This window comes from Apium graveolens, chromosome 7 (assembly GCF_009905375.1).
Source record: "Apium graveolens cultivar Ventura chromosome 7, ASM990537v1, whole genome shotgun sequence".
NCBI lineage: Eukaryota > Viridiplantae > Streptophyta > Magnoliopsida > Apiales > Apiaceae > Apium > Apium graveolens.
The window spans coordinates 253,875,283-254,014,019 of NC_133653.1; the positions used below are offsets into that span (position 1 = coordinate 253,875,283).

At 36.0% G+C, this 138,737-nt stretch overlaps 7 protein-coding genes and 1 non-coding gene across 10 annotated transcripts; 2 read left to right on the plus strand and 6 right to left on the minus strand.

Annotated features, from left to right (window-relative positions):
• The first annotated feature begins 10,593 nt into the window (after positions 1–10,593).
• Positions 10,594–19,054, plus strand: LOC141671079 (uncharacterized). Of its 3 annotated transcripts, none has more exons than XM_074477170.1 (10): positions 10,594–14,563; positions 14,690–14,843; positions 14,964–15,114; positions 15,227–15,356; positions 15,484–15,558; positions 16,432–16,522; positions 16,689–16,959; positions 17,072–17,114; positions 17,190–17,293; positions 18,383–19,054. In XM_074477170.1, exons 1-10 carry the CDS (start codon positions 10,723–10,725, stop codon positions 18,824–18,826), a joined length of 5,304 nt encoding a protein of 1,767 aa, XP_074333271.1. In that variant the 5' UTR covers positions 10,594–10,722; the 3' UTR covers positions 18,827–19,054. The 3 variants fall into 3 exon arrangements, with proteins under 3 accessions (XP_074333271.1, XP_074333273.1, XP_074333272.1); XM_074477172.1 differs by having other exon boundaries at positions 15,009–15,114; XM_074477171.1 differs by having other exon boundaries at positions 10,595–14,563; positions 15,227–15,323.
• Positions 19,055–20,776: 1,722 nt separating this feature from the next.
• On the minus strand, positions 20,777–21,871 carry LOC141674675 (F-box/kelch-repeat protein At3g06240-like). Its single transcript, XM_074481380.1, has one exon. It carries the CDS (start codon positions 21,869–21,871, stop codon positions 20,777–20,779), a length of 1,095 nt encoding a protein of 364 aa, XP_074337481.1.
• A 7,680-nt stretch (positions 21,872–29,551) lies between these two features.
• On the minus strand, positions 29,552–45,504 carry LOC141671812 (UDP-sugar pyrophosphorylase). The gene is made up of 17 exons (XM_074478176.1): positions 45,218–45,504; positions 44,874–44,978; positions 44,450–44,566; positions 43,860–44,000; positions 39,119–39,218; positions 38,164–38,291; positions 38,010–38,081; positions 37,820–37,884; positions 36,444–36,504; positions 36,205–36,322; positions 35,293–35,417; positions 33,102–33,178; positions 32,747–32,852; positions 32,546–32,605; positions 31,859–31,939; positions 30,382–30,621; positions 29,552–30,092 (listed from the first exon to the last, which is right to left on the minus strand). Exons 1-17 carry the CDS (start codon positions 45,323–45,325, stop codon positions 29,925–29,927), a joined length of 1,872 nt encoding a protein of 623 aa, XP_074334277.1. The 5' UTR covers positions 45,326–45,504; the 3' UTR covers positions 29,552–29,924.
• Positions 45,505–47,487: 1,983 nt separating this feature from the next.
• Positions 47,488–52,112, minus strand: LOC141672622 (BTB/POZ domain-containing protein At4g08455). The gene is made up of 2 exons (XM_074479272.1): positions 51,671–52,112; positions 47,488–48,242 (listed from the first exon to the last, which is right to left on the minus strand). The coding sequence occupies exons 1-2, from the start codon at positions 52,025–52,027 to the stop codon at positions 47,769–47,771; spliced, it is 831 nt and encodes a 276-aa protein (XP_074335373.1). The 5' UTR covers positions 52,028–52,112; the 3' UTR covers positions 47,488–47,768.
• A 4,373-nt stretch (positions 52,113–56,485) lies between these two features.
• LOC141676347 (small nucleolar RNA R71) lies at positions 56,486–56,592 on the minus strand. The gene has a single exon (XR_012556943.1). It is a non-coding gene; the product is annotated as a small nucleolar RNA R71 (small nucleolar RNA).
• A 47,964-nt stretch (positions 56,593–104,556) lies between these two features.
• LOC141670928 (G-type lectin S-receptor-like serine/threonine-protein kinase LECRK3) lies at positions 104,557–107,250 on the minus strand. Its single transcript, XM_074476984.1, has one exon. It carries the CDS (start codon positions 107,155–107,157, stop codon positions 104,758–104,760), a length of 2,400 nt encoding a protein of 799 aa, XP_074333085.1. The 5' UTR covers positions 107,158–107,250; the 3' UTR covers positions 104,557–104,757.
• Positions 107,251–109,012: 1,762 nt separating this feature from the next.
• LOC141674676 (uncharacterized) lies at positions 109,013–110,497 on the plus strand. The gene has a single exon (XM_074481382.1). It carries the CDS (start codon positions 109,013–109,015, stop codon positions 110,495–110,497), a length of 1,485 nt encoding a protein of 494 aa, XP_074337483.1.
• An 18,342-nt stretch (positions 110,498–128,839) lies between these two features.
• LOC141674677 (G-type lectin S-receptor-like serine/threonine-protein kinase LECRK3) lies at positions 128,840–131,223 on the minus strand. Its single transcript, XM_074481383.1, has 2 exons — positions 130,115–131,223; positions 128,840–130,082 (listed from the first exon to the last, which is right to left on the minus strand). Exons 1-2 carry the CDS (start codon positions 131,221–131,223, stop codon positions 128,840–128,842), a joined length of 2,352 nt encoding a protein of 783 aa, XP_074337484.1.
• Between the last annotated feature and the right edge of the window lie 7,514 nt (positions 131,224–138,737).

Below are 138,737 nucleotides of genomic sequence, written 5' to 3' on the forward strand. Positions count from 1 at the left end.
TGTTATACGGTTCGCTTAACTTTCGTTCTCGTTTCTCGTTTGAGGGATCATACCCGGGATTTTATTACTTGGGTTCCCTTAACCTTTCTCAATACATTATATTTCTTTTATGATCCTCTCTTATAATCCTTGAATTTAAATCCTTTCAATCATGTTACCTTATACTCAATTCTTTCGGTATCTGGTGGATTCTCGAGAAAAATAAAAAGGTTCAAATTTGGATTTTGACGATCTTTACATACACTTATATACCACATAGAGTACTAATAATATCCCAGAAGATCAATAAAAGAACCCCTACATAGTGTGGCATGAAAAGTTTTCTTATTCAGCATAACACTATTCATAAGGGTTTCAAAAATTCCAAAAATTGGGGTTATTACAATTCTTAAGCTGACAGAGGCACATGGGTTGACAGAGACAAACTGGAATGTGGAAGCCTCTAGGAGGAATCAAGAAAATGCAGCATTTCCATTCTGGTGCAAACAAGGAAGTATTTAAAGATTAACAGCTAAGCCTAAATTGCATTGGATAGAGAAATGAAGAAGAAACATGTGAAGAGCCTTTTTAATTGTATTTTATAGTTTTGTCTTCACTTGTAAACTTGGTGATATATAAACCAAGTAGAAGCTAGTAATTAGATGTGAATTTTCCAGAGCTGTTTAGAAAAATCCAGAGAGAAAATCATCTAGTTTGTACTAGGAAGCAGCTGTGATTTAATTCTTTGAATCACAGATTTTCTGAAATAACACATCTCTGGTGGAACAACAAATCCACCAGAAAAGTTTTTAAGTTCTTTGTGTTCTCTACATTTGTGTTTGAATATATATCTGTCTGTATTAGCTTCAATCCATTCACACACATTTGCTCACTAAAACACTTAGCCTTAGAAACTACTCAAGACTTGAAAAAGTTTTGAGAATTACATTCAACTTCCTTCTGTAAATCTCATTGTTAGTCCACTGGGAATAACACTTCCTCGCCCGCTTCATCCTAGTGGTTTCCAAGTCTTTGGGCTTGGTCACCTCTACTATTTTTTCATTCGCTGCATGAAGAGTTAAATAATAGATAAAACATGAGAAACATGCTAAGCTAATTATGTGAAGGAAAGAAAACTAAAGTTAGAATTTACTCTTCATAGGGACGGGAGAAAGCCCGCGCTCGACGAGAACCGTCTCCTTAGTAAGGTCCCAATAGTGAGACATCCCGTTATACTGAGTAAGGAGATCGAATTCCTTCGTCTCTTCTTCGAACAACAAAATGTCGTTGGGGCTCCCATCGATCACCTGCCGGAAAGACGAACGGAAGAGCGTACCCCAATCACCTCCTTCCCAGACCAAATAAACATACTTTTTCTTCCAACCCATATTATTGTCTGGGATAGACTTCCCATTGACTATGTGGGGGATTGTAGGGCATTGATTCAAAATAACCCCCCCTGAATTCTTATCAGGGCTGTATTTAAACTGAAAAATATTTCTGAAAACATTAACCGTTGGGGACACATTGTGCTTAGCGCATTGCGACAAAAAGTAAATAATCAATATCCAAGCATTTGGAGGAAGTTGACAAGGATTGATCCAAACATCAGCGAGTAGAACGGGGATAAAAGGGTGAAAGGGGACCTGATACATGCCCTGATGGTATCCCTGAAAATCACAAGGCGTCTTTTTTCCAATGGCAAGCCCTATCTACAGGACTCGCAAAAATCAGCTTGTAGGGCTTTTGGACCTTGAACACAATGTTCATTTTCTCCAGCTCCTTCGCATCATAAAATATGTTGACGTGATCAAACGCGTCCAAATAAGCATCAGACGGGTATTCATCCTCCCGAGTATTGATCATATCGATCAAAAAAAGAATACCTTGATCGAATGAGGAATTCGCTTGACTTTCTAGCCGCATTTATTTTGGCCAAGTGAGCTTATTTTTTTTCAGCCATCCTAAAAATGCAGAAAAGTATGAATTTGGGCATGTAAAGTGCAGGAAAAACCCAGAAAATTATGAAGATTTTCATATAAAACCCAGAAATTAAGCAAAAAAAACTGGAAAAATAAGAGGAAAATGGTGAATATACCTGGAAAAGTTTGGAGATTTGAAGATCTTCAACTGGAAACTGGAGATTTGATTGCCGGAAAACGCCTAGAATCATCGGAAAATGCCTAGAATCCCACTCACTCTATTATTTTTAGGATTATGTTGTAGGCTTGATGATATTCTACCAAAACACCTTAGTAGATTTAAGTAAGTTATTTTGTAACTATCAATGGATAACCATACTTGTTCATCCGTTGATAGAGTAGCTTCTGTCTAAATAAGTCTTTGTAGCACATTCCTGTATACTGTAATATCTTAGAGAATTAGGAGTTGTAGGTTATTCTAAGTCACGTTGAATTCTAGAATTATATGTAAAATAGGTTGGCCGATTGTAAATATTAGATGCCTTGTAATTTTGCATAAATGAAATTGAGCCAACTGCTATGAAAATACTTTCAACGGATGTTTCTGCAAGGCTTCGACGGATGACCCAAGTCTCAATCAATGGATGATCCAACAGAGAATCAACGGATGGTCCAAAAGAGTCTCGATGGATAACAGATTCAAATAGGAGTTGATAGTGACTTGATAGTCACATGGGTTGATTGTATATAAAAGGAATGTGGCAGCCCGTAATCAGGATTATGAAGATCAAGAAGCATTTCCATACAAAACAGGGACGTTCAAATATGCCATATTTATCTGGATTGCATTGAACAGAGAAATAAAGAAACATGTGATTAGACCTAGATAATAGACTTATGCTTTGTCTTACTATACATGTAACTTGGTGATATAAAAACCAAGCGTAGCAAAGAGTTAATTATCAATTGACACCGTAAGAACAAGCAAGAACTAGAGAGAATTTGTAAGCTGTATCTTTTAAGAACTCTCAAGTTTTAGTTTGTAAAAAAAACTCTTGTAAGCAGCTGTGTGCTTTTACATCACAAAGATCTTCTACATTTATATATATATATATCTGGTGGAAATAACAATCCACCAGAAAGTTTTATAAATCCTTGTTTATTTACTTTGTGTTTGAATACTTGAATATTTATTATCCGCATTTAGCCTATTCAAACACTGTTACATTTATATTTATAAGAAGTTTTTAAAATCGAAAAGAAATCAAAATTCCATTCAACCCCCCTTCTGTAATTCTGTAGTTAGATTTTCTGGGAATAACTATTATATATGTGAAGTTAGGGAAGGTAAAATGTCAAAGGCCCATAAACCTGAGGCCCAAAGATGAAAAGCCCATTCCAGAATATTCTTGAAATTTCGTAAAGAAATAATTGAAGACCCAAACGCCCAATCCAGTTAGGATTAGGAGATTGAAGGCCCAAAGGCCCAATCCAATTAGGATTAGGAAATTCAAGGCCCAAAAGCCCAATCCAATTAGGATTAGGAAATTGAAGGCCCATAGGCCCAATCCAATAAGGATTTGAAAATTAAAGGCCTAAAAAGCCCAAACCATTTGGGAAACGACCCGGATCGAGGTCAAAATCTAGGTCGTGGATTATGTTTGAATTACTTCAAAATAGAAGCCTGAAAATAGACCTTGGAAACGACTAGGATCGAGGTCGAAATCCAGGTCGTGGATTATGTTCGAATTACTTCGAATAGAAGCCTAATTGGACCTTGGGAACGACCAGGATCGAGGTCGAAATCCAGGTCGTGGATCCTGGTCCAAAATTTTCGACTAGAGCACAAGAGGTGGTAAGTATTTCGAGTAGGATCCTGGTTGAAATTCCAACTAGGATCATGATCGAAATTAGACCCCCGAAGTCCCAGCATTGGGTGCATTAACCGAATTAAGGCATATCCTAGCAGAGGAAGTGTGTAAGGAAAATGAGTATGGAAAATTTCCTGAAAATAGTTTGAAGCCACGAGAATGGTAAATCGTTGTAAACGTGTAGGTCACGCCACACTTTACGATAAAAACGATACCCTGCAAGGGCAAAATGACAACTTAACTTCTACAAAATCTTATATATTTTCCTAGAAGTTGGGGGGCAAATGATAGGGGATAAAAATAATCCTAACTGCATAATAAATAAGCGCATTAATTATGCTTGATTTGGTCCAAAGACGAAGCCCGGTTATTAAGGCCCAACAATTAGTATGTCACTAAATGGGCTCAAAGGGCCCGCAAATCAAGGTTTTATTATTAAAATTCGCAGGCCTAGTATCGGCCCAAGTTATGATTGAGAAAACAAGTTCAAATCAGAATCAAACTCTCAAAAGAGTAGTCTTCAAGCCACACAGTCCTATAAGGAAGCAAATCCCTACATTCTAGGACTCCAAAGTCTATTATAAATCTGAGACTTACCCACCAAGTCTCCTAACCCTAATCCAATTCAGGGCATCTTATGCCTATATGAGGGGCCTCACCCCACAAATCAGAACTACGTTTTTTGACTTGATCCTTAGCACACAGCAAGGTATGTAGGTATCTTGTGAAGGCAGATTGAGTCACGAAGCACGAGAGCAATCAAATAGAGCCTTAAAGCTCATGGACCGTAGTATTAAATACACCCTAATTTTTTACTCATAACACCCGTATAAGGCCTCCTTGATAAATTTGTTTTCTAGACTATGATCTACCACGTTCTTGTTCATGATTGGGCTCTGGGTCATGACTTGCCACATTCGTGTTCGTAATTGGGCTTTGGGCCTAAATTTTCAGACAAAATTAGGTCTAATTAATAAAAATTAATTATATTTTTAAAGTTCATTTTTAATCTCATATCATTTGTCGTCCAACTTTCAGGATTTACCAAAGGAAACTAGAATATAAAGTTCGATCAAAAAAATTCGTATTTTTGATCGCGACTTGTGGATTTTATACCTTGTCGGGTATCATCACATTTCAAATTATGGAGCGACCTACACATTTACAGTGACTTATATACTTTCAAGTGATTTTTTGTACTTCGAACCTTATGTAGAATAATTAAACAATGTTTGATGTAAATCTGCCCTAGTCGGCTAGAGCCGTCCATTAGCCAGTCTTCGTCGTCTGAAGCCATCAGGGAAGGTCCATGATTGGCTATGGTTGGCTGAAAATTTTCGTCAAAATCTAGAGTCGGCTCTAGTCGCCCGACTCTGATTGACTGAATCCATCCGCAAGGTCTAGAGTCGGCTCTAGTCGGCTGAAGCCCTATCTGAAGGCCCGGTTAACCGGCTCTGGTCGGCTATAGCTTTCCGTCAGGGTATGGAGTCGACTCTGGTATGCCGGAGCCCTATTTAAGGGCCTGGTTGGCCGGATCTGATCAACAGGAACCGTCCGTCACAGTCTAGACTCAAATTTCATCAGCCGAAATCCTCCTTGGAGTCCCTGTCGACCGTAGCCCTCCCTGAATCTTCGTTGACGGTTCAAACTAGACTCATTTACTATAAAAGTCAAGTTTGAAAATAATTTTTAGAGTTCATAGACTTAGACTTCAATTTGATTAGAAAATTTCAAAGTTAAATTTTATAAGCACAAATTCGATTCAAATTATGATCACAACATTTTTTTGTCCCATATTTTTTTAAAATTTTTAAAATTATGCTATATAATTTTATCAAACCTTTCTAAATATATTATAATTCATTTTTCACTTTAGAATATATGTACAAAAAATATAAATTTGGATTTTGGTGCAGGGATATAAAAATTTGCTGTAATAACCTCAATTTTTGCAACTATTCAAAACCCTGATGAATAGTAAATTATGTTGATTGTAAAATATTATCAGACCACCCTATATAGGGATCCTTTTGTCGAAGTTCTGAGTTCGTATTAGTATTCTTTATGGAATATAAGTGTATGTAAAAGCCGCCAGGTTTCGAAAACGAATACTTTCATTTTTCCCGAGATTCCACCAGACACTGAAGGAATTGAATTATGTATTAATAATTAAAGGATTAATACCAAGGATTATAAAAAGGGATTAAAAGGGTAATAAAGGATATTAAAAAGGATTATAGAGCCCCTAACAATGAAACCACGGATACGTTCCTTCGAAACGATTAGCCAGAACGAACGATAAATGAGTCGTAAAACAATCAAACGACAAGTAATGCAAGAGAGATTAGTGCAAGAATTAAGGATAATGAACAAGCAATTAAGCAAGGATTAGCAGAAAAGATGCTTCCACCACCAAGCAATGACAAGTGGCAATGATGAAGTCACCAAGGTGATGTCATGCTTAATCACACTCCACTCACTTTGCTCTTCCAATTAACCACCCAAATATCTCACTTCAACTCCCATTTTCCACCACAAACATAATTAACAAAGAAAAACACTCCCCCCCTCCCAAGAATGTTGCTCTCAGCCCAAGCATAAACAAGGAAGAAGAAAAAAGAAAAACCTAGACTACACTCCACCATTTCCATCAAGGTTTATTTCTAAACCTTCCATATATCAAGATTAAGACTAGCTATGAGTTTAAGCATCAATCTCCATTCCTAGATAGCTTAAACAATTCATCAAAAAAGATGATGAATAGTGTTTTCAAGTTACTAACTTTGTTTTCTTTGTTTTTCCTTTAAGATCCAAACATTCCTAGGCTATCTCAAGGCTTCTTAAGGCTTCCTAGCTACTCTAATCACTCCAAGGAAGGTATAACACCTCCATACCCTAGCTTAACTTTGAGCTTTAGTTGAGTTTTAAGCATGTTAACTGATGGTTATAGTAGTTAGTATAATAAAAGCATGGCTGTTACATGATTGTATGGATGGTTAAGATTAAGTGGTGGATTGGATGATCCTTGTATGCTAATTGAGAAATGGATGGATTATGGAGAAGTTTTGACTTAAGAGGATGCCAGGAGTGAGTATCTTGATGGTTGATGATTTGTTGGTTGTATTGGTATAGATTAGAAATGGAAAAGCATGAAAATGTAGCCGTTATAATGCCCGATTTTCTTTAGGCCCAACTTACACTAGACAGTAGGTATACGAACCTCTCTTTCCAGACCCGACCACTGCCATGAATAGATAGATTACGTTACAAGCTTCATTTTGATATGTGGTTCGCTTAAATCCGATGTACGGTTTAGGAGAAACGACCGTTTTAACTAACGGCGTTTCGCGAACGTACCATTACCCCTCGCTTTACTTTGAAACCTTGGTTAAGGTCCTTAAATGACTAATTGGAGTATGAAACAATTATGTAAGACTAATTGTTCAGTTGGTACAGTATTCGCGAAGGAGTCGCCTTAAAAAGTTAAAAGGTTAATTTTATAAAAATGGTGGAGCCGAGGGTGCTCGAGCGACTTATGTGAATCGTTAAGCGCAAAAGCGAACGTTAGGGTCTAAATGGTTAAAGTCTAGTTTCTTAAGCGACCGTGGTTTAATTCCAACTTATATGTTGTTTATAGGTTACCAGACTCGTCCCAGGCCTTTTACCACCCCCAGCCGCTCAGGCAAGTTTTCTACCAATTATACTGTTGTTGTGATGTATATAATTGTTTGTGCATTATCTTGTGATAAGTGCATGGTTGTTATTAGCAAGTCTTGCGATATATTGGAGCATGTTGTTATGATATAAATATGCATGCCTGCTTCGTAATCTTGATATCTCGTTATCGATTCAAATGCTTATAAACTGCATAATACCTATGTTAGAGATAAGTAGCAGTTGCGTATACCCTTGGTATAGGGGACCCAAAGGTGAACTTATTTCTAAACCGGGAGTCGATGTTTCCGAGTATAATATATGTATATTTATATATATATATATAGTTTTCTATAACTATTAATCGAATAAGGTATATTCGATGGTTTTGAATAATAATCAAACTTATTTTCGATTATTCAAATAAGGATCGTACTTTCGTATAAGTATATCTTTTGTTATTTATTATTCGTTTTAAGTATGAGTATTGAAACTTCTACTTCAATTATTTTATAAAGATTATCCTTTATGGGAATATTATTTAAATAATAATATTCATATATTTTCTAATATATCGGGACTGATTTATTTTATTAAATCAGCATTACTCCAAACATTCTCAAAAATGTTTTCGAGTCTTCAAAATAATTTTAAAAGTTAGAGCGGATCCCAAAACTCGTTTTCAAATTTAAGATCTTCCTTTCGAAGGGTATTTAAATATTCGCTTAAAAATCTGAGGGATCCGGCTCTGTGGTGTATTTTATATTCGCAATGAGGTTGCTGTTTTGATAAAAGAATTTGATTATTTGCCCAACGTTCGGGAAGTAAGTCCATCTAATTGAGTCGGCATAAGCGACAGGCCGGGATACGATCTATCAAAGTGTAAGTGGTTGGGTGACAGTCCATCAACGCGTAAGAGGCCGGGTGGCGGTCCAGCACAAGGTCCTAATGCGGCCAGGGTGATGACCAGTGGGGGATTCATCCATCTACTAGGAGAAAAGGTTACTTATTGGTATCTTTGCCTGATCAGCAAGATATCAGGTTTATGCCAAAATTCTCTTCGTTCCAAATTCATTGGATATTACAACTTTGTTTATACTTTTCATGACAAAGGTTTTCAGGGAATGTGTGAGAGATATATATAGGTATATATATATAGGTATATATATATATAGGTATATATATATATATATATATCGGGACTTAATGAAGTATCTCGTAACTTCATTTCATTCAAATAATATTTCAAAGATTGAATCTATTCAAGTCTTATGTTGAAGTCCCATCTATGTGATGAACCTTGGAAAACTTATTATACTTTGAACAGTAATAGTTCAAGTAGTTTTCTAAAATGATATAAGTATAGTGAAGTAATTGGTAACTTCTTTTTACTTTAAACTTATATCCAGTAAGTAATTATCTTACATTTGATAAAGATTTCCAGTAAGTTATCTATTTAGATACTTGCATTATTGATTACACTATATATTATCTTGCGAGCTGTAATGCTCACTCTTGCTTCATTTTTTCATCACACAACAACAGTTAGGAAGGATGGTCAGACTCAAGCAGACCCAGCGCAAGAGCGTGGGAAGCGTCTCGCGTCTTCCCGTTGATATCATAGCTGCTATAGCTGCAGAGGTAGATCTATCTATAGGCCAGACATTCTACTTTTGGGAATCAATTATGTATAATTATAACTTGTGTTGGATAATGGCAACTAATTGTAAACTTATTAAGTAATCATTTTGGGTTGTAATAACTTTTAATTTGTGGATTCAAGGACTTGTACTTATTTCAATTTCATCTCTGAGACTATAACGTGTTGTGGTGTGTGTTATTATGGGGTCACAATATGAGGTTATTTATTTTAATTAAGTTAAGTGATATTTATGGAATGAAAGACCGTGACGACCCAGATTACCGACTCCAGATCTGGGGGTGTTACATTTGCTATAGTGAAAGACAAGTTATATTATAAAAAGGTGCACCCTTAAATTTGATTATTTATATGCTAGTTTTCAATATATATTTTGATGGTATCCGTAGCACGCTGAAACATAAAATACATAATTTTTTGACATTGGTTCTCCTAAAAATATATTAATAGAGAGTCCTGTTATATTTTAAAATATAACACTTAGAAAAATTTTGGGAACGAATTCAGATTAACTATTACTATTCAAATTAAAATTTCAAATCAACTTTTGACGCCTTAAGTAATCAAATTATGAAATATTTGGATCGTAGTTAGGTAAATTATATCTAAAACATCTAGGCATATTTTAAACTAATTATCTAACATGATCATTTTATACTAAATAAATCAATTATTTATAGTTTTTTTATTCACTTGATTATAAATATTTTTAGAAAATAAGTTGTTAACGACAAAATAAGCACTTTCTTTTGCTTAATATCTACAAATTTCGATATTGATCCAAAGAAATCATGTTTTTATCCATAGCATTCCAAGTTTTCAGTTTGACTGAAAATTCGATTCTACAAAAATTGAAAATTAAAATATTTTAAATTAATTTTCAAATTTATTTTGGAGAATGATATTCACCCTAATTCATTTAAATTTACTCGACCGTATTCGTATTAAATCATCTACATTAAGATTATATTAATAATAACGACTATTTTGAAGATTTGATCGAGATAAATATGACAATTTAAGCCACTACTAATGATAAATCTAATAATTTGCTAAACGACATTACAAAAAGTTACAAATAAACATCAACTGAAACATTAAAATTATCGTGCTTTATTCAAAAATGAGATAATTTGCTATAAAATCATATAATTATTACATATTATCGACAATTTCGAAGATACGATTCACACCACGACATAAAATACAAATATACCAGTATCAGGTTAACTTATACATATATTAATTACACAAGAATAAAATTTAGATATTTAATAATTTTAATATTTTCATTTGTTTACTTACTACTACATTATACTTGTATTTACTCTCTCATCTACAAAAAATTAAACTAGTAAAAAGAGAATAATAATATGATCACAATTTTACATAAAAAAGAATAAAAAATAGCATATTATTAGATTTTTTTTTAGTGAAAATAAATTTGCCCAAAAGTAAACAAAATCTAGGAATTCCCAAATCAAGAAAGTCAGCATAGGAGGCAAGGCAACCTTACAAAACTCAAAAAGCCCCCCATCACCCACATTATACCCCCCTTCAAAACAAACACATATACATACAAATCAAAAACCTATACATACAAATAATTCATATCACAAAATCAAGCTCAATCGCCATGGAATTCAACCTATTCGATCACAACAGGTTTGTTTCTCACCCGTCTAATCACCACCGTGATATTCACCGGCACAATTTTCCTCCGGCGCCGCCGTTTCACCTTCCTCCGGCGCCGCCGCCGTTGTATTCGTCTCTGCCGCTGGCTCCTCCACCTCCACCGCCTCCGCAGCATTCGAATTTCACTTTTATGAATGAATCGCCTAGGCTTTTGTCGGGTCGGGTTCCTGACCCGTACCCGATGACCCGACCCGAGAGAGTTGAGTATAATCCTTCAGGTAGTTATAATTGTGATTCTGATTATATTAATTCTGTTGGATTTGAATTTATTGATGGATATAGAGATGGTAATGTTAATGTTAATAAAAGTCAAATTCAACGGAGTTTATGGAATGATAGGAATGATGATGTGGCTAATTATCGTGATATTGGTTATAAGTTCGAGACTCGTGATTTAGAGTTTCGGAATGAGAATAGGGAGAATTTGAGTTACGAGTCGCGGTATGGGAATGTGTTGGAGAATGAGAGGTTCTTGAATGATAATAGAGAAAGTCGGAGGTCGGTGGATTGGGAGCGTGATGGTAGTGTTATGGATTTGATGAGACGTGCGCGAGATAGAGAGCGGGAACGAGAGCGTGAGAGAGAGCTAGAGAGGATTAGTATTAAGGAGAGGGAGGAGAGGGAGGAGAATTTTCATACTCCGAATAAAAAGAGTGTTTTGCTTAGGATAGGGAAGCCGAATGATGTGAGATATAGTCGGAGTTATGAAAAGAATTTGAGTGGTTCAAGGGGTAAAGGGAAAGCTAAAGAGAAAGAGAAAGGGAAAGACGGGGTTGTGTTTCCGAAATTTAGGATAGAGGACGAGAAAGAACGTAGTCCGGTTGATCTTGATGTTTCTTTCAAGTCTAATGGACTGGTAGCTAATGTGAGCCCTGGTAAGCGTTTTACACCTAAACGTAGGAAGGGGAGGAAAGGTAATGCATTTAATTCACCAAAAACAAAACTTGTCGAACATTCTGTTAGGTTAGCCAGTACAATACATGTAAGAGACAGTCCATCTAGATCCGAGAAGACCCCGGTGAAAGTAGAAGATAATACAGTGTTTGGTGCTTTAAGTGTTGCCAAAAGTTCAGCTGACACTAGTTCAGCAGAGACTCTGAAAAAAATTGAAAGTGTCATCGTTTCTGGTAGTGGAAGCGGAACAAAAGGTGCTGAGAGTAAGGGATTAAAGAGATGTGTACAGGATACGGTTTCAGATAAGAGTCATGAACAGAGTGGTTTTCGTGAATCTCCATCATACAAGAGTAGGAAAAAGAAGAAAGTTGCTTCGGTTCCTTTACATGCATCACATTTGGAATTGAAGAAAGAGAGTGAATTTTTCACTTTAGATAATTCAACACACGTACCCCTTTTACCCATCCAGGGTGTAATGCATATGAATAAAAAGATCAATTCCATTGTTATTAAACATGATGATATTGTTTCACTATCTTCTCCAAATGTTCTGAATGTTAACAAATTGGATGCAGTTCCTCAAACTATTGTGTCAGATATGGACAATGTTGCAAGTAAAGCTGAGAGTTCAATCTTACCTGATGTAACCACAAAGCGATCATTACATCTCTTGGATTCACTTTTCTCTCAGGAAAACAAACTTGACAAGGATACCAGCATTCCATGTGGGTCAGATAAAATGTATGTACCGGTTTTGGACAATGTTGGTACAGAATGCCAACATGAGTATAATCTTTCTGGCCTTGCTAGGGAGAAGGATCGTACCAAAGAGCCTTGTAAGAATGGAAAAGATATATCTCTGGAGAATGGGTTATGTAACGGCTCTTCAGCGGGTATCATGGCAGGGTGCAATCATTCCGAGCACGGTAAAGTTTCAGCATCTGAATTTGGTTTTAGAAGCACTGCAGTTTCCAATATTGACTTGATAGATGCAGGCGCTAAACAGTCTGTGTTAATTGAGAACAATATCTTGCTACCATCTAACATTCAGGAAGCATGCCTGGGTGCTGCTGATATCAGTATTGAATTGTCCAGAGCAGATGCCAACAAAGTTGAGTTCACAGAAGATAAACGCAGCTCTTACTGTGATCCTAGTTCCCCTTCAAGTTCCGAATGTGCTATTACTGTTATCGAAGGTGACAAAATCGTTTCATGTCCTGTAGGTGATATTAGAAGACAGATTTCTCTGACTGGGACCAATATACATGTGAATGCAGTAGTTGGTAATTGTCCAAATGCCGAGGTTCCCACATTTGAAAATCAGGAAGTTTGTTCTGGAATGGTCTATCCTAATGTGAAGAGAAAGAGGTACACTGAACAAATTCAGTCAGATCTGTCTGGTGCAAGGACATGTGACAAACATTTGAAGGTAAATGAAGACAATGTAATAAGTTGCTCCTTGAAGGAAGTCCTGGTAAAGAATGAGGTCAGTTCATGTGCTGGAAATTTACATGCTGCTTCTCAAAATTTTGAAGACGGGGACATCTGTGCGCAACCAAATGAAATATCCCTTGAGGTTGGGGTAGTTAGAACTGGAACTAATGTTGATCCAGACGGAGCTTGTCCTTTCAAGAAAATTAAAGTCTTTCATAATGATGATGGGAAAACTGCGTCTGGAGGTGCTTCTGTGTTGATACCCAACATATCTTTAAATAACTTCAAAGAAGAAAAGAAAGAATTGGTAAATGATAAATTAATCAACTCCAATAATGCATCCGTGCCATCTCAGGATACCCATACTATAGTTGAAGCTTTGAAGCCCAGTAAGGGGGATTTGACATTGACAAGAAAGAAACCGACTTCAGCAGTCCCTAGAGTTTTCACAAGTCCATCGTCCTTGAATTTAAGCAACTCAAAGAGGGCAACCCCTTTAAACCACAATGCAAAGTCCCGATCGTGGCATCGACCTGGTACGTTGATCGCATCCATGCAGCCAGTGAATAAGACTTTTTCACCCCCTGTTTCTGCATCAAGAATATCACCAAAAAAAGCTGGAAAAGTTCAGGGATCTTCTTATATTCGTAAAGGTAATAGTCTTGTTAGAAAACCTAGTACAGTTTCAGCAATTCCTTACGGTTCCCCTGCTTGTACTGTGTATCAGTTGAATTCTTCCGGCAAAGATGACATAAGGAAGAGTTCATGGTCAGGAAATAAGACTGGTATTAATGGTTCAGCTAGTTGGTTGAGAACAAGGGATGGAGATGAGAACTGTAAGAGTTCAAGGCCTGATAGCATGGAGGTAATTGCCAATTCAGCAAGTCACTTGATAACTGGAGGCTTGGTTGCCACTTCTGAGGGGACTAAAATACCACCACTGCCTCAAATAAACAAATTAAAGGACACTACATCTATCCATGCAGGAGATTGTACACCTTCGCCTCTGGAAAATTCCCCATCAGATAGTTGTCCTGAAGCCTCGTTGACTCCTCTACAACAAACCCCAAACGTTGACATCCCAAATATTTTGGAGGATGATCCGAAGCTTTCTGGAACATCTGAACATGGTACTGGCCTGAACAGTGATTTGGAAAATGAAAGGGTACTAGATAAAGGGAAATCAGGGGAAAGAATTACATATGTAAAACGAAAATCAAATCAGTTGATTGCTACTAGAAATGTTAACGATATTTCTAATCAGGATGCAGATAAGTTGCAAGTCTTACCATCTGATAGCTATTATAAGAGGAGAAAAAATCAACTCATTAGAGCTTCAACAGAAAATCATAATATGCGAAGAGAAGTTCCTGCTAGCACTGTAAACTCAGAGCGGAAAAGGATTTCCAGTAATACTTCAGGCGGAAGTTTGAGCAAGCGACACTTCAATAAAGGTGTGTTTTCAAAATTACATTGTCGATAGGTTTTTTCCTCATTTGTACTGCCTCCCTCCCCCATCGTAGTTCTAGTAATATCCACAGCTTTTTCAATAATGTATAAACTGATTAAATTGTGTCCAGTGTGGAGATTGGGAAAAACACATTCACCAAAGAAAGTCGGTAGTTCACTGCGCGAAAAATCTGTCTTGTTCCCATGGAAGAGAACAGTGTGTTGGCAGAATTCAATCCATAATACACCTTATACTTCTACTAACAATTCTCTAACTTCCATCAGGTATGTCTCGTTGATGTATTCTTTTTTCTTTAACAAGTTTGTGCAGAGCTAATAGATCATGATATATCTGTTGCTCCACAAAATACTGGAGGGTAAGCTTGCTTTTGTCCCCTCTTCCAGTCAAAAACTTCTTTTCTCAAGAAAGAGAGACACTATATATACTAGGTCAAGACGTGGCTTTTCGCTTCGGATATCCAAGTTATTGAGTGTTGGTGGGTCCAGCCTGAAGTGGTCGAAGTCAATTGAAAAAAACTCAAAAAGAGCGAATGAGGTTTGTCAGCAGATATACTGACATGTTTCTTTCTTGGTCTTTGGTTTCTGATCGTTAAGTGCAAGCCGGAAAATTTGGCTTTATTCTCAATTAAGTGGCCATACATTTACAGGAGGCTACACTGGCGGTTGCAGCAGTGCAGAAGAAGAAAAGAGATCAGAAGAACGCTCGTGTTGTTCCAGGGACAAAGAGCAGGAATAAATTTTCTCGTAAGTTAGTTAATAGTATGAAGCTGCACCCAGGTAGGTTAATGGAGAATCCTGGCGTGGCAGCCAAAAAGTTTCTGTCTCTGCAAAATTTTAATTTACTTATTTTTTAGTACACATCCTCCTGGTGTTATGTTTCAAGATTTTGTTTCTAATTTTGCAGGAGAAAGAATATTTAGGATTGGCTCTCTTCGTTATAAAATGGACCCTACAAGAAGAACTCTTCAAAGGATTTCAGGTGTCTATATTATTAATGTGTTTTGTCACGTGTTTGTGAAGTAGTAGCATTGGAAAGAACAGCTATTATTCTTTGGAATTTCATGATTTGAAATTTAAAAGAGATACCAGCACACTTTTTTTTTAATTTTTGCTAATTAGTACTAGCACACTTTCACTCTTACTTGCATAAGATTTCATTTAATGTTTGTTATTTTAATTTTTCTTTAGGCATATAAAACTATTTATGAAGTTTTTTTTATTAATACACAACTTGTAAAACTGTTTTGAATAGATACAACACGATATCTGCAAAAACACGTATTTGTTGTCATTTTAAACACAAGGTTTTGAAAAGTTTTTTTTAAAAAAATATGAGTTTGCAACCCAATGCAACTAAACATAAAAAAATTTCAATCAGAATCAACCAAATGCAATTGCAACTCCTTTTTTAGGAAAATATAAAAAAGGTCGATCCTGCATTTAGTTGCAGTCTGTATTTTGCAAATATTATCAGGGGAGTATCAGAGTTGCAAAACAAGTTTTAGAAATGTAGCATGTATACATATATTTTATATATTTTATATGTACTTACATGGATCCTGTGAATTTTCAGTAAGTGAAGTAGTGTGTATGTGAATGCTCAGTATTGCAAAATATTACTATGAACAGATATGATTTCTTCCAAACATACTCTTTGACTAGTTCTGTTTGTAGCACAAATTTTGTTGGTATATTAAGTATGTTTATTATGTGTATACAGTATACCTGTGTAAATGGTAAATGCACTCAAATACACGACATATAGCTCATATGATTTAAATTTTCTTGGCATAATAAGTGTTTTTTTCTTAATCTGCAATTGGGCCGTTACTTTCGTCTGTGTAATTTGCAGACGTCGAAGCATCATGCTCGCCCACTTCCAACTCTGAAAAGAATGTGAAGAAGTCCTATGTACCACGAAGATTAGTAATTGGCAATGACGAGTAAGTGTACTTGGGACCTTGTATTTCTTTTCTGTTTTTTAAATCATCAATTCTGAAATGAGGTACTGTCTACAAGTTTAAAAAATAGATATGTAAAAGAACAAGCCTTGCTAACAGTCCGTTATTTGGCGTTAAAGGTTAAATATATATATTCATCGACTTGCAGATATGTGCGGATCGGAAATGGTAACCAACTGATTAGAGATCCAAAGAAACGAACTCGAGCCTTGGCAAGTGAGAAAGTTCGTTGGAGTTTGCATACTGCCAGGTTGAGACTGGCAAGAAAGAGCAAGTATTGTCAATTTTTTACTAGGTTTGGGAAGTGTAACAAGGATGATGGGAAATGTCCGTATATCCACGACCATTCCAAAATTGCTGTCTGCACAAAATATTTAAGTGGATCATGCACCAGTTTGAACTGCAAATTGACCCATAAGGTGTAATGGCTTTTTAATCAATGCTTTTTGGTTTGTATGCCACTATGTAATGCTGGCAGTGTCTTTTTTGCTTGATATTTTACATTTCAACTTGATTGTGTTTCTCATGCAGGTTATACCTGAAAGGATGCAGGATTGTTCTTATTATCAGCAGGGTGGGTTTTGTGATTTACGTTTTTTGAATTTGATCTAATAAACAAAGATTTCAGACCCGTGTTTTCTCTTGTCAGGGTCATGTTCCAACCATTCTTGTCCTTACAGACATGTGAATGTAAATGCAAATGCTTCCATTTGTGAAGGTTTTCTGAAGGGATATTGTGATGATGGCAATGAGGTACTAGTGGAACCTGGTTTGGAAGTTCTCTTTTATCTAACTTTGTTTACACCGCATTTGATAAGCAGGAGAAGGGAAGGGTAAGAAGTTAAAGTGGAGCCGGTCCCTCCGTGTCCTGGCTGACATAACTTTTTACTCCTCAAGTGGACAAGATAGAGGAAGAAACAACTTTACATTGAAGTCTTTACTGATATGCATGTGCTCATTTTATCTTGTTGAATATTGATATTTAGATCCAACTTTCCACAAAAAAGTTTAGACTTCCCCTAGGATATTGATTAGAAAATGATTAGACAGGTCAAACCTTTCATGTGCTGTTCATGTCTAGTTACCCCCTTCTACCCTTTATTTCCCCACAGTGAAGGACCTCTTTTTCCAGGGTAACTTCGTGTCACTGACATCTCCCCCTTCTAGGAAAAGGAACACTAATTATTAACCAAAAAATATGGATTTGCAATATGAAGTCATGACCACTCGCTTGCAAATTCCCTTCCCACTTCCCACCCCAAAAAGCTATTCCCAATTAATATGCATATTTATTCCCCTCTGCTTTAACTATTTGTGTTATACTTCTACTGGTGGCTTAGAATTTTTCTAGATAGCTAGCACATTTCCGATGCTTCATTTGAGGTTTTTATTTAATTTTATTTGAATATGAAATAATTCTAATTGCTGCAAGTGGCTGGTTGTTTAAAAATTATTCTACCTGTTCTCTTGCATGCTTAATCTTTCTTTAAGTTATTACCTATTAGTGTTAAGGCTCCACTTCTATCTGTATTATTACCCATTTACAGATTTCTTGTATGCATATCCCTCTCTTCTTTTGAAGTTACTTTTAAAATGCCTCAGTGCCTTAGTAGGTTTTCTTGTGCAATATGCTGTCCATCTCTAATTAATTTGATATTGATTTTTGTTCCTCTGCCTCAATGCATTTTAAATTTTAGTAGACCTGTTCCCTAGCATGTTTCATCTTCAATTCATCAGCTATATGTAATTGATTTTCCTTATCTATATGTCTCCGTACAAATCACATTGGCACAACTCACTAACCTAAAATTGGTGAAACATATTATATTTGTAAACTTGCAGTGTCGAAAGAAGCATACCTATGTTTGCCCCAAATATGAAGAAACAGGAATCTGTCCCCAAGGTTCGAAATGCAAGCTTCATCACCCCAAAAAACGAAGCAAGGGATTAAAAAGGAAATTGTCAAGGGGAAAGAAGAATGCCCATGGAAGGTATTTTGGCTCTAGATCTTTTGATACCATTGGGTCTATAACAGCAGGCTCCGAGAAGCTTCATTTAAAGAACAGTGATGATATTTTCAACCTAGAAGGGAAGTTCACTGATTACATTAGTTTAGATATTAGTGACGAGGAAGCTGGAGAGACTGTTGACCCTTTAATGGAGCAAATAACCATGTGTGCATCAGATGTACAAGTTGCTGATCTTGATGAGCAGATCAAACCTGTTGGTGTAATGCACAGACTTCCAACTGCAGATCCTTCTCTGATCATCGATAGCTTAGGTTAGAGACATGCAAGTTACATGTTAGAGTAGTCTGTTAGGTAACTAGTTTAGGTGTTATACGTCTGCATATTGCAGATCTTTTTGTTGTGTTTCAGGCTCTTTTCTTTGTATTGTAGATCAATGTTACAGGAAGAAAGAATACAAAGTGTACCATGAAACATTTTGTACAATATTTAATATACATTAGTTTAGGTGTTATACATGTCATATTGCAAATCATTTTTTTGTGCATTTCTTTAGGCCTTCACTGTTCACACAAACAATCAGCAACGACGATAAAGCAGTTGACTGGTTTTCAAAAGTGACAGAAAACTTCACTGTCATGTGCGACCTCCAGGAAAAGATTTCAATGTTTTTGGATTAACATGTTGGGGCATCTCCAACTACATTATTTTTAGGGGTCCATTGAAATAATTTATGGCAATGATTCTCTAAATTGTAAAAATGGAAAAGGCGTGGTGCTTTAATGTTAATCTCTGTGTTGGTTAGCTATTCAAAATTATTGTTGTATTATTTTTGTTCAAATTTGCATATTAACTACATATTTTCAATAACATCATTTCTTCATTAATTGTCAAGAAGTTAAATAAAAACGCAAAACACACTTTTTCTCAAAATATAATTTTGCGAAGGTTGGCTCAGTAGGGATGGCTATCCTCTTGGTCAGGTTTGAGATATCCTCTTGGTCAGGTTGAATCTCACCGGAGGAGAATTTATGATTATGTTTCCTGAGCTAAGAGGATGTCCTTAAATGCGGTTTACCTTGCGCACCGAAGCGTAGTGACCGCGGGTTATCTACAATAAAAATAATAAAAAAAAGACATCGGAGAGGATACTGTCTAGCTGATTTAGAAAAGCTATTTACCAATTTGTAAAATTATAGATAAGGGTTCACTAGCATCGGAGAGGACCAATTTCGTTTATTTGGATAGCCATGTCAGATATAGATAACGGGTGAGTGTGTTTGAAGATGCTCTTAAACAGGAAAAAAAACCCTCTCCAGGTAATCCCCTGAAGTGTAAAAGAGCATGGCAGTACATGTACTCCATAATGGCCCCTCCATCAAATCAAATGTTGCATTTTAGGCATACGATTTGGGATTCTACACCTTTTCCAAATATTTTTTAACTCTCAGAGCTGCGGAAATATCACACAAAGGTTTAATAGAAAGCGGAGACAGATAAACCTGAGACAGATAAACCTTTACTGTCAACCTATACAGACAACTTCACACCTCGTCAGATACTGGCATAGTTGCATTGCAGTTAACTTGTCACAACACAACACCTGTTTGTGAGGTAACAAGGACCTCAAAATTTAATGCAGCTACTTAAATAGTTGGTTTATACATGGAAGAATATATATGTGGACTGAAAACAAAAATGATCAATATGAATGCAAACAAGTTATTTGCACATTAGAATAGAGATTTGTCAAGTTTTTTTTAAAAAAAAAATAATAGAACTTCATAAAAGCATAGTGAGTACAATCCAAGTACTACAAACAACAATATTTGAAAACCCTCGTATCTTTCTCAATGAAACTAATCTAAAGTCTAAACAATCTGCATATAGACATAAATTTAACACACACACGTTAACAATAAATAAGCATGAAAAGGCAAAATGTAACATTATAACAGGAAAACACAGATGCGGAAGTTGTTTCAATTATCAATAACGATAATAAGCTAGATAACATAACACATCATAAGTGAAACCAAGCAAACTAACAACAGACAGTGAAGGAACTTCTAAAAACAAAACCAGAATCCACAAAAATTCAACAGTCTTTTGCCTCATCTTGTCCTTTTCAGCATTAGTAATCCACATTCACTAGCAACCCTTATCTCTCATTAGCAATCAGATGTTGACACGTCCTCTGTGAAGATCCACTTCTGATGCACAAATAATATCGCCCACATGGAATCATAGAATGATGAGTTCAGAACCTCTAGCAAGTCACAGAAACATTTTTTTCAATCATGGACGATTTTTTATCAAGCCAAAGGAGAGTCTCCACAAATGGAAATATAGAAAGAAGTGGTTTAGAACCCTCATTGTAATGGGAATCTGAAGTTAAACGATCATACGAACGAACGAAATCATATGGTTCATGAGTCTCAAGATCATATGAAATCAAATTGTTTGATTTTGCCAAAATTGGTTCATTATTGTTCCTTATACCCAAGACATCAGCCCAAATATTTTCACTTAAACTAACACTCATTTTTTTCTCCCAGGAAAACTTATCTATCAAATCACCATTCAATATCCACATATCCAACTGATGAGATTCATTGTTCTCAACATAGTATGCAATAGATTGACCAAATGGATGAAAAGTAGGACGTAAAAGCTGACGTTCCCCAAGTCCAAAACAATGAGGCACTGGGAGTTCTCGCAGTATTTTTGTCTTCGTATCAAAGTACATAACTACTTGACGTAGCTCTTCGTAAATATCCCCTATCCAAAATGCAATACCATTAACAAATACAGATCGATCAGTAGATAGTGCAGGTATTTCAACATCGTCCTCAGCTATTGTTTTCCAAGAACCAGCGTTTAGACTATAAACACCAATCACAACTGTGTTCGAATCAGTCACATCAGGTTCAAGTGAGTCAGGTCCAGAACTCACATACTCAAGTTTAACTATATGTACAACAACATAATCATTAACTTCCGGTCTAAACCCAAAAGCTAAAGCCGTCCACTCAATCTCCTTGGCAGTAAACACTGAAAGAGGTGAAACCTGAATCATTTTATAAATCCCAACAACAGGATTCCAGAGATATATATTGGGAACATAATCAGGTGCTCTAAACAACATTGAAGACATACAAACTAAGCCATTCGACAAAGCATACCATTCGTGAATATTAAAGTCAAGTGGATAATCAAATGTGCAATATTCTTCACATTGTGCATCATCATAGCGTAATGTAATTTCATGGGTACTTGTAAAAGTTTTATCATGGACAAATAGGTACTTAGCATTATCATGGGTTGTAATAGTTTGATGATTAAAGTGGAGAGTGACAAACATAGGAGTTTTTATGAGATGATACCATGATTTTTGAACGCAGCCGCAACGTAAGATATATTTAACGGGGAGTCTTTTGAAAATTTCCGACAAGATTTCCTCGGGGAAGTGGTAGGAGGGCATGCTCCTGTGCTTTGAGAAGCTCATACTTGCTCAATTTGATTGGAGAATGGTGGCTGCGACAACTAGGGTTTCCTTTGGATGGACTGAAGTCTTGCCCTTTTGGGTCTGATACAGAGCCCACAGGTGTTGTTTGGAAGACCAAAATGTCATTTTTTAGCGTTAAATGGTCCAAAATGTCATTTTTTAGCGTTATGGACCAAAATGTCACCTCAGTACTTCGTCTTCTGTTTTGTATTTTTAATGCAAAACGGAACTTAGTGTTCCATTTTGGTACTTTATTTTATTTTTTTAATTTTTTTATAATGTGCAAAACGGAGGTTGAAGTAGCGTTTTGACTCAAAACGGTACATCATATAGCGTTTTGTACCAAAACGGCACTTTATCTTCCGTTTTACGCATAAAAAAAAATTTAAAATGCCAAAATGTTATACGAAGTTCCGTTTTAGGTGATTTGCATAAACGGTACACGATGTACCGTTTTGAAGTGATATTTAGGGCCATTGTTAACCCCCATGTGACATTTAGGGCCACCACCCTGTTTTTTGTGTTTCTAAAAAATAAATGGGTTTAATTAGAATGATTAATCGGGTTATTTATATAATTATTATTATATATAATTAATTATACATAAATATATCTAAAATATATAATATTATTAAAATTAATATAGTTTCTAATTAGATAATTACTTTTCACATGTGAAGAACAACTCTAACAACATTACTTACAAGTGTATCATATTAATATTTTATTATTATATTTAAATTTTAGTTATGCATTTAAAATGAAGGCGAGAAAAATATAATTTTTTATTATTAAAATCAAGATAAGAAATCAGGGGTTTCTTATAAATAAGTTGGAGCTCTATTTTATACAAAATACTTAAATTTTAGTATATCAAATGTATAAGAGCAACTTGGAGTTCCTTGCTCCTATCCTAAAAATATATTATTAAATGGGCTCCTCGTAACTTAAGATAAAAATTTGTCTTCTCACTCCAACAATCCCCTCAAATTTATGTCCATTTATTTTTTAAACTATATTTTAAACATAAATATTTCACATAAACAGGGTGCTTATGACTCCATTTATTTTTATTAAATAAATATTAGTCTGAATATTAATTCGAGTACTTATAACTCCGCTTATTTTATTTAATGAATATTAGTCTGAATATTTATTCGAGAATTTATGACTCCGCTTATTTTATTAAATAATATTCTTTATTTTTTTAAAGAATAATATTTCAATATTCGCCAAATATCCGGAAAATGATTGATACTGTCAAATCATTCTTACTTTAAATATTTTCAGAGATTATTTTCAAACTTTATCAAAACTATTTTTGAAAGTTAGAGCGGATCCCAAAACTCTTTTTCAAATTTAAGATCTTCTTTTCGAAGGGGATTTAAATACTCGCTCAAAAATCTGAGGGATCCGGAAATAAAAGTTTATGTATTTTTTGTCACGGAAACTTTTTTATTCTTTTCTTCCTAAATAACTTTTGTATAAAATTTATTTTCAAAATTATGATAAAGAAAAATCATATTGATATAAAATTAAGAAAAGATGTATATATTAATAAAAAATGAAGGAGAGAAAAGAGAATTCTAAAATTTTATGAGGAAATAGTGGCTCTTAAAAATTTGAGAATAACTTAGGAGTTTTTGAAGTTAATTTTCAGTATATTCTCTGTAAATTTTGACTCACGAAGTGATTTAGGAGCCTGTTAGAGTTCTGTAACATATTAGACTTACTCTTATTGTCCGGTAACAAGATCCTCAAAATCTCGAAGCAGCTACTTGGAAGCTTGCAAAATGCAGAGATGAGATTTCACGTCTACTACTGTTGTACATTTATCGGATAAAATCAGAAAAATAATCAAATCGAAGGATAAAAAAATAGCTAGTAAAAACAAGGAAGAGCACGTGGATTGAAAATATAAAGGTTCAGTATGAACGAAATAACTTATTTCCATATCCACTGAATGATTACCAAGTTTAGTCTTTAAATAATAATAATAATAATAATAATAAATAATAATAATAATAATAATAATAATAATAATAATCAGTGGCTTTATGAGTATTTAGAAAGGAAATTCTTCTATTTGTACAAACACAACTCCGACAAATATATCAGAACCCTGTAAAAATATCCCGGCTTGAGAAGTTCAGACTAAAATTCAGAAAAAAATTGAAGGCTGTTATAAAATACTGATTATAGTAATAAAAGAGCTGCTAAAGAACTACTATATTTAACCGGAGAGAGAGCAATATGAGAAGCAGAAGGAGCAGAGAAAAAATCGCTCGGTGCATTTTTCATTCACTGATTCAAGCTATATTTATAGCAAGTGAAAGGAGACATGTAATTAATTCAAATTATAAAAATTCTACACCTAAGTTTAGCCTTACTATTACATGTTTGACCATGTGACAATCAATTCACAACACTCCCCTTTGATTGTCATTGTGGTATGGATCATAGACTGCCTCGTTAAAACCTTGTCAAAGAAAAACCCAGTGGGATAAAAACTTTAACGAAGGAAAAAGAGTACAATCTCCCCTTGGAAAAACTAATCATTCGCTGAATTTTGTTGAAACAAATTCTTGAGTCGGCGCATTCCAATGTTATGTCGTAACTTCCCAAATGTTGAATTCGGTAATGATTTCGTGAATAAATCAGCAAGGTTGTCACATGACCGAATTTGTTGTACATCAATTTCACCATTCTTTTGAAGCTCATGAGTGTAGAAGAATTTTGGTGAAATGTGCTTCGTCCCGTCCCATTTGATATATCCTTCCTTGAGTTGATCAATGCATGTAGTGTTGTCCTCAAATATGACAGTAGGAATTCTTGTGATGTCTGGCAATCCACATGATTCTTGAATATTCTTGATGATAGACCGCAACCAAATACATTCTCTACTGGCTTCATGAATTGCAATGAGTTATGAGTGATTTGTTGAGGTTGCCACTGTAGTTTGCTTCGTGGATTTTCAGGAAATGGCTGCACCGCAATATGTAAATACATATCCAGTTTGTGATTTGCCAAAATGAGGATCTGACAAGTATCCAGCGTTTGCATATCCGATCAACTGAGATGTTGAGTTTTTCGGGAAGAATAATCCAAAGTCTGTTGTTCCCCGAAGATAACGGAATATATGTTTAATCTCATTCCAATGTCTGTCCATCGGAGCAGAGCTAAATCTAGCCAATAAATTCACAACAAATGCAATATATGGCCTTGTATTATTTGCAAGATACATAAGTGCACCTAGATATGGGATTTCAGGACCAAGAACCTCTTCATCATCTTCTCGTGGTCGAAATGGATCTTTATCAGGCTCTAAAGATCTAACCACCATTGGAGTAGTCAATGGATGAGATTTATCCATGTAAAATCTGTTCAAAACCTTTTCTGTATATGTAGATTGGTGGAGGAAAATTCCCGATGACAAGTGCTCGACTTGTATACCAAGACAATATTTTGTCCTTCCAAGATCTTTCATTTCAAACTCTGTCTTTAGGTATATGACAGCTTCATCAACCTCTGTAGCTGTTCCTACAAGGTTTAAATCATCCACATATACAGCAATAATCACAAAACCAGATTGTGATTTTTTGATAAAAACACATGAAGAAATTTGGTTACTAATATACCCATTCTTTTGTAAATAAAAACTAAGTCTGTTATACCACATACGACCAGATTGTTTAAGTCCATACAATGATCGCTGAAGTTTAATGGAGTATTTATGACGAGGTTTCTTGAACTCATCCATTTTTAACCCTTCTGGGATTTTCATAAAAAATTCACTATCAAGTGAACCATATAGGTATGCAATAACGACGTCCGTAAGACGTGTTTCCAATTTTTCTTTAGATGTCATACCTAATATAAAACAAAAAGTAATTCCATCCATCACTGGCGAGTATGTCTCTTGATAATCAATGCCAAACCTTTGAGAAAACCCCTGTGCTACAAGTCGGGCTTTATATCTGATAATTTCATTCTTTTCATTTTGTTTTCTTATGAATACTCATTTATTTCCAACAGGGCTCACACTGATTGGTGTTTGGACAACAGGTCCAAATACTTCTCTTTTACGCAATGAATTTAATTCTATTTGGATTGCGTCTTTCCATTTTGGCCAGTCTTTTCTTCGACGACATTCATCCACACTTTGTGGTTCAGGATCAGAATTTATGTCTACATCCAATGCTGCGGAATACACAAATACATCATCGATTATGGCTTTACTTCGATCCCATAATTTCATATCATGCACATAATTTATTGAAATTTCATGATTGTTTAATCCCGTATCTTCGGGGACTGGAATCTCTTCAGGAGATAATACCACTTTAGGGGTATTTGTTTCTTCTGGAGCATGTGCTACTTCAGGGGCAATTTTCTTTATTTTTCTTTTTCGTGGTGCAACATCTTTTGCACCGACTGGTCTACCACGCTTCAGGCGTGGCTTTGATTCTGTAACCAATTCTTTTGTATCTGATTTTTGAATTGGTATATCTATTCTAGCTGGAGTATTTACTGCAGGTATTTGAGATTTAGTTATATTTCTAGAATCGTTAAATGCGTCAGGCATTTGGTTTGTGATATTTTGCATATGAATAATTCTTTTAACTTCAAGTTCGCATTGACCGGTACGTGGATCTAGAAAATATAATTCTGATGCATTCCATGTTATGTCAGGATTAACCTTGTTTGAATGTTTATCTCCCCCTAAAGGAGGAAACATAGACTCATCAAAATGACAATCTGCATATTTTGCGGTAAATAAGTCTCCGGTTAGAGGCTCCAGATATCTAATTATAGATGTGGAATCAAAACCAACGTAGATACCTATTCTTCTTTGAGCTCCCATCTTCGATCTTTGTGGTGGAGCAATCGACACATATACAGCACTTCCGAAAATTTTGAAGTGAGAAATATTAGGAACTTGACCAAGTACCAGTTGTAGCGGAGAATGTTGGTTGTAGGAAGTTGGTCTAATCCTAATAATATTAGCAGCATGAAGTATTGCATGACCCCAAATAGATGTAGATAATTTTACTTTCAATAACAGCGGTCTTGCAATAAGTTGGAGTCTTTTGATAAAAGACTCGGCTAACCCATTTTATGTATGTACATGAGGAACTGGGTGTTCAACTGAGATTCCTACAGACATGCAATAGTCGGCAAAAGTTGCAGATGTGAATTCACCGGCATTATCTAAACGAATTGACTTAATGCAATGATCTGGGAATTGAGCTCGTAATTTGATTATTTGGGCAAGTAGTTTTGCAAAAGCATCATTACGAGTTGAGAGAAGACAAACATGAGACCATTTAGTTGAGGCATCGATTAATACCATGAAGTACATAAATGGGCCAGATGATGGGTGTATAGGTCCACATATGTTCCCTTGGATCCTTTCTAAAAAAATTGGGTTTTCAAGTTGAACTTTAGTAGGGGATGGTCGAGTAATCAATTTTCCTAAAGAACATGCTGAACATGGAAGGTTATTGTTGGAAAGAACTTTAAAATCTTTAAGAGGATGACTAGTAGAATTCTCTATAATACGACGCATCATAGAGACGCCGGGATGACCTAATCTTTCATGCCAAAGTGTAAAAGATTTTGGATCTATGAGTTTGGAAGCAACGACATTGTGTGACTCAATAGTTCTAATTTTCATTATATATAATCCTGAGGAAAGTGAGTGAAACTTTTCTAAGATTTTCTTGTTGCTAGGATTAGCGGAAGTAATAAGAAGATATTCTCTATCAGCCTCAGAGGTAGTTTCGATGTGAAAATTGTTGAGTCGGATATCTTTAAAACTAAGAAGATTTCTAGTAGACTTACTAGAATATAATGCATTTGAAATGTGTATGTGGGTACCGTTACGTAGGACGAAACTAGCTTTTTCAAAACCTTCGATTATATTAGATACGCCGGAAATCGTTCCGACTTGAGCTTTGGTTTTGGTTATTTGGGTAAAATACTTTTGGTTATGTAGAATCGTACGAGTTGTACCACAATCAGCAATGCATATATCTTCAGAGTCCATTCTGTATATAATTAAGAAACATAATTTATTTGATAAGGACATAACACACTACATAGTTCAAACAAAATAAAGCACACAATACACACTACTATAGTAATTATATGAAACTAATCTTCAGCCTCCCATATGGGAGTTTCGTTAGGTTCATTCGGACCATTAATGCTTATTCCTCCAGTTGTGATTCTCGGGAAATCATCTATGTTATTGTTGGCGAAATTTGTTTCTACCATTTTCTCTTTTGATTTTTGAGAAGATTGGTATAACTTAACAAGATGATCTGGGGTATGACAATTACGTGTCCAGTACCCATTTATGCCGCACCTATAGCAAACATTTTCAGTTTTTCCTCCTCGTGATGCCTTTCTTTTACTCTGTGATTCAGATTGCCACTTCCGGTGACCAGAGTTGTTATATGGACGAAAATGCCCGTGGCTTCGACCTTGTCCACGGTACCGCCCTTGGCCCCGTCCACCTCTATACCCTTTTCCACGTACATTCGACTGGAATGACATGTTATTTACTTCAGGTAATGGGGCAGATCCTGTTGGACGGGATTGATGATTCTTAATCACCAATTCATAATTCTGTTCAGCAACGAGGAGAGTTGATAGAAGATCCCCGAACTTAGTAAATTTGCGCTCCCTGTACATCTCTGCTAAGTTGATATTGTTGGGGTGAAAAGTTGATAGTGTTTTATCGATTTTTCTTTTTTCCGTAACTTTCACACCACACGTAATAAGCCTAGAACTTATTTTGAACAAAGCAGAGCTATATGCTCGGACACTCTTAAAATCCTGAAGTCTTAAATTAGCCCAATCATTTTCAGCTGCGGGTAGATAAACTAGTTTCTGGTGATCGAACCTATTCTTTAGATTTTCCCATAAAATAAAAGGATCCTCGACTTCTAAGTAGACTTCTAAGTACTCAGATTTTAAATCTTCATGCATGTGGTGTCGGAGAAAAATTATGGAGGTAAAGTTTTCTTCAGCCGTGGATTTATTTTCTGCCTTTATTGTATCGCTTAATTTCTTTGAACCCAAGTGCAACTTTACATCTTGTACCCATGATAAATAATTATCGCCAGAAATGTCCGAGGCAACGAACGACAAACTTGTAATATTTGTCATACTAAATCTGAATTAACATGAAAAATTATCAAATTTTAATTCATCAATGTAAATATTACATAAAATCCTAGTTAATCGGGTGCGTTAACAAATACGCAATAATCAATGTATATATCATTATTATCATTGATATTATAAACAGATCTATATATAAAATGACAAATGAATCTTCACCCGCCATACGGACGTTTGCATATGCTGATTATCTCCGACCAATAATAAATTAAAGTGGACAATCCTTCTCAGTTTCAGCAGGGCTTCGTGCTAATAACGTGTTATAAAATACTAGTTATAGTAATAAAAGAGCTGCTAAAGAACTACTATATTTAACCGGAGAGAGAGCAATATGAGAAGCAGGAGTAGAGAAAGAATCGCTCGGTGCATTTTTCATTCACTGATTCAGGCTATATTTATAGCAGTGAAAGGAGACATGCAATTAATTGAAATTGTAAAAATTCTACACCTAAGTTTAGCCTTACTATTATATGTTTGACCATGTGACAATCAATTCACAACAAAGGCATATATATAAACAGGAATGAAAATCGACATTCCCATCCACCATCCTGCTTCTGACTAACAACCACATTAAGAACCCATTTAAACAAAAATGGAACTTATTTTCTAGTTTTAGTTTTGAATCAATGAAATAATGTACAGCTCAAGACTGAAGAACAAGCAAATCAAATCATCTTCGAAAAAGAGTATAAGCTGGCATTTCGGAAAGTTAATCTCAGGGCTTCAAGGAAAATTTCCCAGGTTCACTATAATTCTTCTCCAGCTGTTCAACCTTGTTTATTTTGAAACCTCTGATCCTTACTTTTTCAGGCTCCGAAGCATCTTTGAAATCAACATTTTCAATTGTCCAACCCTTGTTTTGAACGGAACCGCCCAAGTTTACCTGTAAATACCACACATTGCATCAAAATCTCTTGAATTAGAGTGGGGTTATACAGCATGAACCTCTGATATCCGATGTAGGAATCAAGGAAATTTTTGTATTGACTGCTTTCTATATATGAAAAAAAAGTAGATTTGTATTCAGTCAAAGATAAAAAATGTTACAAACAAACCCCCATCTTTTTTATATAGAGTCATTATCTTCAAATTAATCGAGTACAACAAGTTAGCTGACATTATGTAAAATAGAAGGTAACTTTTTGGAACCAAAGGCAAGACAGAAATTATACCTCTGCATCATCGATGCAGCCTATAACAAGAGCTCCATCTAAAGATAGATCCTCAACAAAGATATTTCGACCATTGATGACCAAAGTGGACTTCTGAGAAATTGAACATTTTCCGCTCACTTTCTTTTTTATATCAGCAAATGTAAGTGCCCAATCTGGCTTCCATGCAATACGAGACCATACTTCCACCTCCTGCCCATTGAAAACCTGACGTACTGGATCATCTACCTTAACACCAGCCTGGTAAAAACCAATGAAAATTAGAAAAACAAAACAAATATTAAAAATTAAGAAATCGGCTAGATTTTAGAATCCAACTATCCTAGTCTTGGCTCAGAGTTATCTTTGCATATGACCAGGCATGCTATATTCTGCTACACCTCAAGTTATTTGATATGTATGTACCAATGTATTTGTTTATTACTGCAACATGATTTACAACTGAGATGTCCAACCATCTCAGTCTTGGCTCAGAGTTAAGAAATCAGCTAGATTTAAGAATCCAACCATAATAGTCTTGGCTCAGAGTTATCTTTGCATATGACTAGGCATGCAATGTTCTGCTACACTTCAAGTTATTTGATATGTAAGTACCAATGTATTTGTTTATTACTGCAACATGATTTACAACTGAGATGTCCAATTTTTTATTATGAGGGAGCAAAATTAGTATTTTATACTATTGCGGGGCGACTCAGAGTAGTTGAAACAAAGCACTTCATGTTGTGATTGTAAATTTAATACCATAAGCATGAAAAGTAAAAATAATTTTGACTAGAGAATGTTTAGGCTTAAAGCTTATCTTCTACTAACTAGACAAAGCAACACACCCAATCAGCAACAACAGCAAGTAAATATTTACAACAAGATGCTCGCAACACTATTACTAAACTCACCCATGGACAAATGAAGGATGGGGCGGGGGAGAGGAAGGAGTAGTTTTACTTGAGATTAGTTTTATCAGAATTTGGAAAAGAGTAGCAAAACACAGCTGTAAACACACAAATATCAAAGAGAGAAAGTGGATCAACATATAGCGAGCCGTGTGAGACTAGCTACAATTCATAAATCAATTACTATAAATGTGAAGATTAAATAGATAAACTATTAGATTGTATGTAGACCTAGAAAATAGATTTGACGTTAATTGTTAAATACATATTAGTGGACTGTGCGGGTTTCTAAACTATAAAAACTCTTATGTCAAAAATGCAAATGTCATGAGGTAAAAGAGGCTCACTTCTGGAAAGTAGCGAAAAACATTGTATATGTAGAATTTACATCATTCTTTTGACAAGTTCTGACTGTATGTCCATTAACAGTCAACAATTTAGTTCATGCTAAGTGAAATATACCAGAACACATTTTGTATTAGTTTACTTTATTGGCAAACAAAATCAAACATAAAGCAGAAGAGACAGAACTAGGAAAACAAGCAATATATTAGAACTTGTTAATATAAATCAAGAAGAAGTACCTTTCTCAAGACAAGGCTATTCGCTCTATAGATGGCCATCTCCCCTGAAGTGGCACTGTGGTATGGATTTCCCTTCGGTACCTTCAAATTTCAGTAAATTAAGTACAGAAACAGGTGTCGTCTCCTCAAAGCTTATTTTTGGTCTTAAAGTACAGAGAAAGAAATGTTGTAAAATTATCTCTCTATTTCATTAACAGTTGTGTACATCTACATTAAATGTTAATAAATAATTCAACACATACCTATAGCTATAACTGATGATATAATCTCATCGATATGATCTGGCAAGTTAAAAAAACCAAATTGGAACAGCTAGATTTGAAACATCAAAAGGAGTTACCAAAATAGGACAAACTCAAGAGTTTGAGGATGTTATATATTAGTACATTGCTTAATGTCGCGGAACAAAAACTTTTGACCCAAGTAACTGAGCGTGTAAACTAAAATATCTCTCTATAATCACTCAACAAGATAAGTAACTGACTCAAGCATATGCGTACCTCTTTGCAATTGTTTCAGTAAATATATGATTGTTACCATACACTCTTGACTCTCATTCTCTAGGAAGCAAAGTGATTAGCAATCAGGAGAGTATAATTTATCGTTTTATGTGGTCTAAATTATTTGAACTTCTTTCAAGGTTTCATAAGGTGCATTTAATTTTACAGTAGAAACAATTCGATATACCTTAGCAGCATCTTCAGGGTTGTTCTTCACAGGTGCATAAGCCAGCCATGCATCCATCACCTGTGATATTATAAATCTTGTGATCAAATTATATTTCAGCAACAGAAAATCTAGAACACATGCCTGCTATACTAGGACACCAGAGAAATATAAAACACTGCAATCAAGATCAATGGATCTAGTACTCATAGCTACACTTACAGTAAATCCAACTTTTGCTGAAGGAGGCAACGTCTTTGGATAATCTTGCATCATACACTCCAGTCGAGTTGAGGACTTGAATGCAGTCTTTGTAGAATCTTTGTATCTGTATGGCAAAGAGAACATTAGAATAAGAATATAAATTATAATTTAAACAACGATACAATTTGGGAAAATTCTAACTAGTCAAAGTTCATAAACCTGCAGCTAGAGCACGAAAAATATCTTGAAATTTATAGATGCTTATTTCAGTACACAAACAATATCATATTAATTTGATATATGTGAAAGGATTACTGCAAAAGCTTATTAGCCTTTCTATAAATGCATACATGAGAATGTGAAATATACTTACTTGGGGTTAACAAACTCCTTTATAGCCCCTTTTGTTTTTGTGAGCTCTTCAATGTAAGGGCCAAGTTCAAGAATTAACTGTAGAAGAGTAACTGAATCAAGACCTACAAATAAAAATAGCCTAACCCCAAATAATTCCTAATATGACTATTAGATTTGGAAGGTCACAAAGACCGTTCTTAATTCTGGCTTGTAATGGTAAGTCAATCAGTCCTCAAAAGCATGGTTTAGTAGGTCCATAATCCGTCTCTTTCAGACTTAAAGCTAGTCAAATTGTGTTAGATGTTGAGAAGATGACAAGTATTAATGCTAGTTTTTTTTTTTGAGTAAAAGTATTAATGCTAGTTATTAACATAGTATTAATAAGAGACAGAAATGGCCTGCTCTAAAGCTAAAGACAGAAAATAAATCTGAGATAAATATTCCAGAGACTCATGTCGCCTTTTACTATCAGTACTATCTATGTCAGCAAGTTTTCAGTTTCCCCTAGGACTTCACGTCCGGTAATAGGTAGGTTGATAATAAATGACATGGAATGAATTTTGTAATCATGGACAAACAGGATACAATGATTTTTGGATTTTTGCAGAGGTAATCCATCTATTTTATTCAATAGTTATTTTTCTATTTCCCTGTAATCTAAAATAATGATTTAATTTTTGAAAAAAAGATATTGTATCTTTAGCTTGAAAAGGAATTATTTGCTTAATTTAAAAATTACCAAACAAATATTTTAGCAAAAAAAGAAGAAGTAAACTTCCACGTGTAGCATTGTGCTGTACTCTTCTATGAGATTAAATGTCACGTCCAGAAACACCAACGATAACCTAATATCAGACTGAAGGAGCAGAACTCTTATATCTCACATGAAGTTCCACTGGAATGCTTGTTGATGACCAATATCACCTCAATTAGAATGTATCAGGCACAGGTTTTTTTTGTATGGTGTTATTATATAATTATAATAGATTTTAAGGCTTGGGTCTCATTTGAATTAGACCCCTGGGCCCTGGATATTTAATAAAATTAAATATATTAATCTAGTAGAATTCTATCATCAGTAGAAGTTTGTACTTCATTTAATCAATATCTATACTAAATTATATAAGCCGAAAATGGTATAATTGGTCATCGTTTGGTTCAACCATCAACAGAATAAATATTGTTGATCTTTGTTATAAGAATAAGAGCCGTAAGATCCATAATATAGAATATTCCATTTAGTCTATTCTATCAAAAACCCAAGGCTCGAATCCTCTCAACAACAATATTAAAAATATTTTCTATTTAGGCTATTCTAGCAAAAGCCCAAGGTTCGAAACCTCACAATAACAATATTAAAATTTAGAATTACTATTGTTAGTTATAAAGCTAAACAATACATGGAATTAATTAATTAGTATCATTATTGTTATTAATAATATTGTCTAAGAAGCAAGGACACGGGTGCGGCAGTGCGAGTGCGTAGTGCAGGAATAGGGGAATTCGAGAAATATAAAAATATGAGGATACAAGTGCAAGGGGACACGACATATATAAATAAAAAAAAATCATATATATTACATTTTAATCACATTAAACCTATGAACAAACCCTAAAAATGCATGAAACATGAATCATCTGTATAATTTATTAATCTAAAACACAAAAATATAAGTGAACTATTTTTAGTTTATGCAAAAATGAATGTGAGAATTGATACTTTTGTGATAACTAATAGACATAGATACTTAATTTTGTGAAATTAGTTTGTTGACAGATTTGGACTATACTTTTTATACAAAAAATTTCAAATTAGTTTACTAGAAGAATCTGCGTGTCCTATACGGGAATACGTGTGTCCATATATCGGACACTGGAACTCGGCATGTGACCCAAGTCACCCTACTTCTTAAAATATTATATTATTAAAATTATAATCTCTTACATATACAATTTTAACTGATATAAAATATTACTAGTCAACATGATTAAAATTAATATTAAAAAATATTGTAGAAAAATGTTATAATATTAAAAAAATAATGTATTAAAAACGCCGGTGCATTGCACGGGTTGTAAGCTAGTATAAATAAAAAGCCAAGTTGCTTATCGCAAGTTTGAATTTAATAGAATAGTGTGCGTGTGTGTGTTTGTGTGTGTATGGATTTCAAATAAATCAGAGATTGCTTATAAATTATGAATTTTAATACCTGATTTATGTTTCCTGGAAAAGGAGAAAAGCCTGTTTCGTCATTGACATCACCATCAGGGTACCCACTAGCTCGAAGCAGGGGATCAAGCTGATTGTATTCCACATTAATTACCATCGTTCTCCCTGCATAAGAAATTGCTTATGAAATTTTTTAGAAGTACAAGAAATTCTCGACCAACATGTTCATTCAAATTGAAAGTATATATATCTGCAGCTAGGTTCACAAAACACAAGCGGTAAGCAGACAATATAGATGTCAAAATACTACAAGTTTTGACAATTTCATACACTCCGGCCCATTAAAATTAAAATTTTTAATGATACTATCTACATGATTTGTCATGCATTTATATAAAAATGATTTCTCCATTCTAAAAGAGAAGAGACCTCTGCAGACACCTGGACACAGTAGAATTCAAAAGTCGAATGTATCTTAGGGTGCTTTTGGTAGACAAACTTATAACTGTGTTAAGACTACTAGTTGTAAATATCAGCAAATTAAAAGTACCGAATGGGTCACATCATTTCTATACATTGAGAACAGGTTTATGGTTTTCAATAGTCAAACTGAGTTATCCACTTCTTAGAATTAAAGAAGGTTTTAAACAAGCAATATCTGGTAATTGAAGTTTTACAAACTCGAGTCATGTGATGGCACAGTTAAATATACCCATCAATATAATCCACATAGTCTCGGGAGGGCGAAGAAGTATCCGACAGGTGGAAGTGATACATAGCAAAGAAAAATTGGAATTTTATATATTGTGATCCCTTCCTCAAGTTAACTTTCGAAAATAGATTGTTTATATAGGATAGTATCTATGACAAGCCACATAGCACAGTAAATTACATTAACACACACACGCGATATCAGGAGAAAACCTTTTCCCCTTTGCTATTGAATATATACCATCTGAATGAGTGAGCTTTGTAATGCCTCCGATGGCTTCTTTGGCTTTGCGAGGAACAGCAAGAGAATTTACATGATAATTCTTGGTGGCACTAACCCCTAGGGATGCCGGAATTGCCTAAAACATGAAAGCAGGAGAAAAGTTTACCCACGTGATAGTGACAAATATTTTCTTTATAAAATAAACTTTATTGGAGCTGTTCTGAGATACGACGATACTGAACAAAATTAAAATGAACCTTGAAGAGAAGTCCATTTGTGTCTTGGAAAAACAGAACCCATCTTAAACCTGCATTATGCCTGAAATGATGAAACATACTTTAACACTGAGACAACATGGTTTGCGATTATATAAAAGCATCAAGTTAGGTGTTTAAGCACGGTGTTTATAGCAAAAAATTTCACATCTTAAAATCACTCAGTTACACAGTTACACTATATTTAAGTCATAAAGAACTCTTTTTGCAACAAGAGCACAGTAAATTCTGAAAGTAACATCTGCTTTCATTTTATTAGAATAGGTTTTTAAGGCTACATGCATATGTTAGAATGTCTGTTACAAAACTTCAGCAAATCAAAAGGGTACCGATGAAATAATGATCGAAGTACCACTACTCCACTACTATGAGAAGTACAACCTGTGCAATCAGAGTTCTCAAATAATATGATAAGACGATATATTGCATCAAATTGTGTCACGTGTTAAACATATGCGCATTTATATATTAAAACGCCTAATATATATGCCTATATATATTAAAACCATAGTTGTTAAGACGCCGCCTAGGCAGTAAAAAATGGGTAAGCGTCCGACCCGTCTTCATTTTTAGTGGGTAGGCGACACATAGGGGCGCCTACGCGGCTAGACGACGTCTAAATCCGTCCAAATCCGCCTAAGTCCGTCTTATTTTAACATGGGGTAGCCCGGTCTATCTTTGACCAAGCCCATATTCAAGTTATAAACACGACTAACTACCTACGACCGTCACACTTAAGACTTAACCCTAATTAACCAGACAAGCATCTCCTGGCAGTGATCTATAAAGTAATATTCTCATTTTTCTTCTTATATGTGAGATACATACACACACACATACACATATATATATATATTTATATATATATATATATATATACGCGTATGTACATGTATTATATGTATGCACAAACTAAAAACATATATATATACATGTGTGTGTGTGTATGTACATGTATTATATGTATGCATGCACAAACTAAAAACATATAACATATATCATTGGGTATAACATTTATGTATGTACTTTGATATGTTATTATAGTATTTACTCTTTGGTAGTGTATGTAATGGCTAAATCTATATCCATATAAATTATAACACATAAATGTATGTATATATTAAATATACCCAATGTATATAGTGAAACGTATAATCCGCCTAATGACCGTCTAGGCGGTACAGGGTCGTCTTGCCTCGTCTTTACAAAGTATGATTAAAACGCCTAATCCGCCTAATGGACGCCTAGGCAAGCCTTACCGCCTAGGCATCTAGGAGGTTTGCCATCACCTTTTTTCGTCTTTACGCTCATGGAAACTATGTCTTAAGGCATATCACAAGAGGGCTCCTAGCACATACCATTCTTTAAGGAGGCCGCTTGAATAAAGAAGCGCGTGAACATCACCATGTCCATGAGGCTTAGTCTGAAACAAATATGGAAAAGAAGTATGCATAAAAAGAAAGCATATCTTGTACAAACTAAAAAGAAGACTAGCGCAAACAAACTTATGAAATTTATAAATACAATTTAAGGGAAGTCAATAGACACCTGAATTGTGAATGCATTTTGTGAGTCCACAGCAAGTCGGGCATCGTTATCATCTAAGCACGCCACTTTTTCCTGAAAGGTAAATACTCTTAGTATAGCATTCATTATTTTTACAAGTTAAAATAACTTTGAAACCATCTACCATGAGAGTTACCTGCTTCAAAAGGTGTACTTGCTTAGGATTCATTCCAAAATAATTATTTGTTTTTAATAGCTCCAAGGTACGCGAATGTGTGTCATCTGATGTCATTATAACAAATGGTATGTCTCTTTTGACTTCTCCTGAAATTTCAACAGCATCAGATAGCTGGACAGCAATGAGCTCATATCCATATTCAATGCAAATGCACAGAAAAAAGGTATCTTAACTGTCTTCTACCGTTTGCTAATTTAATTTCCAACTATTTGTAGTTAATGCCACTGTCTACATAGCAATTTGTCATGCCACATACAACACAGAAAAATTCTTTCAATAACATTATTTTTCATTCATTAAGGTCTTTGGTCGGTCACTTTTCTGGGCTGGGATTGATAAGTGCAGATTTGATCAGCAGATGCAACTGAACATCTAGGAGGTCACCTAAACACCTTTATTAGAATAAATGTTATTTTTCAAAAAAAATCGGTCACCAAATGATAAGAGGGAAATTTTTGCCCAAATCAAGTGCCTTCGAATTTACAACATAGCCTTTTGACTAAAAATACACAGCCTCAATGGTGCATTAATATTGAAGTGAATTAGATCACCGTACTCTTATCTATACTTTTACATAACAAAAGATCTTATTGGAAATGTTGAAAGAATTTTAGCTCACGGTAACATGGTCAAAGAACAAAGCAATACAAGTTCAAAGCATTTAATTGATTCTTCTTTCAGGGTTAATTTACTAAACTCTCAACCGCTAAGACAAATAATTGAAACATAGGGGATGCTACAAAAACAAATACATAAAGGGAATACTCGCTTAAAGGTAACCATTCACACCAAGGACTAATATCGTCTTCTTAAAGCACCAGTTATTTCAAAACTGGGCCACTGGGGTACTATATGCTAGCTGGTGTAGAATATCTGAGACTGAAGGAGAATCTCAACTTTATATAAATCAAACCTTGCATTGATCTATAACTAGCATCTTGTAATGCTAAGATAGATTCGATGTACCGCTGCAAGAAACATGTATCAGTAGTCGACTCTGAAGGAAGGGCCACCTGAAAGAATAAGTAAAAAATTTATTGCAACAGCTACAGTTCAATATACAAGTACACCATATGTGTAAAAAATTATAGATATAAATATATATTAATAGAACTATACGCTGTATAAAAGGAAACTATACTATATTATAATAGATGAAACATTAAAAGTTTGGTAGTCGGTCGGTTGGTAATCGCTGAAATTACTTAATTGCCCTTATTTATAATATATATTAAATCAATTATTTTTACTTAATTACAAAAACTGACTTACGCTCTTCTCTGTTGGTAATACGGCCACAACACTTCAAACATCATACAACTAACTAAGCTTTTTATGTGACGGTCAATATAGATCAACGAGTATAAGTGGCAGTAACCGGAAGCATCACCTGGACCTAAAAGACAACCGGAGAATTAACTTCATCACTAAACTAATTACCTTTTTTTAAGTATGACAAGTTACTTTATAATTATATTTAACGTAAAACACTCTCATTAATGAATTGATATTTACAAAATAATTATGTAAATACAAATAAAATTAAAACCTACTATTCATCCGGCTTAAACAAAAGTATATTACTGATCTGGGCTAAAAAACAAAATAAAATAGAAAAAACTAGATATAGTTAGTTGAATTTGTTGTATCGGGATTTAACAAAATAACAAAATAGTAAATACTACTAACGCGGTTAAAAAAATTATACTATTAAATCGAACTAAAATAAAATTAAAATTGAAAGATAATTCGTTAGTCAATCTAATGACATCGGATTAAAACAAAATAATAAGCACTACTCATCCGAACTAAAACATTATAATATTCAATCTGGGTCAAAATAAAATTAAAAACAGAATAAATAGCAATATTTATATTTGGTTGATATAACGTGCGTATATAGTTACAGTTTTTCTTCCAAGTCTACAATATCCATACTATTTTTATTAGAGAATCATGTACATGAGGATGGCCTCAAGGTACTACACGAGATTATAACATTTTTCCATATAAATACAGGAGGGTAAATTTGTAATTTCAGGATGAGTTGCTAGTATTTACAAAAATGTCATTAAATTTGTATGGGAGAAGTTTATAAACTCAGGTAATTTACCTGAGGTCATCCTCAGGCCCATTTTTCTCTTTTTATTAAAATGTAACATGTATAATTTGTTAGTTGTATGATAGCGTCATACTAAAACAAAATAATAATCGGAGCCAAAAAACATTTATGCAGTTAATCTAAGAAAAAACAAAATAAAAAAAAAATAATTAGACAAACTAAAATAAAATAATATATAATTTTATCTGGGCTAAAATAAATTAATAAGATATGAACAAATTTCATATCAAAAAAATTTCAAATTCAAATTAATTTATTTAAAAAAATAATATTATATTTAAAAACAATTTGTGCATCGCACGGGTTCTAAACTAGTTATATATAAATATGTATAAATATTAATGTACCATATTAAACTCTCTCTTATTGATGGGTCATATTGAAATCATGTCACTATCATCAAGTCTGTTTCTAAATGAAGAAATTTAGAATAACACTCTGAAAACCATTTTATGCATTGCAAGCTATTAATAAAAGAGATCAGAAAAGCATAAACGGATTTTATGCATAAGGTTTGGGGTATACGCGGTTGGGATCACATCGATTTTAGGGTAAAAATCGAACCAAACCGCGAAGAACGATTTAAAAAAATTTAGGGTTAACCACATCATTTGCAAAAATGATGTAATTCATTTGCATAATTCTTCTAATGCAAAGTCAATAGCATAACTTAGAGTACCTAAAGTGCTATTAGTACATAAATTCTTGTACAATCAAGTAAAACATGTAAATTAATGAGAATGTCATTTTAACTGAACAATCTAAAGAAAATAAAAAACAAAACCAACTTGAGTTAAGTTATGGGTAGAGATGGGCATTTCACCCGCCCCACCCCAAACGGGTCGGGAAATTCTTCAGGTTCAGGGCGGGGAACGGGGAAAATTATTAAACAAATTTGGGGATCTGGGTCGGGGCCTAGGGTAATGACTAGACTAGGTGATAACTTAAACTAAAATCTCACTCAACCAACTCACATAAATTAACATTTCGAGCTTTGTTGATTTTTTCCCATTTACACAATTCGATTGGTGTGATACATCTATTCAACCAGTCAAATTTCAACTTGTTTTTTCTTAACAATTTAAGATTTGAATATTGTTTAGGCTATTTTCCACTGTCACCTGAACTTGGCTGGAGGAAATCTCCTGTATATGTCAAATTGAGTTTCTTATCTAAGCCCCCAATTCCTAAACTTGATAACATGTAAAATGTTTTAATGTTTGTAAAGTTCAGAACTCTAAATTATGTGCTTCATATCGGATAGTAGGGGTGTACGCAGTTCGGATCAGATCAGTTTTAGGGTAAAAGTTGAACCCAACCGCGAAGAGTGATTTTAGAAAATTTTCATTTGTAGACTTCATCTAGTTTGGGCCCTCGAGGCGGGCCTAACCGGGCTGGATCGGATCAGGCCGGGCTTTTTTCTAATTTAAATCGGATCGAGTTTCATTAGAGATTCCGAATACTACATATGTTAGCAATTAACTCGTCCTAAAAATGTATTAGTTTGCATGGAATATTTTATGAAAACATTATTCCGTTGAAAACATTTAAATTCGGAAAAAAATAAACATGTTTATAGAATAATATGTTTTATCAATGTTATCCAAATATATATAGTGTACTTACTATATCTTCGTTCATTATTCCTGTAACAAAGTATATAAATAATATTATTAATCACGAATATGTAAATATATATGTGCTTAAAGTATTATTTATATTTATAATAAATGTAAATTCATAAATATATAAGAAAATATATTAGAATAATCATATTTTAATCAGGCTTTTTTGGGCTTTTAATCGGGCCGGTCCAAAGACCGGGCCGGGCTAAAACCCGGGCTTTTAACAGGGTCGGGCCGTGCTTTACCTAAAAATATAGGGCTCGTCGAGGCCCTAAGCCTAGGCCGAAACCGGGCCGGGCATTGATCGGATCGGGTCGGGCCAGATTTTCGGGTCCGGGCTTTTTGTGCATCTTCTGTATACATGTTTGCACGCATTAGTTTCATCAGATCTGTTGAAATAGAACGGGAAAATTGTGTGGATCGTCAGTGGAAAAAGGAGAAGAAAAAGTCGACGTAGATGAAGGAAAATGGAGGAAGGAGAAGAAAAAGTCGACGTAGATGAAGGAAAATGGAGGAGACAGCCAAAAATGTTTTTACTTTCACGTGGTGTCACGTGATGTAGGCAGATATGTATGTATATACAACACTAATAACAAAATGAACCTGGACAGAATGTTGTCTACATTCATTTATTTGCATTACTTTTTTTAAAAAAGCATTGCGCTAGCTGGATGCCTATCTTAAAAAAGGACACACACGGACAAGTTACTTCTCCGATTCAAATTTTAATAAGCCAACACACTATATATTTTATTAATTCACAATTTTAATTAATATTTTTACTTAATTTATATATTTATACATATATATATATATAATTTAAATTAAAAAATGCCGTGTCCCCGTACCCGTGTCCAAAATTTGGACGGTGTCCCCGTGTCCTAAATTTTTCAGAAAAACGAATCCGACACTCGGATATGTGTCGTAACCGACTCTCCGCACCCGAGTCGGAGTAACTTAGGCTATTTGTACATAAATTCTTGTACAACCAAGTAAAACATGTAAATTAATGAGAATAGTCATTTTAACTGAACAATTTAAGGAAAATAAATGTCTTATTAATCTGAAAATGTTAATCCCTCTGTCCCTCCCATTTGTTTACACTTTCCTTTTTGGATGTCCCTTCCAATTATTTACATTTCAAAATTTTTCAAAGATAGTAAAGTTTTTATAATTTTTAAAATAACTACATCTATTACTTCTCTCCACTATACCCACTTTATACATATAATATTAATCGGTCCCACTACTTTACTCACTTTTTTAACTTTCCTCCACTACTTTATCATTTTTCTTAAACTCCGTGCCCAACCCAAATGTAAACAACATTTGGGAGGGACGGAGGGGGTACAGAATAACATTTTTTAAAAATAAATATGTTTACCTATTAGTTTATATGATATTAAGTATATTTTTAAAAATATATTTTATTAGAAATATATATAGGGATTTGCGGTAACGGTTGCGATTTTTAAAAAATTTTAAACGGCATCCAAACCGCGAATAAACGTTTTTTAAAATTTAAATCCGCAACCAAACCTCGAAACGCGATTATCCGCAAAATGCAGTTCGGTTGCAAGCGGTTGAGCAGTTCAATGCGGTTGAGCGGCTCATCTGTACACCCCGACATAAGGTCATGCTTTTAATACTTCTTAACAAAATCTTTTTGCCACTTGCAATATTTGAGGCAACTGTTTATCTGCATATTAATTAGACCTTTAGACCTAGTGAAATCTTGCTGAGCTTCAAACTTGTTCCTTTACCTTTTTAAGTTCACTAATGTGGGGTGGTATGGTTTGACTCAAATCGTGAGTCCCGCTTTTTAACATAACTTAGTTCTGTTTTGGTTATCCTCTGTTTATAAATAACTTGAACAGTAAGATTTTTTCACAAATGGATATTTTTACCTTTATTCCATTGTAACCAAGACGCTCTCCAAGGCCTCCTGCAACAAGAACAAATGCAGCATTTTGTGCTTCTCTGACACCAGTCTCCTCAAACTGAATAAAGTTGTCCTCGCCAAAAGTCAAAACCTCTCCTGAGGGGACCTGCACACATGTATACATAATAATATCAAAGTTCAAATCAACAAGAAGTTACAAACTTCCAGTATATCTCCATTTAGTAGAGATACTATGCGAATAATACCATAGGATTTACATTCAGCATCAGGTGTAGTATGTTGCATTATAACCAGGGTGGTAAACTGGTAATTCTGGTGTATCAAAACTAATAAATTATTTTACAAAATTACAGTCTACAAGAAATGTACAGTTATATATTAATATAGAGGAAGGCCTTATCGGGATCTTATATTAATAGTGAGAGAGAGAGAGAGAGACCATTGACATTTGCAGGAGACCTACTCATTATCAATAGGAATTTTATCAATTATAATTAATTTAACGACTGTCAAGCCTGCGTATTTTGGGGGCAAAGGAGTGTTAAAGAAATTCATTTGAGATTACAATATCCAACACAAAAGCTGGTCACTTACAGAAGGTGTGAAACCATCAAATGGATTCTTTCCGGCCTTTGAATCAGCTAAAAGTCCTTTAGCAGTTTCAATATATGATGCTAGACCACCAGGATAACTCCCATCAAGTCGATTCACCTAAACAAAATTGTTACAAACAATTAAAATGTATAAGAAAAAATAAAAATTACCTACCACAAGCCGAACAACAAAGTTAAAGAATAATACAAAGGCAAGCCCATACAAAAACTAAAGAGCTAAGCTACATACTAGTGAATTTGCAAACACAATGCCATAAATTTAAGTAGTATATACATCTTTGCAAACACAATGCTATAAATTTGGTATAGCCTTCAATATTTCTAATTAGTCTCGAAAACATAACCTACTAATACACACTCAGTCTATATCTCGAAAAAAAATCGAACAGGAGTGTTTAAAATACCTGATCAAAGAATGCCAGTTTTTTATCATCATCAACGCCTGGATCGGGCCAATGCTTAAACAAATGGCTCTGATTCATCTCAAGCAACATCTTCGCTAAATCGATCTATCATGCCACAACACTCAATTAAAACTCAAAATCACAAACACACACACAACTATAAAGTAAACTACACGAGTCCAATTCACACTCACACACGTAGAGAGATAGCGAGGGAGGGAGGGGGAGAGAGAGAGAGAGGAAGAACGAGATAGAGAAGGGGAGAAAGAGAGAGAGGGGGGGGGAGAACGAGAGAGGGATATGGGGAGAAAGAGGGAGAGAGAGAGACAGAGAGAGAGTAGAACCTGTTGATGTGAAAGGAGAGAGAGGTTGTTGCGGAGATTAGGAGCGGAGGCGAGCAAATCGTCATTGATGCTGAGATTTGAGAGCTTGGATTCAACTGTAGAAGCCATGAGAGTCGAAGAAAACGATGCAATTGAATTTTTGTGTGTTGTTTTCGTCTGTTAAAATATGTGTCTCGATTTGCGTATGTATAATTTGAATAGAAACAGAATGGATATGCTGAAAACAGGCAGTTGGGGTGGGCGTTTCAAAACCGAATTCTTTTGGTTGCGTTACGCTCTTCGCAAATACGTTACTCGCTCGTCCCATTCCGATTGTCAGAGTTTTATGCAGTAAAATTGATTGGACCAAAATTTATTAATATTTTATAATTAAATAAAATATCGTAAACTTAATTTAATTTAATACATAATTTTTAACTTTTTTAAATTATATATAATTGGTCAACTTAATCAATAAAATAGAAATTGTGGAAGGAGTAATACTCTCTCTTTTTGTATTTAGTTTTGTTTTTAAAATATTTGTATGGATTAAATGTTGATCACTAATGTGTCGGATACATGTAAGATAATATAAGTAATGACAAGATAATATATTTGAATAAGAAATAATGTTATACTTTGTGATAATTTTATCTATATAAAAAATGTTATTAACCAAAATAATGATTTTCTTTTGTATAAATGGAAAAAAAATTGGCAATCTTGATTGCACAAATAACAATATTCCAAAATAAATATGAAATAACGTTTTAGCCTTAGGGGGTGTTCATGACCCAATTATACTGACCGGATTAACCGATACCTAATTAGGTTAGATTAAAACAATTAAAATTAAATAATATAAGTTGAATAATGGTTTAAAAAAAAAGAATTTTAATCCCATGTCCTTGTCCAATTACAGTAGTTTGCATCTTGCGTGTGACTTGAGCCATAACATGCCAAATTTGAACAATCATACATCAAGCCTCAACCTCAAGGATGTGTCACCCACTAATCGTGCAAACAAAAGATTTCAGGGAATTGGTACTTTATTATTGTGCGTGTTAATAAGCACTTCTATAATGAACTTGCTTTTAAACGAATTGTTGTGTGATTAGTGATGTGAAACTTGCTTTAAATAAATCGGGGTGCATTAGAGTGATGTGAAACTTGTAAAGTTCATGAATTAGCTAACACGCTTTTGTCATTTCATTAAAGAATTGGAAGTTAAAACTAATTTGATAGTGATTACAAGATGCATTGTACCCACTTTACAGTAAGCATCTGATCAGATTGGGAGAATTAGAGCGCACATGAGCTAGGATTGTTCGGGTCGGTTTCGACAATTTAGTGATTCAATCTGTTAGTTCGGGTTTGAAAATTTTCAATTCATTAATATAAAAAAAATTATAACCCAACCCTAGTGATGGGTTGTGTCGGTTAAGATTGGGTTGAATGAGTTGAATAAGAATAATAGTAAATAATAAAAATAATGCTATATACAAAAAATAAATGATCATTTTAATTATTACAATTACATTAAAATAAGTATAAAGATATTTTATGCCGCAAGTATAAAGTTAAAAACAAACAACTCTTAAAAAAACAAGTGGAAAGTTAAAAATACACTCTTAATTCAAGAAACATAAATCCTTAATTTCACAATCTATCATAATTTTCTTTTACTCTGCATAAATATATGATAAACATAAATAATATAACCAATCAAATTGGTTTAACATAATAGTTTGTGAAAACACCTTTTTATGGTGCAGTTTATAGGTTCAATTCAATTTGAAAAGTTTAGTCCAAAATTTCGGTCAAATTCAAAATATATTATTGTTATCACTTCATTTGTCTATTACAGTTCAAGGCAAAAGCAAATGTATCAAGTTGTGTCTGAAATGAAAATAGGCTAGGAGTCGATAATGTAGAATGGAAATGAGTCCGACCTTAATATTTAGATCGGGTTTGGTTAGGGTTTTAAAAAATTAAAATCTGAATCAACTCAATATAATTGGTCCAACGAAAATTTAATCCAACTAATCCACGGGTTTAAATGTTTCGGTTTGATCGGCCCAATTAAGGGTTGGGTTAGTTTAAACGGGTTCGCTAACCCATGAGCAGCCCTGGGTACGTAGAATCGTAGATCTGATCTCTTGCAAACAAGAATAACATACATTAAAGTTGCACCATTTGGACTTAACAAAGCCCAGAGAACAATCAGAGCCTAAATCGGTACTGAAACCGGGGCAGGTTAAAATCTCTGCATTTCGGCATTACCAAACAAGGAACATAAGGCATTGCTTCAATTTAACATAGTGGTTGTGCTAAAACATCAAATCTTCATCCAACATGCAAAGTTCAATTTAGTAACCCAAAGACAAAAAGGTTCTAAACCTCCAAGTTCTTGGTTACTTTTTAGCCAAAATCAAGAGTCATTAATTTGCATGCCATGGTTTGCTAAGCACGAATATATCTAAAACATAATAATTTACCCATAAGAAAAGCTCGAATTCAAGGGAGTATAAACAGGCTTAGTCTAGATGAGATTTTTTTTGGCTGGCTGTATCTACTGAGCCTTTTTAGAGCAGCAATCTTTTAGTGATGCTGTATTAACTTGCTTGGAAAGGTAAGCTTCATAGATCTGTACAACAAGCCGAGGATCTTTCTCAACCAGCTCCTTGTACTCGTCACTCTTGCTCAGCTTGTCCATGTTATCCATTATCAGTGACTGAGATGCATCAAGCAAACTTTTTGCATTGTGCTGGTGAGAGAAAGCGAAATTCACGAGTGAATTTTCCCAGTTCAGTTTGGAGATCATGTATTTCTCACAGTATGTCTTGAGATGCTTGACCTGGTACTTTTCAGCCAATACAAGAAGGTCACAAGCCATCTGCTCATCCAAGCATGCTTCAGCAGTGTACATGTAGTTCACAAAGGCACGAAGTGCATCATATGATACATCACTGATCTTGATGGTCCCGCTTAGACTCTCCACCATTTCATTTTCAAGCATAGCCCTAAACACCGGAGATCGGCTGGCCTGTTGACAGCAAACAACATCCAAGAGGAGATGAGATTCAATTTTTCAGGTCAAAGCACATAACTCAAATAGATATAATAAAACTGAGGGTAAACTGCAAAAACATATTTAATCGAGTAAAATTTTAAACTTCCAAAAAAATTAAGAAATTAATCGAGCAAATTATGGTGTCACTTTACAGTTATTACTTATTAGTGGTGTGAACACTTCATGATACAGGAAGGGAACATAAGGCATCAAACAAAAGATGATAGCAGTGACACATTAAAAGTTCAGTTTATAACACGGAATGAATCAAAATTGTATATGCCCACTTGCTTCAGTGCAAAAATAACAAAGTAAGAGGCATTAAGAAACAACAAGATGTTACTTAGTGACTCGGTGCCTTCACATATAGTTTGTAGCAACAATATTAGCCTCATGCCAGAAAGTTGTACCAATACCTTGCGACTCACGAGTTATACTTCTGCATCCTACCAAGGCTTATGGCTGTATTTACTATGAATAATTCTAGAGGTACCAAATTGGTTCCCAAATAACACTTGTCATGATTTGATGGGATACAAGTCAATTAATAATTGTTGACCCCCATGCATTCACATAAATTCCCCCACTAATATCCTCCCAAATTGCCAACTCATCAGTGCCACATCATTTGGCCAATTTGGTACCTCTAGCACTACTCATTTACTATATTATCGTTTGTACAGAAACAAATGCTTTACTAGTCAGAACTTAAAAACTCAAACCAAGATACCGTCAAGGTACATATATAAGAAACAGTTCATTATTTTTATCAAACAATTATTCGAAGGTAAATGAATGTAGATAAATACAATTTCAAGTTCTTTATTGCCTTGTGTGATACACTCAGGCCCAACCACGGGCCCAACAACAAAAGTATTCTCAAGACGCAAGCCCAAGGGTAAAGTGGTCAATAACCTATCAGGGTCAGAAAAGTAATTGCAGAAGAGAGGATAAGGGGAGGGGAAAGAGTGGAATTAGGGCATCGGTCATTTTGGTTCATCTTAATGTTAGATCTGGGAGAGAGGAGCCTCTCGAATGCTCATTTTGTTTTCTTATTATTGCTGGTTGTATTAGAAAACTAAGTGCTATTATTGTCTGTTATTGAGTAAGATAAACAATTGCTGTGGAGAAATATTCTGTGTGATTATCAGTTTCATTACACCTTGTTACCTTGTGGATCTATTATTTATTAGACAAGTGCCCACATTTCTCAAGGGCAAACGTCCTTTTATAAAAAATCACAAGTGTTTGTCCATATTAACAAATTCAAAGTTGGGGTACTAAATACAGGTACGATAGCATTTGGGTCTTTGTGTATTTGAGAATTTTGATTTTTTTCTCAAAGAGTTTATATCTCAAGTACCTTAGAACTATCAGTAAACATGGTACTATTTCACTGGTCTCCAGAGTTCTCCAGAATGACTCAAAATTGCCTGAGAACTTTCCATTTTCTTAATTAGGAATAACATACAATTTCAATGCATGTGACCAGGTAAAGTTAGCAAAATATGTTACTATATAGAGATTTAACAGAAGATACCAGATCTACCTCAAGTGACATGGTTGAAATACTAAAACACATTAAATAATCCTTTCGATCATTTCTTTCGTCCTCAAATAAAAAAGTAAATAATTTGATCAGATAATAGGTAGTGCCTTTGTATGATAATACAACTGCACATCAAAGAAAAATGTAAATAACTATTGCCATCCTAATAAGTAGCACTATTATACTGTGTAAAACTTAAAATATTAAGTCAATTAGGCAACTGATCTTACTGGAAACTGGTAAGCTGAAGTGGTAACAAGGAAAGAAGAGAAAAATTAAGACCAATTACTAAATTAGAACAAAGTGCATACGGAGATGCAAGGAAAATGCTTCATTACTTCACTAATAACGAATTACGCAAACCAAGCATCAATTTATGCAACAAAAACAAACATAAAATCCACCAAACAAACCTACATAATATCAAGAGATAAAGAACCTAAAAATATTGGGTTCAACTGACTAAGCAATGGTGGTTGAAGAGAAAGAGTTGAAGAGAATATCGGGTTTGTGTATAAGCAAATAGAGGATATCAAAACCAATATGAATCAAATAGAAATACTATTGAGTATTGACCAATAAAATGATACATAATGTTTAGTCATAAACGCACATTCTCAGGGTTAACATGAAAAAAATGAAGAAGCTGAAAGATTAAAAACAAATTAACAAATTTCTAGAAGACATGCAACCAAATACAAACATATCAATTCTTTTGGATCTTTCCGCTTATCGAATCAACATTTTTAACATATTAAGATACGAAACATTAACAAAAACATAGAGAAAATCATCATAAAAAAGACGAGAGACAAACATATATTGCATTAATACAACCGCCTGCAAGCACACTAACAAAATATAAAGAAAATACATTTCAGATAGTAAAAAGTAAGTTCTCTAGACCCAACACCCCCACACAACCAATCTCCTGAACAAAAACCCTTAACTCCATAATCCCCCAACTCTATAAAGGCCATCATCAATCAGTTCAATCAGAATATCATCAGACATTAATATTTCAACCCAACCTAAACAAAAATATAAACAAATTAATAAAAAACGCACTAGTCACTGAAAACTAAACCCCGTAAAATTACATATATAAAAGCATATCCCTGTAATTGTCCGATTATTGTCAAAATCATATATTTCAAGAGTCCGCCTCGCTCATCTAATTCACACCCCTACATCACAAATCTCCTTACCCAAATCCCTAAACCCACTAAATCTATCAACTCTTAAGCGCATCATGCTCGACTAATTCACACACCTACATCACAAATCTCCTTACCCAAATCCCTAGACCCACTAAATCTATCAACCTCTAAAGTGCATCATCACTAGAATTTTTCAAGAGTCTGACTCGCTCGACTAACTCACACCCCTATATCACCAATCCCCTTGCCCAAAACCCAAAACACACTAAAAAAAATCCATCAATTCTAAAGTGCATCATCAATTAGTCCATTAAAACAACATAAAAAACATATAATCACTAAACACTCATCTGGGCATAGACAAAAACGCAAAAAAATCAAAATTTTAAAATACCAACATACCAAAACAGCCTTATGAACAGGAACATACAACCAACATATAATCACACAAATAACAGAAAAACGTATACTCAACATACAATTACTAAATAAATAATTAATCGGGGCAAAAATAAAAATCACACAAAAACACGAAAAATAAAAAACTAAAAGATACCCACATACCAAAAGAGCATCAATCAGTCCATTATAACAACAGAATCAACATACAATTACTAAATAATTCATCTTGGCACAAATAAAAACCACACAAAAACACGAAAAAATAAAATAAAAAAAAAATACCAACATACCAAAACAGCCTTATGAGCAGGAACAGGCACATCCTCACAAGACCCATCACACGAAGCCATCAAAACAACATCCGTAAAACACGGTGGACCAAACCGATTACTCAACTGACTCAGTGGGGCCCAGAATCTTAAAAACGAGACTTTAGACTTGAGCTCATCGATCTCACGTTTGAGTTCTTCTTCAGTTTCGCTAGCTTCTTCATAACATTCTCTACAAGTGCCAGCGTCACAACGAGTGTATTCTTCTTTACAAGATACGCATTTCATGGTGGGGTCGTCGTCGGAGTCGTCGGAGTCGTCGTCGTCATCGTCGTCGGAAATGAGTTGTGGTGGCAGTTGGTGACGGAGGCGACTCATTGTTTGGATGATTGTGATTGATTTTGATTCTCTCCTTTTTTATTTCTTGTTTTATATCTGTCACGGTTGCTAATTGCTATGCTAGGTTTGTCTTTAAAGTTTACAGAAAATACCCGTGTGCCGTGTCCTGTCTCTTTTTTCTTTTTTAGGGAAAAAATAATTTTTTGTTTTTATAATTTTTATATTTGATAATTATCAAATATTTTGAATATTATTCTTTTTAGGAAAAGTCGACAAGTGCACAAGTTAAACCAGTTACAAAAATTTCGTTGAATAACAAATCCCATATTTTGAATTGAGCGGAATTTATAATTTTTCATATTCTATTATCTTGCTAAAAACCTAAATAATAGAACTTAAACATTTATGGAATCAAAAAATTATAAATTTAATTAAAAATTAAAGGTTCTAGTTAATTTAATAAATGTACTTATACTACATTTAGGTTATTAAATACACTTTCTAACATTTGAATATAGTTTTGTAAAACAAACTCGTTTTTGATATGAAATTCAAGAGGGCTGTTCTACCAAAATATCCATTTTTGATGGCCAAATTGCTCAAAATACTTAAAAACCGGATATTCTGTCTAAAATAACCTGTGTAATGTAACATTGGTGTATTTTTATTGTGCAATAGTAGATTTCATGAATGTAACACTACAATATATAAAGAAATTACATCGTAATAAGCAAATGCAACAATTAATTTTATAAAGTTTGAAATAGCAGCTGTGTTTAGGAAACAATCCCATACACAATATTATCAAAACATCACCCACAGTATTAAAACCACAATTCAAATACTACAACCACAATCCAATATGCCAACCACAACTCCAATACGCCAACCTACTACATAGCCAAACTAAATTCACCTCAATTCATGAACCACAACTACAAATATATCCAAACTACTACATGATAATCACCTAAACATACTCGATCAAAGTAGTAGCTAGATATCAAAAGTACCAAAGTTTAACAAGTACGAAAAAATAAAGTTCAATAACATGCATATTTAAGAAGCATCGCCCCCAGTGCCGGGAGTTTGAATGTCCAGGAGTGGTAGGAGTTCCATTCTCGTCTTGATCACTAGAGATGGTAGCACATAAGTCTCCAATGTCAATTTTCGTATCAGGATTTGCCTCTCCTAGTTTCTTTAGCATCCAAGTCATGTTAACCTGGAGTTTTCTGTCAAACTTGACTACTGGTTGTTATTGTCAAATGCACTCCAACCAGTAGTTAGCAAATATATGTGGGGCTTACCTAATCAAACTCAAGTTCTATTAAAAGAACAATGAAAGTTCAAACTTAAGACAAGGTAGACATCATACAAGGTAATTGGAGTTTCTTGTATCATAGCGTGGTAAATGTGCCGAAACTTCCATTTGAGACCATGCAAATCTTTGGATACAAGGATTTGTGAAGCCATTTGTCGTTTATAATTCTACAGGACAAAATCCCAGCACCAGGCCAGCACCAAGAACTATATTTAGTATAATCATCCCGCATATAGGCACAAAATATTAAAATAAAAAAAACATGATATTGCCAGCGGAGAGAACCAGTCCTCCACAACTCTTCGAGGAACGAAAAAACCTCCATGTGTGCTAGTATCCAAAGCTGTGAAAGTCTTGAAAAACATATGTGGTATCATTGATTTTGCTGTAATTTCAATATCTTCATCTTCAGCGTGTGATTGACATAAGTTTTTCCTTCCCTCCATTTCATCTCAATCTATTTTAAATAGCCACAATATCATTCAAAATTTAATTATAATATCCTTCGAGTACAACAAGTAGTAGTTTATAATTTACAGATAAATATTGAAACATACCTCGGATTCATTTATGGAAGGTAGTTATTATAAAATCTCAAATATAGTTATTATTAAATATGAGAATAAAAAATTACCAGGTTGAATTAGAAGTAGCAAGGACATCATTTCATGCATTTAAGGATGTATTAATACGAGCCCTATAAATGCTAACAGTCTGTTGCGCCATTACTTCTTGTGTTGCTGCAATTAAAATCATTCATCTTGTCAAAATCATCAATAACATAAATACCCTATCTGTTATTCCTTAAAAACACAAGGATTTAGATTATACTTAGAAAATCAATACCAGACTTATAGTCCACATATGGAAAGATATTGGACATCTTGGAATCAAGTAAGAACTTGATTTCTATATTATAAATTTTATCTACAATTTACAAATATGTATATATGCTCCCACACACTTTACAATACCAAAGAAAAACCAAAGGCTTATAGTAACTAACATGAATACTCATTTTATGTTATGGTATTTGCATTCTAGATGGACGGTATTGAGTGGCATTTATGACACTTTATTACGCTCCGTAAAGTTTTGAATTGGTGTATTTGTACTTAAGTTATCGGTGTTTTAATGTGTTTTCTAGTGTTTTGCATTTTCAGCCATTCTCCGGGTAACTAGGTGAATTAGCATTATTTTGGTGCTAATTTGGTGCTAGGAAGATGTTGGAATAAAGCTAGTAGAAGACCAGATCAAATCAAGGAGAAAAGAAAAAGTCGGTTTTTGGGTCAGAGAGCCAGCGCGCCCGCGCTATCAAAGCGCGCGCCCGCGCCAAAACATCAGAAACCCAGCACGCCCGCGCTGATGAAGCGCGCGGCCGCGCCGTGTCGGGATGCAGAATTCCTGATTCTACTCAAATTCCTGATTCCTCTTCTACTTTGCATGGGGCTGCTATATAAATAATTTAAAGCTCGTTTTTTATAAGATATCAAGGTAGAGACATATCAGAGCTAAGGAGAAGAAGGCAAGAGACCTATAGCACAATTCAACAAAGGCGAAGACAATCTAGTTTATTCTTGTGAATCTTTGTTTTGAGTTGTAATCTTGGATGCTCGTTTCTTGCTTTGTTGAACCTATACTCTTGTGTTAACTTTGTTTTATTATTTGTTATAAAGACTACGTTTATTATACCATGCTTTCATCGGAACCCACGTTGATGATGAGTCTGATTATGGGCTAATCGTTATCGTGGGGTTCTAGCGGATTTATTTATGAATTTCATTAGTTAAATTGTTTCGACGCTTTAGTGTGTGGTGATTGTATGATAACCTATTATTGGTTGTGCATATTCGTCTTATGAGCATCACGAACTTATAAGATAGCGTGTTAATTCTTAATGAAGCGAAAGTGAATTTAAGGATTTAGAACTTTCCATGCTAGCATAGGTTCATGTATTTGTTATGCATGATTCGTAGGTAATTTTAACCATCTTACTTACCCTATGTAATCAAGATAGATAACTTATGCTTAAACCGTTATGTTGTCAAATTCTATAGACATGTAGGGTCTCAATATAATTGGTGTCTATCCAGCTTCTATCTCTTTTGTGGATGTCTAGTAGTATGGTATTCATACAACGAAAGTTTGTGTTTATCAGTTTTGTGTTATCTGATTCGGGTCATCACCATTACATGCTAAGGTTAAGAACAATAAGACTATTGAATGAAGTATTTAATGAAGTTAGAATCCCATGTTTGTCTTATATATTAATTTCATCATTCTTATTTCCTTAGTTATAATTGTTAGTTTAATTCTTCGTTATAAACAATCCCAAATTGTTATTCGTCTTAGCATTGAATAATAACCATATCATCTGTGCATAAGTGCATAAATTAATTAGTTAACCAAGCCAGTCTCTGTGGGAATGAACTATAAATAATTCTATATTACTTGCGAACGCGTATACTTGCGTGTAATATTAGCGCGTGTTTAGCGACTAACAAGTTTTTGGCGCCGCTGCCGGGGACTGCAGTGTTAATTTTTAGTTTATGTGTTTGTCATCAGTGGTCGTTAAATTTCATTGACTCGGACATTGTTACTTATCTATTTTCTTGTCTTATTTCAGGTACTCTAGCGATTGTGTATGCATACGCGTTCGCGGTCTCGTAAGAGAACTCTGGATAAAGTCGAGGAAGAAATTGTAATGGTTCGAAGGGAAGTTTTTGAAGAAGAAGAAGAGAAGATAGAAGAAGAAGAGAAAGTCGAGGAACCAATTTTAGTAGTGATGAGAGATTAAGCAGAAAATCCTAAGGCCTTGATGGACTACTCTCGGCCTAAGATCAATGATATTCAGTCGAGCATCATCAGACCAGCCATCTCGGCTACCACTTTTTGAGATCAAGTCGAGCACGATTCAGATGATACAGAACTCAGTTCAGTTTGAGGGTTCTCCTACTGAAGACCCCAACATGCACACCAGGGATTTCATCGAGATCTGCGACACTTTCAAGTTCAATGGTGTGACTGAAGATGCTATCAAGTTGCGACTCTTCCCATTCTCTCTGAGGGACAAGGCAAAGTGCTGGTTACATTCTCTACCACCAGGGTCTATCACCACATGGGAGGATCTTGCCCAAAAGTTTCTCACTAAATTCTTTTCTATGGCAAAGATTGCTGCAATCAGGAATGCTCTTACTCGGTTTGCTCAGAAAACTGGAGAATCTCTGTATGAGGCTTGAGATCGATATAAGGAGATGCTAAGGAAGTTCCCACACCATGGCATGCCTGATTGGATGATTATAAACTGCTTCTACAATGGATTGGGTGCTGCTTCTAGACCCATGCTCGATGCAGCATCAGGAGGAGCCTTGTGGGCTAAGAGCTACGATGAAGCCTATGAATTGATTGAATTGATGGCTGCTAATGAATACCAGAATCCTTCCCAGAGACTGACTCAGGGAAAAATAGCTGAAATTCTGGAATTGGATGCAGCAACTGCTATAGCTGCCCAACTTAAGGCTTTGACGATGAAGGTGGACACTTTTGCTAATTATAAAGTTAATCAAATCACTAGTATCTGTGACCTTTGTGCTGGTAACCATGAGACTGATCAGTGCACAATTTCTAGTGAATCAGCTCAGTTCGTGAGCAACTTTCAGCGTTCGCAGCAACCTGTGCCAGCCACTTATCATCCCAACAACTGAAATCATCCTAATTTCAGTTGGAGCAATGCTCAGAATGCGGTTCAACAGCCTTATCAGCAGTATCCAGCTAAGCAGTACAACCCTCCGGTTTTCAGCAACCGCAATATGCACCAAGGTAGCAACTTCAGCTGCAACAAGCTAATATAAAATCTGAATTAGAGGAGTTGAAGCTTATGTGCAAGAGTCAAGCTGTTTCTATAAAGATCTTGGAAAATCAAATTGGACAAATTGTCAATGCCTTGTTAAATCGTCAACCTGGTACATTACCTAGTGACACTGAAGTGCCAGGAAGCTAAGGAGCAGGTAAAGGCAATCACTTTGAGGTCTGGAAAGGTTGCGAATCTCGAACAAATTCAAGTTTCGACTGAAGAAGCTGGGGATGAAGAAGAAGTAGAGCAGCAGGAAGTAAAAGTGGAACCAAGGAAAATTACTGTTGAGCACACTCCTCCTGAGGGTAATACAGGGGAGAAACAGATCTATCCTCCACCGCCTTTTCCTAAGCAGCTGCAGAAGAAAAAGCTGGAAAAGCAATTTGAGAAGTTTCTGGAGGTGTTCAAGAAACTTCATATCAACATAACTTTCGCTGACGCTTTTGAGCAGATGCCTAGTTACGCAAAGTTTATAAAAGGTATTCTCTCTCGGAAAGTGAAACTAGACAATTTAGAGATAGTCGCTCCCATGGAGGAATGCAGTGCTGTGCTGCAACAAAAGTTACCTCCGAAACTTAAAGATCCAGGAAGCTTCACTATTCCGTGTACTATTGGAAAAGTGTCTTTTGACAAATGCTTATGTGACTTGGGAGCTAGCATCAATCTGATACCTTTGTCAATCTTCAAGCAGTTGGACTTACCTGATCCAAAACCGACTTATATGAATTTACAGTTGGCCGACCGTTCTATTACATATCCGCGAGGTATTGTGGAGGATGTCTTGGTCAAGGTTGATAAACTCATCTTCCCTGTTGATTTCGTAATTCTTGATTTCGAGGAGGATAAGAAGATTCCCATAATTTTGGGAAGACCTTTCTTGGCGACTGGCCGAACCTTGATATATGTGCAGAAGGGTGAGCTTACAATGCGAGTGTTGGATCAGGATGTAACTTTTAATGTGTTCAATGCTATGAAATTTCTTATAAAAAATAAGGAGTGCCAAAAGGTGGAGTTGGTCGATTCCGTGGTGACTTCGGAACTTGATCAATTACTGAGGTCTGATGCCTTAGAGAAGGCCTTATTGGGGAATTCAGATAGTGAAGATGATGAAGGTGAAAAGCAATTGCAATATCTGAAAGCTTCTCCCTGGAAGAGGAAGATTGATATGCCTTTGGAATCTCTTGGAATGGAGGAATTGAACAAAGCTCCTAAACGCCTCAAGCCATCTATTGAGGAAGCTCTCACTCTTGAGCTTAAGCCTTTACCTGAGCATTTGAGGTATACTTTTTTAGGTGATGCATCTACTCTGCATGTGATTATTGCGTCTGACCTTTCAGGTAGTGACGATGAGAAGCTTCTGAGGATTATGAGAGAGTTCAAATCGGCAATTGGTTGGACTATAGCAGATATCAAGGGAATCATCCCTTCTTATTGCATGCATAAAATTCTGCTAGAGGAAGGTAGCAAGCCTATAGTCGAGCAGCAAAGAAGACTTAATCCGATCATGAAGGAAGTAGTGAAGAAGGAAATTCTTAAGTGGCTAGATGCAGGGATCATCTATCCTATTTCTGACAGTTCATGGGTGAGCCCAGTTCAATATGTGCCAAAGAAAGGTGGAATTACTGTGGTAGTAAATGAGAAGAATGAGCTATTCCTACACGAACAGTCACGGGGTGGAGAGTTTGTATGGACTACAGGAAGCTGAACAAGGCCACTAGGAAGGATCACTTCCCTTTACCCTTCATTGACCAGATGCTTGACAGATTGGCTGGTCATGAGTAATACTGTCTTCTGGATGGCTATTCGGGTTACAATCAGATTTATATCGCTCCAGAAGATCAGGATAAGACTACCTTCACTTGTCTATTTGGTACTTTCACCTTCAGACGAGTTTTTTTGGTCTGTGTGGTGCACCAACCACATTTCAGAGATGTATGATGGCCATCTTTTCTGATATGATTGGCCATAATGTGGAGGTGTTCATGGACGACTTCTCTGTATTTGGCGATTCTTTCGATGAATGCTTGCAAAATCTTGGACACGTTCTCAAGAGGTGTGTTGAGACCAATCTGGTTCTCAATTGGGAGAAATGTCACTTAATGGTGTGACAGAAAATTATTCTTGGGCATAATGTTTCTAGTAAGGGTCTTGAGGTGGACAAAGCCAAGGTGGGGGTCATTGAGAATCTTCCTCCACCTATTTCTGTTAAGGGAATTCACAGTTTTCTTGGTCATGCGGGTTTCTATAGACATTTCATCAAGGACTTTTCAAAGATTTCGAAGCCATTGTGCAGTTTGCTAGAGAAAGATGTCCCTTTCACGTTTGATGACGAATGTCTTGCAACTTTTGAGACATTGAAGAAGAGTTTAATCACGGCACCTATCATAACTGCACCTGATTGGAATGAACCTTTTGAGATGATGTGCGATGCAAGTGACTATGCAGTTGGAGCAGTTCTTGGGAAGAGAAAGAACAACATATTTCATGTGGTCTACTACGCTAGCAAGACCCTAAATGGTGCTCAACTATATTATACTACTACGGAGAAAGAACTTTTGGCTATTGTCTATGGTTCTGAGAAATTTTGATCTTATCTACTTGGGACTAAAGTGACAGTTTTCACTGATCACGCTGCAAATCGTTATCTCGTCTCAAAGAAGGACTCAAATCCTAGATTGATTAGATGGGTTCTTTTGCTTCAAGAATTTGAACTAGAGATCAAGGACAAAATGGGGACTAAAAATCAAGTCGCTGATCATCTCTCGCGTTTAGAGAACCCTAATACTACTTCATTGGATAAGACATTGATAAATGAGTCTTTTCCCGACGAGCAGCTGTTTGGAGTGCAAGAAGAAGAATCGTGGTTTGCAGACATTGTGAACTATCTTGTGAGTAATATCATTCCTCCCGACTTATCAAATGCTCAAAGGAAGAAGTTTCTACATGAAGTGAAATGGTATATGTGGGATGGGCCGTTTCTTTTTCATCAAGGAGCTGACAACTAACGATGCGAAAGTGGTGCTTAATTTTCTTCACAAGCAGATATTCACAAGGTTTGGAACTCCAAGAGTCATAATCAGTGATGAGGGGTCGCATTTTTGCAATCGTAAGTTCACTGCTATGATGCAAAGGTATAATGTGAATCATCGCATTACCATGGCTTATCATCCTCAAACAAATGGTCAAGCTGAGGTGTCTAACAGAGAGATCAAGCATATTTTAGAGAAAGTTGTGTGTCCATCGAGGAAAGATTGGTCTTTGAAGCTTGATGAAGCTGTTTGGGCGTATAGAACAGCATACAAGACTCTATTGGGAATGTCGCCGTTTCAGTTGGTCTATGGTAAGGGGTGTCATTTGCCTGTGGAGCTCGAGCATAAGGCGTATTAGGCTTTGAAGAAATTGAATCTTGACTTGGATGCGGCTGAAAAAAAGAGGATGCTTCAATTGAATGAACTAGACGAGTTTCGACTTCAAGCTTATGAGATCAACAAAATGTACAAGGAGAAAGTCAAGATGTGGCACGATAGGGTATAGTGCTCAAATCATTTGTGTCGGGGCAACAAGTATTTTGTTTAACTCTCGTCTCCGTCTTTTTCCTGGAAAATTAAAGTCAAGATGGTCAGGGCCCTTCATAATCAAAACTGTGTTTCCGTATGGAGCGGTGAAAATTTTTGAAAGTGATTCGGGCCAAGCATTCAAGGTAAATGGTCAGATATTGAAGCATTACTATGGTTACACGGCAAACCATGAGGTGATTAGTGCCGTTTTATTGTCCATTTGAGCTCAAGGTTCTACGTCGAGCTAGCGACGTAAAAGAAGCGCTTCTTGGGAGGCAACCCAAGTTTGTTGTACATTAGTAGGTAGAGGAAGCAAGAAGAAAGGAGAAAAACACAAAAAAATCAGAAAAAGAAAAAAATTCAGGGTCAACTTCAGTAGCCAAGCGCGGCCGCGCTGATCTAGCGCGCGGCCACGCTGTTTTTCCAGAAGGTAAGCGCCCGCGCTGATTTTGCAGAAGGTGAGCGCGGCCGCGCTGTCCAAACGCGCGGCCGCGCTGGGGTCCCGACTTAGAAAAAAATAAAAATAACAGTTTGAAGAGTAAAAAACGGGATGTTTGCTACAAAATCAATTTCAAACCGAATTTTACTCTTCCACATCCCAAATTTCCCTCTCCAAATCAAACCCATTATTTCCACGAATCCCATAATCAATTCCCACTTATATTCCATATCTAATTCTCATCTCCCCACCTATAAATACACATACTTATAAACAAACTTCTCCACCACTTCACAAATTCTCACACAAATCTCTCTCAAACACTTAGTTTTTATTCTCTCTTATTCAATCCCAATGGCACCCAAGAGACAAAGGACGCAAGTAAGCTGCAGCACCACCGATTCTTCATCTGCAGGTGGTGTGAGGCTAAGGTTTTCTACTCCTGAAGCTGAAGTGGAGTACACGAGGCTTCTCTCAAAGCTTATTGCGAAGGAGCGAGGGTTTCTGCCATCAGGGAAGGATAGTAAGTTGTTGGAGATGATTATTGAGATGGGGTGGGTTCCTTTTTGTGAGGCTCCCGTTGCTATGCCCATGAGTGTTATGCGGGAGTTTTATGCTAACGCAAAGGCGGAGAAGAATGGCTTCACGGTGGTTAGGGGGATGACTATAGAGTGCAGTGCTGATGCCATTAGGAGGGTGATTGAGCAGCCCGCAAGGAAGCCCGGTCAAGACACTTGGAACGATAAGACTCCCGAGGACTTCAACTTGGATCTGATCACTGCGACTCTGTGTGTGACTGAGACTCACTAGAAGTTCAAGAGGGGCACTACTGATTACTCCATTTTCCCTGCGTCGTGCATGAACAGGTTTGCACGGGCTTGAAACTCGTTAATTTGTGCTAATATCATGCCATCTTCTCATGTGCATGAGATTACTGTGGAGCGTGCTCGTCTGCTATGGGATATTCTTTATGGCGACTATGTTTATTTGGGGATGGTGATTTATCAAGAGATTTTGAAATTCTTGAGAGGAGGTACCACATGTGCTATACCCTATACGTCCGTTGTGATGAAGCTGTGCATGGCAGTTGGTATTCATTGGCCCGCATATGAGCAGCTACAACTTCCCAGTGCTCCTATTGACATTTCTACACTATTGAGTATGCAAGAGTGAAATGGAAGGAAGACCGATCCTAAGGGGCTTGGTTATTCATATGATCATCTGTCTGGTGGTGTGCCTGCAGATCAGACTTTTGCGGGAGGTTCTTCGCAGGCCCGTCGAGTAGCTTGGAGAGCTCAGTTAGGAGAGTAGGCTGGTTCGTCGCAGCAGCAGAAGCAGCAGCAGGAGCAGAGGTTGGAGCTGGTTTGAGTTCGATGCAGTATAGGCGTCTAGCAAGGAGAATGAATGCGATGCACGACATCCATAGTCGGTTTGCATATGATCTCACCCAGGCACTTGGGACTGCATTTAGAGCCACCGTTATTAACATTCAGTGGCCAGTATTTGGTGAGGACTCCGTGTATCCACCTCTAGACACGCCTGACACTCCATTCGTTGAGGGTGATGATTCTGATTCAGAGTAGGTATGCCTGATTCCTTACTATTACCTTCACTGAGGACAGTGAATATTTTAAGTTTGGGGCTAGTAGTTGAAGGAATATGTTTTGTGTGAGTCGTATATAGTTGCATATTCATGATAGTTTAGTGCATATAGTTTGCATATTTTGCCATATAGTTTTTTTTGTAGTTTTATGATAATTTGTTCATGTAGTTTCATGCATGTGCATAATAACATGACCCCTTAGATGATTTGTCCGATTAATTTGTGATATTGATGCTAGTGTAGTGATGTCGTATTTAGTGATGTTAAGTCTTATCGAATTAATTTGCATGCTAGAGACACTTGTATTTATTTAAGTCTTATAGGTTGCTAAAGTGCTAGATCATGGTCATGGCTTGTTTTTTTATCGAGGTTTAATCGCTTGTTTATATTTAGAATTTGGGATATTCTCTTAATAATAAATTAGCATGGATATTTAAAAAATTGGAGAAAATTGGATTTCATTGCTAGTAGTGTGGATAGGTGTCAAATGGCTAGTAGCCGGCTCATATTTATATGAGTAGACTAGGGTTGAACGAGATGAAGCGAAACACACTCGTTCAGAAATTTGAAAAAAAAAGAAAAAAAAGAGAAATTTGAAAAAAAGAAAAAAAAAGTGTTATGTATAATTGATCACGAGTGGGCTCTTTAGTACTCAAGTTATTAAGTTCTTAGGGGACTTTGTGCCTAGTGACCTAAGACTTTTATAGTCTGAGATCCGCTAACCTAACGCTCGTTACATGGATACTATTGTATAAGTCTTTTGTGGACCTCACTCAGTGCAAGATCAAATAAGCATAGTTGTTTGTTTTGTTATGAATAAAAGCGTGAATCCATGTTAAACTCTGATATAAAAATTGAAGTGTTATAAGTTATTTTGAGTCTAGCTTTTATTTTATTTATAAACTTGCGATTGCTTTGATAAGTAGTGAGTCATGATTGTTGATCTAGTTGCGATAGTATATCTGTAAGCAGTTGCACACACGCACGTCTTTGTTTTGTAAATTGATTTGTGAGGGTTAGTTAATCTTTATGCGAATAACTGCATTTGTTGAGGTGTTGCTTGTATATTGGTTTAGTTATTCTATGGGGATCGTTGCATTCATTTAGTTGCATTCATGCATTTTTATTTCTTGTTCTTTGAGTCTGTTTATGCTTGAGGATAAGTATCGATTCAAGTTTGGGGGTATGTTTAGTGGCATTTATGACACTTTATTACGCTCCATAAAGCTTTGAATTGGTGTATTTGTACTCAAATTATTGGTATTTTAATGTGTTTTCTAGTGTTTTTGCATTTTCAGACATTTTCCGGGTAATCAGGTGAATTAACATTGTTTTGGTGCTAATTCGGTGTCAGGAAGGTGTTGGAATAGAGCTAGTGGAAGACCAACTCAAATCAATAAGGAGAAAAAAAGAAGTCAGTTTTTGGGTCAGAGAGCCAGCGCCCCCGCGCTGTCAAAGCGCGTGCCCGCGCCCAAACATCAGAAACCCAGTGCTAAGGAGAATTTAAATATAAACAATTTAAAGCTCGTTTTTATAAGATATCAAGGCAGAGATATATCAGAGCTAAGGAGAAGAAGGCAAGAGACCTATAACACAATTCAACAAAGGCGAAGATAATCTAGTTTATTCTTGTGAATCTTTGTTTTGAGTGATAACCTTGGATGCTCATTTCTTGTTTTGTTGAACCTATACTCGTGTGTTAACTTTGTTTTATTATTTGTTATAAAGACCACGTTTATTATACCATGCTTTCATCGGAACCCACGTTGATAATGAGTCCGATTATGGGCTAATCATTATCGTGGGGTTCAAGCGGATTTATTTATAGATTTATTTAGTTAAATTGTTTCGACGCTTTAGTGTGTGGTGATTATATGATAACCTAGTATTGGTTGTGCGTATTCGTCTTATGAGCGTCGCAAACTTATAAGATAGCGTGTTAATTCTTAATGAAGCGAAAGTGAATTTAAAGATTTAGAACTTGCCATGCTAGCATTGGTTCATGTATTTGTTATGCATGATTCATAGGTAATTTTAACCATCTTACTTGCCCTATATAATCAAGATAGATAAATTGTGCTTAAACCATTATGTTGTCAAATTCTATAAACATATAGGGTCTCAATATAATTGGTGTCTATCCAGCTTCTATCTCTTTTGTGGATGTCTGGTAGTATGCTATTCATACAACGAAGGTTGGTGTTTATCAGTTTTGTGTTATCTGATTAGTGTCATCACCATTACATGCTAAGGTTAAGAACAATAAGACTATTGAATGAAGTATTTAATGAAGTTATAATCCCATGTTTGTCTTATATATTAATTTCATCTTTCTTATTCCCTTAGTTATAATTGTTAGTTTAATTCTTAGTTATATACAATCCCAAATTGTTATTCTTCTTAGCATTGAATAATAACCATATCATCGGTGCATAAGTGCATAAATTAATTAGTTAAACCAGCCAATCTATATGGGAACGAACTAGAAATAATTTTATATTCCCTGTGAATGCGTATACTTGCGTGTATAATTAGCACATGTTTAGCGACTAACAGACGGCTCAATGCTTCTTGCGGTAGAGTCAGGTGGCCTAAATTTGTAATTGACATCTAGAGCAATTTTTAACAACCTATGGTAAGTGATGGTGAATATAAGGTGCACTTAGGTTTCATCAGCCAAGACGCTGAGAATTCCTGCTCAACGTCATCAACATGACTAACATAATACATAGAAACATGAAGACAAATTACAAGTACATCAATTGATCAGGGTTAACAACTACACACACAAATAAAAAAAATCAAAGTAATTACAAATATACACACACAAACAAAAGAAGACTACTATGTATACACCGAAATTAATCAAAAATATATAAATTTACGTGTATACAGAGAGAGATGGAGAGAGGGGGAGGGAAAGGGAGGGAGGGAGACCAATAGACCTATAAAAAAGGTTTATACATCTGTCATTTATTAACAGACTCATAATCATGCCTTTTACCTATATATGTGTCTCTTGACTCTTCAACAGATGTATAAAATCACTTCATACGTCTGATTTTCTATACCAGACGCAAATAAGATGACGCATATGATACATTTTGTACTAGTGATTGACCTGAATGAGCAAACAAAATGGAAGATATCCTGCCTACGGAATTAAAATTTTGACCAATATATATTTAATTTAGGACACAAAATCTGTACTCCCTGGAGCCTGGAGAATGAAACTTAAACTTACCATGTAGTTAATACTTAAAACATATTATAAATAAAATGTTCTTTCTAGAAGTGAATATCATTCAAACTATACAAACTTAAATTTTGTATGATCAGTTCACAAATAACCCTAGTGGCCCAATGGCCAAACCTCATGAAGCTACATTTGCTATTATAGTTACCAACTTCAAACACAACAATATCAAAAAGTACATCGCACATTCAATCTAGTTACAAACATAAGCATCAGTTAGCAACACAACCAAGATACTTCAATTGAAATTTACAAAGAAGTAAGGAACATGACTAAATGACATAATTAAGACAAATTTAAAAACTGGACACTGTTTTTATCTATGTCCACAACCTCTAGTATCTCAGTAGATGTGATTCTGACCTTGAAGAAGAAGTAATCTATTCCAATTTTGTATAAAGTTAGTTAAGCTTTCAAACTTCATATATATACATATATTTATGCTAAAAATAGAGACTACTTTTATCTCATTACTATCAAAGAAAAGAATCATGAACATCAAATATATTATCAAAACCAATAATTTTTTTTATGTTGACTAAACAAGTTCAGGTAATTAGGACATACATATCTTTTTCCATTTTTTTCCGTTAAATCGCTGAACAGTTTGCAGCAAAATCTCATCTTATGTCAAAGTGAAATAACATTTGAAAACCCCTATACCAAATGAAAAAATTCAATTGTATAAGAAGGCTTTATGCATAATAAAATAAAAGGACCAAAAAAGTAATACGTATATTACTTAGATGTCAACCAAAAATTATTGCCATTGTAATCGGGCACTCTGAAGGATCATAAGGAAATGGTTTGTACCTCTTCAGGAGTCCATTATCCCTTCGTAGATCGCCTGGTAGGACCACTAGTCATCCTACAAACAGTCATAGATTTAAACAAGTTCAATTTACAAAGTACACATACTTCAATCGCTTAGACCCAATTATCTGAGAAAGTAAAAGAGGAAATCAATAAAAAAGAACCCTAATCAGAAGCCCCAACGAATGTAAAAGCCGAATTATAGCAAAAGTTTACCTTAATCGCCTATTATAGCAAAAGCCCCAATTTATGAAACCCTAATCGCCTGCAAATTGAAAAAATGAATCTTAGCAACCCTAATCGGAGAAACTACGTGTGTTTGTGTATTCAAATACCTTCAACTTCAATTCGGAGCTCTATTTATCTTCAATCAGAGAGACTAATGAAATGGTTTGAAGAGAGAGTATAAAGAGGGAGAGAAAGAGAGAGATATAGAGAGACTAGTGAGAGAGACTAGTGAGTGGGTTTGAAGAGAGAGTATTAAGCGAGATAGAGGGAAAGATGAAGATAAAGAGACACTTGTGAGAGGGGTTGGAGCTCAATCCATTATTCCAATGAGACGGGTGAAAGTGTCTGAGTGAAGAGAGTATATAAAATTTTTAGTTTAGGTAGGAATATTACCGCACATATAATTTCACCTTGATAACTGTGTCCTTCCATTTTTTCAATTTTGTTTATTAAATCTGTAAATTATTTATTTTCATATATAAGGAAAATATCTTATTTTATTTAAATATAATTTCATTTGTCTTTGAAACAAAATTTAATAAACCTTAAAATTTTCGTAAGATTTTATATGACATTTTAAATTCAAAAATATTCTAGAATATAATTATAATAATTAATTTTATATTAATATACTCACTTTAATAATTTTAAAAATAAAAAAGTAGCTATTGTAACAGGAAGTGCTGGTGTTACAGCAACAACGTAACTCTTGTGCAACACTAGCTTTACATCTATTGTAACACCATATAAGTACTGTTACAATAGCTTAAGAATTTCTTAGCTACTGCAACGAAATGCTTGTAACGCTTATAAAAAAAAAAATATTGCATCAGACCACTTATGGCGTAGTGATTGTTTAAGGATATAATTGTTGAAACGTGATCCGATGTTTGATCCAATTATTTTATATATTATATCTTTATCTATCTATATTATTATATTAAAGACAAAATATTGAAAGTTGGGTTGATAGTCATCTGGTCACTAAATCCAAAGCATTAGCTATTAAAGATCCAGTTAATGAGAATTTTTAGATGTCATCTTAATTTTTTTTTGTATGAGGTGATGCATATTTCAAATCTCACCTAACAACATATTAAATTTATGATATAATCATATAAAATTTTATAAAAGGGGATGCAAGGTTCGATCCCATCAACAACATAAAAATTGTAATTTACAATATATAATAATAAATAAAACCGTGCATCGCACTGGTTATATACTACTAGTTTATAATAAGGGGAAAGTATTCCTTATCCAAAATTTTGGTCTTGTACTGTCAAAGCCATCTCAACCATTCATCCTATATTTTTAAAAATAGACGATCAAGATTGTATCTTAATAAAATCATAATCTTAATAAAATCATAAATAGAAAATGATTATATTATTCTACCACTATTCAAACACTAGAATGTGATAAAAATGTTATAATATATTTCTAAATATAATATGATTAGAGGTTCGATTAATCATGAAAATAAAAAAATACATTATTTTTTTGATAATTACTCACGCACACACTAATAGTCGAACCTGTGACATTCAGCAAGGGGGACACGAGTTCAACCACTGCAACAACACTTTGTTGACAATATTACATTGTTCTGCTACAATTCAAAAACTAAAATAGGATAAAATAATACAACCTAGATAGAATATGATTAGATATTCTTATATATGTAGCTATATAATATACAATTGCCAAAATAATTAATTTAATTAAATAATATATAATTATAAATATTTGCATATTTGTTATTACAGTACTGCAATAAATTATCAAAAATAAAAATAATATTGCAACAGAATTATAAATAACAACATATATGTACATTAAAAAATTATTAAAATAAATTTAAAAAGTAAAATAAGAACATTTTAAAAATCGTGCATTACACGGTCAATAAGCTTTGTATGTACTAAAAAATATTTAATTCTTGAAAATTCTTCTTTTGCTAATTCTAACAAAATAAATTAGTTTTCAAAAATGTCATTTGTAATTTTTTTTAAAAGGTATATCTTTTATTTGTAAATCTAATCATACATGTTCATATTAGAAAGAACAAATTTTAATGTTTACTACAATCAATTGGTTAAAAAGATGATAACTATCCTTTTGGTCACATGTTCGAATCCCACGAGAGGAGAATTTATGATTATACCTCATGAGTCAGAGTCTGTCATTTAAATACGGTTTACTTTGGTATCCCCAGTGCGCACCCGAAAGAGAGTGGCTGCGGGTTACCTATGATAAAGGAAAATATCAAAATTTCGTAACCAAACAAAATATATAATCATTTTGACTTTATCTTCAAAGAAAATCGAACCTACATGGCTACCTATTTATTTGGCATAAAAAATAAATACAAAAAATATTACATAAAACTAAAATCACTAAATACAGGAACCAACCTAAGCGCAAGTGCGCAACAGCAGCTTCCTCGAGACTTCTATGATAATGTCAATGTCACATTTTTTGCAAGGACATGATATATTGATATTTTTCCGAATATAGCTATCTGCTCACTACTATATTTTTTTCTTTTAATCATTTTGTTTGAATTATTCCGATGCAAAGATCAAACTCAGATACGATTGATCCAGAAAATGACTACTCAACCACAAATTCAGATACGATTTATCCAAAAAATAGCTGCTCAACTACAAACTCAGATACGATTGATCCAAAAAATGTCTACTCAACCGCAACCAAAACTAGTCACAGTATCACTAAATCGATCATGATCCTCTACTTCTCGCTGGTGTCATAATCTCTCCAGCTAATCCATTCAGCTATTTTTGCGAAATTTCCCGCCATATTCAGTTATGCCAGCCTGTCATTGTGTTTGCCACGTCAGAAAGACAGAAACATTCCATAAGCTTGAAAGTACACGACACGATACGATTGCCGGGTAATCAGTACTAAATCATCCTACTCATCTCGCCTGAGTTCGAGTTGATATTGAGGAGTAGGAGTAGTAGTGGTAGTAGTACAGTAGTGATGAACGAGTTGAAGTTGGTCATTATGATACTGTTGTGGTGATGTACTCGTCTGGAACAACTGGATCGGTACTCACCACAATTTAATCGCGATTACTTCTAGTTATCAGGTGGATAATGTGAGGGGGATTGTGGGAGTACAAGCTAACATGCCGCATAACATGCCGATTTCACATTATGTGATACAGCGAAAACCAGTTGAAATATTTCATTACCCAAAATCCAATTTGGTAGTGCAGGAAGGCTGCTAGCTAGCACGAGTACAGGAAAATCGTTCAAGATAATGAAGATCTAGTTAAATCAGAGTGTATCCTCAAAGTACTGTAGTTTTCTCGACTTCATTGGCTTCTCATTTGCTTTCAATTTTTTATTCTAATTTTAGTATATGAGCATATAAATCTAGAATGTAAACCACAGATAAATGGAGAATGCATTTGAATATAACTGAAAAAATCAAGAGTTAATAATGCAAATAAATTTAAGAACATAGTAGCATACATGAAGCCAACTTATATCAGATCCCTTCCTTTCAACGTCTAACATGTTAAAAAACAAACAACTCTTTTGTTTTGAAAGACCAGTAGCATTAAAAACAATCCCTAGTTGTAGTAGGAGATGACTCAATACAGGACTGAAGGCCCGCAAGGGTTGGCTCAGTTGGTTAAAGAGAGGAAAACTATCCTCTTGGTCACAGGTTCGAATCCCACGGGAGGAGAATTTATGATTATGCCTCCTGAGTCAGAGCCTGTCACTTAAATGCGGTTTACCTTGGTTCACGTGGTTTACAGGCTATTGCGTGAGCCCGTAGGGTTTACCCAGTGTGCACACGAAGGGTAGTGGCTGCGGGTTACCTACGATAAAAAAATACAGGACTGAAGAAAGAAAGACAAAGGGCAGTGACCTAACTGTTGAGTAACCAGCTCATCTAAAACCTTAAGGTGTTAGAGGAAGGCCCCAATAGGATCATATATTTAACACTCCCCCTCACTCGAAAGCCCATTTATGGGTCGAAGAGTGGAACAATGTCGCCCATCTTTGGAGCATTAATTGCCTTTACTGTCCATAATAAATTGTGAGAATGTTGGGGGTGGCTGGGAATCGAACCTTAGTTCTCCCACTAGCCTAAGCTCTGATACCATGTTGACTAACCAGCTCATCTAAAACCTTAAGGTGTTAGAGGAAGGCCCCAATAGGATCATATATTTTACACTAACCCCTGCTAACACCAGGGAAACAAAGCATAACAATAACCTAACACTGAAAATAAAGACAACAAAAAACTACGCAAAGAACTGCAGACCAGACAGCAAAGAAGATAGCAACTTCAACCAACAACATCAATAACTAGCACTAACAACCTCTAGCACCTCCAACCACCGGAACCTAAACTTGTTTTTCAGAAAAGATCAAATAAATCATCTTCATCCTCCTCTGAGTCAACCAAAATCTCATCTTAACAAACAACTCTTAACTCTTATATTTTATAAAATGATAATAATAATTAAAAAGAAAATTCAAAACTAAAACCAGATCCAGGAATGCTACCTTTTTTTGTTGAGTGGGAGCTCAGAAAGTTCTTACTGTTTGAAAATGGAAAGTTTGAGGCATATTTTATATATGTTCTTGATATGATTTCCGGAAACTAACACTTGGAGGTTGTTCCTTGACATGAGGACTTAAACTTTCATATTTGGATCTAAGACATTTTCTTAGTGGAATCCATGAATATATTATGATAAAGTTGCTTGTTTGAAATGGGTTATGGGGATTTTGTCCCACATTGATATTGTAAAAGAAAGATATTGAGTTTATATAGCATCTTGTGTTAGTGTTGTTTACAACTACTAGCATAAGTGGAATGCTTGTGTGGCCTAGTGCTAGTGGGAACTCTTATATTTTTCTTTTATATTACAAGTTTAATTATTTATATTGATTATTTAATTATTAATATAAAATATATTGAGTAAAGATTATTTTAATCATACTCTGAATATATTTTATAATATTAATATTAAGTAATCTGGATATAATATAAATAATAAGGAAAACCCATTTTATTTACTTTTTCTATTTTGTTACTTGGTGTACCACATCGAGTAAAATAGAAGAAGAGTAACTTGAGATGCCTATATATTGAGAGGTACACTTGAGATAAAATGACACAAGTCTCGGTGCCTACCTCGCAAACATATATGAGTTGCATAGGTTTTTTGGGCAAACTGAGGTGCGAGTCGCCGTTGATCATTGTTGGTTCTGTGGCCAGATTGATTTGTTGATGTTTTATCCTGGAAGCGATATTGCTGCATTCCATCACAGCTTAAGTGGGGGGCAATAATCTCTTCAAGAACAGTCAAGTCCTCTTGAAGGGTTTGACGACTCAGCTGTTGTGTTCTTCTTCTTATCAGAATTTGGAAAGCGATAAGAGATAAGTTTTCTTTACTTTCTTTGTCAATTACAGTCTTTATAGTTTGTTATTGCCTTTGTGTTTTATTTCGTTAGTTGGTTATTTTCCATGTTCTTGTTATTATATATATAACTGCCCATTGTTGCTGTGTAGTTAGAATTATACCCAACAATCTTGAAGAGATTATCTGTGTTATATAGCAAGATGGTTAACGAAACTGCTGATATTCCTAAAATTATTGAGACTGGTTCTGGTTCTGGTGGTACTACTACCATTGACTGGACCACGTATCGTTTTCCCCATCCAATTGATTTATCAGGTATGCCTAATAAATTTAATGGCGGAGCTTCTTTTTCTCTTTGGCAGAAAACGACGAAGCTCTAGTTAACGGTTAAGGGTCTATTGTTAGTGGTACAGTATGATCCTCCTGGGTTGGATCAAGAGAAAGTTGAATCTGTTAAGGTTTATGCTTTATGGGTTGAGAAGGATGGGGTGGCTAGGGCAGCCAATTTTGGCATCCTTGGAGAACACCTTGTTCGATATTTATTAATCAGATGCCTATACCGCTAAAGTCTTATGGGATAAGCTGGACCAAACCCATAATACTGATTCTCAAGGTCTTGAGAAGTATTCTGTGGCTAGGTTTCTTGATTTCAAGTTGGTGGATGGGAAATCCATGACTAAACAGGTTCATGAGTTTGAGATTTTGGTTCATGGTTTGGGTGAGTCCGATATGGTCTTGCTTGAGAAGTTTCGAGTGATGTCTGTGATTGAAAAGCTCCCTAAGTCTTGGGAAGAGTTTGCTCTCTCCCTGAAAAGACAGAAAGGAGAGATCACATGGACTAACTTGATGTTGGACATCTCAGTACGGGAGCAGCACAAGTCCAAATAGGGACGTGTGTTGCCTGTGGAACATGGAAGCTCGAAGGTGAATGTAGTGACTGTAGGACAGAAAAGAAAGGTAGTCACTAAGAAGGCTAACACTAAACTTAGCAAGAACTGTCCAAGTAAGAAAGCTAAGAAAGCTGGAGTGGTAGCTCAAGCAAATACTGTGCTTGGACTTGGAACCACGAATGGGCCAGTAGCTAACATGGTCATTGGTGAGGTTGTTGCCTCTGGAACCGATGACGGGTATGTTACTTACAACCCTGTACTACTTTCCACTTATCTGTCACATGAGTGGTTGATTGATACTGAAGCTATTGTACATATTTGTGTTGATATTAGCTTGTTTGTATCTTATCAACAGAGTCATGGAGTGACAGTGACGATGGGGAATGCTAGTGCTGCACAAGTGCTTGGAATAGGAAACGTGGACCTGAAGTTTGCTTCTGGGCGGATTCTATCTCTCACTAGAGTGCATCATGTTCCCTCTATTCGTAGAAATATTATAAGTGGAAGTTGTTTAGTTAAGAACGGCTTTGAACTTTCTTTAAAGTGTAATAAAGTAGTTATTACTCATACTGGTACATTCTTTGGCAAAGGTTACTTGTATGATGGTTTGTTTTTAATAAATATTGAACCCGTTTTGGGTGGTTTTATTAATGATAGTGTTGCACCTTCTGTTAATTGTGTAGAATCATCTGATTGGTGGCACTTACGACTTGGTCATTTAAATCTTGGTGCTCTAAAGAATATGTTGAATTTAGAGTTGATTCCAAAGTACGCCATTGATAAGAAATCTAAGTGCCAAGTGTGTGTAACTGCTAAACAAATAAGGAAACCTTTTTATAATGTTGTTAGGGATTCAGACTTGTTAGATTTAGTGCACTCAGACATATGTGAATTTGGTGGTGTGTTGACCAATGATCACTGTAGATATTTCATTACCTTTATAGATGATTGTAGTAGATATTGTTATGTTTATTTGCTTAAACATAAGAATGAAGCACTAGATAAATTCAATATGTATAAAAATGAAGCTGAAACACAAATTGGCAAAGTACTTAAACGTTTGAGGTCTGATAGAGGTGGTGAGTATACGAGTACCTTGTTTAATGAATTTTGCGCAAACAATGGTATAGTTCATGAGGTTACTCCACCATACACACCTGAGTCTAATGGGTGGCAGAACGAAAGAACAGAACTTTTAAAGACATGATTAACAATATGCTAATTAATTCTGGGTTGCCTAAGTACATGTGGGAAGATGCTCTGAATACGGCTTGCCATATTCTAAATAGAGTCCCTCTGAAATATATGTACAAGACACCATATAAATTATGGAGAAAGCGTAGGACAAGTTTGAGTTATCTTCGTGTGTGGGGGTGCCTTGCTAAAGAGCTTGTCCCTGAACACAAGAGAAAGAAACCGGGTCTGAAAACTGTTGATTGTATCTTTCTGGGCTATCTTGAAACCACAACTGCTATGAGATTTTTAGTATTAAAATCTGACATAGATGGTATTGTGGCGAATACGATAGTTGAGTTTCGTGATGCAACTTTCTTTGAGGAAGTATTCCCAATGAAGACTGGTATATCTTTGGGTAATTTTGATGATGATCCCACTCGCACATCGAGTTCCATACCCGATCATGTGGAAAGGATAATGAATGTGGGGGCGGATCCTGGTAGTAGCTCTACTCCTAACGAAGTAGAGGAACCTAGAAGGAATAAGCGTGCAAGGCTAGTCAAGGACTTTGGAAGTGATTACATCACTTACAATGTCGAGGACGTACCTTTAACTTTCCGTCAGGCCATGGATTCTTCGGAGTCAAGGCACTGGAAAGGCGCTGTCAAGAGTGAGATGGACTCCACCGTTTCTAACGGAACATGGGAGTTAGTCGATCTCCCTCCTGGGTATTCTACTATTGGATGTAAATGGATCTTCAAGAGGAAGCTAAACCCTGATGGCTCAATAAATAAGTACAAGGCTAGGCTAGTTGCTAAGGGATTTAGGCAAGGGGAAGGCATGGATTATTTTGATACATATTCTCCAGTTGCCCGAATGACAACAATCAGAATGCTTATTGCATTGGCTTTTGTACATGGTCTTATCATCCATCAAATGGATGTAAAGACAGCTTTTTTTCATGGTGACCTTGAAGAAGAGATTTATATGGATCAGCCTGAGGGATTTGTTGCTTCTGGTAATGAGGAGAAAGTATGTAGACTAGTCAAGTTCATCTATGGCCTTAAACAAGCACCTATAGACTGGCATAAAAAGTTTGATGAAACTGTTTTAGACTTCGAATTTTTTAGTTAATGAAAGTGACAAGTGTGTCTACTATAAGGTTAGAGGTAATGATTGTGTGATTGTGTGCTTGTATGTAGATGATATCTTGTTGTTTGGAACCAATATTGAGATTATTAACGAGACAAAGAGTTTCTTGAAGATGCACTTTGAGATGAAGGATATGGGTGAAGCTAGTGTGATTCTTGGGATCAAGTTGACTCAGTCAACTGATGGAATAACTTTGTCACAGTCTCATTATATAGAGAAATCTATACTTGAGAAGTATGGTTATTCAATTTGTAGAATCGCTAGTACACCATATGATTTAAAAGTTGCCTTAGTCAAGAATAGTTCAGGAGTTCATGTGTCTCAGTTAAGGTTTTCTTAGATTATTGGGAGTTTGCAATATCTTGCTAATGTGACTAGGCCAGATATTTCTTATTATGTGTCTAAGTTGGCTAGATATACAAGCTGTCCAAACAAGACTCATTGGGAGGCACTGGATAGAGTTCTTAGATATCTGAAGGGAACTATTTCCCTTGGCTTGCATTACCGGAGATTTTCGGGGGTACTCGAGGGGTACAGTGATGCAAGTTGGATAGCTAATAAATCTGGTTCCAATAGAGTGACTGAATATGTGTTTACCCTTGCGGGTGGAGCAGTGTCCTGGAAGTCTTCTAGACAGACTTTGATTACTCGGTCTACTTTTGAGGCTGAGTTGTGTGTACTTGATGCCACGGGGACGGAGGCTGAATGGTTACATGGACTCATGAGTATGTTACTTGTAGTAAGCAAGTCGATTCCTGCCATTTCTGTTCATTATGATAGCCGTACAACTATCGATAAAGTCAGAAGTGTAAAGTATAATGCTAAAACAAAGAGACACATCCAAGTTAGACTAAAGTCTATAAGGGGTCTTGTGTCTGATAGGATTATTGCTATAGAGTTCATAGGAACTCAGGATAATATAGCTGATCCGCTGACTAAAGGGATTGAGCATGCTATAGTCCTTAAGTCGATGTTGGGGATGGGACTGGTAACCCATCATAATTCATCAACAGCGGGAACCCAATACACCTGAGAGGAGATCCTTCGAAGTGTATTCAATGTGGTAATAACAAGTTGTAAGGATGAATTGGTAGTACCTCTACCATATACATTTAGATACTTATGTATCTGAGTCTATTCCCTATAAACCTTAAGAGGTACTTGAACTGCTAGTTAGCAAGAGTTATTTGAACTCTGAATGGGGTCAAGTCGTTTGACGAGATGATAGCAGTACATCTCTGGAGATGCCCAGCTAAGCGAATGTAATTGTGTGGTCGCAATTAGAGGAAAGGGTTATTCCTCAAAACATTCGACGAACAGGATCGAGACATGATCATTAACGTCTCAAAGCCGTAGATTGGCACCATAACCTTTGACTTGTCGTCGTCTATGGAGTGTGGTTACACCCAACGGATAAAGATTCAAGGTGAAACATTCCATCTGTATCCGGTAGCCATCGAAGTAGAGGACTTAATAGGGTTCAAACCCGGGAGGGTACCGACTCTGAAAAGCAAGTCATGATAAAATCTGGTATGCAATTTAATTATGGATTTGTGGGGGATTGTTAGAAAATGGAAAGTTTGAGACATATTTTATATATGTTCTTGATATGATTTCCGGAAACTAACACTTGGAGGTTGTTCCTTGACATGAGGACTTAAACTTTCATATTTGGATCTAAGACATTTTCTTAGTGGAATCCATGAATATATTATGATAAAGTTGCTTGTTTGAAATGGGTTATGGGGATTTTGTCCCACATTGATATTGTAAAAGAAAGATATTGAGTTTATATAGCATCTTGTGTTAGTGTTGTTTACAACTACCAACATAAGTGCAATGCTTGTGTGGTATATTTTTCTTTTCTATTACAAGTTTAATTATTTATATTGATTATTTAATTATTAATATAAAATATATTGAGTAAGGATTATTTTAATCATACTCTGAATATATTTTATAATATTAATATTAAATAATCTGGATATAATATAAATAATAAGGAAAACCCATTTTGTTTACTTTTTCTATTTTGTTACTTGGTGTACCACATCGAGTAAAATAGAAGAAGAGTAACTTGAGATGCCTATATATTGAGAGGTACACTTGAGATAAAAATGACACAAGTCTCGGTGCCTACCTCGCAAACATATATGAGTTGCATGGGTTTTTTGGGTAAACTGAGGTGCGAGTCGCCGTTGATCATTGTTGGTTCTGTGGCCAGATTGATTTGTTGTTGTTTTATCCTGTAAGCGATATTGCTGCATTCCATCACAGCTTAAGTGGGGGGCAATAATCTCTTCAAGAACAGTCAAGTCCTCTTGAAGGGTTTGACGACTCAGCTGTTGTGTTCTTCTTATCAGAGATAAATTTTCTTTACTTTCTTAGTCAATTACAGTCTTTATAGTTTGTTATTATCTTTGTGTTTTATTTCGTTAGTTGATTATTTGTCATGTTCTTGTTATTATATATATAACTGCCCATTGTTGTTGTATAGTTAGAATTATACCCAACACTTACTTCCACAATATAGGCTCTACCTGATGCCGCGGCTTCATTCGTTCAAGGAATATCAGGCTTTCGGTATATCTAAAGCACTTCATTATTTCCAGCTTAAGGCTGTCATACAAATTCATAAATTTTTTGCTTCTGTGATCATAGAACCAATGTTTTCCAATTTCAGAGAACACAATCTTACTACCGTAATTAAATCGACTGAACAAATTACCAGTTATGGATCCAACACTGTGCATATTACTCCAAACACCACGTCTCTCATCAAAACAATGTACATGCACCAAATTACTGCCAGACCAAGGCTTATACACCAACACCACTACAGAGAGACACTCCCTCAAATTGACAATAATACAATAAAATTGTTCCATAGCAACATTAAGTTCAGGCAACATCCAGAACTTTTCATTCCCAACATCAAACTTAATAATACGTGGCTTTTTCCCATTTATCATTGAATATTTCCAATACGGAACTCCATTTACAATTGTAGACGGCTCCCTCTTAAGAACAGCACCTCCAGAAAACGTAAACTTAGGTATTAAACTCCAAGAGCCCGAGTTACATGAGTAAACATACGAGCTATTTGGGGGCCTGCTCATTATATCACCCGTCTCATAATACGAGTTCACCGCATTAAAATCGTTTTCCATTGCATCCCAGCAGAATCCAAAAAATGCTGTACTAACATCATGTAAGTTAAACTGTCGAATTGGTGAACTAATTTTCATAGCTTGTCGAATTGCAGGATTCCATAACATAAACTGATCCAGAATCCAACTATAAAGACAGACTAAACCATTAATGGAACCAAGCATGCATATCACAGTATGTGATGGGATATCGAACAGTTTAGTTTCTGATAAATCGAACAAAGATAGTATAGCTAAAGCACCAAATTCGATCCTGTTACAAGAGGAATCATACTCAGATTTTTTTTCCAATTACGAGATTATCGTCGTTAGAGTTTTGCATGGTGCAGTTGAGATAATCTTTTATAAAATCGGTCTCGAAAATTTGAGAATTCCATAATTTACAAACGGAGCGAAACCGTACTAAAGATTTTACTGGTAATCGCATTTACTGGTAATCGCAGCAATATGTTTGTACGTATTATATCGTCCGGCAGCGACGGTAGCATCATGATGAGTGCTGGCTTCTATATATGCTTAAGAACAGTCGAATAAAGGTTTCTTTTGCAGTATAAAACAAATAATTGTGATTGGGTTTAAGTTTTAACTCCTGACCTAAGCTAACGTGTACAGGAGCGCACACGTACAAGGGTATTTTTGTTAAAAAACAGAATTTGATAATATTACTCCAGAGTTATGTCATTATAGTAAGTACTAGTATATAATTATTTTTTCTATTATATATTTTAAATTATAATTTTAATATGTTGATGGTGACATACGAACTTTATATCCCTTGAAAAAATAATTTTTAGCATTATATATAGTTTTTATCAAACGACTCTGGATTGAGTGATTAAAGGGACAAGAATTAAAATTTTAATGTTTAATTTAGTAAAAATTAGGTCTTTTTCCCTAATTGTAACTTTTATGTGAAAAAAGAGAGATAAAATATCATTTATTACAATTAAAGGATAATAATATCATTTCAAAGAAATTAATCTAAAATATCAATGTCATACCTATTCATCAATATTGCATTATAAAAAAAATTGAAGTTACATAAAATTAGAACCACGTCAAAATGTGTATCATCAATATAGTAATGCTAGAGGCACAAAAGATATTTACAAAAAATTGTCACAAAATGACATGTGACACAACCAAAAAATTTAATTGATCCTATTAATGTAACTGCATGGGGTCCATTTATATTTAGTCAACCATCATGTGAAATGTATCATTTGTAACTATTTTAGTAACTGATTTTGTATGTCGTAGTATTTTCCTTTCCAATATGTGTATCACCTCCTAGTTTATGGTGAGATTGTATATGTCAGGTTCATGCATGGACTTCTTGTTGTGAGGAATGTGTATGTATCAAATTCCCTGGAAGAGAAGATGGATAAATTTTGTATGATTAAGACAAGTACACTACATCCATCAAAATTTTACTTCAGACCTCTCCATATCAATTATGATGCAGACATGCAGTAAAGGTTCAGTGTCTACCTTTCTTTTTGCTGTTATCTGTCATTTCCAGTCGCTGATCACTTCTTCACCCACACTCGAAAGCACTCGATACGTTCGGATAATTCAAGAAAGTTGCTGTGCAGCACTTGATTCATAGAGTACCCTACTGCAAGGAAATTTAAAAGAAAAGAAAAAAAAGAGGGAGATGATGATAATACATTCATATCTTACATTATCCGTAAGATAAGCTACAATGATGCAAATGCTTCAAGACTAATAAACACGAAACCTACAAACTGCATTTTAAGACGACAAGACAGATCTCTGCTCTTTATTGCTCTACCTAGAATTAAGTACAGAAAAACAGAGGAATGAAATTCCAGCTATAACGGAGTAGATATTCCGACACTTGCTAGAACAAAGCTATGCTACAGGGTTTCAAGTTGTGAAATTTTAGGTTTACAGGAAAGCCTGCATGGTCGGAAAGTAACGGAATGGGGCTTGTGGTTTCAAGTTGTGATGAAGATTTCACTTATTTGGAGGATTAGGCTCATCGAGAAAGATCACCTTTTTTAGGACAAGAGGTTGATAAAACTTTCAAGTAAAAAACACGCAAGTAACAGGAACAAACATACACCAAAAGTTAACTGTTCCTGTGGAGAAGTGGAAGTTATTCCAAATTATAATGTATTGCCTAAGGATTTGAACATTAAACAACTTAATCATTTGTCAATTCTGAGGGCAGTAATTTTAACATAATGCACTCAGGGAGAGACTGCTATTGTCCATGTCCCTCTCGGAGCTTCCTTTGGCATGCAATATGCTGTAAATGACACAGATTCTACATCATCGGGGTCATGCCACAGTAATCAAGCTAGCCCCCTTATTTTCTAGGGCTATATGTGACACATATTCTCTACAATTTTCAAACTTAAAAAAGACAATTTTCAATTGCTTATATCGTAATGATATGGTGTACATAACTAGTTACCATATTTTTTGGTATTAAATTGGGTTCGGATCAGAGGTTAGGGTCCTAGCCGGCATACCATACTGAGTTTGACAAGGATTACGGCATAACAACTATTTTTATGTAAATACATGGTCCACTTATTACAATACTAATAAGTGCGGTATGATATGCTGCAACATACGTCTGTTGTGGACCTGACCCCCTTAAATTTATAGAAAAAGTTTGTGTGTGCAAACATTTAAACATCCAAAAGTCCATACCATTTTATGCAGTAACTCCCTTCCAGTCTTCATTGTCACTGGATAATCCTACTTAAAAATTATAAAAACCTAATTTTTTTGTTTAGTTCAACTTGTGAAAAAGGGTAACAAACTTGCAGTGTACATGTATCCTTTCAGGTTATCCAATGCATACTGACATGACTCAAACAAATAGTAAAATGGTAAACATCTCATTATGTCAAGCACAACAATTACCTTAATCTTTTTGCTTCTCCATATCTCCTGCTTTCTGGTTGGTTCTGCTTTAAAGCTATCTGCAGACAGTTAACTTTTCTTGGTCTCGCTTATACTATTATTTAGACAGTTTTCTAATATTGATTTGTTGAACAATGTTAATAACAAAACTGTAAAGAATTATTTAGATGTTCATGATCTCTTACAAGTAGAACCTACAATTCTAAGGCCATTTCCAGTCATTTTAAAACTGTAAACTTAGCTTCAATCGGCAACACAATATCACCACCTGAACCATCGCTGGACGTCAATGTCATATGACCAACAGTGCGAAACTCTGTCTCAATGAAACCTTAACAATAGATCTGCTCTTCATCGTTTCTCTGTAACGGTAACATTTTTTTCCAACCAGGAATCACTGTCACAAGGCGGTTGCCGCACTGTTTCTTTGCCTCTATCTTGAGTACATCACTGGTACCATCTTTTTTGTTCCTTAGTGTTACAAAAATTATGCACCACTTCGAAAACTTAAACAACTCTTTGAAACACTGATTTTCGCTATTACAAGACATCTCTAAGAAATCATCAAGTCTTATTAGCCTTTCTTGATCACCATTACTCATCAATCCTGATATCTTATAGGAACCACCCATCTTTATATTACATGAAACAGATGATAAATCATTATCATATAAACATGCCATGATGAGTTGATGACTTATGTTTTCTTGGCTGATTCGATTTTAATAATAAGATTTCTGTTTTTGAAAGTTTTTTTGACGAGAAGCCCTTTTTATAGAGCTGTTGAGCTGCAAATCGGAATGGATGTAGATTTGGAAGTCTAGACTTCGAACAATAGTTTCCGACAGGGATTAAGATTATCCAGTGTTTGTCCAAGTAGGACACGGATGCAGTGAGAATGTGACTAAAAAATTAAACAAGACAGATAAATTGAGACATGTTTGAATTTAAGATTTAAATCAACACCACTATGACCATCACTCTCATTATTAAGCAATCAAACCAAACAATCAAATCTCACAATAAATAATCTTTCCTCTCGCAAATGAAATAAGTACAAAAAATCATCAAAAAAAACAAGTCGTTTTACAATACTAAATACACTTCATCTACAATCAAGCCTAGCAAAGTTGAGTAGGGGAAAATCTAAACAAAAACAAGCCATTCATCAAATGTCATATAATTAATCTCACATATGCATAGCCCATGCATAATCTATGTTCAAAGAAAAATGAAACAATCCAAAGCAATGTGAGGATTATTGATATCCTCATGATCAACTGGTAGCTCTTCTCCAATGTGATGTGAAGTAAACTCTTCATTCATCCGATTTACGCCAACATATGTACTCGATACATTTTTCGGACTACTTGAAATTCGCCTAATATTTTCCTTCTCAGCTGCACTATAATTGAACCTTGAATTCTCATTCCAATCATAAGGCTGTCGCTTGTGTTTTGGTGTTTGATTGATCAAAGTTGCCTTGTAGTTGTAACTTTCACCATTAAATCTTCGTGTTGGAGATGGTGATCTAATAATTCTACTTGGCGTAGTACTTACCCTCTCCGGTGGCTCTTTTCTGAAACTCTTTTGTCGCGTAAGATTTGGAGAATTTGCGCGTGATCTCTTCTTTGGCTGATTGGATTGCCCCGGATGTGCAACAATTGGTTTACCTTGTGTCGAAATATTATTCATCAACTTTGTACCACAAGTTTTGTTAGGCCTTGGAGTTTGATCACGAAACCTATCAGTCTTTCCTTTAATCACTTGTGGATTTTCCTTAACGCATGACCTTAAGTAGTCATTCGAAAACATTGACCTCTCCTTAGGACAAATAATCGAAGAAGAAAGAGACGACGACGATGACAATGACACATTGCTACTGCTAGTACTATTAGTACTAGTGGCACAATAAAACGAAGAAAACGAGGAAGCTGAAATTGAAGACGTGGGAGACAATGGAGAAGGATAAGGAGGTTTTGGAGTTTCGGGAACAGGTGGAGGTGTACTAATAGGAATCGGAGCTTGCGAGATGACAAGCTTATCTTGAACAATATTTTCAGGTTGTTCTACATGGGATTTTTTGTTGGAACTGAATTTGCTGATGCATGAGCCCATGGCTTTTGTGAAGAAATATTCAGAAACCAGAGTTTCAAGTTTCAACTAAAGATAAACAGACATTTCTTGTAAGTGAATGATACAAACAAATTTTTGGGATTATGTATAAAGGCAATAAAGGGGAAAGGTGTGGTCAGGGGTGTGGTGGCTTTTGCTTTTGTTCATACTCCTTTTTTCAGAGATTTGAATAAAATTGCCGGGTGAGTGAGTGTATATCCGTTATGTAACGGTTAATTACATGAACAAAATCTTTTCATTATTTCAGTGGAGAAAAATCATGATTCGGTGGGCTTTGATAAGGAGACAAATCTTATGTTCATGATTTGATGGGCTTTGCTAAAACTTTCAATTCTAACGGATCTGTAGTCCACATATTTCGTACTCTAAAAGTACATTTGTTATTGAAAAAAACCAAATACACACCATAAATTGGTACTTTATTTCTACGTCTGGAGCATTTCTTGATCCTGCATTATTCTTGGCATTACGAGGGGAGCTCGTAACCAAACGCCATAAGCTCGTTCAATCTCTTTTTCTGGACTAGCATAAACGACATTATAATCTATTTTCCGAACAAAGGGTTTTCATAGTATATTCTCCAATATAAACCATTTTAGAAGATCATATACTTGAACCCAAATAACAACCTCTTGTAATGACAGCATATGGGGATCCTCTGTTTTTGATACCTGCTTGTACACTAGTATATTTTGTTCAGAATAAGTCCTCTTTTCAACACCTTCTGTAAATCCATCTTATTATAGAAAACAAAAGAGTCTCTATATCCTTCCAAGTCATGAATCTGCACTCCTTTCGTTGACCTCCAAAGTGATGCAAGAGCTTTTGCATTTCATTAAAATCAATGTTTTTCTCATTAAGAAGCCTACAAAAGTTTCCTTCTTCACCCCCCAATGATAACTCCACCTTCTTCCTCGTCCACGATAGTTACTCTCACATACAGATCGTCTAATGTTGAATTTGATTGCCTCGTATTTTGAAAATTAACAGCTATGATGAATTGAGAATAAACTTGTCACATAGAACAAGACTTAACTGTTTTGTACCTAGTACATGGTGGTGTTTAACAACGTAGAAAGAGCATGAAATATATTTACTTGGGGTTTTCTATTGTGCGCTTATGAGCACACAATAAACATATAAATTTACTATAATTTTGGATCATTTTGATTGGTTTAGCCTTTCTGTACAAGGGGAGGTCGACCACTATTTTAAAAAAAGATTCAATCAAAATGATATAAATTTTAGAGTTTTCTGTGTTTGTGTTTATTATGTGTTCATGAACACATAATAGAATAACCGATTTACTTTATAATAAAAGCAGTGTTCATACTTAATCCTCGTTTGAGACGGAAGATCTGTTACTCACACTTTTCATTTTGCCTTAAAAGCACCAAATTAATTCCCAGCTGGAAGACTACCGGAACATCGAAAACAAGATTGACATGATTACATCTGCAAACTTTTTGTTTTTTTTTTTGGCGGAAAGAAGTTTTATTATAGACATATAATGCTCTTGTACAAACTACAAAGACCTTCACCAGGCAGGAGGCACAAAGAACTAAAAAAAACAAGGAAAGTTAAGGATTAAACCCTGCAACTGCAAGTACTCACTCATGCACTTTAAACACCTCCGACCCTGCCCCTCTTCTTTTCATCCATAAAGTTAGCAATGAAGTGAAGCCCAACTCACCCAGCAACCCAAATGACGATACATATTAACCATATGTTGGAATATTATGAGGAGCCATGAGTCAAACTTTGAGCAGTTACTTAATTAGCAGACCTGCAAAAAATAGATTTGAGCACAGTTCCTCTCCTCGGAGGCTGCACTGGTTTATCCAGCAACCTTGACCTCCCTGCAGTCTGACCAGATGATCCATTCTGCCCCGAACTTTCACCTCCAGACCTGTTATTGTTGTTGTTGTTGTTACTAATCACTTCTCCATTCTCACCTGCTTTTTCATTCATCATTTTTACAACTTCTCTGCCTCCCTACCAAAATGAGTGATTTATATAATAATACAGGCAAGTGGAGTGGGGTTTCTTTAAGTTTTATTTGTTGGATGCGGTTGAGGATTGAATTATAGGTGAAAATTTCAATGGGCGTGCGTTATTTTCATTTTATTTACGTGGGTGTCGTTCTAAATTATATGCATTGAAAGGAATCTATCACATGCTAATGTTGTCCACTAGTTACATGTGGATACCCACAACACAACCGGTGCACGTATATTCATCCATCACGTCAGCATGCCCCCTCATCTATTTTGTCTTTCTACAACTACCATTGGAGCTAGGGCTCTCAAAAAATTTCGAAAAATATGATATTCGTCCGAAAAATCGGTATTCGTATCCGAAATAAAGCGGATATTATCCGTATCCGACCCAAAGCGGATATTATCCGTATTCGAATCCGACGATTGTGGATGCGGATACGGATACGGATATAGGCATATTCGTATCCGAATAAATATATTTTATATTTAAATATTTAAATAATTTGAAAATATATTATATTAAATTTATAGTGTATTTATGTATACACACACATACACACACATATATATATATTAAATATTATGTTTATACAAATTTTATAGACATATAGAAAAAAATCATTTGAGTTCAACAATTTAAAGAATACGTTTGTTTATATTGAAAAGAAAAATAAAATTAATTTTTGAAAATTTAAAATATAATTAAATCACTTTATCACTTATTTTAATTTTTAAAAATGAATTTTTATTTTTAACTATATATTTTTTTATTTTTTTCCAATTTTTTTAATTTTTAATATAAAATAAAAAAATCTGATTGAAAATCAGATTCGGATATTATTCTTTAAATATTTCCGGATACGGATACGGATTTTCGGATTCGGATCCGGATCCGGATATAGGCAAATCCGTATCCGAATTATCCGTTTAACAGCCCTAATTGGAGCTCATTTAAATTAGCTTTGTCTGTTTTGTCCAAGTAGTTTATGAGTTTAACATATTTAAACTTTTTATTAATTTGTTAATAATTGATTAAATACGATACCGGTAGTATTACTTAAGATTGATTTAATTAGCTTCTAGAAACTATTTGAAAATGAGCTCAGCGTTCCCATCTGCAGGGTATCTAATTGTTGAATGATTGTGGTCCTGTTTTTATTCTTCTTCTCAAAGAATTTTGTAGTTTATCTAATGCTACATTAAGATAAGATATACAGAATATCTGATTTTTGTTTGCAAGAGCAACTCCAATATCCAATTTATCTATGTTCCTAAATTAAATTTTGATAAAATTTAAACAAAAATCAGCTCCAATAGACTCTTAAACCCTCTCTATATTCTGAAGATTGCTAAATATTTCCTTATTTGTTGAGGAGGATGTATTGGCTCCTCAGTAAATTTTATATTATATATAGCTTTTGAATACATAAATATCGCAAATTAAGATGTAGTTGTGCAGAAAAATTGATTAAAAATAAATAGAGAAGATTTTTAGTAAGGTTGTTGGAGTCCTATCTAAATATTATGACTTAAGAGCCAATAAAATATGATTTTTATAAGGAGTCTTTCCCGCAAGTTTTGGAGTTGCTCTAATTAATTTACAGTTTGCAAGTCCATTATAATTATTTAAAAGGTTTGGTAATTGCAAGTAATTTAAGGGAGAGCCTCGTCGGTTCAACTCAGCATGGAGATAAAACGGAACGTGAATTATACAATTTTGATTAGTTGAAAATCCCAACCTAACCATTTTTATTTGTTCGCTTATTTTTCGTTCAAAGGTTGTCCTTTTTCTCATTTTGGTCCTTCTAGTAGTTGTATACTTGTGGTACCCAGGTTTGTGTGCAAATGCTTCTCATTCTGACCTAGGCTACAACCACATATTCTCAGTTTGCTTTACGATTTGTAGACTGTAGCTATATATACATATTCTTGTCCTCGCAGTTGCAGTTCCAGTTGCAGAAACAGATCACATGTTACTAGAGCAACTCCAAGTCTTTGGCTCGGTTCAAATTTGGACAGAACTCCTCTTCAACTCTAATAGTTTGGTTTAAATTTCGGTTCAAATCTCAAAATATTTATTTAATTATTTTAAGTTTTTATAATAATAAATATATTATTTTTGTATGATGTAAGATATTATCTTTATATTTTATTATTATTATAAAATTGCTAATAAATGAATAATATAATTCTAATTAAACTTCAAATATATATGAAAAATAGTAAACACATTTAGTTATAATTTTTATAATAAAACCGTTAATAAAACATTACATTCAAATAAGAAAAGTATAAATATTAATTAAATCTTAAAATATCGTTAACTAATACTAATTCTCAGAATTAATATATTTTTCCCACAAATGTTCAATTAGTGCATCTCGAAGCGCAATATGAGCCTCCTTATTTCTAATTTTTCTATAACGGTCAAGGAATTTTTCTGGAGGAAGTCGATTTAATTTTTCGGACTAAATTAATAATTTAGTTCTCATCGCATTTTCATTTATGTTGTGTTTCAAATTAAGTTTTATGTGTTATAATCTTCATTTTAATATTTGAATATATTCATAATTTGAATTCAAGAAATGCAATCATATCTATATAATTACGTTTAAATATTTTTTAATTTAAATTATTATACCAGGGTTTTGGTGAGTACTTTTCACTTCTTTCTAAAAGTCAGCAGTATGTCAGATTCACTTTTCTATTGGTTACTTAAACTCTTGAAGACATCTTCATCGCTACCTTGTATGGGATTATATGTTTTCCTTTCTTTATTAAGCAGCTCCAAATAGAGGGTGATAATAGCGGCGACTGCCAAATGAGTTGGCATGTGATGCATGGAATGCTTGTGTTTGTGGGTCAGATGCCGCATAAAATATCATTTTTTAATATATTTTTATTATGCATTTTTTATTTAAGTAGTGTAGTTGAGGACACTTAAAGAAATCGGTTTTCAACTTCGTTAAGGACAGAGTGTGGAGGAAAGTTCAGGATTGGAGTAATAAATTACTTTCTAAAGCGGGGAAGACGATTATGGTGAAGAATGTAGCTCAAATAATACCGTCGTACAGTATGTCCTGCTTTTTACTTCCTAAATCATTGTGTTCTGAAATAGAAAAACTGATGAATGGATATTGGTGGAGTTCAACTGGCAGTAGCAGTCGAGGTTTTGGCTTGGAATAAAATGGCAATAGCTAAAAGTAAAGGAGGGCTGGGGTTTAGAGATCTTCATGGATTTAACATAGCGCTACTTGGTAAGCACATCTGGAATTTTAGTCATAGACCAGATTCTCTAGTGGCTCGGATCTTTAAGACTAGGTACTATCCGGGTAGTCATATTCTGCAAGCTAATAAGAGAAGTGATTCAAGCTTCATATGGGCTGGAATTTGGGAGGCGAAAGAAAATCTGAAAGGAGGTTTTAGATGGGTTTTAGGCGATGGCAAGGATATCAGAAGTTTTAAGGATCCATGGATTCAGAATAAGGTGGATTTTCGTGTAGAAGACAGTCACTTGAATGTTGTCAGGGACGAGAAGGTGTGTGATTACTTCCATCCTAATAGCAAAGTCTGCACAATTTTCATGCTGATGACAGTAGATTGATTCTTCAACTGAGGATTCCCCAAAATGATGTTAAAGATAGATTGGCTTGGACCGGTTCAAACAAAGGTATTTATACTATTAAAACGGGTTACAGGTACTGGACAACTCGAAATGTTAGTAGTGATAATTTGATTGACTCTCAAGGCTGGAATAAATTATGGAATTTGCAGCTACCTCACAGACTCAGAACGTTCATGTGGAGATTATGCAGGAATAATATTCCTGTTAGGAAGTTGTTAAGAAGTAGAGGAGTGGCCACTACGATAATATGTCCAATGTGTGAGACTGACATTGAACACCTAAGACATTTGTTTTGTGAATGCCCGTTTGCCAAGGAGTGCTGGCACATATCAGGTCTGGATATTGATAAGTTTGATGTGGAAGAAGTCCCAAGTTGGTTGTTAGATATGCTTAGCAAAGAACCTACAGAGATAGTCAAAAAAATGGCTATTGTGTTATCTGGTATTTGGTTTGCAAGGAATCAAAAGGTTTGGGAAGGGAAGTCGATTCAAGCTGCAACCACTATTGATCTGAGTTCTAAACAGGTCCGGGAGTGGCAAAGTGCGAACACAAGGAGTTCATCTGTTAACAGGGGACAAAATGGATCAGTGTCGAATGAACAAATAAAATGGAAATGTCCAGATGTTGGGTGTTTCAAGGTGAATGTGGATGCATCAGTAGTTCAAGGGGCAAATATGTACACATTGGGTATGGTCATTCGGAATGATTCAGGGCAGTTTGTCATGGGAAAAGTCATGAAGGTAGCAGGTGGGGTTTCAGTCATGGAAGCAGAGGCTAGGGGAGTGCTGGAAGCGATCAAATGGATAGAAAATATGAGTCTGCATCAAGTTGTTATTGAGTCTGATTGCCAACTGGTGGTGCATGCATTAAGGTCGATGGAGTCATATCAATTAGAGGTTGGGCATGTCCTTGATGAGTGTTTGGATAGGTTTCGGAATCGAGTTGATCTATCTATCTGTCATGTTAAAAAGCAAGCGAACAAGGCCGCGCATTTTATGGCTAGAGCCTCTTGTTCGTTAGATAGCTGCAATTATTTTACGTCTCCTCCAGAATTGTTGTTGGAGATGGTTCCTTCTGAGTTTCTAAGTTAATAAAAGTGCTACTTTGTTTCAAAAAAAAAAAAAGTAGTGTAGTTGACATCTCAGAATGTTATTTTTTTAAAAAGTGGGCTAAAAATGATATCAAGAAAAAATAAATATTATATATATAATTATTTTTGATTATGTGACAAAATTGGCACCCCTTAAAGGGTGCTGATCACGGGAAATTTTCAGTTTTTTTATTTGAATCTTATAACCATGTTTTTTGTTGTTATTGTTACTAGTTAATAACCCGTGCGAAGCACGGGCCGAGATCAAAATATCAATATTTAATAATGATTATAAAAATTTATTTTAATTTTTTTATTAAAATATATAATAAATAAAATTGTACGATTATTGCAATTTTCATTTTTAAATTATATGTATCTTTCATTAATTCAAATCTTATTATAACAATAAACTCAACGTTATTATGTATCTATTGTTCAAAAAGACATAATTAATATTTTACATCAAAACTTTAGTCGCGACACGATTGATGGATAATTTACCAAAAAATTAAATCAACGGCACTAAGTAATTGCATATTAAATTTCTTATTGTTAGCTGAATTTGTGTTTTTATATAGTTTGTGATTGCATAATTTTTTTTGATAAAATATTCATTATGTATGTATAAATTTGCAATTGGTGCAAAAATAACATTCTGTAAGCATGAATCTATAAATTATAATGTATATACGATTTTGTTTATGTAAAAACAATATAAATATGTGGTATATAAGAATCAAAAAACGGGTAAAATATTATATATAGAATTATAAGTCATATATGAATAAAAAAGAATGAAAATGGTATATTTAGAGTTATAGCAAGATTTAAAAAAGGGTGAAACCAAAAGTTCGTAAAACCGAAAAGAGGTGAAACCAAAGTATCCAAAGTATCCCTTAAAAGACGATTTCCTTATTAATTAATAATAACACTGTTTAAAGGATTCCAATTTATTATTTTAATAAAAAATAAAAAATAATTCTACGAAAAATAGAAATATCGTAATTATAATATGATTCCAATCTATATTTTGTTAAAAAACAACATATAACTCTACATGAAAGAGAACTATATGGGTGAAATCAAAATATAGCGTAACCGTACTAAGATGAAACCAAGTACCCTATAAAAAATAATTTGGAGTTCTACAAATATAGAATTGTAATCATATTACGGTATACACAATTTTATTATTTTTTAGTGGTGAAACCAAAATACAATTTTTTATAATATTCATACCATTTTATTAAAATGAAATTTTACCAACAAATTAAAAAATTCTAAATTGAAAAATTTCAATTTAAACACATGGCCTATTTACTTGGTCGTGGTTTATATTTCTAGGAACCTATTTAGTTGAGCCAATTTATGAAGTTATTTATTTTAAAATATAATTAAAAATAAGATTCAAACCTATAAAAATAATAAATAATTATGGCTTATAAAAAATTTAAAAATGAGTAAAAATAATATTTATACAATTATAAGTCATATAGGAATAAAAGGGGATAAAAATAATACAGTTGAAGTTATAAAAGGTGAAACCAAAAGGCGGTGGAACTAAAAAATAAGTGAATATGTTTTGTTTATTAATAAAGAAAAATGGGTAAAAATAATAGATATAGAATTATAAGTTATATACGAATCAAAAAGTATAAAAATATTAGCCTAGAATTACACCATGAATCATAAAAACAAAAAAATAAAAGGTGATAGAATCAAAAAATAAGTGAAAACAAAGTATCACTTAAAAAATTTATTAATAAAGAAAAACGGGTAAAAATAATATATATATATATAGAATTATGTGTCATATAGAAAAAAAAATAAATTTTTAATTCGGGTGACATTCACAAGGACTGGGGAGCTTATCTCTTTGCTTTAAACCTTTTTTTAATGCTTGTGTTTAGTGTGGCAAAAGCTTATAATCAAGCTTCTTCACTTTTTATTTCATGAAACTTGCTCTTCTTCTTACCTGATTGATTTTTATTGATTTTTCTGTTTGATGCTTTCTAATGCCGTTCTGTAACCTGATTATAGCCTGCCATTGTATTGCGTTTTCTCAGCATTCATCGTCTTCTTCACATGTTTTTTCTTTGTCCGAAACACATTATGTTCTTGGCTTGGAAGTTGGAACCCTGCCTGATTATTGTTTGATTTTTTGTTTTTTTTTGTAATTGGTTACTAGGTAGTACTTTTTCCGGTGAATATAATGTATGCTCTGTTTTCGTCTTAAAATGTATTTTTCAGTTCATTGTTTTATTTTAGAAATAACGAATAAAGTGTTGAACCAGGGACAGAACGATGTGGTGTTCATATCATATCTCGGAGTCTTGTAATTAGAATATTTTCTCCTTCATCTAAAAAAAGTAATGTATTTGTTGGTAGATGTTTTGTCTTTGATATAATCACTATTAGTACATGCACAAGGAGCTTCTTTGTGCATTTTTCTAATCTTTTACCGATATGCTGCAATCTTTATTTTTTGGGGGGTGACATTTATTAAGGAGCTTAATTCTACAAGATAAGCAAAGAAAGATTCAAATTTATTGATCAAGAACAATAATTAAGATACAATTATTCAATGGTTTACGACCATGATGTGTTTTTTTGAGTGCGCGCCTCTGATGGATCAACAGATGCATGCAACAGAGCAACCTAGGGGCACATAATATAATATATACACACAAAGGCAGGTAGGGCTGGCTAATCAGAGGAAGCATCTGCATCAGGAGCTGCGTTGTTAGTGTTATTGTTTTTGGTTTTGGTGTTTGAATCAAAAGAGCGAGCTATTTTCTCAGCCATCATGGTCTTGACAAGTTTCTTCTTCTTAGGGATCACGCTTCCGTTCTTTGCTTTGAACCCTGCCCTCTTCTCCTTTGCTTCGCTAGCTTCATCCCCATACGGTGCTTTATCAGCCATATATCTAGATTCTTCTTCCTCGGGATAATATTTCTCTACCACAACTTTTAAGATTTGTTGGAATTTGCAGATTGCAGCTGTGGCCTTTGAGGTGAAGTTGTGAATGAACATTTATAAGCGGGTGGAGAAGTTATCAGTTGCACACAAACAAGTTATAAAATCTGTGGGAATGAACATTTGGGGTATGATTGATGTATTGTTTGTCCGCGTGTGTGTAATGTGTAGTAGAGGAATTACTAGAAATTTTGTGTGTGTGAGAGTGTAGTTTTCCAGTTAAAAGGCCCAACTCCTTTGTGTGGGAGAGTGAGTGATTGCCTTTTTACATGTGACCACAATTGTGTGTGATACTTGGTAACTTTTAAATATTATTAAAAACCAACCTGAATGTCTGTGTGGGTTTGTTATGTGCATGGATGTGTATTAATCTTACTATCTTAGTATATAAAGTTTGTGTACTGAGCAACTCCTAGTTATTTAAGACATTATAAGGAAGCCAATTACAACAACAATCCTTATTTTTGTTCCTTATTATTATCATAATATTATATTCAAATTCTATTCATATTTTTATTTTTTAAAGAAGATAGAGAAAAAAGAGTATGAAAAAAGAAGAGAAATGAATATTTAATTAGCAAAAATAAGATAGATAATGGTTAAGAGCAACTCCAACAATTTAATAGATCCTAAACTAAAATTTAAGAAATCTTATATAAAATAGTGCTTCCTTAAAAAGTTAGGATCGTTCACTCATGCTTTATTTATAAGTAACCATTAGTGATTTCTTCCTTATCTTCATTTTAATAATAAAAAATTCATTTATCTCTTCTTTTCCATATCAAATGCATAACTACATATTAAAAATAATATTTAAATATTACTATGATACATTTATAACACTCTATTGGAATTCCTCTAAGCATCCCTTATCTTTAAGGAAACAAACATGAACTATTAGGATGCCATTGGAGTTCCAATTCTGATTGAATTATTATAATTTTAGGTAAGGATTCTTTATAGTAAATTATTGGAGTTGCTCTAAGGCACTAGCTGATGTGAGCCATTGTGGGCGAGTGTGTATGTGTATAAGATACAAATTAATTATTATTGTTAGTGTGTGGGATGAGTGTGACTTAGTTTAGTTTTGCATTTTACCTACAGGACTGGTCAAAAAACTTCAAGTCAAATGAAAAAAAATTATTGTCCCTACTGGGATCCAATTAATGTATTTTCTGGTCCCGACTTGAATGCAGTGGACAAGATTAAATATGTGAGTGTGTTGTCTCTTCTTGTACTCATTGTTAGTGTGTGGGCTGAATGTTTAAAGGATGTTTCTCCTGGGACTTGATAGATAGACTGATTTCAACACTTCAAATGGTCAACATTTAATCTGTGAGTGTGTTGTCTCTTCTGGGCGCAGTTCTTACTTATATGGCTATCAGCCTCATAAAAACCTATGCAGTGCTGCCTTTGTTCAAGAGTATTATCTGCGAGCCTTGTAAAAGTCATGGCTTGATTTCTTTACCATGGATTTCAAGTGCTAGTATGATCAGTAGTTTAAGAGTTGCTTATTCTGCGAGCCTGCTGTTGATTGTCTTGGTTCAGCAATAACTTTCGAATTACCTTTTTCTAACCAAAACAACCCCATGTCTAAAGACTAAAAAACATTAACAAATTAAACTTTACTATTTGGTAATCATTATCAATTATCTGGTGGTTACACAACTCAAGAAGGTTGGAAGAAAAACGAGCAGCAGAGAAACGAATTATACAGTGGATTCAGTCAGAAAAAGCACCGTGATCCAAATCAATATACAAGATGTGGTTCAATGACATGCACACACAAAAAATAAGAAAAAGAACAACTCAACGAAATAAAAAATGAAAAACCAGATCTAATACCTGTTACCACAGCCTAAGATGACGAAGATTTTTTTTTAAACACAATTAATAGTCCCTAAATGTTGAAATGCAACTGACATTACAAAATGCACAATCCATAACCATTTTTTGGCTTATCCTGCCTATAAGGGGAAACTTTTGTAATCAGAACTCCAGTCTCCACATTTCATTTAACAATAAATCTTGGCATGTAACATTAACTAACTGGAAACAGATAAGTAATAGCAAGTCATTACTCAGTTCAAAAGTCTTACAAGTTAAAACCAAAACAGAAAGTGGTAAAATGTCAACCAGCAAAAAATCAACTAGCAAGACATCAACTAACAAGTACCATATTCAAACATACTCACCAAACCACTAAATCATGACCTGCGCATCACTTCGACCTCCCTTGCAGCTACTACAAACTTACCCGTGAAGTAGACAGTGTACCACTATCATCAGCTTCATCGTCCATCGGAAATACGTCCATTAATCCATTTCCACATCACAGTGTGATGAATCAACCCACCTGATTCTTTTGAATCCTTCAATTGAAAAGAAGGCTTTTCCTATACTTGAAAATTTCAGAAATTCCAAATTTGGGATGCTCGGGGAAATATGTGCCTAATTTCATGTTCAAGTCATACAGAAACACATCATTCTCTTCATCATCATCTAGTGCGAAATGAACATTGTTGATACATTCACCAATGTACGTGCACAAGGAGCTTATTTCTTACATGAAGTGGATTTTAAATCACACGTATAAGTAGGATACAGTCGTACAAGTACAAACGATGCACATACAACCAATCGATAGTATATGACCACAAATTGTACATAACAGAAAATAACTTAAGTATCTGCATCATGACCAGCCTCTGTAGTAGTGTTATTGTTTTTGATTCTCTTGGTTAGAACTATGGATTCAAACAATAATGTACTTCAACGAACACTACTTTCAAATTTACACAAATGAAATTCGGTTGACTACTAGTAAGATAGACAATTGTACAACTCCTTCATAAAACTAAAAACATTGTCCAATTGAGCCCTCGAACCTTAGATAGAAGACGTCGAATTGTTGAGGATAGTCTTTGTGTTGGTATGGAAGAGTTCGGGGACAGGTCAAGTTTGAATTATTTGAGTTATTATATTACCAAGGATCCGCCAGTGAGTAAGTTGAAATTATACGTGAATTTAGCGAATGGTTATCGTTATCGAGTACCGACAGCCGATGAAAGGGTATGGATGATGCCGGAGTACGGGATGCACGGGATTCCGTTAATCCTTTTTCACTTCGGGCTTCGGTTACCTATGCACCCGTTTTTCTTGATGATGTTCGAGGCTATCGGATGCGGGGTTAGTCAATTGACGCCCAATTCCCTCGCACAGCTTAGTGGGTTTGTTGCTCTCTGTTGCGATATGAACTTGATTCCTTCATTTAAGCTTTTCTTCTCGATTCACGCAGTTAGGTATCACGATGGGCAGGTTTACTTTGACTGTCCTTACAAAAGGGTTAAGATTGTCAGTGTTAGGTCTTCTAACTTGGGGTATCATTCTAAGTGGCTGTATTTTGGGGGGCCGGATTTAGAGTTCGTAAAGCCGTGTGGGAAAGTAAGTCAGCTTACCATCGACTACTTGAATAATCTCGAGAAGTACGATGCTAAGTATTTGAACGGGTTTCATGGGGTGGCCTCGGTGTACACTCATCTTCAGTTAAAGGAACCTGATTTTTTAGAAATGCATGATTGTAATATTTGCTCGCTCTTTCCTCTCTTTTTTTTTGTATTCTTTCCTTCTCTCTCCCTTTTCTTTTTACCGCTACTTCTTGTATTAATATTACTCGTGCTAAATTTTTGTTTTGGCTTATTTTGCATCAGTGGTTGGAGCCTCTTTAGAGAAGATATTGAATAGCGGGGTTAAAGGAGAGATGGACAAGGCTATGATGCTGCTTATTAAGAGAGCCTCGAAGAAAAGTGCTGATGGTGCCCCCTCTGGTCCATCGAGGGTTGGGCATTCTGTATCAATTGAGTTACTGGATGACCAAGGAAATAGAATCGTGAAAGATGTTGAGAAGGCTATGCCAGATGTGGAGCCGGCTGATTTGAATACTCGCAAGAGGGGTCGTCAAGAAGTCGAAGGGGAGAATTGTGGAGATGGTGGGATTGTTGAAGAGGATGCGTCGGTTGGTGGGGTGAATAGGACCCTTACATTGGTTGGTAACAGGGCGACAATGGCCCCTACCATCGACCCCCGACAGAAGAAAGGAGTTGTGAGGGTTGATATTCAGCCCCACGAACGCTGGACAGGTGGAACAACTGTGTCGCTGAGGGTTTTCGATCTTTTTCATCTTCCTCAAGATGTGATTGCTTTCGATGGGCGTCGTCGAGAGGATTTAGCGGATCGTTGTAAGAGCCGAGCTGGAAGGGTATGCTATAAAATTTTTGTTGTTGTTTGTTGTTTGTTTTTTTTATTATATTTTTTACTTTGATTTGTGGTTTGTGACAGTTCCTCGCAGATTTTATGCATATTGTAGAAGAATTTCGCACTGACGGCAATGATGCGGCTTGTAAGAGATTAGAGGCGGAGGTGAGTTCTCTCAGGGTCGAGAGAAAAAAACTCATGGCAGGTTATTCAGAATTGGAAAAAAGATCGTCAGATTTGACGGCGGATAATACCTCGTTGTCGAAGAAGGTGGGTGAGATGGAAGTTGAGAAGCAGTTGCTGAATGCCACAGTCTCGGAGCTCGAGATGAGGCTTTCTGAAGTGGAGAAGGAGCGAGATGAGCTGAAGGGAAAGTGTGAGGGCTTGGAGCGTCACGTTGAGGGGATGGATTCTTCTTACCGTTTGATTGTTGAGGAGAATACCAGTCTAAAGTCGGAAGTGGAGAAAGCTGTGGAGGACATCACTAGTGCTCTTGAGGATGGCTATGGGCGGTGTGTTGTCCGCATGAAAAATACAGGACTCGACACGACGGGACATTCTTTCGAGGACTATATTCGCGATCTTGCTGCCTCGCGACCTGATGATCCAGCTGGAGGCTCTTGAAGGCGGGGAATGCCCCGTGAGTGATGTATTTTTAAGTTTATTCTCAAAGACTCGTGTTTCCTATTTGTTGCTGGCTACTTATATTCTCCATATTTTGTTTGGACCCTACAACGATCTGGTTTTCCTTGGGATTTTTTCCTTGAAGTATTTTTATTTATTATATTTATGCTTTTTGTTCCTCGTTATCACATTAATTTCCCATTTTTAGTTGTTTCGTATATCTGTTTTGAAATCGTTGAGAATGTGTTTAACAAACTCCATGTCGCTTAGTGTGCATACTTGAAAGAATTGTGTTATGTTGTTTTCCTTGTGTAGATAAGCTCTTGGGAAGTTAAAATTGTTATAATTTAAAGCCCCTCGATGTGGGTTAGCTTTTGGCATGTCGACTGTCATTGTTCGTCTTTTTTTTTAAAGGTACATGCAAGATATCAAAATAAGTCAAAGCTTTCATAACTTAAATTCCCTCAATGGGGATCTCATAGCGACCCTCATTGCATCGAGGGTTAATTTTTGTAGTGCAGCTATAGCCTTGAAGTTTCGACTATTACACATAAGAGCATGTTACTGATAAAATTTCTTGAGGTGAATGCCGTTCCAGGCGTTCTTAATAGGTTGATCGTCGAGGTGCGAAAGCTCATATGTTCCCGTGCTAACGACCTTCGAAACTCCGTACGGGCCTTCCCACGTTGGCTTGAGCTTTCCAGTGACAGTGGGCTGGGATGCCGCGGAGTCCCGGAGGACGAGGTCTCCCACTTTGAAGTGTTTGCTCCTGACCTTCTTGTTAAATTAATTTGCAGTTTTCTCTTGCTGTGCGATCATGCGTAGATGAGATTCCTCTCTTGTTTCTTCTAGCAAGTCATTGTGAAACCGCACACCCTCGAGTGCGAGGGAGGGATTGAAAAACTCGACCCTTGGGGAAATTAGGCTTATTTCAACTGGATTTTTAACTCCTCTAAAGTTTTCTCAAATTGAGCCCCCACAAATTGTGTGCCATTATCTGAAACTAGGATTCGCGGGACTCCAAAGCGAAATACCATATATTCCATGAAAAATTCAATCATTTCTTTCTCTCTGATCTTTGAAAGTGGTTTTGCCTCGACCCATTTCGTAGCATAATCCACCGCTACCACTATGTATTGGCACTGGTTCTTAGATTTTGGAAAGGGTCCTACGATATCGATGCCCCACTGAAAGAAAGGGCATGTAGCGAGGACAGAATTGAGCTTGGTCGTGGGTCGGTGATCCACGTTTCCATGTAGCTGGCATGCTTGGCATTTTCTGACATATTTCTCGCAGTCTTTCCTAATTGTGGGTCAATATAAACCTTTCCTGATTATTTTGAAAGCCAAGTTCTTTCCTCGGAGATGGTCGCCACAGATTCCTGTGTAAACCTCGATCATCGCTAGATGGGCTTCTTCTAATGTCAGACATCGGAGTAGTGGTTCAGATAGGGCGCGCCGGTACAACGACGAACCAATTACACAGTAATTTCTTGCCTTGAACATAAGTGAGCGAGCTTCGCGTTTCTCGCTCGGGAGTTTGTTATCGATAATGTACTCAAGAAACGGTTTTCGCCAGTCGGAGTTATTCTGGATTTGGTTGATAGAAAGCTCATCGATGGCGGGGTTAGCTAAGACATCGACGTACACTGGATTGAGATTGATTGGAAGACTCGAGGAGGCTAACTTGGCTAAATGATCGGCCCATTGGTTCTCTTCTCTGTCGACATTGGAAAGTTTCCATGAGGAGAATTTCTTGAGTAGTTCTTGTGTTTTTGCCAGGTATTGAGCCATTTTCTCATTATGTGCCTTGAATTCCCCGCTTATTTGCTTGGAGACTAACTGAGAATCTCCGAATATGTCAATAATTTCAGCTTCAAGATCCATAGCCAATTTTAAGCCTGCGATGAGTGCCTCGTATTCGGCGACATTGTTTGTTGCCGGAAATTCAAACTTTAGAGCTTGCTGGATTTTGAATTCCCCCGGACTTATTAAAATAATTCCTGATCCTGCGGAGTCAGCCGTCGAGGACCCGTCGATAAATAGCAACCATGGTCTTAAATGATTTTCGTCGAAACTTTGGGCTTTGGTCTGAAACTGACACTCAGCAACGAAGTCTGAAAGAACCTGGGCCTTTATCGCAGTTCGAGGCTTATACTCGATATAGAACTGACTTAACTCGATCGTCCATGCGGAAAGTCTACCCGTCATGTCGGGTTTGTGTAGGATCCTCTTCAGGGGTTGATTTGTAAGCACATGCATCTCCCTTCCCTGGAAATAATGTCTAAGATTTCGGCTTGCGACAATTAAGGCATAAACCAATTTTTCAACTTGCGGGTATCTGACTTCGGCATCTCGAAGAGAGTGGCTAATGTAATATACTGGGATTTCTTTTCCTTCATTGACTTGAATCAGTACGGCCGCGACCGTTTCATCGGATGCAGAGAGGTATACCTTCAGAGGCTCATTTGGCAAGGGCCGAGTGAGGATGGGTGGATTTGTAAGGAATACCTTTAGCTCAAAGAAATTTTTCTCGCACTCCTCGTTCCACTCAGATTGTGATGATTTGGAAGTTGTCTTTATTGCTGAGAAAAAGGGGAGGCATCTTTTTGACGATTGGGGGATAAACTTTCGAAGTGCGGCGATGCAACCGGTTAACCTTTGCAAATCTTTTACTGATTTTGGATTTTCCATTTCCAAGATCGCTCTTGTTTGGGATGGATCTGCATCGATACCTCTTTGTGTAACCAGAAAATCGAGGAATTTTCCGGCAGTAAGACCGAACGAGCATTTAGCTGGGTTTAACCGCATGTTGTTTTTCCTTGCGTTTTCAAACATTTCGCGGAGGTCTATCACATGGTCGGAGGCAACCTTCGACTTTGTGATCATATCGTCGACATATATCAGCATGTTTCTCCCAATTTGTGTGCCGAATATTTTATCCATCATTTATTGAAAAGTAGCTCCGGCGTTGATTAAACCAAAAGGCATCACTCGGTATCCGAAGACTCCCCGGTGTGTGATGAATGCGGTTTGCTGCCAGTCTTGCGAGTCCATTTTAATCTGATTGTACCCCGAAAAGGCATTCATGAAAGAGAGAAGTTTGTTTCCCGCTGTCGCATCAATAAGTTGATCGATGTTCGGGAGTGGATAAAAGTCTTTAGGGCATGCCTTATTAACATCTGAGTAATCGATGCACATTCTCCACTTTCCGTTATTTTTCTTGACTAGGACATGTGGGGAATTGTACTGGCTCGATGAAACCGGCCTCGAGCAATCTATTGATCTCTAGGTCGATGGCTGCCCTTTTCTCAGCAGAGAATGTACGATGTTTTTGCCTCACCGGCTTGATGTTTTTACTGATGTGCAAAGAGTGTCGAGCGACAGCCTCGGGAATCCCAGGCATATCTTTTGGATCCCAGGAGAAAATATCGGAAAACTCACGGATAAGGCACGTGATATCTTTCTTTAATTGATCAGGGAGATTCTTTCCGAGCCTTGTGGTTTTCTCAGGATTTCCTTCGATCACTTCTATTTCTTCAGTTTCTTCGGCGGGAGAGCAAAAATTGCTAGTGGGTGGTTCCACAAGGTCCCTGGGGTCGATGTCAAGCACTTGATTAACATCAAACTCTTCGTTAATCTTTTTTCTTGGAGACACAGTGGTTATGTAGCATTGTCTTGCTGTTACTTGATCACCAATCATTTCTCCCACGCCGAAATCTGTGGGAAATTTCATTTTTAAGTGGGAGATAGATGTTATAGCTCGAAGTGCGGTAATCGTTGTTCGTCCCAATATGGCGTTGAAACTTGAGGAAGCACTAATCACGTGGAACTTGACCATTTTCCAAATCTGACAGGGTGGGGAACCAAAAAGCACTGGCATGTCGATGGTTCCTACCACATGAACCTCATTGCCTGTAAAATCGTATAACGGGGTTCGGGAGTTCTCGAGTCTTCGATCTCCTATGTCCATTCGGGAAAAAGCATGATGATATAACACGTCGACGGAGCTACCATTATCGACCAACATTTTCTTAACCGTGTTGTTTCTCACACGCGTTGTGATGACAAGAGCATCTTGATGGCCTCCGATGAGACCGGGACGATAATCATCATCAGAGAAAGAGATGACTGGGGAGGGATTCGCTCGAGGGCGTTTAGCTGCCGAGGGATTGACATTAAAGACTTCTCGAGAATAAAGCTTGCGAGAGTTGTGGAAGAGGCCCCCGGCGGCTGTACCACCAAAAATAACGTCGATTACACGATCGTCCTCGCCTCGATGGTGACGCCTGGGTTCATCATCGTGTTGCACATAGTGGACTAGTTGTCCTCGATGAATTTTTCCTTCGATGAGATTGCTAAGCTGAAAACATTGCTCTGTTGTATGGCCAGTATCTTCATGATATTCACAATATCTGGATCTTGGGGGTCTTCCTGGTTTCATGGGTCTTGGAGCGCGATAATCCGGTTCTATTTTTAACACCGCTAAAGTTGTCGTTTTTTTGGTGTTGAGTTTAGTGAACTCTTTTTCAGATCGATTGTGGGGCTGCCAATCTCTTTCTCTTCTATCCCTCGGAGGAAGGTCTGATGTGCGTGGCGGGGGCGACCTACGGCGTTCTCGGCGCCTTTCCCTCGCGGGGGATCGTGGACTGTAGCTTCGGCGTTGTTCATATTTTGACGATCTCCGTGGAGATTGTATACAGCTTACTGCTTCTTGAAGCATTATGCGGTGTTCTATAATCTGGAACGCGACCTGTAGGGTTTTCAGCCTTTTTTCAAAGATCTCTTCTAAAAGCAGGCTATGCCTGGACTTATCGATACCTGCTGTCAGGAAATTGACAGCCATCTGTTCTATTAAGTCTGAAATTTCTGCTATCTCTTCTCTGAACCGGGTTAGGAAACTCCTGAGACTTTCGCCGGAGCGTTGGTGCATTGTCATCAAGGATGCTGTAACTTTGATTCCTTTGTAGTTGCTGGTAAATCGGGCTTGAAACTTGCTTTTCAGAGTTGTCCACGAGTCGATTGACCGAGGTGGCAAGTTATTGTACCATCGGAGAGCCGTGCCTTGAAGGCAAGTGGAGAAGAACTGACACCTAGCGATCTCCGAGTGGCCGAAGAAAGCCATGCGACCATCGAATGTGTTTAGAAATGCTAACGGGTCCGAGGATCCGTCGAAATGATCGAGAGCAGGCGTTTTCAACGTCCTGTCGATGCATGCTTTTTCAAGAACCAATGACAAGAGGCTTTCAGATACAGTTTCAAACCCAGACTGGTTTCTCAATATGGTACGCATCTGCGCGATTTCTTCTTGCATCTTGGCAAACTCTTCATGGGAGATAGATTATATGGACGTAGTTCGCTGGGAGGTGTCGGCAGACGATATTGTGCGCTGTCGACGTCCTCGAGACTGTGAGTATGTCAATTCAGCTGACAGCTCATACTCGTAATTGGCGTCTTCGTCATCGACGTAGTGATCACTGCCTTGCTCTTGATTTTTAATCAAAGCTTGCTGAAGCTCACGACGGAAACGATGGATTTCACGCTGTCGTTCAAGTTTGGCCTGCAGCATCTGTGTCTCCCGCTCTAGGAGTTTCAGTTCCTCATCAGAGTATGGCAAATCCTCCGGATCCTCATTGTTTTCAGCCTTCGACCTCTCAATCTTCTCAAGGTGAAGTCGCATGTCGCTTGACAACACTTTTTTTCCTTTGGATGTCTGGATCCTTTGTCTTTGATCCGACTTGAACTTCCTCTTCCTGTCTCGCTGAGTAGCCCGTAATGATTTCGGCGTCTGATCATGAGATCCTTCCCCGGGGGGGGGAACAAACACTTCGGTTTCAGAGTCGACTGTTTGGGCGGCTCTTGCGTCTCGTTACCCTTTGGATTGGGGATAGCCTCTACCAATGGTTCTTTTTCCTGAGTTGGTCCGGCTTTTGCCGGATCAATCTCTTCAACGATCATCTTTGGTTGGATCTTAGAAAGTAAAGCCCTCCTTCTAGCGCCAAATGATGTGCCAATAATATTATTGTTATTAGACTATAATTTTAGGAGATGATCTTCTTTACTTAATGAGCCAACCCCCTTCAATGAGGTTGTTGTCCTTTATTTATACCAAGTCCCAAATGGGTTTTATCTTACAAATTGGGCCTTCTTGGGCTTTACATATTATTTCATAATTATTCTAACTATGATTCTTTTGGGCCGTCTTGTCTTGGTCCAACAATTACAAATGTAAATATTGCTAGTAGTAAACATAAATTTGGGTAAACATATATAAAAACTGCATCAAAGTTTCAGGTACTAGTCCACGAGAGAGGAGAGGGACAAGGGGGATAGGGGATGTCAGCAACTCCTTCAAGCATCAGCAAAGCTCTTCTCGTGGTTGGCCTTGAAGATGGATCTTCTTGAATACACCAAATCCCAACCATCACAAATCTTTTTACCTTGTCCCAATCACTCAACATGTCCTTGTTATTCTTCTCTATCAAATCAAACATTCTACCATCCTGAAAGCAATCCCAGACCCAATCTGTTAGGATGGCCTCATCTCCAAACTCTATATTCTCCACGCTTCTGCGGCAGCAAATGATCTCCAGCAGCAAAACACCAAAGCTATAAACATCAACCTTGGCGGTGATAGGAGTGTTTCTAAACCATTCAGGTGCAACATAACCTTTCGTTCCTCTAATCCCTGTCTTGGTTCTACTCTGGTTGAGCATCAAGAGTTTTGCCAAACCAAAATCAGAAATCCGAGCATTGTAGTATTCATCAAGAAGAATATTCTGAGGCTTTATATCACAATGGATAATTTGTGTGTTGCATTCTTCATGGAGGTACACCAACCCTCTGGCAATGCCTAATGCAATATGCTTCCTCTGTGCCCAACTAGGCTTAGCACAGCCAAAAATTAAATTTGCTAAAGTTCCATTGACCATATACTCGTACACGAGTAGGCGATGCTCCTCTTCTTCACAGAATCCAATTAATCTGACCAAATTTTTGTGATGAGTTTGTGCAATCGCATTAACTTCAGTTTTAAATTCCTCAGCACCATCTTGAACCAGTCTATCTATCTTCTTCACTGCAACAATAACTGTAGAAGACATGTGGATTAACCCTTTGTAAACTATGCCAAAAGAACCCCTTCCCACTTCTTCTTTAAATCCATTTGTGGCTTCGACAAGCTCATTATTGGTAAAACGACACACATTTGTTTCAACGATGTTGTTGACTGGTTGTATATTTATGGATTTCTTGTGGTAGATGTAGAGGAAGCCAAAGCAACCAAAAACTATCAATATTAAATTGACGAATACCGAACTGCCTAAAAGCACTGAGCCCACAAGGATCAAAGTACGATTTTTCTTCTTCTTATAATCGATTGGCTTACCTGGATGAAGTTCCGGGGGAAGATTAGCTTTACTAAATTTTAGATAAGTCTTTCCCTTAACAGAATTGTCCTTCCTCCCATTTACGAGAGGTAGCTTCTTTTTCCAGCAGCTATTCCCTTTGTAATATGCAGCAACACAAAAGCAATCAATCAAACAAAGCCTTTTGCACTCAGGTTCAGAAATGGGGTCCATCTGCTCATAAGCAGATAGCAGCCAGTCAGTGCCAGGGCTCTCCACAAAATCATACAAATCTTCACTGGAATCATTTCGGTCACAATTTTGAGTAAAATTTGGCTTGCATCCACCTTGCTTATCATTTGGATCAAGTAAAGAATATGTTTCTGGGCATTCACAATCTTTCCTTGAACCATCAGATTTGCAAATACTATTTAAACCACAAGCCCCGCCTCCACGAAGTTCCCGAATAGTTGTACATATATTTACGGGCTCTTGCCAAACACTGGTCCACCCTGTTGTTCCTGTGAAAATCTTTAGATGGTAATATTGAACCAGAATTCCATCATAGGTTAGAGTTGCTCTATGATAATAACCTGATGATGGTATAGCTTTATTGGTGGTAAGCTCAAATATGTCGCCATTTCTTCTCAAAATATACAAATAGCCCGACTCGTTAAACTTTACCTGATAACCTTGATTACTTGGATTTTTATCAGAAGTGTTACTTTCATAGTAACTCCTATAGGGAAAATTAGTAAGTATATTTCTGGTGTTGAGCACAAGATTCCCATTATCAAGCAAACGTAACTGGAATCTTCCTCTTGTGAAGTTAGTTTCAGTCTTCCGAGAATAAAGCTCACCATTTACATCCATAGTCTGAGTTGGCAAAAGGGTATCAGTTGGATTGCTGAAAGTATCCCATAAGGTTGTAGTATCACTCCCAACAATCCTAAAATTGCCTGTATCATTAAAAGCAGCATTAGAGGCTGTACCAGAAAAGGACTTCGATGTCCAAATTCCGTTCCCTCTAGAATCACTGAGGACTAATCCGCGGTCAACAGTCAGCTGCACTTTGGAACCAGCAGGGACAGTAGTACCATCATTTACATACCAGACTATGGTTTTATCGGGTATTTTGTCATACCAAATGGCCAGCAAAAACTGATCCTCAACATTCCGAAACCCAAAAGCAAAATCACCAGAAGGTGAATACCATGAGGTAGCAGCCTTGTCTGCAGCTGTGAGAGACGAGCCAACTGAAATGGTCCCATCGCCTTGAGCAAGTGCCGAATATGAAAAGAGGCAAATAAGGATGCATAGTGTATATGAGGAGCTATAACTCATTGTTGAGATGATTTAGAAATTTGCATGCATCCACTCTATCATGTACATGATTATAAGATGCAACACATTGACTTTCTCTAATCCAAGTCAAGTACTCAATCTCATAAGTTTCTGGGAAATTATTCTTTCATTTTTGAACAAGTCACCTCGCATATTTTAATTCCAATATACTATATTATCTTTAACCATGACCTTAAACGAAACAAATGTTATTAAAGGAAGCATTGAACTCATGATAATGACCTTCATGAGAATAAAGAACATTCAGTCTGCAAAGTCCCCTGTAAAACATTCAGATGTTAAGTTATGACACACAACATACTGTAATCGGAGATTTATTTCATTTTTTCACTCACCCGAAAGATCGTTAGTTATTTTATGTGTTTTTTTCCGCTGGGTTAGATCAAATTCTTGATTCTTTGGAGACTTGGTTGCATGATTTTATTTGTCAATAACCACCCGAAACATGACGCCTTATTATTGACTTTAATAACAAGTTATGACACTGGAACATGATTCTGCTACCAACCCTAATGATTTGATTAGTGACAATTTTCCCACAATCATTTGGAAATCTAGCATCATGTGTAGAGTTAAATCTTTCAAGAAAACTCCTAAGATACTGGAAACTTTGAAAAGAGCCATAACTTGTAATCTGAATATTTCACAACATAAACATAATAGTTAACTTCTGCACATACAAAATTATTATACAAGAAAATGAATAAGCTCCTAGTGGCTGACTGTTGATTCCAACCTCATACACACTAGAAAGTAAACTCTCACATAACTCATATGCAAATTGGCAAACATCTTCATCGAATACAATTCATATGTCACTACGTGATTAAAAAGTTCAGAGATCCTCAAACACAACTTCATCCGTAATCTTTATAGTTTCAATTCTCTCACGCCTAATAAAAATAACAATATGATTATTTGCTGGGAATTCGTTGGGTAAAACTCCGGTACAAATGGGATTTTGATTATCATAAATATTAGTTGATAACCCGCGAAACACACGGTCGAAATAATTTATTTAAATAATTTTTAAAAATTATAATAGTATAACTGTCTTGTCAAATTTTCTAATTTTTACTCAGAAACTCCAATCCAAATTATTAAATACGATATTTGTGTTATGATTATAATAAAAAGATTATAATTATTATACGATTTTAAAAATTTTATTATTTCATTAAAATATATTATTGAGTCATATGTGAAATAACATTACTAATTTCAAATCAATATAAGAATTGCAATTAAAAAATGGTTAAAATAATACATATAATATTATAAGTCATATAGAATTTGTTGAACCTAGTGTGTCAATATCATGTTATGACAATAACATGTTTATTATTGTCACATTATTTCTCAGCATTTATAGTATTTTCCTTATTCAATAATTAGACATTAAAGTGACTTTGTCCGGTAAAGTACTTCTCTGGAAGTATTAGCTGGTAGTTTGTTATTCAAGTTTATATGTACTCTGCCATATATGTGACCTCTATGTTGACAGTTCCATTATGATTGAGTTTACAACATTTTGTCTAAGTTATTCAAGCTATGCTCTCTATCTGAAACTGATGTTATTGATTACTTCTAATTAAGTTATCATGGTATCAGAGCCAGATCTACAAAGATAAGCTATTTCTTGTTTGTTCAAACTCAATCATCAACCTGTTTATTTTTTATCAGATTCAAATCTTGATTCGTATCTATGGCCAGTGGTAAAATTACTGCACAAGATATGGCAAGTCCTTTATTTGTTCATCAATCAGATGGACCACAATCAATTCAGGTTTAAAAGCTTCAAGGATCTCTAGATTACAGAGCTTGGCGCAGGTCCATGGAAATCAGTCTTGGATCTAAAAGAAAGCTTGAGTTTGTAATGGGCACCATCCCCAAACCTTCAGATGATGCTGCTCAAGCCGACCTCTGGGAAACATGTAACAGTCTGGTAATAGTCTGGCTCACTTCTAATGTCTCATCTTCCATTCGAAAATCTGTTACGTTTATGCCTACTGCTAGCTTGATATGGTCAAACCTTGAAACTCGTTTTTCCCTCACAAATGGTTCTAGAAAATATAAGCTTAATAAAGAACTGTATGAGATTAGGCAACACAACAGATCTATTAATGAGTACTATACCTCTCTTAGAATCATTTGGGAAGAGTTAGATGCCATGACTACATTACCAACTGTTCTTAATCCCACAAAAGAAGTACAAACCCTGCTTGATAATATTGCTCTTCAAAGAGAAGAAACAAAACTATTCCAGTTTCTGAATGGACTGGATGAATCTTACAATCCACAAAGAGGACAACTTCTTATGTTGAGTCCTTTACCCTCTATTGAAACTGCTTCTGCAGCACTTCAACAAGAAGAAGCCCATAGAGAGGTTTTGAATATCAACAAAGTGGATAATGATGTAATGGCAATGTTTAGTAAATTCAACCCTGATAAACACATAGTATATAATGTGTGTGGAGTGAAAGGGCATAAAGGTGAGAAGTGTTGGACTGTTATTGGATATCCAAAGTGGCATCCTAGATCTAACACTCCACATAATACATCTAGTAGCAGACCTAGATATCCAAATCAGACCCAAAACCAGTCAAAATGGCATACAAACAATAGGAACCCTAAAATGGCAGCCACTGCACATGCCAGTGGAACTGTAAATTCTGGAATGGTGTTCACCCAACAACAACTTGAACAACTTGCCAAGATGATGCCACAATTGATGAATGGTTCAAAGGGGTCAGAAATTGATGAGGAGATAGATGAGCATTTCTCTGGTATGATAACTTGCAATTCAGCTATTGCAGACTCTACGAACATATGGATTATTGACTCTGGTGCTTCAGATCATATGACATCCTGTCTTGCTAATCTGATCACACCTGAGCCAATAACTTGTGAGTCTATTAATCTGCCAACAGGTGACATAGTGTCAATAAGTCACAGTGGAACTGTAATACTTGAGACAGGATTGATGCTAAAAAAAGTATTGTATCTCCCAAATTTCAGACATATTTTGTTGTCTGTTCAGAGGCTGGTGAAGGATTCCAGGTGTCAAGTTCAATTCTACTCAACTCACTGTGTCATTGTGGACACTTGTACAAAGCAAGTGAAAGGCATTGGTAAAGCTGCAAATGGATTGTATTATTTGGTGAACCACCTGACAGAAAAGTTACCTGGAAGTTGGCTTCATTCTGTCAATTCTACTGCAGCAAAGGCTGCTCTTAAAGATCATATCAGCAATATCTCAGATTCTTTTGAAGTCTGGCATCACAGGCTTGGACATGCCCCAACTGCAAGATTAAACTGATATCATCTATTTCTGCTGTCAAGAGCAAATCTGAAAAGGTATGCCTTACATGTCCCATGTCTAAATTTGTCAAACTGCCTTTTCCTTTAAGTGAATCTCATGCTGCTAGTAAATTTGAATTTGTGCATATAGACATCTGGGGTCCCTATAAGGAGTGTACAAGGGGTAAATATAGATACTTCTTGATAATTGTAGATGATCACACTAGATATACATGGATTTATCTTCTAAAACAAAAATCAGACACTCTACAAACCCTTCAAGATTTCTTAAACTATGTTCAAAATCACTTTAAAACCACTATCAAACACCTCAGATCTGAAAATGCTCTTGAATTTGATACTATTTTGTGTAAATCTTTCTTTAACACAAATAGTATAATTCATCAAACTTCATGTGTTCAAAGACCTCAGCAAAATGCTAGAGTTGAAAGAAAGCATAGGCACATATTGGAAATTGCAAGGTGTCTTAGGTTTCAAGCATGCTTGCCTTTAAAATATTGGGGGAATGTGTGATGACTGCAGTACATATTATAAATAGACTTCCTTCAACTGTTCTGGCTAACAAAACCCCTTATGAATGCCTATTTGATGAGCTACCATCTTATCAGAACATGAAAATCTTTGGTTGTCTAGCTTTCTCTTGCAATCCTTCTTTCACCTCTGATAAGATGGCACCAAGAGGTGTACCATATGTTTTTCTTGGGTATCCACCTTTCAAGAAAGGGTACAGGCTTTTAAATTTGTTTAACATGTCTGAATTCATTTCAAGAGATGTAACATTCTGTGAAAACATTTTTCCCTTTAATCCTGCTAGCAAAGACTCCTATATGACTCCTATGCCTAAAGACACATCTGCTTTGAGACCTCATGTAGTTGATCTTCTTGTTTTCTCTCCTACAAATGAACCAGAAACACATGTAGATGACTTGAACCCATCTGAAAGCATAACCCTATAACCTACAGAGAATTCTCATATCACAGAAATCTCATAACCTGCAGAAACCACAGATTTTGTAGTTGAGTCTGATTTTGAACCTGTTCCTCAACCTCCAAAAAGATCAAATAGAGCTTATAATAAACCCACGTGGCATCAGGATTATATAACCAAGCACTCCACATCTCAATCTACCTCTCACATCTCTAACCTTGCTTTCACTATGATCAATCCTACATTCAACTATTTCCTTTCTACAATAACCAAAACCACCGACCCAGTACTGTTCAAAGATGATGTTCAACATGATTATTGGATTAATGCCATGAATCAAGAGCTTGAAGCTCTTGAAAGAAATGAAACCTAGGAAATCACCACTCTTCCAATTGGAAAAATGGCTATTGGCTCTAGATGGTTGTTTAAGACTAAGTATAAACCAGATGGAACCATTGATAGACATAAAGCTAGACTGGTTATACAAGGATGCAGTCAAAGATATGGTGAAGATTTTCAAGAAACATTTGCTCCAGTGGCTAAAATGACCACTGTTAGAACCCTTCTGGCAGTTGTTGCAATGGAAGAATGACATACACTCCAAATGGATGTAACAAATGCCTTTCTTAATGGGGACTTACATGAAAATGTATATATAAAACTTCCCCTTGGATACACCGGTATAGTCTGCAGGATTAAACTTCACTGTGAATAAGACAAAGCTTCTATTGTCTCTCATCTAGTCTGTAAACTAAAAAAGTCTCAATATGGGCTGAAACAGGCTCCAAGAAATCGGTTCTCTAAGTTATCTCAAACCTTGCTGAAGATGGGATTCAAGCAGTCAAAATCAGATTATAGCTTATTTGTCATTCATACTGAAGAAGTGATAACCATAATTTTAGTTTATGTGGATGATCTCTTGATTTGTGGGAACAGTCTTGCTGAAATTAACAAGCTCAAAAGCATGTTGTCTCAAAATTTTCATATGAAAGATTTAGGACCAGTTTCATATTTTCTTGGTATTGAAATATACATATCAGCTGATGGTTTTTTCTTGTCTCAAAGAAAGTATGTTACTGATATCTTGCAGGAATATAGAATGCTAAAATCCAGGCCTCTACAGCTTCCAATGGACACTCATCTTAAGCTTACACAAGACAAAGGTGAAGTCATGAGTGATCCAACACCTTATCAAAGATTGGTGGGAAGGTTGATTTACTTGACAATCACCAGACCAGATATAGCATTCACTGTGTAACTGTTTGCTCAGTTTATGCAAAGACCTACCACGGTTCATATGCAAACAACAAAGAGACTTCTTAGATATCTGGTTGGTTCTGCTTCACAAGGAATATTGCTTGCTTCATCTTCTGCTACACAACTAACTACATATTGTGACAGTGATTGGGCAAGTTGCCCAATCACAAGGAGGTCCACTACTGGCTATTGTATCTTTCTTGGTCAATCTCCCATCTCTTGGAAAGCAAAGAAGCAACACGTGTGTTGGATTTTAATCGCAGCGGAGCCATGGTAAAACACTTTTACACATATAAAATCCAAATAAAAGCATATAAATCGTGGTAAAAACATAGGGATCGATTATTAACCTTTAATATGCGATCCAAAAGCAACGATCGGAGATCCTTAGCAGCTGCTCCTCAAACGTGAAGCACTCCACCGGTATCCACCAAGAAAACGACGTTAAGGAGGAGAAGAAGGTGGAGAGAATTAGGTTTTATAAAATTTTGGGGTTAGAATAAAAATAGGGTTTATAATAGTATATTTATAGGCAAAATTTTCAGCTGAAATTTTCCCATAAATATTATTATTATTATCCCATTTATTATTCTCATTAATAATTAAAACACCTTTTAATTATTAATCCTTTTTCTAAACACTTTAGAAATAATTCTCTCTCTTGATTTAATTTCCAAAAATTAAATCCTTAATTAATAATATTAAGAACTTTTCTTAATTAATTTATAATCAATTAAATCTCATTTAATCAATTATTAAATTTGCCAATTAATTATTTATTTCATAAATAAATAATTATTAGCCATTATTAATTAATTTCTCCACCATTAAATCATTCTCTTTTTATGGTGTGACCTTGTAGGTTCAATATTAAGTCGGTAGTAGAAATAAATAATAATAAAACTATTTTATCATTATTTATATAAATTCTCTAATTTATTAAATATAATTAATTAATTAATCACATTTATTCTACATCGTGAGGGATACTTCTCAGCATATCGCGACTATCCGGATAATACAAATTCACTGCTTAGAATACCAAGAACCTATTCAGTGAATAGTTACCGTACAATAAACTCCTTCTACCCTACAATGTCCCGATTAAATACAAGGCATGGATCTCGTGTCAAGCCTATCTAATTTAATCACTTGCTTACCATTTACTATGCTTAGTTCTATGCAAATTAGAAACTCCTTTCTAATTTCATTCACTCTGGCCAGAGATTCCTGAACTAGCATAAGTGGATCAGCCTTGAACATTCTCTTCCTTCACTGGAAGGGGTAGATCCTTTATTGATCATATACTATCTTCGTGTACAAATTCCTATACCCAGTAGAGCCCTAATAATTGTCCCTGGAGACTAAGAACTAAACCAAAGCATAGTTCAGTGTACACAAGATGACTATTATGGCCTCAAGTCTAAGGATACTTGTACAACTATCACTATGTGAACAACTGTTGACACGTGAGTGAACTCCATCAGTTGTTCAGCTGTGCGAGTCATGTTCAGTGAACTTATTCTATAATAAGCACCTACATACTAGCTATAGTGTCACCACACAAATGTCTATGAGAACATACATCCTTCATAATGAAGCAAGCATAGTATGTACCGATCTCTGCGGATTATTAATTACCAGTTAGTAATCCTACGACCAGGAACTATTTAAGTTTAGAGTTATCATCTTTTAGGTCTCACTATTATGATCTCATCATAATCCATAAAAAGCTTTACTCTAAACTATGGTATATCTTATTTAAACACTTAAATAGATAGAGCCCGTAATAAAAATAAAACAAGTCTTTTATTAATATCAACGAAATCAAAACAGATTATATAAAAAATTATTCCTAAATCCTAATACATGATTGGACTTAGGACATATTCCTTTCAATCTCCCACTTGTACTAAAGCCAATCACTCTGGTATCTAATACCCATCTTGTCTTTATGACGATCAAAGTGACTTTCATAAAGTAGCTTTGTGAGTGGGTCTGCTATGTTGTTATGCGTGTCAACTCTATTTCAATACAATACAAGAAATATTATCGCGCTCCCACTAACCCTTTTGTAGACACATGGTTCATCTATATTTTTGATAAAACCAAACTCTTTGATTGTCTCATCAAAACGGATGTTCCATCTACGAGAAGCTTGCTTTAAACCACATATGATTCGCAGCAGCTTACACACTAGGTTTTCATTTCCCTTGGAAAGAAAACCATCTGGCCATTTGCCAGATCTCATAGTCGTAGTAAGCAGCAATCGCAAGCAAAATCCGAACTGATTTTAACAGGGCTACAGGTAAAAGGTTTCATCAAAGTCAATCCATTGCCTTTGTTTGAATCCTTTTGCCACAAGCCTGGCCTTATAGGTCTCCACCTGGCCATCTGCTCTAATCATTCTTTCGTATACCGTATACATAGATTCATTTTCGGATTTCATGGCACTATGCCATTTCTCTGAGTCAACACTACTCATAGCCTCATTATAGGTCACAGGGTCGTCATCATCAATGATCGATAACTCATTGTCATTCTCAATGACAAGGCCATATTACCTCTCAGGTTGGCGAGACACTCTCCTTGACCTACGAATGGGCTGTTCCACAGAAGGTTGTTCAGTCAGAACAGGTGTTTCCACTTGATCTGTAGTAGTTTGTGCTTCTTGAACTTCATCAAGTTCAATTTTGCTCCCACTGTTTCCTTCAAGAATAAACTGCTTTTCCAAGAAGGTAGCATGTCTGGAGACAAACACCCGATGATCGGTGTAAAAGTAATACCCTAAAGTCTCTTTAGGATATCCCACAAAACTATATTTTACGGATCGAGATTCCAGCTTTTCTGGGTCAACTTTCTTGACATAAGCTGGACATCCCCAAATCTTAACGTGTTTAAGACTCGGTTTCCTTTCTTTCCATATCTCATACGGAGTTTGAGGAACAGATTTGGAAGGCACCTTATTCAGTAAATATGCTGAGGTTTCCAATGCATAACCCCATAGGAATACTGGAAGATTTGCATAGCTCATCATGGACCGAACTATGTCTAACAAAGTTCGATTTCTCCTTTCAGATACCAATCTGGAGGAGTCCACTGGGAGACTATACCATCTACTTTGAGATAATCCAGAAACTCTCCATTCAAGTATTCACCACCTCGATCTAATCGAAGAGTTATAATACCATGTTTGGTTTGTTTCTCCACTTCATACTTATACTCTTTGAACTTTTCGAAGGCTTCAGACTTGTGTTTCATCAAACACATATCCGAATCTAGATCTATCATCTATGAAAGTAATAAAGTACGAAAATCTACCCATGGCTTGCGTAGACATTGGTCCACATACATCTGTGTGTACCAATCCTAGCAAATCTGCAGCCCTCTCTTCATGTCCACTAAATAGAGACTGCAGTGCCACAATAAAGTGAGATTTTCATCATCCCTTTTCTTTTATTAGTTTGTTCAATCTGAAGTAAATTATGTCACATATATACAGACCATTATTTAAAGCACCACGTCCATAAAGAATATTATCTCTAAGAATAGAACATTTATTATTCTCAATAATAAATGAAAATTCAGCCAAGTCTAACATGGGAATAGAAATAATATTCCTCACAATTGAGGGAACAAAATAACAATTATTTAAAACAATAGTCTTGCCCGTAGGCATATGTAAATGAAATGATTCTACATCTACAGCAGCAACTCTTGCTCCATTTCCCATCAGTAGAATCACCTCCTCTTCCTCAAGAGTCCTACTTCTCCTTAGTCCCTGCAACAAATTGCAGATTTGAGAACCACAGGCGGTATCTAATACCCAAGTAGAAATTTGGCTTAATGACATATTCACTTCTATCATGAACATACCTGAATCAGAAGCGGCAGTCTCACTACCCTTCTTCTTCTTTAATTCTGCAAGGTAAACCTTGCAGTTCCTCTTCCAGTGCCCCACCTTGTTACAGTGAAAGCAAACAACTTTGCTCTTGGGGTCTTCAGCTTTTGGTGGAACCGGCGTTTTCTCACCTACTTTCTTCTTCTTGGAAGGGTTCCTCTTCCTTTTCTTAGGATTGGAACCTTCACCAATTAGAAGAACAGAACTCTTCTTAGGGGGGAAATTCGATTCCGCAGTCTTCACATGTTGTGGAGTTCAGGCAGGCTGACATACAACTTATTCATGTGAAAGTTCACAACAAACTGCGAGAACGAACTCGGAAGCGATTGCAAGACCAGGTCTTGGCTCAGCTCCCCATCCATGGCAAAACCAAGTTGTTCAAGACGTTCAATCAAATTGATCATCTTAAGTACATGATCATTCACAGATGTTCCCTCAGACATCCTACAACCGAACAGCTCCTTCGATATCTCATATCGAGCTGTCCTCCCTGCCACATCATACAACTCTTGTAGATGCATGAGGATAGTGTGAGCATCCATATGCTCATGTTGCTTCTGTAGCTCAATGTTCATGGAAGCTAGCATGATGCATTGAGCAACATTTGCATCATCTATCCACCTACGATACGCAACATGTTCATCATTATGTGCATCACTAGCAGGTTCAGTAGGCTTAGGTGAGTCAATCACGTATTCCAGCTTCTCAATCCTGAGAACAATTCTCAAGTTTCGAAGCCAGTCAGCATAATTAGGACCAGTCAACTTGTGAGCATCCAGTATGCTCCTGAGTGATAGTGCAGAAGACATAATATAGTAAATCTGTAAATGATAAACACATAACAACACTCAGCAAATATTCGATTTTATTTTAAAACACTATATGAATCGGGTCTTTATTCATAAGTGGCTCCCACTAGTTTATCTAATTTATTCAACCCCCTACGTGAAAAATTAAGCATTCATAATGCTAGTGGGAATAGGGATCCTACATTCCATTACACAACCCCGGCTGTGGCACGAACCGCCATGTAATGTTCAATAGGCAGACAACTCTTGTCAATTACATCTTATGTTATTCCCTAATCAAACTTTAGCCTCTTGAATAATTGAGTCTCGGCTGTGGCACGACAAACTCAATATTCTAAGTCAAGTCTAACCCAACATTCCATATAGTTGAATCAGTCCCCAAAGGCCCACGGCTGTGGCACGTACCGACCTTTAGATTCTTATTCAATGTACACATCTCTATGTAATAGACAAGTATTTCTTATTTCGAAATCAAAGCCCTCGGCTGTAGCACGAACCGACAATGATTCAAAAATAAGAACTACTTTTCTATCATGCTGGAAGGCTATGACCGACACAAGCCCGTTGTATCATTGGCCAATTACTAGTTGATATTATTTAATTTTAGAGGGATTATATTACGTTACAATCATAATCATATTATAAAGAGATTCTTCCTTTTAAATTAAATATTTCAAATCAATAATCAATAATCAGATGATTCCCAGATCGGGTGGAGCATTGTCAAGAGGCGTCACTTAATAACCCTTTCTTACAGATAGAAATCTGTTGTTGACAGAATCATCCTTTCTATCATATCAAAAATTCATATTCAATTACGTGTTTCATAAACACAAGAATCTCATGATTGTATTCATAATATTATTCTTAAGGTTATGAAACAATTTCACTATACTAGATTGTCTAACAAGCGCCTTATGTTCATTTAAGTTCACCTAAATCTATCATCGCATGATAAACTAAGCATATATCACATATATAAACATGAATAAACATCAAGGTAGGCATGTTACATCATCTAGCATATAGGTCTAAGCATTATACATCTCTATGTATCACATGAAGCATTTAAAAGCAATTCAAACAGTCAAAATTAGCTTAAAAACACTTCTGTTAGCTATAAACAGTTCGAAACAATTTCATAAAATATCATATAATATATCATTAGAAGCGTCTCAAAAAGACGAATCCAACGGCACCAAAATCGCCCAAATCTGAGCTAGCACGCGTCCTCACGCGCCGAAACAAGGTCCCCCACGCGCGGCCACGCGCACACGCGCTGTCAGGCGAGTGTCAGAACTCCGCCCACGCGCCCACGCGCCCACGCGCTTCACGCGCCCAGAACCCTATGCTGACGTCAGCATGACGTCATCTGATGATGTCAGCATGACGTCACCAGCGCGTGTCTACCACGCGCCGCGCGTGGCACGCCAGCACGTGAGCCCCACGCGCGCGCGGTCGACGCGCGGTCCTTCGTTCTTCTGTGATTCGCCGCCGCTTTCCTCGCACGGAATTTCGTGCCGCCGTCCCTGTCAACTCATCTGTGCTAGTCTGTCTTCTTTCTTTCCGTGCCATTCAACAACAACACCCAACAGCAGATAATACAAACATATATATATACTATATATACATATATTTATACTTATTAAATTACGAATTTAATTGTAAGAACTTCAAAAATTCATAATAAAAAATCTATACATCATAAAATTATGAAAAAAATACCCAGACGATCTACAACACTTGTAGAACCCAGATCAACATTCAAAATTATTCTGAGAAACGATTTCTCATCAGACAAAATTAATCCATGATATAACTTGTAAAAATCATAATTAATTCATACAAGCACATAAAATTCTGAAATTTTTACCACAAATCTATATGCATACAACCTATGCTCTGATACCAATGTTGGATTTTAATCGCAGAGGAGGCATGGTAAAACACTTTTACACATATAAAATCCAAATAAAAGCATATAAATCGTGGTAAAACCATAGGGATCGATTACTAACCTTTAATATGCGATCCAAAAGCAATGATCGGAGATCCTTAGCAGCTGCTCCTCAAACGTGAAGCACTCCACCGGTATCCACCAAGAAAACGACGTTAAGGAGGAGAAGGAGGTGGAGAGAATTAGGTTTTATAAAATTTTGGGGTTAGAATAAAAATAGGGTTTATAATAGTATATTTATAGGCAAAATTTTCAGCTGAAATTTTCCCATAAATATTATTATTATTATCCCATTATTATTCTCATTAATAATTAAAACACCTTTTAATTATTAATCTTTTTTCTAAACACTTTAGAAATAATTCTCTCTCTTGATTTAATTTCCAAAAATTAAATCCTTAATTAATAATATTAAGAACTTTTCTTAATTAATTTATAATCAATTAAATCTCATTTAATCAATTATTAAATTTGCCAATTAATTATTTATTTCATAAATAAATAATTATTAGCCATTATTAATTAATTTCTCCACCATTAAATTATTCTCTTTTTATGGTGTGACCCTATAGGTTCAATATTAAGCCGGTAGTAGAAATAAATAATAATAAAACTATTTTATCATTATTTATATAAATTCTCTAATTTATTAAATATGATTAATTAATTAATCACATTTATTCTACATCGTGAGGGATACTTCTCAGCATATCGCGACTATCCGGATAATACGAATTCACTGCTTAGAATACCAAGAACCTATTCAGTGAATAGTTACCGTACAATAAACTCCTTCTACCCTACAATGTCCCGATTAAATACAAGACATGGATCTCGTGTCAAGTCTATCTAATTTAATCACTTGCTTACCATTTACTATGCTTAGTTCTATGCAAATTAGAAACTCCTTTCTAATTTCATTCACTCTGGCCAGAGATTCCTGAACTAGCATAAGTGGATCAGCCTTGAACATTCTCTTCCTTCACTGGAAGGGGTAGATCCTTTATTGATCATATACTATCTTCGTGTACAAATTCCTATACCCAGTAGAGCCCTAATAATTGTCCCTGGAGACTAAGAACTAAACCAAAGCATAGTTCAGTGCACACAAGATGACTATGATGACCTCAAGTCTAAGGATACTTGTACAACTATCACTATGTGAACAACTGTTGACACGTGAGTGAACTCCATCAGTTGTTCAGTTGTGCGAGTCATGTTCAGTGAACTTATTCTATAATAAGCACCTACATACTAGCTATAGTGTCACCACACAAATGTCTATGAGAACAGACATCCTTCATAATGAAGCAAGCATATTATGTACCGATCTCTGCGGATTATTAATTACCAGTTAGTAATCCTACGACCAGGAACTATTTAAGTTTAGAGTTATCATCTTTTAGGTCTCACTATTATGATCTCATCATAATCCATAAAAAGCTTTACTCTAAACTATGGTATATCTTATTTAAACACTTAAATAGATAGAGCCCGTAATAAAAACAAAACAAGTCTTTTATTAATATCAATGAAATCAAAACAGATTATATAAAAAATTATTCCTAAATCCTAATACATGATTGGACTTAGGACATATTCCTTTCAATGTGGTAGTAAGATCCTCTGCTGAAGCAGAGTATAGGTCCATGACTTTAACAACCTGTGAAGTTACATGGCTGTCAGCTCTTCTGAAAGACATTGGCGTCAAGAATCTCCCTCCAACAATCCTCAAATATGATAATCAGGCAGCCCTTGCAATCGCTGCTAATCCAGTGCTGCATGAGAAGACCAAACATGTGGAAATTGATTGCCACTATGTCAGGGATCAACTCCAGGTTGGAACCATTGTCACCACTCCTGTGTCATCTAGTGATCAAGTTGCAGATATCACGACCAAAGTACTGTCAATCAAGCAACATTCTGCACATTATGACAAGCTGCGAGTTTCAGTGCCTTCAACTTCTCCAGCTTGAGGGGGAATGTTGAACCTAGTGTGTCAATACCATGTTATGACAATACCATGTTTATTATAGTCACGTTATTTCTCAGCATTTCTAGTATTTTCCTTATTCAATAATTAGACATTAAAGTGACTTTGTCTGGTAAAGTACCTCTCTGGAAGTATTAGCTGTTAGTTTGTTATTCAAGTTTGTTTGTACTCTGCCATATATGTGGCCTCTATGTTGACAATTCCATTATGATTGAGTTTAGAACATTTTGTCTAAGTTATTCAAGCTATGCTCTCTATCTGAAACTGATGTTATTGCTTACTTCTGATTAAGTTATCAGAATTAAAAAAAGAATAAAAATTATACATTTAGAGTTATAATGAAATCAAAAGCTGATGAAATCAAACACGTAAAATATATTGAATTAGCAATACATAAGACGTATAATATATTGAATTAACAATACATAAAGGGAATTGAGAACACAAAGGTTAAAGCTAAATGGGTGAAATAAAAATAAAATCAAACTTAATAGGTAGAAGTATAAGGAAACAAAAATAAAAATAAACTTAATGGAATCATACGACATGTATAAGTATAAGATGACAAAAATAAACCAAATTTAATGGAATCATAAAATATATGTAGAAGTATTACAGGAATAAACGATGTAATCAAAAGTTTAGTAGAATTAAAAAACATACAAAAATATAATTAGATATACATGAATGAATAAGTGAAACCAAAAGTTGGTGGTACCAAAAATTGGTGAAACCAAAAAGTGCCATTTAAAAAGGGGTTTCGCTTATTAATAAAGATTATTAATTAATGATATTAATAATAATGATGATGATGATATACCAAGAATCTCATATGACATAATTGAATTGTAGAAAGTTAATAAAAGTCTGAACCGCAATATAATCGGAACCGCAATAATCATATTTTCGGTTTTAAAATTGGAAACCGCAATCGCCGGTTCGGGTTTTATCCATTCGGTGAGACGTATAACCGGAACCAACCATTTAAATTGGTTCGATTTTTTATTTTTTATTATCAGATCGGTTTTTCCTGGTTTCAGTTCGGTTTCGCTTTTCATTCAATTTTTTGCTCATCCCTGACTATGACCGACTATTATAAAAAGAATTTCGCTTTTCATCTCGAATGTTATCAGTTCCGGTCTCAGGTGTCATATTTGTTTATCAACTCCGTCAAAATTCACGAATAAGTATAATCAATGAAATTCTTTTAAAATCTATGAATTATTATTAGTCATTTAAAATCTGAAATGAATACACCCCATGCGAATGTTGAGTTCCATTGTTATTTGGAGAATAGGAATATAGCTTACGGATATTATTGTAATAAATCATTTATATATGTTTAGTCAGTAAGGGTTCAGTGTACTCTATAAACAAAACATGTGTGCACTGCATCATCTTGAATGAAATAAAATCAGATTTGCTTTCTATTCTTTCTTCTCTCTTCTCTCTTCTCTCTTTTGGCTCCATTGCATTTTACAAAGTTAACATGGTATCATAGTTTCAATCGGGGTCAAAACCAAAAAAGAATAGAGATAATATTGTGAGAAGCTGATTCATTTAAGATAAAAAAATCCAAAAATTGCATAGATCGAGACTGGGTGAAGCCTTGATTACTCGTTGAGATTGGGCAAGCCTTAATTACTCATTGAGATTGGGCGGTCTTATTTACTCTTGAGATTGGGTAAGCCTTGATTACTCTTAATTGAGATTGGGAAAACTTTATTTACTCTTGAGATTGGGCAAACATTGCATAATTTGAGTTAGGGGCCTGGACTGCTCATAAGTTTGAGTTATGGTACCTTAGATAGTAGAAATCATTAAGAATGGTGCCTTGTTTACTCAAAACTATACCTGGAAAATGTGTGCCACGGTTCTCCGTTTAAGTGCTCGTTTGGAAAATCTTAAAATAAGTAACTTATGACTTAAATCGAATAATTGACTAATAAGTGATAAGTTGATAAATGCTTACAAGTTATACCAGTGTTTGGATAATTTAACTTATAAGTCAGATTTTTTAGAAAAATATACTAAAATAAATGATTTTTAAATATAATTATCTTAATTCTTATATTTTAAGTTAGATTAACATTTAGAAAAATATATTTTAAAAATAAAATAGATAAAAAATCAAAAATAAAAAATAAGTTGAGAAAAAGTACGTCGTTTATAAATTCAACTTATAAGTTGGGTCGACAAACACTCGTCAATAAGTTCTTGCGGGCTTATAAGTCAATAAATGATTTGCTAAATAGGGCTAAATATCGCCAAAGCCTCTAAAGGTTTGCTATTAGCAAAAGTGCCTTGAGTTGCAGATGTTAATGGCTAAATGAGTCGATAGATCGATGAAGATTTTAATGGAAGCTCGGTGTTAGGTTTTCATTCATAACTGTAAGTCATGCTACTCTTCTCAAATCCGCACATTTCTTCAGTTCAAAAAACCTTGTTGAAGAATATTATTGTGCTAGATTGTGTGGTATTGGATTTTTTGTAAAAAAAGTGTGTGTTCAGTGATAGCACATAACATGTTTGATAAACTTCCTAAAAGAAATATTTTCTAGGAACTGATTGATTGATGAGGGTGTGAAGAGTATAGGACACAAATTCCTTTTACTTGGTAAAGATTATGAGAAAATGAAAATATTTATTCAAAAAGCAAATGACAGCTATGTAGGAGAAAGTAATGAGAGAATGATAATGTTAAACTTGAAATCCAGAAAATGCTGGTAATATTACCTTGAGGACCACTGCATCTGTCTGATCCTTTTTATCTCTGCTACAACGTCCTGATCTAACAACCTAACACAAAGACTGATATGCCCTTGACACAAAAGAAGGATCCAGACATTCCCACTTGGCACTCCTACAAACTGATGGTACCTATATGATTCCTAATCAGCATGTATCACAACTAGATGACAAAAAAGGAATGCACCGTTGCATGTTACAACTTATTCAAACATAGCTAAGTAAAAAACTCAAGAGGTTCATAGTTGCTGGACTTTATAAGCATGTTTAAGTAATCAGATTTTCTTTCTATAAAGTACACCCAAGTCATACGACTATAATCGTCTACCAAGGTCAAGAAATATCTAAATTTACCTCTAGTTGCCACCTTGTATGGCCCCCAAATATCAGTATGTAACAATTCAAAAGGTTCAGTAGCATGTGATTTACTAACGGGGAAATCAAGTCTACTCATCTTTAACATAGGGCATGTGAGGCATACATACTTCTTTTGTTGATGTAGACAAGGCTTTACTCGATCAATGTGCAGTATCATGGAGATTGAAGCATGACCCAGCCTTTGATTCCACAATGTGTATTCATTGTCAATCTCTGCCCCTTTTCCCTTCTCACCTGAACAACGACTTGTGTTTTGTCTTGTCATAGCCATTTTAGGTGTTTGCATCTTTTCATTATGTAGGTAGTACAACCCTTGTCTCATTTCTCCTTTTCCAATGATACATTTGCTTGATGAATCTACTATGACAAGCTACCAGGTTTGAAAATAATATCACATTTGCTATCATTTGCTAGCTTGTGAATGGACAAGAGATTATGGTTAAATTATGGCACATGAAGCACATTCGAGAGTTTTAATCCATTAGGTAGTATCACATTACCAATGTGTGTTATTACTACCATGTCTCCTATTGGCAGTGTGATAATGAAGGTTGCAGGAGCCATCTTGACATTCTGCATATTCTTTAGTGATGAGGTCATATGATCCGTCGCCCCCGAATCTATGATCCATTCTTTCGAGTTCATCATGTTGTTCTTGTTGTTGTGCGCCATCCCTGAGAAACTGTAGTCAATTTTTTCATCAGTTTCTGTTTCTTTGGCTCCCGAGAATTCAGTCTTTGGGATCAACTTCAATAAGTGGTCCAATGGTTATCATAACAGCTCGTTGATCTGTGGTGCCACTTTGTGTGTTGTTGGCCATTCTTGTGTTGTTAGCTCTGTTTGCCGTCCACATCCTTAGTGAGTTCTTTTGTGGCATCTTATATCTGTAGTGCCACTTTGGGTACCCTGTGGTCTCCCAACAATTCTCTTGTGTGTGACCTTTCCTGTTACAAGCTGCGCACATCAAAACTTCACCACTATTTTCTTTGCTATACATGGCCATCACATCTGTATCATTCACAACATTCAGATTTAACACCTCCTTCTGCGATTCTTCCCGTTGAATGGCTGCACATGCCAGTCTTTGGGATCAGCTTCAATAAGTGGTCCAATTATTGGCTGGTTATCATAACAGCTCGTTGATCTGTGGTGCCACTTTGTGCGTTGTTGGCCATCCTTGTGTTGTTAGATCTTTTTGCCGCCCACCTCCTTGGTGAGTTCTTTTGTGGCGGCTTATATTTGTAGTGCCACTTTGGGTACCCTGTGGTCTATCAACAATTCTCTTGTGTGTGACCTTTCCTGTTACAAGCTGTGCACATCAAAACTTTATCACCATTTCATTTTCTATACATGGCCATCACATATGTATCATTCACAGCATTCAGATTTAACACCTCCTTCTGCGATTCTTCCTGTTGAATGGCTGCACATGCCACTTCCAAAGAAGGCAAAGGACTTATCATAAGCAACCGGCTTCTTTGAGCCCCATAGTTATCATCCAAACCGTTCAAAAACTGAAACAGCTTGGATTCCTCCTTCATCATTTCTATGGCTTTTAACAGATTTGTGATCTCTGGGCTAGTGGTTTTAACAATAGGCAGCACATTCATTGAGTCGATTTCCTCCCACAGACCACTCAAACAAGTGAAATAATCACTAACTTTCATACTACTTTGCTTCAAACTAAACAAGTCCTAATTTAACTTGTATTTTCTTGACCCATTTGTCAAACAAAACCTTTTCTCTAATTGTTTCCAGATGTCACTAGCATTATTTATAAATAACAAAGATGACTTTATATTATCAGAGATGTTGTTATGGATACAGGAGATTACCATGTTGTCGCACGTGTCCCACTGGGTTGCTTCCACTGCATCTGTAACACTCTTTGACACTGACCCATCAACGAACCCTATTTTTCTTTTTGCTGACAGTTGGATCTCAAACGACCTTTTCCACGCTCTATAATCACCTGCTCCTTGTAATTTTGATACACAAATCGATGTTGGACCGTCGGATGGGTGTAGAAAAAATGGGTTTTGAAGATCTGAGAAGGACAACTTACTTGTAGCCATGAGTAAATCTAGTGAAAAAGACTGGTGCAATAAAGTATTAAACATCTACCTAGACTCTGAAAACAATGACTCCACTTGTGTGTAAATATTAAACTTCTCACTACCAAACTTTTCTCACTAATCTAGCTATCAGATGCAGCTCTGATACCATGAAAACATTTGTTTAAAAAGCAAATGACAGCTATGTAGGAGAAAGCAATGAGAGAATGATAATGTTAAACTTGAAATCCAGAAAATGTTGGTAATATTACATCGAAGACCACTGCATCTGTCTGGTACTTTTTATCTCTGCTACAACGTCCTGATCCTAACAACCTAACACAAAGACTGATATGGCCTTGACACAAAAGAAGGATCCAGACATTCCTACTTGGCATTCCTACAAACTGATGGGACCTATATGATTCCTAATCAGCATGTATCACAACTAGATGACAGAAAAGTAATGCACCATTGCATGGTTACAACTTATTCAAACATAGCTAAGTAAAAACTCAATAGGTTCGTTAGAAAGGAAGCACGAAAGGTGTAGGAAATAATGCTCATATGCTTAGTTTGGTGATCCTGAAAGCTGGAATTAGATTCAGTGATAAATGATACTTCTGGTCTTAAGCCAGTATTTCGTCACCATATTGCTGAATTAAGTACTCATTCATCGAATAGAATTAGTCAAATTGATTCGAATAATTTGAGTTTATTGGATGCTGCAACTTGCTATGGCTTAGTTCATTATCAAGGTTACGTACTAGTTGTGATTATTGGGAATTACTGTGGAACTGGAGAAGCTTGCAAATTTTTATAGATTATCTCCGATGGTTGCTAATGTTTCGCTGCTTCTACTTGAAAATGGAACTTAAGGTTAGTGCATAGGTTGTAGCATTTGTCTCCGTTTATATGTATTTCTGAATTTGATGTTGCTACAATGAGTTCTAACGAAGCAAGTATGAAGGCTGAAGCTAAATGTTATGAATGGATTGGTTACTTGGACCCCTGCAATGTGGCTAGAGTTGATTCAAGATGAAATCTCTTAGCCCTGGATTTAATGCTTTTAGAGTAGGTGAGAAGATTTATGAGAATGAAATCTCCGGTGTTGTGACATTTTGCAGAGTAAAGTATGCTTTTTCAAGATGCGAAGTAGTTTTGCCGGTTAACGCAGATATAGATTTACATGGTTGCTTGAGAATTCTCGAGGGTTTGGAGATAGAAAAGATGAGTGTTGTGATGTTGTTGAATGGCCAGAAGATTTTTCCAAAGATAAATTTTTTAAAGTCGACTGTGAGGGTCGCCTCATTACCACTGATCATGGGCATTTTGTTTATTCTACATAATATGTGTCTCAGGATGATCTTGATGATGTTGAAAGAATCCAATTTAAGCATTAAGCATAATTTTTTCAAGATCTTGAAGAAAATATGGTATGCACTCCTCGGTCAAGGAAGAAGGTTGATTGTTGGGATGATATTAACATTACTCAAGGAAAAGGGAGGCCCATTTACTGATGTATTTCGAGCAAAACATCCCGAAAGGAAAGAAGCATATACTTGCTGGTCGACAAGTTTGGTTACCTAGATTTTAATTATGGATCAAGAATTGACCATATTTTCAGTGATGCCTGCATAAGTAGGGATGAGCATTCGGTCGGTTCGGTCCAAAACCGGACCGAACCGAATAAACCGAAAAACCGAATTAGCATTTTTTCTTCGACCGGACCGGACCGGACCGAAGTTATAATATGGATCGGACCGAACCGAACCGAACCGAAATAATTCGATTCGGTCCGGTTTTGGACCGAACGAACCGAATTTTTTTCAAAAATAAAATTGTATTAAAATTTTAAACCAAAAATTATAAAATCTAAAATATAATTAAAGTGAGGTGATATATAGAGTAATAAGAGTGTAGAAATATAATTACAAATTAAAAATTATGATTATAGCTTTAAGATATATGTAAAATGTACGTAAAATAAAATTATAGTATTTATAATTTGGTCTTTTCGGTCTATTCGGTCCGGACCGAAATATTTTTTAAAAGAAGCAGACCGAACCGAATTTTATTTCGGTCTATTCGGTCCGGACCGAATAAACCGAAATTTTTGAAAAATCAGGACCGAACCGAATCGAATTAGCACGGATCGGTTCGGTTTTTCGGTTTCGGTTCGGTTTTGCTCAGCCCTATGCTCTTAAGCATAGTAAACATTGTTCACGAACCTTAAATTGGCCGTATTTGGGTTTAGCAATTAACACCAAAGCACAACACACAAATGTATTGTCTAGCCTAGTTTAAGTACTAATTTACGAGAAAGGAGAGGGACAAGGCGGATAGGGGATATCAGAAACTCCTTCAAGCATCTGTATAACCTTTTTCATCGTTAGCCTTAGAGAAGGATCTTCTTGAATACAACATATCCCGACCATCACAAATCTTTCTACCTTCTCCCAATCACTCAATATATCCTCGTTATCCTTGTCTACCAAATCAAACATTCTACCATCCTGAAAGCAATCCCAAACCCAATCTGTTAGGATGGCCTTATCTCCAAGCTCTATATTCTCCACGCTTCTGCGGCAACAAATGATTTCCAGCAGCAAAACACCAAAGCTATAAACATCAACCTTGACAGTGATCGCTGTGTTTCTAAACCATTCAGGTGCAACGTAACCTTTTGTTCCTCTAATCCCAGTATTGGTTCTACTCTGGTTGAGCATCAAGAGTTTTGCTAAACCAAAATCAGAAATGCGAGCATTGTAGTCCTCATCTAGAAGAATATTCTGAGGCTTTATATCACAATGGATGATTTGTGTGTTGCATTCTTCATGGAGATATGCCAACCCTCTCGCGATGCCTAATGCAATCTGGATCCTCTGTGCCCAACTAGGCTTAGCACTGCCAAAAATTAAAGCTGCTAAACTTCCATTGACCATATACTCATAGACCAGCAGACGATGGTCCTCTTCTTCACAAAACCCAATTAATCTGACCAAATTTCTGTGGTGAGTTTGTGCAATCGCAGTAACTTCAGTTTTAAATTCCCTTGCACCATCTTGAACAAGTCTATCTATCTTCTTCACTGCAACAATGACTGTAGAAGACATGTGGATTAACCCTTTGTAAACTATGCCAAATGAACCCCTTCCCAATTCTTCTTTAAAACCATCTGTGGCTTCTACAAGCTCATTATTGGTAAAACGACACACATTTGTTTCAACGATGTTGTTGGCTGGTTGTATATTTATGGATTTCTTCTGGTAGATGTCTAGGAAGCCGAAGCAAGCAACACTTATCAATATTATATTGACAAATAGCGAACTGCCTAAAAGCATCGAGCCCACAAGGACCATGGTACCATTTATTTTCGTCTTGAAATTGATTGGTTTGCCTGGATGATGTTCTCGGGGAAGATCAACCTTACTAATTTTTAGATAAGTCTTTCCCTTAACAGAATTGTCCTTCCTCCCATTTACGAGCGGTTGCTTCTTTTTCCAACAGCTATTACGGTTGTAATATGCAGCAATACAAAAGCAATCAATCAAGAGCCTTTTGCACTCAGGTTCAGAAATGGGCTTCAGCCGCTCATAAGCAGATAGCGGCCAGTCAGTGCCAGGGCTCTCCACAAAATCATACAAATCTTCACTGGATCATTTCGGTCACAATTTTGAGTAAAATTTGGCTTGCATCCACCTTGCTTATCATTTGGATCAAGTAAAGAATATGTTTCTGGGCATTCACAATCTTTCCTTGAACCAACAAATGTGCAAATACTATTAAATCCGCACGCCCCGTCTCCAAGAAGTTCCCGAATAGTTGTACATATATTTACGGGCTCTTGCCAAACACTGGTCCACCCTGTTGTTCCTGTGAAAATCTTTAGATGGTAATATTGAACCAGAATTCCATCATAGGTTAGAGTTGCTCTATGATAATAACCCGTTGATGGAATAGCTTTATCGGTAGTAAGTTCAACTATGTCGCCATTTCTTCTCAAAATATACAAATAGCCCGACTCGTTAAACTTTACCTGATAACCTTGATTACTTCGATTTTCATCAGAAGTGTTACTTTTATAGTAAGCATTGTAAGGAAAATCAGTAAGTACGTTTCGGGTATTAAGCACAAGATTCCCATCATCAAGCAAACGTAACTGGAATCTTCCTCGTGTGAAGTTAGTTTCAGTCCTCCGAGAATAAAGCTTGCCATATACATCCATAGTTTGAGTTGGCAAAAGGGTATCAGTTGGATTGCTGAAAGTATCCCATACAGTTGAGGATTTACTCCCAACAATCCTGAAATTGCCCGTATCAAAAAAAGCAGCATAAAAAGCCGTACCAGAAAAAGGCTCAGATGTCCATATTACATTGCGTTTTAAATCACTGAGGACTAATCCGCGGTCAGCAGTCAGCTGCACTCTAGATCCAGCAGGGACAGTACTGCCATCATTTACATGCCAGACTATGGTTTTGTCGGGTATTTTGTCATACCAAATGGCTAGTATAAACTGATCCTGAGCTTTCCGAAACCCAAACGCAAATTCACCAGAAGGTGAATACCATGAGGTATCAGGCTTGTCTGCAGCCGTGAGTGACCAGCCTATGGAAATGGCCCCATTGCCTTGAGCAAGTGCTGAGTATGATAAAAAGCTGAAATATGTGCATAGTATATATGAGGAGCTATAGCTCATTGTTGAGATGATTTAACAGCTGCATGTATCCACTTCAGCTATATATCCTCATAAGATGCAACAGAACATATTGACTTTCTAAGATAACTCAAGTACTCAATCCAGGGGATCATTTCTCTGGTTTGAACAAGTCACAGTGCATGTTTAAACTCCAATAAACAATTTATATAGAGTACAATAGTCAACCTAGACGATGAAAATGAATGAGTATTGGACAAATGTCAAGTCCTCTTGTTTAGCTTTGGTCTCATGGATCAGTGGATGATTAATAAAAGAGAATGGTAGCAATCATGTCATGCAATTTTAAATAAGAAACTTTTATTAAATGTAAACATTGAATTTATGATTAGGACTTTCAGAAGAGCAACAAAATTAATTTGTGAAGGTCTCTCTGATCATTTTGTTGTACAATTTGCTAAATCAATGCACAGTAGATAATAAAAATAAGGTTTAAATGACCTTTTTCGTAGTTAAAGTATATATGGACCGATAAATCCATAAAATTTTAAACTTTTAAAGTGTACCTTTTAATTTCTCTGACATCGAAATTATTTATTTTTAACCTTTTCATGACATATGACTTTTGTTAGGGCGAAAACACGCGCTAATATTCACGCAAGTATACGCGTTCGCAAGTAATATAGAATACTTTCTAGTTCGTTCCCTCAGAGACTCAGACTAAATTATTGTCTAATTAAACTCACTCACCAATGTATGATTACTTCTCAATGTTAAGATACTAACACTTAAAATTGTTGATTAAATATTAACTATAATTAACTACTTAATTAATACTTAACTAACACTTCAATTTATCAATAATAAAACACTCATGAGATCACAACTTCATTATTACTTCCTTCTATAACCATTGTTATTACCTTTAGCTTGTGACAGTGATGATATTAATCGAATAACACGAAACTGATAAAAGCCAACTTTCATTGTACTAATACCATTCTACAAAGCATCCACAATTAAGATAGAAGTTGAATAGTCATCAATTATGTTGAGTTCCCATATGTCTACAGAAATTGACAACACAACGATTTAAGCATAAGTTATTCATTTTGATTACATAGGGCAAATAAAACTGTTAGAGTTACCCACTAATCATGCACAACGTACATGAACCTATGCTAGAATGGTAAGTTCTAAATCTCAAGATCCACCGTCGCTTCACAAGAGATTAACACCCTATCTTATATGTTCGCGACGCACATAAGACGAATACGCACAACCAATACTAGATATCATGCAATCATCACACACTAAAGTATTAAACAATTAACTAAAGAATTCCATAATAAATTCGTTGCAACCCCATGATCACGATTAGCCCATAATAGCACTTATCGTCATCATGGGTTCATATGAAATCATGATAAACAAACACAAGAAAATAATAACTAAGCTAATTATATTAAAACAGAGTACGTCACAAGAGTAAATAAGTTCAAAGCAAGAAAACTAGCATTCAACGTTACAACGAAACAAGAATCACAAGAATATATGCTTCCTCTTCGTTGCGGTGTGCTAAATCGGTCTTCTTCCTTATCTCCTTCGATCCTTGCGTAAAAACACAATCTTCTTTAATCCACACTTGTGAAAAACGTCTCAAATCTACTTATATAATAGTCCCATAAAACTCAGATTACATAGAAGTGGAAACCAAACAGAAATAGAAGTCCTAAAATAATTTGTCTTTTTTCCCGACCCTGCGCGGCCGCTCAGCATAGCTGAGCGGGCGCTCAGCTTGCTGCGCGGCCGCTCAGCAATGCTGAGCAGGCGCTCAGACCTCTTCTGGAAAAATTCTGATTTCGCTCCGTTTCTTCGCCGTAATCTGCCCGTTTCTTTCCTCTCGCAATGGTGAACACATGCCAAGGCTTTTTCTTGATGATTCCTCCCCCGAAATGCAACTAAAACCTTGAAATGCATAAACACTAGAAAAACGCATCAAATACACAAAATACTTGATTTCAAGACACCAATTTAAGCCATTTTAAGACGCTCTAAGTGGTATAAAATGCCACTTATCACACCCCCAAACTTAAATCGATGCTTGTCCTCAAGCGTCACAGACTCAAAAACAAATAAAAACATGCATGAATGCAATCTATATGAAAATGCAGCGATCCCCCTTACTACAATTAATCAACCAAATTGCCACATCCCAACGAATGCAGTTAGACAACTAAAGGTCAATAAACTCATGCAAACGGACATACAGCCAGAAACGTGGTGTGTGCAAATGCTTAACAGATATGCTTCGGAACTAGACCAATTACTATGACTAGACTATCCTCAAGGCAATCCTACGATTATACAAAGAATAAAAAATTCTAGGCATAAAGTGATATACAACACTACAAGAACTCTGGAGCTTACTACGGAATCGTGCTTTTTATTTACAACTCAAATGCTTATTTGACCGTGCAATGAGTGAGGTCCATAAAAGACTTATACAATGATATCCATGTAACGAGCGTTAGGTTAGTGGATCCCAGACTCTAAAAGCCTTAGGTCACTAGGCACAAAGTCCCCTAAGAACTTAATAACTCGAATACCAAAGAGCCCACTCTTGATCAATTATGCAATTATTTATTTATTTATTTTTTTTTTTAACTTCTGAGCAAGTGCGTTTCGCTCCATCTTGCTCAACCCTAGACTACTCGCACCATAGGCGAGCCGGCTACTAGCCATTTGACGCCTAGCCACAACTAGCAACAACTTCCATATTTTTTTCTCCAAATTTTTTTTCTTTTTCATGCCTTTATCACTAAGAACCTATAATCGAATTCTAAGCATAATAAGCAGATTGACCTTGAAAACAACCAAATCATAACAACAATCTAGCCCTTACGCATTCTCTAAGACTTAGTGGACTTATAATTGTTTCTAGCATGCATATCAACCTACACAACTTAATATCACTTTAATGCTATCACTACACTCGCATCAATATCACAATTCAGTCGATAAATCATTGCAAAAGGGATCATGGTAAATGCATGAGCTACATGACATTCATAAAAAAAACTATATGGCATAAATTATGCAACTAATAAAAAAAACTATATGACATAAATTATGCAACTATATGAACTAAACTATCATGAATATACAACTAAATAACACACACACAATATTCCATAACTACCACCCCCAAACTAAAAATCTTCACTGTCCTCAGTGAAAGTAGTAGAAAGGAATACAGGGTATACCTACTCGGAGTCATCATCATCATCACCCTCAGTGGGTGGAGTATCAGGCGGCGGGTATGCAGAGTCCTCCCCAAAAACTGGCCACTGGATATCAGCTCCAAGGCCTCGAAAAGCAGTCCCTACCGCAAGGGTGAGCTCCTGAGCAAACCTGCTCTGCGTCTCATACATGGCATCCATCCGCCGTGAAAGCCTCCTATACTGAGCATCAACCATCCCAGCACCCTCCTGAGCTCTCGAAGAACCAGCCTCATCACGCCCTGGCCTAGCCATAGTAGCACCTCGTGCTGGACGCCCTCCTGGAAGACGATAACCCAGCCCATGCTCCTCAGGCTCACCACCGGTCCACTCCTGCATCTCATTCAGAGTGCCAGAATCAATCGGAGCTGCTGGCAACTGCAACTGCTCATGAGCCGGCCAGTTCACTCCCACTGCTCGGCATAGCTTCGTAACCGTAGATGCATAAGGGATGTTCATATGCTTCGCTCCCCTCAAAAACTTCAGAATTCCTTGGTAGATAAACTCACCAAGGTCCACATAGTATTCCTCATTCAGAATTCCCCACAACAACTGTGCTCTCTCAACTGTGACCTCATGTGCATGCGAAGAAGGCAAAATATTAGCACAAATAAATGCATTCCATGCACGGGCATACCTGTTCATGGCGATCGCCGGAAAGTGACGATACTCATTAGTGCCGGTCCTGCAGGTCCAAACTGTGCCCGGTCGACAGAGAGTCGCACAAATCAAATCCAAATCAAAATCCTCAGTAGTCTTTTCATTCCAGTTCTCCTCCCCGGGCTTCCTCTCTCGCTGTCCAATCACACGGCGAATCGCCGCAGGATGATAATCAACCGTCAGCCCACGGACCACAGAAAACCCATTCCTTTCGGCCTTCGCGTTCTCGTAGAACTCACGAACAACGCTCATCGGTACTGCTTCGGGTGACTCACAAAAAGCTATCCACCCCTTCTCTGCAATCATGGGCAGCAACTCACCATCCCTCCCCGATGGTAAAAACCCCCTCTCCTTCAGAATCGGCTTCCCCAACAGCGTAGTGTACTCCTCCTCCGCAGCTCTGTCAGTTAACCGAGGCCTTGCAGCAGTACCCCTCGATGAATCAGCAGTAGGAACTGTGCTGCTGCTGTCAATAGTGCGTGCTCTCTTGGGTGCCATTGATTCGTGAATAAAAGTGTGTAAGAACTGATTTTTGATGTTTGTGAGAGGGTTTAAGTGTAGGAAGTTTTGTGGGAGATATGTAGGATAAGTGTATGTATATATAGGTGTGGATTAGATTAGGGTTTGGGAATTAAGGAGTAAAATGATGGGGTAGTGGGAACAAATCGTGGGTTTATGGGCTAAAACTGTTTTTGTGTGTTTTTTTTTTCTGAACTGAAAAAAATTTCTGGTACTCGACCCCTAAGCGGTCGCTCAGCAAAACTGAGCGGGCGCTCAGCTTGCTGCGCGGTCGCTCAGCAAAGCTGAGCGGGCGCTCAGCTTGCTGCGCGGTCGCTCAGCAAAGCTGAGCGGGCGCTCAGGGGGTCACTGGAATTTTTTTTTTCAGCCCCTATTTTCTGATTTTTTTTGTGTTTTTGGATAGGTTATTAACTTCTAAGGGTTCCTGTAACAACAAGTCATGGGTTGCCTCCCACGCAGCGCTTCTTTTTCGTCATTAGCTTGACGTTTCGTACCCTTCTCAAGTAGTCAACAAAATGGCACTAACCACTTCTCGGTTTGCCATGTCCCCATAGTAGTGCTTCAACCGCTGACCGTTAACCTTGAATGCTTGGTCCAGATCATTCTCAAAAATTTCCACCGCTCCATGTGGAAACACAGTTTTGACAATAAAAGGTCCAGACCACCTTGATTTCAACTTCCCAGGAAAAAGTCAGAGCCGAGAGTTGAATAAGAGAACTTGTTGCCCTGGCACAAATAACTTTGGATGTAGCTTCCTATCGTGCCACCTCTTCACCTTTTCCTTATACATTTTGTTATTTTCGTACGCTTGAAGTCGAAATTCATCAAGTTCATTAAGCTGAAGCATTCTTTTCTTACCAGCTGCATCTAAATCCAGGTTCAACTTCTTCAATGCCCAGTAGGCCTTATGCTCAAGCTCCGCAGGTAGATGACATCCCTTACCGTACACCAACTGAAACGGTGACATCCCAAGTGGAGTTTTGTATGCTGTTCTGTAAGCCCAAACAGCTTCATCGAGCTTTAAAGACCAATCCTTCCTTGATGGACAAACAACCTTCTCTAGAATGCGCTTTATCTCTCTGTTAGACACTTCCGCTTGATCATTTGTTTGCGGATGATAGGCAGTAGCTACTCGATGATTCACATTATAACGCTGCATCATAGAAGTGAACTTACGGTTGCAAAAATGCGATCCTTCATCACTTATGATTACCCGAGGTGTTCCAAACCTTGTGAAAATTTGCTTATGAAGAAAATTTAGCACTGCCTTTGCATCATTTGTCGGTAAAGCTTTAAATTCGACCCATTTTGAGACATAATCGACTGCCAGCAAGATGTACTGATTATTGCAAGATGAGATAAAAGGCCCCATGAAATCGATTCCCCATACATCAAAGACCTCGACTTCAAGCATCATATTTAATGGCATTTCATCCTTTCTTGACAAATTTCCCACTCTTTGGCAACGATCACACCTTAAAACAAACTGATGAGCATCCTTGAACAAAGTAGGCCAGAAAAAACCTGCTTGCAGAATACGAGCTGCCGTTTTCTCACCACCATAGTGTCCACCATAAACCGTGGAATGGCAGTCTCGTAATATCCCCTCCGTCTCACAGAACGGGATACATCTCCTGATGATCTGGTCAGCTCCCTGTCTAAACAAATATGGTTCATCCCACATATACCACTTCACCTCATGCAGAAACTTCTTCTTTTGAGCGGATGTCAATTTAGGAGGCATTATATTGCTGACGAGATAGTTTACAATATCTGCAAACCATGGTTCTTCCTCCTGTATTGCAAACAACTGCTCATCCGGAAAAGATTCATTGATTAACGTCCTATCTTGTGAATTAGAATCGGGATTCTCCAACCTAGAGAGATGGTCAGCTACTTGATTCTCAGTACCTTTTCTATCTTTGATCTCTAACTCAAATTCCTGAAGTAAAAGCACCCAACGAATGAGTCTCGGCTTCGAATCCTTCTTAGAAACCAGATAGCGAATAGCTGCATGATCAGTGAATACTGTTACTTTCGTACCAAGCAGATAAGATCGAAATTTCTCAAAACCAAATACTATAGCCAAAAGCTCCTTCTCAGTAGTGGTGTAGTTCAATTGGGCTACATTTAAGGTCTTACTCGCATAGTAGACCACATGGAAGAGATTTTTCTTGCGCTGTCCCAGAACTGCACCTACCGCATAATCACTCGCATCACACATCATCTCAAACGGTTCTGTCCAATCTGGTGCTGTAATAACTGGTGCAGTGATCAAACTCTTCTTGAGAGTCTCGAATGCTGCCAAACATTCATCATCAAATTTGAAAGGCACATCTTTCTCAAGCAAATTGCACAACGGCTTAGATATCTTTGAAAAGTCCTTGATGAATCGCCGATAAAAACCCGCATGACCAAGAAAACTACGGATTCCTTTCACAGAATTAGGTGGGGGAAGATTTTCAATGACTCCCACCTTGGCCTTGTCCACCTCCAGACCCTTGCTAGAGACTTTATGCCCAAGGATAATGCCTTCACGCACCATAAAGTGACATTTCTCCCAATTGAGCACCAAATTAGTTTCCACGCATCTTTTGAGTACGGCGCGCAGATTATTCAAACATTCATCATATAAGTGTCCAAAGACGGAGAAGTCATCCATGAACACTTCGACGTTATTTCCAATCATGTCAGAGAATATAGCCATCATACATCTCTGAAAGGTGGCCGGTGCGCCACATAACCCAAACGAAACTCTGCGAAAAGCAAACGTGCCAAATGGACAAGTGAAGGTAGTCTTTTCCTGATCCTCTGGTGCAATACAAATCTGATTATACCCGGAATAACCATCCAGAAGACAAAAATACTCATGTCCCGCCAATCTGTCAAGCATCTGATCAATAAATGGAAGAGGGAAGTGATCCTTCCTTGTGGCTTTGTTTAATTTTCTATAATCCATGCATACTCTCCATCCTGTAACTGTTCGAGTAGGGATGAGCTCATTCTTTTCATTTGCGACCACAGTGATACCTCCCTTCTTAGGTACACATTGTACGGGGCTCACCCACGAGCTGTCAGAAATAGGATAAATGATAC

Excerpts from the sequence above, each read along its gene's own strand:
- LOC141671812 (XM_074478176.1), bottom strand. The coding sequence starts at position 45,325 with ATGGCTTCTACAGTTGAATCCAAGCTCTCAAATCTCAGCATCAATGAC. Across the intron at positions 38,082-38,163 it reads AAGTACACCTTTTGAAGCAG|GAAAAAGTGGCGTGCTTAGA; the intron begins GTAACTCTCATG and ends TTTACCTTTCAG. Across the intron at positions 30,622-31,858 it reads ATAGCCTTGTCTTGAGAAAG|GCTGGTGTTAAGGTAGATGA; the intron begins GTACTTCTTCTT and ends GGTTTTTACCAG.
- LOC141670928 (XM_074476984.1), bottom strand. The coding sequence starts at position 107,157 with ATGAGTTATAGCTCCTCATATACACTATGCATCCTTATTTGCCTCTTT.
- LOC141671079 (XM_074477170.1), top strand. The coding sequence starts at position 10,723 with ATGGAATTCAACCTATTCGATCACAACAGGTTTGTTTCTCACCCGTCT. Across the intron at positions 14,564-14,689 it reads CAAGCGACACTTCAATAAAG|TGTGGAGATTGGGAAAAACA; the intron begins GTGTGTTTTCAA and ends AATTGTGTCCAG. Across the intron at positions 15,357-15,483 it reads TAGTATGAAGCTGCACCCAG|GAGAAAGAATATTTAGGATT; the intron begins GTAGGTTAATGG and ends CTAATTTTGCAG.
- LOC141674675 (XM_074481380.1), bottom strand. The coding sequence starts at position 21,871 with ATGTTTGTCACTCTCCACTTTAATCATCAAACTATTACAACCCATGAT.
- LOC141674677 (XM_074481383.1), bottom strand. The coding sequence starts at position 131,223 with ATGAGCTATAGCTCCTCATATATACTATGCACATATTTCAGCTTTTTA. Across the intron at positions 130,083-130,114 it reads CGCTATCTGCTTATGAGCGG|GCTCTTGATTGATTGCTTTT; the intron begins CTGAAGCCCATT and ends TGAGTGCAAAAG.
- LOC141672622 (XM_074479272.1), bottom strand. The coding sequence starts at position 52,027 with ATGAGTCGCCTCCGTCACCAACTGCCACCACAACTCATTTCCGACGAC. Across the intron at positions 48,243-51,670 it reads CTGCTCATAAGGCTGTTTTG|GCCAGCCGATCTCCGGTGTT; the intron begins GTATGTTGGTAT and ends TGCTGTCAACAG.
- LOC141674676 (XM_074481382.1), top strand. The coding sequence starts at position 109,013 with ATGGAAATCAGTCTTGGATCTAAAAGAAAGCTTGAGTTTGTAATGGGC.